Below are 144,179 nucleotides of genomic sequence, written 5' to 3'. Positions count from 1 at the left end.
GTCGCCAAGCACGGTATCCAGGGCTGTAATGAATACCCCAGAGCTGACATTCAGTCCGAAGGGTAGAACACAAAACTGATAGGTTCGCCCCCGAACATAAATGCAGTATATTTCCGTGAATCAGGAGTGATACCCACCTGCCAAAACGAATTAGCGAGATCTATTGTGGAAAAATATTTTGCATCTAGAAATTTCTGTAATTGCTCTTCTAAATTTTCGGGTTTTGTGTGAACCGGTAAAATTATTTCATTAATTGCTTGTGCGTCTAACACTAACCTAATGCTTCCATTCGATTTTTGACAACAAGTAGAGGACTACAATAAGGTGAGGTGGATGGTTCAATGACCTTCCAGTCTAACATTTGTTTTAATTCTTGACACACAGCAGGTCGTTGAGATAACGGTACGTTATATGTCTTATGATAGAAGATCTTGTGAGGCTTAACTTCAATCTTGTACACATACGTGTTGATAACACCCAATCGTTTGGTAAAAACTTGTAAATATTTGGATAACACTTCCTGTAGTTTTATACGTTCATGTACACTGAGAGCTGTAGCTTCACTTATCTTATGATCAAGCAATGTTTTCAAGTCCATTAGCTCTGTGTCAGATGAGTGTGTTTGCATGTCTTGAATGTCTTTGTCAAGTACTAACTGAACCTTGTACCCTGTACAGTGTTTGTCATGCTTTAGAGTTCTCCTGTCCAAATCAATAATAATTACCCTGCTTTTATCATTTAAAATACATTTACCTTTGGAGAAGTCTATAATGCAGTCCTTCTCGCTCATAATATCTATTCCTAATATGCAATTTGTCACAAGGTTTTGTACAACCAGGAATGGCCATTGTACGGTTCCATTACCTATTTTAACGTTTACAAAAACTTGCTTCGTAACCCTACATGACTTATTACCTAGTGCAGTAGTTATTTTACAGTTTTGTGCAGGAAACTCAGGCACAGGTTCCAATTCACACATCTTTTTATAGAAATTAAAAGACAAAACGCTCACAGCTGCACCTGTATCGAGGATAATAGTAGTTGGAATCCCACCTACTACACCAGTAGTAGATGCTAAAACAATTTCATTTGTGTTTGAACGACATTGTGTACTGTCTTGCAAAAGTTCATCTGATATATTCTCATTGTGGTTGTATCTTATAAATAAAACAGGTAATTTTTGTTTAGAATTATTCGGCATATCATTATTCTGTTGTTCAAGTGTGGTGTCAAATAACTGATTAACATTGAAGTCGCCCCCCAAGAATTCTTCAGCCACGACCTGGGGCATAGTAGTGACTGTTTCTAGTTTGTTGGATTAGCATTTGTACTAGGTACTGACACAGATTGAGGTTGTGCATCAGGTGTCATTTCTATTATATTCACATTCGGATATTGCCTATTATGATCTCCAAACTTTTGCGGTTGTTGTTGCTGTTGCGCATTATAACTTACCTGTCGGTCGTAAGGTATGCTCCAATTTTGTCCTGGTGTCTGCTGTGGTAAAGCAGAGTTTGAATGAAAGTACTGATCGTTACGAGTCCAACCTTGATGCTGTCTTGGCTCGTAGTTGTTATTATTTCTATTTCTGTTTGTGTTTTTGTTGTTGCCTTTGTATCCGTTGTTACCGTTGTAGTTATTACCGCGGTGCCTTTTGTATGGATTGCCGCATGAAGTGTTATTACTGTTGTAACTATTGTTTGTATTGGAATACGCGTGTTGATTTTGATTTCCGTACTGAGACGGCATGTGAGTTTGCTGTTTTTGTTGTACCGCGTATCCAACTGTGGACGCGCCAGAATTGTGTTGGCAAGCCTGCATGTTTTGCATACCACTAGTGTAAACATTGTGGCTGCTGTTTTGCCGCGCGAAGCGCTGGTCTTCAAGTAACATGTCAACCGAATCTAAAGCTGTTAAAAAATAATCTGAATCGTCATCCGGGATATGTAGGAGTTTTTCTTTAATGTTGAAAGGCAATTTGGCCTTCAACGCACGGAGTATATCACGCGTTGCGACTGGTTCGTCTAAAAAGTGTCCCATGTTCAAGTATTTCTCAAAATATCTGCGTAAGTTACCATTTTTACTGTTAAAAGTTTCAGGTTCTAAAATTTGTCTTCTGAGTCGCTCCTGGACGGATTGCGACCAGAATTTGTTCAGAAAAGCACGCTCAAACTCATTGTACGTGGTACATATGTCAGCTTGACAGTATGCCCAGACAGCTGCATCGCCTTGGATGTAACCGACAATATATGAAATCTTTTTCCGGTCACTCCAAGTGCGTGGAAATGCGTTACTAAAGGATTTAAGAAAAATCACCGGATGAATGGTTCGTTTTTCTGGGATAAAAATCTGAAATTGCCTGTGTTTCATTAAGCTTTCTTCTTCCTTCGTATTGTGATATGGATTTATTCCACTGTAATTACTGGTATGTTCAGCTGGCGAGTAATTACGATAATGTTGCTGTGGTTTACCATGATAATAGCTTGTGTTTGTGTTTGCACATCGTGGTATGTGTTGTAATCGTGGTGCGTTTTGTTTTTGTGTGTTTGTCGTGTGCGGTATGTGTGTGTCATACTCGAATGTATATTGGTTCCTGAACTGTGCATTTTGACTGATATTTTCGTTACATTCAGACTGTGGTCGATCGGTGAATTTTCTCATGGGTGCAGTGACGGATTGTACAGCGTCACTGATCAGCTGTTTGTTATTAGTAATGTATTGCGCTACGGAGTCGTGCACAATTGTTGGTAAATTTTCACGTAAGCATGTATCAAAATGTTTGTCTTTGTTCACTACCCAATCATTAAATTCCTTATTAATATTTTGAAAATGAGCTGTGGCATCAGATTGTAAGATGTCAGTCAGGTGTTGTTCAACATTGTCAAATTTATTCTGTACGTGAGTAATTCGTTTTTCAAGGTTGTCATGTACTGAAGGATATGTTTGAATTTGTTCAGTAAGAACTTCACACGTGACATTAAGGTTTTTTACTTGTGTCTGTAAAAGTGCTACGTCAGTTGTAGTCTTTTCTTGTCTCGTATTAAGCTGGGAAAATTTAGTACAGAGTTCAGTCATCTGTTTGGTCAGTGTGGCGTCTATAAGTTCCACACGTTTACATAAAGTGTCATTACCTGTCTTGAGTGCTATGAGGTCAGATTTAATTACGTCATTTTGTGTCTTTAACTGTTCATTTTGTGTCTTTAAGGTTGCCATGTTTTCCGCGTTCTGTTTCCTTATGGTTGCCATATTTTCTGCGTTTTGTTTCATTAGCATTTGTAACATGTCGGCAATGTTTACCGTTTGCAAGGTCTCTGCCCCCGCCGCGTCATTAGACGTGACGTCATGCATTAACATGGGCTCTGATTGAGACTTTGAAATTTTTGTGGTGGACGGCCTATTGTCAAAATTTTCGTCAACACTAGCGTCAATGTTTGATGAATCGTCACTACCGGTTGCTGTCGTAAAGTCATTTTCTAACACTTGTCTCACGTCCGAGTCGGATTGCGTCTGAATAGTACGTCCTTGCTGTTCCATTTTTGCGTATTGTTTTCTAGTTATTACCATGCCACACGTGATATATGTTTCAAGAAAATTTTTGACACTGATTTTAAAATAAAATGTAGTTGAGCATGAATCGCTCGTAGCAACAATGGCTGTCTGTTAATTTAAAAATATAAACTGAATTTGAGATTATTGGTAATGGCTGCTGGCCATGTTACATGATATCGTACAGAAGTCGGCCATATTGTACACTCGTGTATTGGTATTGTTGCATACGTTATTGTTTATGGAAAAGTACTGAGAACGAAATTTATCACTGAAACTGTTATGCGGAAAAGAAACACTACAGAATTTACTGAAAGGCTAATACACTGAATTATACGTCTGGTCAAGCCTGCTAATGCAAAGATGCTGCGTCTTACCTTATTTTGCTGGAAGCTTCTTTGCGTCTTCCGGCAAAATTTCAGAATTTGAAAATATCTTCCAATTTTGTTATCTCTCATACATTGACGTCCAGGTCCAGAAAGTTGATTTTTTACATGAAACAAAGAGAACAATGTAACAAATGACAAAATAACAAGTCCGACACGCAGTCGCCAATATAAAATAAATTAAAAATAATAATATATTAATTATTCTATCTGTATGATGGTGTTTGTAATTGTAATTGATATTTGCTTATCTGGAACGTGGACGTTTAATTATTCGGTATCAGACGCTTGACAATGGCTTTTTCGTAAAGGCAATGTTACTCGTAGTTGACCGTGAAATAAAACTGAAATAATCGGACTTCGTAAATAAATCGTTTCCAAAGACTGCTGCGGTAGGTGCGGACTCAAATCTAAATCTCAATATTAGAATAATTTGCCAGCCATGTCAATACGTCGTACAGAGGTGTCTGTCTACTAAACATAAAAAAAGTTACACAGTTCGTTAAATCAGATATATTCATTGAATAAGCCTACAGTTCATAATCCTACTTACTTTTATAAATATAAATTCTTTATAGAATCGAGTGCCTAGTCTGGTTGCAACTCGCAGTATTCTTCTCTAACATGAAATATGGCGGTGTGCCAGACAATTAAATAAAATACGTGCTTCTCGCACCACTTCAACCAGAGCTTTCCCTTTCTTCTTAATTAAACATACGAGTAACGTGATTGTGCTTTTGTTTTATCAGCGACACAGCGCTGCAGTTGTGTGCCATAGGCTTTATTTATTTGTCACTGATTATTTATTTAATTAATATTTCGCGTTTCCGCGGAAACTCACGCTCGGCATGCAAATGTGCCTTTATAAGTCTTTCTCTGTGAAACAGCTTTGGAAAAAGACCTTTAGTATTTCGGCCTATAGTCTGTCATCCACTGTTTCAGTACCATTTTGGTCACAGAGTGTCTGGACATTTTGTTTTGATCCACCTACGGCTTTGACATAAGACCAAAATTTCTTAGGATTTTCTGCCAAGTCGGTACATAGAACTTTACTTCGAATTCATTAAACGCCTCTCGCATAGCCCTCCTTACACCACATTTCGCTTCACGTAATTTTTGTTTGTCAGCAAGGCATTGGCTATGTTTATGTTTGCTGTGAAGTTCCCTTTTCTTCCGAAGCAGTTTTCTAACTCGGTTGTTGTACCACGGTGGCTCTTTTCCATCTCTTACGATCTTGCTTGGCACATACTCATCTAACGCATATTGTACGATGGTGGGGAAATCTACTCGAAATATTTTCCAAATTACCCTTTAGGTGCTCAGCCATAGCAGCTGCTGAGTCAGGGGGCCTATAGAGATATCCAATTACCATGTCTGAGCCTGCTTTAACCGTGACCTTCATGCAAATTATCACAGTACATCATCCCATATCGACAGTGTCTTTTCTATCTCATCCATCCACTGATATGCTGTTGATTACCACATAATGACTGATCATCACCACTTGTTGAGATAGAGAGAGCCTGGGCCGAACACTGGACATCTTCTACTTGATACTGTAGTACATGGGATTAAATGTAGAGGTTATCACCTAACGACAGTAGGATGCATTCCTCATTGCTGCAGACTCATCCTATTCCAATGTGCTGTGATGCCCCCAACATTTTTTGCACCAATATGACAACAGTACCTCTTTTTATTTCTACTAACCCACACATGTTATGAACAGCACCTTCCAGCAATGGTCGACAGCGAAACAGTGATCATGTACATGCTCAAATGCTCTTTGAAATGGAACACCATGATATCTGTGTCCGGTCACTGTGGAAGATGAGATTAACCGCATAGGTCATCACCTTTATATAGCTGTTTCGAAACAGCACATCTTTGTCAATAAGAAAGAGCGACTATGTTTTTTATTTCTACCATGATGCGTGTTGTAACAGCAACATAGTTTACACCATGCCTAGTCCAGCTTTCTCTGAGACCCAATGGATTGAAGTGTGTCAATGTTGGTTTAGCTCCTTACACTGACCTCGAAGTCATGGTAGAAAAACACAATGTATATATGTGAACGAAGCTGTAGTCATACACTGCTTCGATGTGCTACAGCTGTATTAAACTGCTTATGAAAGAAGAACACAGGAAACCTCTCGTGTGACGATAGTCTGTGAGATACTGTATAGTCAACAAAACTTCCTACAGGTCCGTGGAAGTAGCTTCACTCACTGGCCACCCGCTCCAATGGAGCAATACATGTATTTGTAATATGCGCAGAAGTGTTAGCAGCTAACTGTTTGAAAAAGCAATCAGAAGAGTTCTCCACAATTTCGTTGTTGTTCCAGTCTTTCTGAGAAATACGTTTAATGGCGTGCAGGAGGTCGGAGTTCCACAGATTGGAGACAGTATATCACTGCCATCAGGTGGATCTCTCTGTGGACCATCAGCAACAAGAGAGAACATCCCAGTATCACTACCAATGGTGGGTAGAGGGAGGGAGAGGGAGGGATTAGATGGCTTTAAGCTAGTCAGTTCATGACTACACATCGATGAGAACACACGTTCAATTTCCACCCCTCTCGCATGATTCAATCTTTTGGGACGACGATTTTCTCCAGTCACCAGGACATTGTGGCATTATGATTCAATCTTTCCAACTGCTGGTTTTTTCACGATGATCTCGATGTGTCATTGTAAAAGTAAATCGTTTTCCACCAGTTCTGGTAGTGTGTGTTAGCGTTTCTGGATTTCGATTGCCTAGGCTGTGGGGTAATTGTCTAGCAATGCAGCAGGAAGCATCTGTAGTTTACCCTGTTGTCAGTCAGCAACAGACACAATCCTCAGCTGTATGCTTGCAGATAAAACACATATTTAGCTACTTTCTATCCAGCACCAGCATCTCGTCAGTCTAACATATTTCCTATCAAAAATGAAGATAGTAGCTTCCACTCCAGCCTTTTCCCCACCAGCTTGTAGGTGAAGCGATCATCCTTTTTAGAGCTTATTCTATCTGCCACTAGTATTCAGTGATATTGTGAATTTATCGTCCCAGCAGGATACCACCAGTTTTATGGCATCGTCAATTTTTGAGTTGTATTACGAATTTGTTGCTCTTTGTGTAGCACGAAACATATAGTTGTGTAATTAGGACCAATCTTTATGATTAATTACCAACTAGGACCGATATTTATTTCAGTTTCACAGCCAAAATAAATAATATACACTAATGTAACCATCCTCTCCTGGATCTGGACAATTCCATGTGCTATGGGCAAGCGCTTGGGGTTACCAACCAGAAGGACTGGGATTCAAATCCCTGAAAGGGTACCGTTATTTTGAATGTCCAGCCAATCCACGAGTGGGGGATGGAGTGGGATGACAGTACAGGCTTGAGCAAAGAAATTCCTGCCATTCTGAAATTCTCACCATTCTTCTGAATTTGCACCAAAATTTGAAATTTCCACCAGTAGGGTTGTTCAGGGAGGATAAGGGGAATGGGTGGGGAGTGGCGGAGGAGAGGATGGGAGCCACGTACTTGCTGCAGAAAACTGATCAGCTCATCCATGGGGGGGGGGGGGCGAGGAGATAGATGGTGGACAGGAATTTATTGACCAATTTAATTAACTCGCATATAAATTTGATACCAAAACAGCTCTGAATGGTGAAGGAAGGTGAAGGGAGGTAATAATACCGAACTTCAGAGTGCAGAAGGCATTGAAGTCTCCGCAATTATGATGTAGTGAATTTATCTTGTCTTTCATTAAGCACATTTTACACTCACTCTCAACTTGGAAAACCTCAGGCTGATGTGCTGTAGATGTGGACAGACTTAGGTGGTAGTGGGGTAATGGTGCACTTTCAATAGAAATTAATAATGCAAATAAATTAATTGATCAATTAATTACCCCACCCTCGATGACATAATGGAGTTTTCCCACATGGCACATCTGTCCCCCCTCCCCCAGGGAACTTCCAGTACCCTCACCTCCCAAGATGGCCATCCCGAAAAAATGGTGGGACATTCATATTTATTGGTGAGAATATCATATTTTGTGTGTTCACTTTGAGATACAGAGACCAACTGACCAAGTATTCAACACTACCACCAGATGGCACTGTTGACCCTCCCCCACTCCCCTCTCCCCTCTGCCCTCATCTCTCCTCCCATCCCATTCCCATCTAGATACTGGGGGTAAAGAATTCAGACTGTGGTGGTCTGCCAGATGGGTCAGACGTAAGTCTTTATTATTTTTACCCACTGAACTATATTGTTTATTGAAGCAATCAGAATTGTCATTGGTCAATCACTAGACAGTATCTCAGCACAATTCCATCAATAACTTCTGGATGTGAAGCCAATATTTTCTCTATTAGTCTACAACAGAAGAGTTGCTCCAACCAGTCTTGCTAATAGACCTACATGGGAACTATGGATGGTAATAATAAATGGGTAGCAAGTTATTGCTGAAGTACAGGAAAGTAGCCTCCTGCCGATCTACAAGTGAATAGCTGCTGCTGGGTCGAACATTAGGATGTGCAATACCAGTATTTGAACAGCGCCCCACTGTTCCACTCCACCCCTAACATCCTGCATCTACATCCTTTGAGAACAAAACATACTTATACCTACTAATCAGTTGCATCTTTCTTTTTCTTTCTTTGCTTTATTTATATTTTTTTTTGAGTCACCATTTTTCTGACTGGTTTGATGGAGCCCACCATGAGCTCCTCTTCTGTGCCAATTTCTTCATCAAAGAGCAGTACTTGCAACCTACATCCTCAATGATTTGCTGGATATTTTCCAATCTCTGTCTTCCTCTACAGCTTTTGCCCTCCAGCAGCATACAACACATTTCCTGATGTCTTAACAACTGTCCTATCATTGTGCCCCGTCTCCCTTTCAGCTTTTTCCACATATTCCTTTTCTGTCCCATTCTGTACACAACCTTCTCATTCCTTACCTTATCTGTCCACCTGAATTTCAACATTCGTCTGTAGCACCACATCTCAAACCCTTCAATTCTCTTCTGTTCCGGTTTTCCCACAGTCCATGTTTCACTACCATTTTTCCCACAGTGCATGTTTCACTACCATACAATGCTTTTCTCCAAACGTAGATTCTTAGAAATTTCTTCCTAAAATTAAGATCTTTGTTTCAATCTAGGACACTTCTCTCGACCAGGAAAGACCATTTTACCAATGATAGCTGCTTTCGATGTTTTCCTTGGTCTGTCCGTCAATGGTTATTTTGCTGTCTATGTATTAGAATTCCTTAATATTTTGCTGCCTATGTAGTAGAATTCCTTAACTTCAACTACATTGTGGTCACCAGTCTTGGTGTTAAGTTCCATGCTATTATTATTTCTGGTACTTCTCATCCCTTTCGTGTTTCTTTGATTTACATTCAATCGCTATTCTGTACTGCTTAGACAGTTCATTCCATTCAGCAGATCGTGTTATTCCTCTTCATTTTCACTCAGGATAGTAATGTCATCAGTGAATCATATCACTGATATCCACTCATCTTGAATTTTAGTTCGCCGGCCGAGGTGGCCGAGCGGTTCTAGTAGCTACAGTCTGGAACCGCGCGACCGCTACGGTCGTAGGTTCGAAACCTGCCTCGGGCATGGATGTGTGTGATGTCCTTAGGTTAGGTTACGGTAGTTCTAAGTTCTAGGGGACTGATGACCTCAGAAGTTAAGTCCCATAGTGCTCAGAGCCATTTGAAATTTTGTTTCACTCTGGAACCTTTCCTTTATTTCTTGCATTGCCCCTAGAGGCTTAGATTAAACAGTAGGGGTCAAAGACTGATTCCCTGTCTGACACCTTTTTTAATCTGCGCACAGCATTCTTGGGTTTCCACTCTTATTGGTCCCTCTTGATTCTCGTATATGTTGTATATTTCCCGTCTTTCCCTATAGCTTATCCCCATTTATCTCAGAATCTCGAGCACATTGCTCCATATCACTTTGTCGAAGGCTTTTTCGAGGTAGACAAATCGTATCAAAGTGTCTTGATATTTCAGTGTCAACCGCAACGTCAGAATTGCCTATCTGGTCCCCTTACCTTTCCTAAAGCCAAATTCATCGTCATGTAACAGGTAATCTGTTTTATTTTTCATTCTTCTGTATATTATTCTTGTCAACAACTTTGGCTGATTGTGCGATAATTATCGCACTTGTCCGATTATGCAGTCTTGGGAATTGCGAAGGCGATGTTTTTCGGAAAATCAGATGGTATATCGCCAGACTCGTACATACCACACACCAACGTGAATAGTCGTCTTGTTGTCACTTCTCCCAATGATTTTAGAAATTCTTATCGAATGTAATCTATCCCTTCCGTCTTAACTGGTCTTAAGTCTTCCAAAGCTCATTTAAATTCTGATTCTAAAACTGGACACGTAGCTCTTCTATATTGGCTCCTGTTTCTTCTTCTGTCACGTCATCGGGCATACAGGCCGTCAATGTACTCGTTCCACCTATCACCTCTCTTCTCTGTATTTCAATGGAATTCCCGTTGCACTCTTCATGTTACCAACATTGCTTCTGATTTCACCGAAGGTCGTTTTAACTTTTGTATGTGCTGTGCCTGTCCTTCCGACAATCATTCCTTACTTGATTTCTTCATATTTTTCGTGCAGCCATTTTGCCGAAGCTTCTCTGCACTTCCTCTTTATTTCATTCTTAAGTAACTTGTATTTCTATATTCTTGAAACTCCCTAAACATTTTTGTACTACGTTCTTGCATTAATCAACTGAAGTATTTCTTCTGTTATCTATGACTTCCACGCAGTTGGTTTCTTCTTTATATTTAAGTCCTTCTTCCCGAAGTCTGCGATTGCCCTTACCTTCTACTCCTTCCCTTACAACAGCATACCAGTCCCCGTTTCAGATTTTCGTCTCCGTTTCAACATCCTCAAATACTTGCTCCATCATCGCCTTGTGCCATCGGCATGCATACCTGAACTACTGTTGTCGGTGCTGGTTTGGCGTCAATTCTGATGAGAACAACCCTATTACTAGCTGTTCGCAGTAACTCACCTTCTGCCCTACCTTGCTATTCATAACAAATCGTATACCAGTTATTCCACTGTCTGATGCTGTTGATATTACCCCATTTCATTTCACTGACACCCACTATATCTAGCTTGAGACTTGGCATTTTCCTTTTCGTATTCTCTTGCTTCCCTACCGCGTTCAAATATCTGAAATTTCACGCCCCAATTCGTAGAGCGTTGTCCTTTCTTTGATTATTCAGTGTTTTCTCATGGTCACCTCCTCTTTGGCAGTCCCCTCTAAGTGATCGAAACGGGGTACTGTTCCGGAATCTTTTCCCACTGGCGAGAATATGACGACCCTTTTTCAACTACACGCCACATATCCTGTGGATACATCTTATGTATCTTTATTGCACTGCTTCCCATTACCTTCTACATCCTCAGGACTTTGATCATTGTTGAATCTTCAACCTTTAGGGGTAACTTGCATCCAAATGGCAAGAGAGTTCCCTGAACCTCTGTCCGCTCCTCCGCCTTCTTTGACGAGGCCATTGGTAGATTGAGTGTGACTTCTTACACCGGACGTCTTCGGCCGCCAATGCTGGTTGTTAATCAAAATGTAAGTGGTGGCGGATTTCTAACCCAGGACCAAGGATGTCTTCGATTATTAATGAAATACGCTGCCCGTAGACCACATTATTTTTAATTATCAGAGTGACTTGGTACTATCATGAAACTCCAGTATACCATGGTCAGATCATTATGTAACATAAGCTACGAATGGGAGAAAAAATTAATTATTATAACGGAACAATAAATAAAAAGAGAAAAAAAAAGGAAAAGATACCCAGAAAACCGCTACCAAGCTTTCGTGATATGTATCAACAACTTTTTTCTGTTTCTTTTATTTTATTAACTTTTTTGTAATTTTTATTTATTTTGTATTTTTTATATTTATTTGTTTTAGTTTTTACATTGAAGGACACTGAAAGCAGATTGTGTTCTAAATTGCAGACTAAGCCTTCAGTCTAGACAAAACTTCGAATCTGACTACAAGTATTGTATACGCTCATGTGTACATATCGTCATCTATACTCATTTTACAATAGAACAGGAGCGATGGTGAGACTAAACACAAAACAAAATGAGTAGGTAAAATAAACTAGGAGAGAGCAAGCCGAACGAAAACAGATTGGAACACACATAACAAAGAAAACACCTATCATCAGGAAAATTAAATAATATATTTCCGACGGAAAACAAGATTTAACATGTTGACGAAGAGGTCTTGATATCGGGGCAGTCGCAAGCATGTCCAGTAAGCAGTGATCATGGACTGCCTGAAGTCTTGCGATCTTCCCCCAAGCCTTCTACAGCTTTATGAAGGAAGCGTCCCAGCAACCACATTACGCTATGGGTTTTTGACCGTGGAAAGAGGGAAGAATCTGGGCGCCGTAGTGCATACGGTCTCAGACGATCGAGTAAGGAAGGTCAATTGTGCCCTGGTTCAATACCAGTTTTCCAGGTAAAGTGACGTCGTATCGTATCTGTAGACGTACGACTACTTAAATCCGTGTCACTAAGCCCAATATGTCGCTTGTTCGTTGGAGTCAAGTTACTTACTACCTTATACCAGCGCATCGGCAAAATCGGAATACTGATACTGAAACAAACTGTCATCCTGATTGTTTGTGACGATTCTCTTTCAACGAGATCCAGGCAAGGGACTGCTTCCCAACCAGTCTTTAGGAATTTCATGATGAAGACGAGTTTTCATAAAATGTCAGCCCCTAATTAGCTTACCGCACGACAGAAGTCACGAATGTGTTTTAACTTATGCAACCAACATCGATAGGTGGTTCAAGACTAGCAGGACGGACACAGACAAATAAACGAGACGTGATTGAGTAAGTTTCTTGAGTGATGGTCGTAAGAGTAAGTCACATATATAATACCTGCGTCTTCCTACATACTGTATATCAGAGAGGCCCAACTCCCCAAAGGAAGGAGACTTCGTCACCAACTCATACCGTAAACAAAAGATACGTCTTTTCCATATGAAACGTCCAGACAACTGTTGTAATTCTTTCGCCATCGGATAAACTTGGGCCACATAATAAGTTTTGCATAAGAAATATGTATCCAGTATTAGAACTTTCCGGACCAGAGTAAGAGAACGCAATTCATGTTCTAGTATCACTATTTGAGTATTGTCCCTAACATAGTTTCCATTTGAGCGTCGTCATTTTGAGTGGACAACGATCAATGACGAAATCCAGAGGCTTATGCCGATCCACCGCAGTAGCCCATGTAACAACTGCGTCATCAAAACCTCGCAAAGTAAGAAGCATCCATCTGAACTCCCACAGTAATCATCGGTTACAGCTCTGAAGGATTACGGAGAAGAACCATCAAACCATCACGTCATCCGCGTATGCACGCACAGCTATAGCCCTCTGGAAAGCGTCCAACCATTCACCTGCGATGTTAGCATCTGACGTATGGGCCACAGAAACAACACAAACAGTTACTGACAGCGGGCTTCCTTGAGGCATTCCCCGACGAATATTTGTCGGGGGGCATCTGTTGGATATTAACTGGCACGGAAGGTGAAATACCCGTAAACAGATTTGGGAGCACTCGCCGTGTGTCGTCAGTAAAGCCAACTGCCTCCAGAATCCGATGCAAAAAGTCGTGATTAACGCCATAACACGCCTTATCGTAGTATAGAAAAGCAAGGGCACAAGCGACGAATGTTACAGCAGCGAGCGAAACAACGTCACGACACACGGCTATAGGGGTAAGAATGGTACGACCAGGAGCGCAGGTTTGATGTTTTGCAACTATCACCTCCATCAGAGTCGACATAATACCCAGTCGTGGCATATAAAAGAACTAAGGCAAGATTAAAATGTTGACAACCTATGTCCCTGACAGAATCCAACATTTACACCTCAGCGATAGGAATGCCTTCGCGAAAGAATAAGGCCGTCCCCGCAGAATATTCGGGTGCTGCAGTAAAGATCATACGCAAACCAGGTAAGGAGACATGCCTAAATAACAACTCCTGTAAGAAAACTATGAACGCAGATGAATCGTAAATGAACTGATACAGCGAAGCCAATCTCAGTTCTGACTCCACAGTTTAGGAAAGGAAAGTGTAGACTTGGGTCATTGACCACAGCTGTACAGGGATGTGCGGAACGTACCGAGAAGAAATAGGTAGACAGCTGAGCGTCAAGGTTCACTGCGGGGTCCACAGATGAATCACACATCGGAGACCAGAGCCTCCGTCATCAGAAGCTTTCTTCTTTTTTTTAGTTTTCTTACGTGTCATCGCACGGTGAGGTTGTATATGCTGTTTGTACCAGCTTTGTGGCATGGCGGCCTCTGCATATGGAGGTGTGGCAGGAGTCATATGCACAGCTTCGTGTCCCTCAGAACAAAGGTCATGTAATGAACGTCCAGTCACTAAGGCGGAAACATTATTTGGAACGACCAATGCAACAGGTGATACTTTGTTCCTAATTTCATTCTTCTCTCAAGTTGCTGTAGACAGCAAATTCAGGAAATGGTCAGCGAGTGAACACGAAGGAACAGGATATTGCCAAGTCTCAGACGGTAACAGTGACACAAAGACGAAGAGCGGACTCTGCTCCCTCTCCACTCACAGACAGCGCAGAAGGAGGCACTTCGTTAGCAGGCGGGATTATTGTTGGGCGGTGATGGTTTCTTGGGAAGCCCTTTAGAACTTTCCTTGTATGACTCAAGGGGAGTGTGTTTTCATCGGCGGAGAGGAAATACAGGTCAGGTTTAGTGTCAGTGTGCCACCTACCGGAGCGAAATGTTTTCGTAGCTGAGATAGTTTTTTCTCCTTCTACCCATTCCACTAATTTTTCTCCATTTATGTCACTGTTTGTATAACCCCAGGTTGTGTGGTGGTTGTTGAAATCACCTAGATATATGAACGGCTGGAGTACAGTTGGCAAGACTGGGGTGGGCCACTGGACGTTCGGTGGTTTGTAGACTGAGCCAACACTTAAGCCACTCAGCTCCAGAGTTATCACTTCTGTGTCACTGATCACCTGGCAGCACACTCCTTTAATATCAGAAACGCTGTTTTTGGCGTAGATGACAGAGCCATATGTAGATTATGGCAAGTATCCTATCACTTATTTTCTTGTCCTGTTGTCTTGAGTAGACTTGAGAGACTGATCTAGTACGGCTGCCCGTAGTTAAGATTTTTCGCCGTCCTGCCGTGGCAGTCCGTTGTCCGAAGTTGTCTACACAAATTCTATTACCAAGCCAAGATGTAATTTCAAGAAAGCTAACCGGGATCAGTATACACGAGAAGTAGACAGCAACCTACGCTGGTTAGCCCCAAAAGCAGAAAACTACAAAAGATTCGTGGGAGACATAATTGGTGCAGCCAAACGTAATATACCTCGAGGGCTCAGGAAACAACACATCCCTTCTAGGATAACACAACAGAAAACTTGCATACAGAATACCTACAAACTGAAAACCCTGATACTGGAAAAATAATACTACAACAGCTAAATGAAACAAGAAAGCATAAATGGCTGGACCTGACGTCTTGTTTAAATTTCACTCATTCAAGCAGAAAGGCATGGGGACTATTAAGAAAACTTGGCACTGAAAACAACGTCTGCAATGAGCAACCGAAGGTAACGCCATCAGAACTGGCACTACACATAAAATCAAAAGCTGAGAAGCTCCCTGTAGACACAACCATGAAAGAAAAACTAAAGGACGGACTGAATGAAGGCAATAGGCACCTACATGATAACACCACACTATCAGACCGCTTTTCCGAAACAGATATAAATGAAGCCATCAAAACACTGAAAATGAGAAAAGCCGCAGGACTGGATGACATATTTCCTGAATTTATAAAACACATACGGGAAAATGGAAGAACTTGGCTGAAGTCTCAAGACTGGAAGGGTGCCTCAACAGTTGAAGATCGCACACACATTAGCAATCCTCAAATCTTGAAAGCCAGTACATCACAACCACAAGTTACCGGCCAATTGCAGTGCTGAGCGTGTGCTTCAAACTACTGGTACGACTCATCCGTAACAGAATACAAGGAATAATAAACAACACAATCCCAGCATATCAGGCTGGGTTCAGAAGGAAGCGGAGGTGCTGTGAGCAGGTCTTAGCCTTGACATCCTACATTGAAGCTGAATTCCAAAAGAAATTAAAGACGTGGCCTTTGTTGGTCTGTCAGCAACATATGACACTGTGTGGCTGAAGTTAAAACAGCATGTCCCAAGTAAGAAACTGACGCCACTTGTTAAAATATGTTAACCAACCGCTACTTAGAGGTCAGCGTTAGACAAAAACAGAGCAAGTCAATTGCCTTTAAAAATGAGCTCCCCCAAGGGTCCATCCTATTACCCCTACTTTTCAATCTGTACACCAGTGACATGCCAAACACTGCTAGCGCAAAGTTTTTCTGTGCGGACAACCTTGCCATAGCAGTACAAACTAGCACACTTGCGGAAGGAGAAGCTATGTTATCTAGAGACCGAAACTCTCAACACATACTACAAGTAATGGAGACTCTATCCAAATTTAGCAAAGACAGACGTCTGCGCATTTCATTTAAACAACAGAATTGAAAACCAGCAAATGAATGTGAGCTTCCGCCAACAAAAGGTTAGACATAATTTCCAGCCTAAATACCTAGGTGTCACACTAGATTGGTCTCTGACGTATATAGAACACTTGGAAAAAACAAGTCAGAAACTAAAAACCCGAAACAACATCGTAAAGAAACTAGCTGGTACAACATGGGGTGCCGACGCATGGACTCTACGTACTATAGTACTACGCTGGTGTACCCAGTTGCCAAATACTGTGCTCCAGTGTGGCAACGTAGTGCTCACACGAGGAAGCTGGACTTACGCCTGAACGACTCAATGAGGATTATTACGGGCACATTAAAATCCACCCCGATCCCCTGGCTGCACACCATCAGCAACATCCCACCACCTGAATTAAGACGTCAAGAAGCAATCTATCGAGAACGGTGGAAACTACACCACCCTGACTACCTTCAAGACCTCCCAATTCACACAGTTTTAGACAACCCTCCCGTAGACCGCTTAAAATCTCGCAATATACTGTGGCTTAATGGAAAGAACGATTAGAAGTTTGACATTAAAGAAGAGTGGCGCAAGAGGTGGAATGCTGCAACAATAGCACATCGAGGTATCCAAGACCCAACTGCCTGCTTACCAGGATTTTATCTACAGAGAAATGAGTGGACAAGGCTGGACAGAATTATAACTGGCTACGCCAGTTGCTAAGTTGCAAATCTGTGATGCACAAGAAGAGACTCCGAGATCCTCCAGCCTGTTGTTGTGGGACGCAAGAACAAACTGTTCAACATATTGTTAGAGACCGTCCTCATAGGAAGTACCCTGGACCATAGAGCGACTTTATTAATGCTACTCCCTCCGTTGTTAGATGGCTTCAATCATTAGATATTGAACTATGATTAAATGTATCTGCCTTTTCTTAACTTGCAATTATATCAGTCAGAGTAGTCAGTAATATTAAGTTAGTTTTTTTCACTATTTAAAATGCGTATAAAATTCGTGCAATGAGTAAAACTAAACTGTATGCAAATACTTAAATAGATATACACGTAAAATTAAACTTTATGTACTTGTCAATGTTTGATGTTGTTGCCATACGATAAATAAATAAATAAATAGCAGGCGGGATGCTGGAAATAGCTTCTTCGCCACTCAGCGTACCACTAACAGCAGGTATTGTATTGTCGAGAGGAGAACTAGACAAAATCGCCGCGGAGGAGGTTGGGGCAGAAGGCACAGCCAAATCCTCACCCTCACCGTCGTAGGCGCCCCGTCACCTGTTTGTCATTGTTGTGGGTTCTATCCTGTTGACAATAGGATTCTGATCCTGTCGCGGAGGTAAAGGAGGAAATTCATTTAACACGATTATCAGAACTGCCTTTTCGTTCATTATGATCGCAGCAAAAGTAGGTCCGGATTCGGGAGTGGAAGGAACAAGAATTCGTTAATCTGGAACACTGCACTAATGACAGCTTTAATACAAACACCCTCCGCTGGCAATTAGAACGAACGTGTCCACTTTCATTATATAGGAAGCAGGTTCACTCTTGATCAGTATACATGACACACTTGTAATTGTGATGGAATATTGCGTTTGACATGCATTACCACAAAAGTAATTTCACTATAACGCTGTATTCTTTATGGAGTAGACCAACGTACACAACTTTTTTCACTTTCACTGTACTATAAGAAGTTGTAACGGAACATATTAAAGGCTTTACTGTACCGTAGTATGCGATACCCTTCAAATTCAACCAGTTTAATGAGTATTTATGATTATAGAAAAGTTATTGTGTATCTTAACAATGATTGCATAACATGTCTGCATAAACAGTCAACCCATTAAATTATACTGAGTAACTGACCCACACAAAAGTTTATATCACTTGATCACTGATACAGCAAATGTCATCATGTAAAAGCACTGAGTTCATCTTAAATAATTAATATGAAGTACGAAAAATAGTGGACAACTTAGGTATTTTGGATCTCCTTAAATAAAAATCACCCAGTGAAACCTATTTGTTCACTAGGAGCGTTTTCACTCAGTATTCACGTAAGCAATCCTATTTTAGACGAAAACTAATGTAATTCTTAATAATTCATGTTATTTACTTATTTATGCAAATTAGAGAAGTCAATTGACAAACTTCTAAAAAACGGCCTTTTTGTAACAAAGAATTATTCTGTCAAGTCAACAAATCTGTCTGTCATTTTAATAACATGTTAAATTATGTCACTCGATGCAAATTAATAACTTTTCTGCACAAATTATGATAACAGATGCAGATGTGACTTGTAAACTATATCTCTTTTTAGTAGTTCTTTGACAATGTTATAAATACAAGCAGCAAGAACGGTCGGAAGGCAGTCGGAATGTCACTTTGGTAAAGTGTGTTTGTGCGTTATTGTTTGAGGTGGATAAACAATGCAAAGAACATGTAACGGAAGTACTACTTGGTGTTGAGTCATGGTCTTTGGTGGACAGTGGAATTAAGATGGCCACCAGAATAATAAATATTTGAAGTTTACATATTTGTTGGTTTCGCTCGTTCTTTATCATCAAAAGCACATAAAAAACACGGGACCTCATGTTTTAACCCTAGACAACCAGATGTAGAGCCAGCATCAGCATCGAGAGACAGCAGCGATCCAGCAAGTAGCAGCGATTACTACAACACAATGCATTTTAATGGCGCCAACCTAACATCAAGTGCTAACAAGCTCCGTAAATGGGAGTGAAATAGTGCGATTATAGCAATTAGCAATATCTACGACCAGGTGACCATTACAAAGTCAATATATCCATTAGAGAGTTGTGATCTAATTCTGGTAGGAGGCTAATCACTCGAACGTTGGTATAGTCAATTTCAGCATCTGCGAGCGATACGATACTAACTGAATTATCCCGATGCTTGAACGGGACATGAGAACCATGTCGTGACAGTAATCTTTCAATGTGAGGTAAAAAAATTTGTGGTAAGGTCCTATGGGACCAAACTGCTAAGGTCATTGGTCCCTAGGCACACTCACTTAAACTAACTCACGCTAAGGACAACACACACACACCCATGCCCAAGGGAGGACTCGAACGTCGACGGGGAGAGCCACGCGAACCGCGACAAGAATCCTTAGACCGCACTGCTACCACGTGCGGCAACATGAAGGGGATCCATAAATTTCACACAAAAGACGTCTTGTCAAAATTAGAGGTGTGTACCTGAACAGAGTGTACATGAACTGTATCGACGAGCCAATCGTGGATTTCTGGCGACCCAGGCTGCACGTGTCGCGTTGTTTTGCCGAAAGTAAACTTCACAGTACCTTTTCGTGGAATACACGTGGAAACCATGGTAGCCATAGCGGAGCGCCCGACGCCGCTGCAAGTAGACAGACAATAAGCCGGAGTGGAGGCTCTACGACTTGCACGGCAGACAGAACAACACTATTGAGGAAAATCTCACGCAGACGACGCTGCGGCATGTGTAATAATCAGGAATCTTACCGCTCGGTGCTCCAACCGGAACTGAACACAGGTTCGTCCTAGTCAACAGAAACAAGGAAAATATATCGTAAGGTATTAGGTACGAACGCAGTGCTCATTATCTTACGTGAACATTGTATCTCAAGACGAAAAAGAAAACTCACTAGCCACCTCCAGTCTAGTCCGGCACCACCGACTGGGTGTACTGTGTACCTGAAGAACCGAACAGTCGGAGAGCTGCCGCTGCTCACCAGAATCCTAGGCAATCCTCTACTTCGGACCGCCTGGACCACTTCCGCCACCATCTGCGGTGCACTGCAAGTGAAGCACCAGCAGCTGGGATGTATACAGTAAGTCCATCCCTCAGTTCAAAAATCCAAAACGGATATGCTGTTTTGTCAGCACACCCCGCACTTCTCATGCGAAATGTAGATTCCTCCAAATTAACGAGTTATTTTCGAAGATAAACGAAATCGCACCGTACACGCATTTTCACACCGCTAAAGTATCGTTGCTTGTTGTTGAAATTCTGTACAACACTATGTCGTAGACTATAATTCCTTTAAGTATTCTCTCACCAGGTAGAAAAATATCTTCTCATCCCTGCTATATCCTGCATTACAGGACTGGAACATGAAACTCATTTTTGGTTCATGACGGAGGGCACGAAGCACGCTCTACCACTGTTACGGGATGCCTCGACTTTCGAACTCTCTCGTAAAGTAAACAAATACTTCACTACGTACGAAGTCTCTTAACGTAACAACGCCGAGAAGTTGTAAATATCAGGTTTAAACTATGAGTCACTTTATAAACTCGATATTTTAGATGACTTTATTACAATGATGATATTTCCCTGTTTAGGTTCTGTTGAAACACGTCACCGCACCGAGAAAACGCTCACTAACACTCCAACTCTCGAATCATATCCATGATACCTCACCCTCACATTCACCCGCCCGGTGGCAAGTCGTTGATATCAGATCGACAGGGCGACTAATTAATTTGATCATGACAGCCCCCTTGCATGTTGAGATTTTTTTCCTGAAGTCGGATTACGCTGACCACGTAACCGTTACAGATGCTTCCATGACGTGTCAGGAGGCTTCTCACAGTCTAGGCAAACACATACTCTACTACTCAACTGGATGGTAACCATTGTCAAATAGCTGAAGACATCCAAAGCTATTTAATGACTGCAGACTCGCAAAATTTGTTACATCCTTCCCAAAAGGGTTGGACGCTTAAATTTCCCTGGCGTAAGTAACAGGACGTTGAACAACATATTTTCCCTCATCCCTCCAGCAAATCAAAACTTTCTGAGATTCGTTTCAGAAATATCCCGGAAAGACTGACACGGTGATTAGTAACAAAATACCAGGATAATGACCGTCATGTTCCAAATGTGTACAAGTCTGCAGACCAATGTTTCCCTCAGAATACAGCCCTACAAAAGCGTTCCTACTGCATTCCATAAAATTAGTGGTGGATGATTCGAGAACTCGAATGGGACTCCCTAGGGGGAGGAAAATTTTCTTTTCAAGGAACATCTACATCTACATCTACATCTACTGCATTCCATAAAATTAGTGGTGGATGATTCGAGAACTCGAATGGGACTCCCTAGGGGGAGGAAAATTTTCTTTTCAAGGAACAATACTAAGAACTGGCGTTTTAAGCTCACTGCGGAAGGATTCTACTGTGGCCAATGTACATTTTGCATAAGGACCACGAAGATAAGATACGAGAAATCAGCTCTCGTAGGAAAGCATAGGTAGTCTCTTACCCTCCCTGTACTTCCTAGTGGAATAGGAAAGAGAATTACTAGTAGTCATACAGGATACCGTCCGCAACACAGCACAGAAGTAAGCATATAGATGTAAATTTAGTCCGAGTATTAAGATGTCAGTCCATCCATTTATAGGCACTCACGTAAGAATGTTGTCTCCTATTTATTAAGAAAACAAAAGACGAAACTTCTGATGCTGATTTTTTCTGTGTAGAAACCTTAGTATTAGCACCAAAATTTCTCATTGCAATTATTTTGCGAGACGTATGTGAGAGATTAATATATGTTTGTCCACAACACTTAGAATAAACGGTAAAGAGCTCAGCTCTCAACTCCCCTTTCATCACATTACCGCTTACCCTCTTTATTCCCACGAAACTTCCGGTCTTTGATATATGTCATTTGAGTCCCAACGATTTCTGCGTGTAAGATCCCACTCCTCCCACCCAAGTTACAGATCCCTGGTAATTCTTTCGAAATCCCTTCACATTCCGGCAGCACTGTTCCATTAATTAGAAGGCGACAGGTAGAGATCTATCACAACGAGAAAAGTAACACACTAATGTACAGAATGCAGAGTATACATGGACTGAGCAAAGAATGCATTGATATCGACTGACTGACTATAAATATCCCTATTATACATGTCCTAATCTCCTTTGCCGTATACCTATGATCACCACGCTAGAAATATGGTAGTGAAATGGTCTCAGAGTCTTTGTTGATAAGACAGTCTCTCTCTCACACAGACACGCACTCTCCTCTAAAGTTTTGTAAATCAAAACTGAGTAAAACTATGAGCTACAGAAACTTCGCTAACATCACCTTGTAGAGAACTCAATAAGCCTTCACGGCGCCTCTCTTCTGGTGTTTTGGGAAACAAATACCATCCTAGTGTTGGCATCAACTACATGTGGTGGTCCCATTAAATACACATGTACTGGTCAACTGGGGTACGCGACCAGTGATAGTCTTTTCCACAGACATGTGTAAAGCTTTATTGTCTGTGTTTGAGAAAGACCATATGGACTGTCAAATGTACAAAATCCCACGACCAGTACACTGGCTTTTCAGATCTATAGTGTTACGCTTTCTGCAGAAATGCTGCCTGTCATCCAGATTAAGTCTTTCCATTCTGCCACATACTTGTGTTGGATGCTATGGAGATGCTATGGAGATATATTTTAATGATTACAGCCACTGGTGAATCATATTTGTGGCAGTCTCATATATCGAAAAGAGTCATCTTTTTCGAGCCTATCTCCTAAGGGCCCCATACAGCAAAACTCCAGTGTGACTATAGACAGTCTATTTGCTTCTTGCAACAGTTCCTCAGTTTCTTCCCCGTCCCCCCTGCAGCTCTGTCAATATGATCGTTCCATTTTCGGTTGAAACTGAGAGGAAGTTAGAGAGCCCTATATCTAAGACCTCCTGCACCCCATGGAGAAACAGGGTGAGCTGAGCTAATGCGACGGGATCATGTTTTGACCACTCAGCGGAAATGAGAACATGTTGCAATAACTCCACAAATCATGTACAATGTATAAGGCCAGCATAAAGCGAAGCTTTCTCCTAAAACAAGGGTAGTAGAAAGACAGTACGAGCTGTTACGATGGTGTTTCTTATCAGGAAAACTAGGAAGACTTCACACCATATGGGAACTGGAGGAAGGACGAACATTTTGCTACTGCATTGTTGTGCATCTCCAAACTACATACAGCTACTACAGTCAGACAGAGATCTGCGTCCCTCAGGGAACATCATGTCTGTCACCCAAATATTCTATCCTCATTATTTTGTACCATTCACAGAAAAAACTATGAAATATAAAACTCCACTGTCACCCAGTGGAGAGCTTCATAAGATTTTATAGTGTCCCTCTTTTCCAGTATATTGAAACCAAATACCGTCTGCTTGCTGATACCAAGCATATGTGGTAATCCTGTTAAATAGACATTTCTCCACTGGAGCAGGCGGCCAGCAGGCAATGTCGCTTCCACAGAGGAGTGTAAAATTTCTTTGCTCGTACTGTAGGAGGACCATATCCCACAGACTACCAACGACAAGAGAGGATTCCATTGTTGTTCTGGCAACTCAATTTGTTTAAATAACTAATGTAGTGCACTGTGTACATAATAATAAAGCCTTGCATCCATCCTCTGGCAACACAGCACAGACTGAGCTTTTTTTGTCATCAGTTTCCAGGTGGGGATAGGATGGGAGGGGAGGGGAGAGTGGGGTGAGGGAGTGCCAACAGCGCCATCTGGTGGTAGTGTTGTGAACTAGGTCAGTTGGTCTCTGGACCTCAAGATGAACACACACTATTCGATACTCCCACCAAGAAATTTTAAATTCCCGTCATTTTTTTCCAGGCAGCCATCTTGTATGCCACAGGAGGGGATGGAGCTGAAATTTCTCTGGGGGGGAACCACGTGCTGGCTGGGGAAAAGCCATAACTTCAGCATGGGGTGGGGGTAATTAATTGATCCCTTACTTTACTTTCATAATTAATACGGTCTCAAAACTGCAGTAGAACGCCCAGTACCCCAATACTACCACAGTCTGTCTGAATCTACAGCACATCAGCCTGAGATTTTCCAAGTCAAGAGGGAGCATAAAGGTGCTTAATGGAAGACGAGACTCAAGACAAACTCATGCGAGAGTCACTAACCATAATCCTTGAGACTTCTCTGACTTCTCCACTCCTGAGGTTGGTAATATTATTTCGTGGACTTTCCTTCACCAATCAGAGAGTTTACTCATGTCCAACAGAAAGTGGAATAATGGACTCACGCCTCCCATCTAGAGTAATTTTCTGAATGAACTAATAGACGGTGTTCCCACGCACATCGACGAAACATGCAGCCAAAATTTCTCCCAGGCACATGACTACACCGCCGCCTTCTGTCCCCATAAAGCACCAAACAAGGAATAGCGCAGCGTGGCTTCTCATCCACAAAGATGTTACATCGAAGAATCGTTTCAGCCAGCCCTTTAGAAAAGCGCCATGTTAATGAATAACTGTCTTCGTCTTCTCTGCACCCAGATTGTGCCCTTGGAAATCCACATGCCGCTGCGAGTCCCGCCGCCAGGTCAGAGTGTTGGACACAGACGCCAGGAAGCCACAGTGCAGCCTCGAGGTTTCTGGATACAGTCCCAAAGGGTAGTCCCTTTTCGCCCTGCTATACCTGCGCCCTCGCCAGACAACATGGCTCTGTACCAGCCATGACCCGCTAGTGTCAGCTGACAGCAGCAGGCCTGACCCTCAGTGACATCCACTTTGCCCAGGCCAGCCAGCTGTTGGGTCTGGCAGCCTTTTTCCGTCAAAGCAGGTCTGACCCTGGCTTCACTCCACCTGTCTCAAAACAGGGACTCGGGTCTTGTATTGCCAGTGTTGCCTGCTGCCACCTCTCTCATGAGACAGGTGTGTGTATGATATTTAAATTCGATTTAGACAGCAGCTAACTCTTGTACATAATATTTCGTAATTAATATAGTATATAGTATGATGAACAGGATTAGCAGGTAACATCGCTCTCTGCTCAGAAAATCTCATGTTGATGAGCTGCAGATGCAGATGGGCGTCAGTGGTGAGGGACACGTGGCCTCCCACTGCTTCCATTTGCTGCTCATATGGCTGTGGCCGCACACATCGTACAGCTGCAATATTCAGCACACAAATTCATCGACGGTCTCGAGGCGCAATCGGAACATGGGTTGTATTCAGTCTGTAATCATCATTGAGATTAATATTAAGTCAATCATATGACTTTGTATTAGTCGCATTTTCCATAGCTCTACTGCACTAGATTTGTACAATTATCGATTCACAAGTGTCTATTTCAATGGCTCTTCGACATACATTTACTGATATTGGTTCAGATCTTATTTACATTGTTCCACGATTTGGCCTTCCCTCATGTATACACAATGCTGTCATCAGTCGATTTGGCCTTACTGTCAGTGATGCCCAGTGATCATTAGTGGCTAATAATCCATATCGAAACCCACATGAGCACGATTGTCATCTAAGTATCTGAAGATCACATGCCATCATCAAAGGAAAGGAAGTACAAGTGACAACACTCAAATTATAACTGAAATTGCTACTAACATGCACTGGATAGAGAGATTCTGCTCTGCCTCAGCCTGTCTGACAGAGATATCTCCCCTGAATCCTGCTACCTATGAAATGTGCACACAGTGTAAACGTTACATATTTTCGATAAGTTTAATTATTTAAATGATATCTAGCTAGCCCAAAGTAACTAGGTTATGGCGTCGGTTCTTGCATTTACGATATGTAACATAATTTAGGATATAATTTCTAAGTTCTGAGATGGTATTTCAAGGTCCGGTAGACTCATAGCCTTTATTCTTTAAATTCACACAGTGACAACACGGCACATTTATTTGACATTATAAAAGAACAAGGTGTTTCTGCCACAAATGAAAATTGATACTGTACTGGCATAAGATGTCGTCAACACACCAATCGGCAAAGATGTAGCGAGAAAATCGATAGTAGGCGCTGGATCAAGTGCGCCTCTCAGAAGAGTGGCCAAAGACAGCCTCGCAAGCAACACACTGCCAATTCCCTCTTGGCTGCAAGTATTTAGATCGCTGCCGCTGACTGGAGAGTCAGTATCAGGCACTAGCACAGTCTCTCAGTTGCTAGCTCAGCCACTGAGTCACTAGCGCAGTCACTAACTCAATCACTCAGTCTCTGAGGGATACCTCACCGCCACTCGCATTCTAGTCTGGTGTAGCACAACAGGCTAAACTTACGATAGTACATAGTGGGACCAGATTAGTTGTAATAGCAAGATACCGATATTGTCAGCAATAGGACCATTACAGAAAAGCTTGTACCACAAAACATGGACTCTACTGAAGATAAGTAGCCTCCTGTTCATGTAAATAAAGAACACTTTTAATCTATGCAAGCAGTTGTGTTATGGAAAGAGGATACTGGCCACCAGACAACATCCTCTCCCTTAAGTCCTATGGTACAAGGCACAACAGTGGTGACAAGGATACTACAGATACGGTTGTTTGGCATAAAACAAGGGTATCAAGAACGTACTGGTACAGAGCGAACACATAGACGCTTGCCTAAATTTTCTCCCAGGCTTTTAGCCAGATCATCTCCTTCTGTCCCATAAAACAGAAAACGAGGCATGGCTCAAAGTGGTTGTTCTTCAGGAATGCGCCGTTTTCGCCTCCTGTGTTTTCTGCAGAATGCGCATGCATTCCCAAAACCATGATATGGCCGGCCAAAACGAAGCTATTCTTCTGCTCTACATTTCTGGGGAGAGCCAGTTCCTGTGTACAGCGAGGACACCCCCCCCCCCCCCCGATATTATCAGCTTTATGCCTGCTAACGTGCTGCCCAGCGACTTCCAGCTGCGCCAGCCGTCTCTCTTTAGAAGTGGCTGCCAGATAAACACTACAGCTGTTTCCGCTACTCATGCAAAACCCACAAAACTAGTAAACGCTGATGTTACCAAAAGAATGCACTACATACACAAGATCTAAACTCAGTTGGAAACAAGAGTTGAAATGAAACTGTCTGATAGATCATGTAACCATTCATTGGCCCCCTTCCCCAGTTTAATTTAGTAAGCATGAGTTTATTAGTTCCCCAATTAACTTAACGGCATTAAACATTAATGGAAAATGAGAGTAGGCGGCCCAGCCAAAAGGTGACTTTCTCAAGTTCCATAGAAAATGAGGGCATTAGAGATGGAGCATATGCTATCGAAAGACGTCGCATATAATCGACAATTTTTCAAAGGAACCATCCAGTCATTTGTCCTCAGTGATTTAGAAACTAGACAGCTGCATGTGGATTTCAACCAACGTCATCCCAAATGCGAATCCACTGTCCAACCACTGGGGCAACCTGTATGGTCATGAATTTGACCTACTCTTATATTACATATACCTCCATTTACATAATCCACATGCCATTATTTTTTTCCATTCTTCTCTGATCTATATCCGAATGTGAAGTATGATTGCCACTAAGCTTCGCTATTAGCTCAAATTTCTCAGTTTTTCTAATTTGAGGTTAATGTATTGAAAGTTAAGTTTTATATTACTATGACTGTCCTGGAAAGAAGTCGCTGAATGAAACGTTTCTGTTAACTTGGAAAGATCTCTTCGATTTTACTTTAGTCTTTGTTAGCGACCTACCTTGTTGCTTTATTGATTAGGATGTAGTAACTAAATCATGCCCCGAGAAAAATGGTAACCTAATTTCATACAGGCGAATAACGACTTATTAGCAAGCTGTGTCCCACCCATGGTCTAGGGGCAGCGTCTTCCTTTAATAATCAGAAACGTCCTCGGTCTGCGTTCGAACCACGCTACTCTTTACATTTTGGATAAAAATCATCATTAAATACATCAGAGGACATCCGACATAAGAAGTCACCCTCATTCAGTCAACAGTCTTGTCAAAGAGGTGCACGAGCTGGCAGAGGTTTGGGGCACCCTCTTGCTCTTGGCGTGTAATCTGCCCCTAAAGGCAGAAGATTCAGTAGTGATCACATTCATGAGGATGCAGAAGGCAATCGAAAGCATTAAAGACATATAACGTGTATCCACAGGACATGTGGCATATAGTTGAAACAGTGTCATTAAAATCTCACCATCGGCATTTAATAATTTTTTTGTGGGGTCTAAAATTTAAAAAACCTCTCTCACACCGGCCTGATTTAGTTTCACTGATCAGGATAGTAAAAACATGCGTATGTTAAGGGAATTTTCATTCACAAAGCAGGCTTATCACATTCGCACAGTTCAATACTGTTGTATCCTGATTAAATTGAGCTCAACTTAAATTCCATAAGGCAGTGAAGCAATTTCGAAGTCTCGGTGCGACGAAAATTGTCAGTCGATCTCCTGAAAACATTTGTAATAATTATTAACTTTCGGTGATCACATGGGGAAGACCGGAGGTCTGCTGGTAAGACCGTGTTAGCCTATTTATTTGAAGTAACTTGATATCTTGAGCATACAAAACGGCAGGTTCGTCCCGTGTAAATCAGACGTTCCCCACTGATCCCGTGCAACACAGCGTAGTAAGCAGACACTGTCAGTAATAATCAGTTAAATAATACGCGAACACACTTACTTTAGTTTAGTTCATGTATTAAATTCCTTCTCATACAGAATCTCATCAAGATGGCGACTAGCTCAACAATACATACATATACATCCTCCTTCTTTCACGGCTAATCGGCAAGCTCTCCTTCATTCTTTTCATAAGAGAAAACATAGATAGCAGAGAAGCTACTCCATGGAGTAAATGGACGCTCCAAGGAATAATAGGGCTTGAAACTACTTTGAATTGATAATCATCGTACATTAAAGTTTAGGAATCGGTAAGATAAGAAGAGATATTTCGAGATATGTACTGAAAATATCGCGGAGAGACCGCCGGAAAAGACATTACATCGCCCCTCGCAGCGTGCAAAGTTGATATGTATCCACTTTGCGTGCTAACTATTGGCTTAGCTAACTCGTTAGAATTTGTGGAACATACGTTCCTATGAATTTTAAGAAGTTAGTAAGATATTTTGATTACAAGACATGAAAGAGATTTGGTATAGGTAACACCGATCTTCGTTACCTAGATACCTAGTTGTTGCTTTCACGTGTACTGGGGTATACCCGCATCCCACGTACACAACCAGGGAAGATGGACTTATAGAGTTGTAAATCAGGTCTACCTATTCAGGAACTAGCCTTCACAGGGAAACCCCGGAAAACCTGGAGGCTTAGACCCCAACTAGGAATCACATATGATAGGAAAGACAGAATAATTTTGAAATTTGATAGATATTCTAGAATTGATAAGAAAGATAAAATCTGCCTCATCGCCAAAAATAAAAAATCTTTACACATGCAAATTTTCACAATCTTCTGAAAAATTTTCTTCATCGATGTCTTGCTGAACTGCGGTGAAACTCATCGAACAGGAACATGGGACACGGCACAGAGGACAGGTTTCGCATTGGCGTACCGGACAGGAGACGTAACGGATTTGAGAGACCAGAAGGAACCTCAGGAACAGGTACTAAGGATTGTGGCATGAAACAATCAAAATTCGTCTGAAGAATGGTCAACTATTAAAGATTCCTGGAAGAGAAGGGTTAGTTGAATTTCTCCAGATTCATTTTGAACTCAAATATGGACCTGATCCATCCAATTTTCCATCTGAGCAATGGGAAAATCCATTCGTCTTATACTTTCCACACCTAGGTGTCTTAATCGATACTGTAGTTGCACAATATCACAACTCCAGATCGGAAAACAATTTTTGAAAACATGGATAATTTCATCCATCTTCTTGAGTAAGCTGAAAGGTTCTAATCCTGTTTTTCTTTTTTTTTTTTTTTTTTTGTGTGTGTGTGTTTCGTTGGCTTTTCCAGGTGGAAGTGGATCTGAATCTTTCCTAATTTGGTTTCATGTACGAATGTGGATAGCATGTCAGAATATTAAAAACTTTATTATTTGAGACAAAATTAAAAAAAAATTATATCTTATTCATACATGATTACAATGAAATTTTGCTGAAAGAGAACGTTTAATTAAGTCTTGCAGCATGACCTCTCCAGCTGAAATTAATCTTTGTTAGTAGTGACTGACGATCAAATTTTTCTCTTTTATACTCCGATTGCCGCATTTTCTCATGAACATATATGAATGCAATATAACAATAAAGAAATCCAATTGGAAAATGACACATTATTATAAATTCAATGAAGAACTTTCTTATTAACTCTAACTTTATAAACACACACTAAGCTAGTTAATTAAATTCTCTTAAATAGAATTTAGCTCGCGCCAAAAAATACCAGCGAGTCTTTATGTCTGTGGACTGTTGCAATCGATTCTAATTTTCTAACGCGGTTCATTTGTTCTCATGTGAACTGTCAGTTTAGAAACACTAACTTCACACGCAAGCGCCGTATTCGATCATATAGTTTCTGTAAAATTATTATCACTAGAGATTAACACTCCCTGAATGTATATTATTTCACACGCACAAGCTTCTTTGGTGATCATCGCGTAGACAGATAATCCGTAAGTCTTCACAGCAGCAATAGTTACAGTTCCACTTACTTTTCTAAATATTCCTATACTATCACAGAAGCAATCGCTTACTGTTCATTTAACTATCACAGACGCTTGGCATGCTGTCATTTAATCTATCATAGTAGCTGAGGCATACTATCCTTCGCACTTCAATTTTTTTCTTCTTTAACGCCCAAATACTTCATATAGACTTTTCATTTAATTTGACACACTTGTCTTAAAAGTACCTCTTTAGGTCTGCATGAGGAAATAATCCTTTTATTCTTCCAGAATCCGGATATGCTAATAAATACGCACCAGGATTCGGTATATCAACCTGTATACATGAGATTCCATTTTCTGATGGTCTTCTTCAACCGTGATGACTTGATGTGCCTTCTTAAAAGAATTCTCTGTCTGATATTGAAAGTCTGAATCCGTTTGATGTTTCTATCATGGATTTCCTTTCGTTGTCTTGCTTTCTCCGTAATATTAATGAGAGCATTGCGAATTTTTTCTTCCCATGATATTTTGGTGTCCTCGAGTTTAGGCAAGTTATCTACCCAAAAGTTTCTTTCGTTATTTCTGAACATCAGTTCATTCGGGGTAAAGTTTGTAGAACTATGTGGTAAATTATTATAAATCTGCTCAAACTCGGTCAAATAGTTTGTCCAGGTAGTTTGTTTATCATGACAGTACATTCTCATGAATCTGTTTAGTTCTCGGAAAACCCGTTCAATTAAATTCTTGTGGATGGTAGCAAGATGTAAATATCTGTTTTATTCCTAGTTGTGATACTAATTTTCTCCATAAATATCCAGTAAATATCTTCGCATTGTCAGAGATTATAGATTTTGGAATCCCTGCATGACGAATGTAGTCATTTACAAACTTTACTGCGGCAGCTCTTGCAGTTGTTGATTTTATATGATATAGTTTAACATATTTTGTAAACACATCACAGAATCCAATAATATACTTAACACCACCTCTGGCTCTAGGAAGTGGTCCACAAATATCACATGATATAAGTGATCTTGGTGCCTCAGGTATTATTGAGTGAAGCGCAACTTTATTTCCCTTGTCGTCTGGCTTAGCCTTTTGACAGAGAACACATTTCTGTATGACTTTGTGCACTTTTCGCCTTATATTTGGAAAGTAACAGTAATATCTAATCTTATTAGCACACTCTACAACACCAATATGACCCCAGGTCAAATGTGTAAACCAAATTAATCGTTCTTCATATTCTTCGGGTATGCAGACACACCACTTTGGATTCTCAGCCTTCCCAGATTTAAAAAATAAAATATTATTCACAAGCCGGTAGTATTCGTAGGATTTTGTTGACTGAATTGTATTATAGCATTCCATCGCCGATCCTTCTTCTGAAGCTGAGCCATTGTCTTACATAAATGAATATAATGTAACTTGTAATTATTTTCTTGAAGAAGAAGCACTGAAAATTCTGCCTTATTATTTACATTCATTTCAGGTGTTATTCCTTCTGGAGATCTTGACAACGCGTCAGCTATAATATTTTCTTTTCCGGCTACATGAATAATTTGAAACTGATATTCTTGCAGCGCCAGCGTCCACCTTGACAAGCGAGGATGCAGCAACTTCCAAGTTTGTGAAAAGGCTTGGTGGTCACAATAAACGGTTATCCTTGAGCCATATACATAATAATTAAACCTTTTCAAAGACCAAATAACTGCTAAAGCTTCCAATTCCGTAGTGGTATATGCTCTTTCACAGGTGGATAAAACTCTGCTAGCAAATGCAATTGGATAAAAGGTTTTTACACCATCGATGTACCTAATTTGAAACAAACAAGATCCTAATCCCACATCTGATGAATCAGTGGCTAAACAGAATCCGACATTCATATCAGGCTGGTATAATAACGGAGCATTTATCAGTTGATCCTTAATTTCACAAAAAAGCCTTTTCACAATCATTAGACCATTGCCATGGTACATCTTTCCTCAGGAGCTGGTTTAGTGCTTCAGAGTTCATTGCATGAATTTCAATAAATCAACGAAAAAATGAAGCCAAGCCTATAAAGCCTTTCAGTTGTCTTCTGTTTCTTGAAAGAATTTAATTCTCTGTAGAGCAAATTGGGATTTTTTTTAGATTTGCAGTTATACCAATTTGTTTGAACACAGCAAAAATCCTCATAATAAGCTGTACATGTTCCTCCCAAATTTTAGAGGCACTTCATAGATCGTCCACAAAAATTGTTATTCGACTACGTAGTTCTGGTCCAAGGGCATAGTCCAACGCAGAAATAAAAACTCCAGAGCTGATATTGAGACCAAACAGAACGACCTTGGACTAATAGCTTCTCCCTCCATATATAAAAGCAGTACATTTTCTTGAGTATTTGTCTAACTGGACTTGCCAGAACGAACTTCTCAAATCAATACTGGTTAAATAGGATACATCGGGAAATTTCTGTATTAACTCATCGATGTTCTCCAGATGTGTGCGCACAGGTACTATAATTTTGTTAATTTCCCTTGCATCTAATACCAATCGAACTTTTCCTCCTGGCTTTGGTACAACAAGCAACGGAGAACAATATGGGCTGTTAGACGGTTCAATAAGATTCCCGTTTAACATTTTTTGTATCTCTTCCTGAACTGGTTGTTTTAATCGCCAGGGAATGGGATAGTGTGTGCGGCAAAGTGTCTTACGGGGCTTAATATGTAATGTACAAACATATCCTCTAATAATTCCGGGCTTTTCATCGAAAACTGACTCAAATTCTGTTAATATATTGAATAATTGTTCCCTCTGACTATCCGTTAGGCAATCTGACTCAGCAATCTTCTGTTCGACTGTTTGTCTGAAATCCTCTACTTGAATTGACTTGATCGGTAGTCGGCACATATTATTATTTTCAGCACAAATCAACTGCACAGCAGCACCACGGAAATATCGCTCATACACTGCCTCCTTTCTCTGTAAGATCAGTGTAACAAATTGATCTTTGATTTTAAAATGCACCTATCCTTCTACCAAGTCCAACTTGCAATTGCAGGCTTGCAAAGTTCCAATGCCAAGAATACAATCTACTAACATCTTTTCCACTACAAGGAATGTGCATTGTTTAGCTACATTTCCCAATTTTATCTCTATAAGCGTTTGTATCTTGACGTTCCGAGATTTTGCTCCCACTGCACCTATAACTCGGCAATTTTTTACTGGTAGAACAGGGATTTTCTTAATTTCACTAATTCTGCGAAACAAAGTTACGGATACTACGTCTGTAGATGAAGCTGTGTCCAATACAACATTGGTTAAAATTCCTCCCACTTCTGTGATGATCTCAGACACAGGAACCCTTTTATCTTCGACTATACATGCCTCTAAGTCTCTCGTCAATTCATCTGTCATTAATTCGCCCTCATTATATCTCAACATTGCCACGGAATTAATTTCGTTTAAAACAGGTTTGCCTCTTTTGTATTCCCCGGCCGACTTTACGGAGCATAAAGCGGCCCCCTTCAGTTTAAATGTCGATTATTATTTCCTCTTGAATCATCTACTACTTCTGTTATGATTGGTTGTTGTTGATGACTGGTTGTGTTATTTGCTTCAAATCGAGGGTCACAATTTCTGTACGCATTATTATTGTTTGAAAACTGCTGGTTCTGATAATCTCTTGCCAAACAGTGGGTTGTATCTGCGACCTGTTCGATTGTCTCTGAATCTGCCCCTCGCAGCACTGTTATTGAAATTTCCATTTCTGTTGAAATTGTTTCCATTGAATCTCTGACTATTCCTAGTATAGTAATTATTAAATCCGTTTCCGTTCCGGTTTGCATTTGGCACCTCAATCGCTCTCCTCTGCATAACCGGTTGTCTTGGCCGATGTTCATCTTCCTCGATCATATCTATAGTGTCAAGCGTAGTCATGAAAGAGTCAAGGTCATGCTCATTAATATACAGCATTCTATTTCTGATGCTGGCCGGAAGTCGAGATTTTAATATGCCAATCACGCCTTGTTGAGGCATAGGCTTATCCCAATACCGCGATTTGTTTATATATTTCTCAAAGTATTTCTTTAAAGACCCACGTGAAAAGGAAAAAGGTTCCGCGTATAATACCTCCTGCCTTAAACGTTCTTGTACTCCTTCGGACCAGTATTTGGATAAAAATGCTCGTTCAAAATCTTCGTATGTGTCCCAAGTTGATATCATATCAGATGCCCATATAGCTCCTGACCCCTGAATATAACCGGTCACGAAACTAACCTTTTGCCACTCACTCCAATTTTTTGGCAATACTCCCCTAAAACTTCTTATAAATACTAAGGAATGAACATTTTTCTTGTCTGGGTTGTAGATCTGGAATTGACGTTATTTCAGCATTTTCTCCTCAGTATTGCTTTTACAATTACAGTCTAATAATGCCCTCATAGTGTTGTGATTGATGTTGATTGAAAAAGCGAACGTGTGCATTAATGTCCCTTTCTGTACTTGATCGGTTAAATAATGTAGCTTCATTGATACATCTTGTTTTGGGTTCATTTCCTTGCGTGGAATGCAAATCGTCTCGAGATAGGTTCAAGGATCTCTCACTAGTTTCTTTCCATTGAAAGTTCTTCGCCTAGTTGTTCTCTGGCTTCTCTCACTATTTTCTTTCCATTGAAAGTTTTCGCCTAGTTGTTCTCTGACTTCTCGCGAACATTTATTAAATAATTTTTCTTCAGAACTCTTGGTCATAGATTGTATAGCTAAATTTTCTTCAGAACTCGTATAGCTGCCTTATCGTTTGTTCAATATTGTCTGAAGAAATGCTTTGCCTTTCCAAACTTAACTGCGAGAATTTTCCCGCGAGAACGTTTACCTTATGATCAACCTCGTCTTGTCTCTCCTTTATGTTATTTATGGATTTATCCAAATTTTGGATGTCCTTCGGAATGTTGTCTTGTGATTGTCTCAAATCCTGCATATCTGCTGACATCTCATTTACTTGTTGCTTTAATTCATCTTGAACTTCAACTAATACCGGAATTACGGCCATAGAACATTGCATCTGTTCTTGTGCTTGAACTATCTGTGGGATTGACTCGACCTGCTCTTTAATAGTATCAAGCTTAGTAGCAACATACTCGGTTAGCTCTAGGCGTAACTTCTTCGCATTTTCATTACACTGCTGAGTGACTTGCTCTATTTGAGGAGCTAATTTTAATTCTGTCTTTTCATTTGAATTTTCAATTCTTCCGCAGTTTTATTTAATTTATCATCAAGTTTCTGAAAACTCTCTACTAATTTATTATTTAATTCCGCTTGATTAGCTTCTAATTCCTCATTCAACTTTGTTTGATTAGTTGGTAATTGCTCCTGGACTTTCACTTGATTGGCTGCTAATTGTTCCACTTTCACTTGATTGGCTGCTAATTGTTCATTCATTTCCCTTTTAGTCTCTATTTGCGCTTTAGTTAAGTCTGTTACATTTTTGGCTAACAGTGTTAACTGCTGCATGATAACAGTCAATGGGTTTATTTCGTCCTGCTCAGATGACATCGAAACTCTGAAGCTTTGTTGTGGGGCCTGCTTATTGCTGCCGCTAGGCACTACTTCAGTTAAGCTAGCGTCTAATGTTTCACTAACCTCAGAAACAGCTGAGGGCTGTTGTGATTCGCTCTGCTGTTGCACTGTCATTTTATAAGCCGCCCTAGTAAGAACCATTAATACACAGAACAACACATATATAAAGTCACTCGCATCTGAGTTAATAATGTCACTGACCTAAACTTTGCATAATACTCACTTATAATAAACACTTACTATCTAAAGTTCAACCCAACAATCACTCAATCAATCTGATTCAAACCGATAGTTATTTAAATAATTATTCTAAATTTCTATCTGCAAAAATTTAATTGTATATTGTCTGGCCTGAACGACGTTCTCGTAGGTTGTGGCGAAATTGTGACTGGAACAGGCCTCGTCTTCTTTTCTCTCGTGCACATGCAACATAAAAATTCACACAATGTTTATGTAATGCTCAAAAATGTGTCCTGTCACGGTGAAGCCAAATTTAATATTTTTTTTGTGGGATCTATAATTTAAAAAACCTCTCTCACACCGGCCTGATTTAGTTTCACTGATCAGGATAGTAAAAACATGCGTATGTTAAGGGAATTTTCATTCACAAAGCAGGCTTATCACATTCGCACAGTTCAATACTGTTGTATCCTGATTAAATTGAGCTCAACTTAAATTCCATAAGGCAGTGAAGCAATTTCGAAGTCTCGGTGCGACGAAAATTGTCAGTCGATCTCCTGAAAACATTTGTAATAATTATTAACTTTCGGTGATCACATGGGGAAGACCGGAGGTCTGCTGGTAAGACCGTGTTAGCCTATTTATTTGAAGTAACTTGATATCTTGAGCATACAAAACGGCAGGTTCGTCCCGTGTAAATCAGACGTTCCCCACTGATCCCGTGCAACACAGCGTAGTAAGCAGACACTGTCAGTAATAATCAGTTAAATAATACGCGAACACACTTACTTTAGTTTAGTTCATGTATTAAATTCCTTCTCATACAGAATCTCATCAAGATGGCGACTAGCTCAACAATACATACATATACATCCTCCTTCTTTCACGGCTAATCGGCAAGCTCTCCTTCATTCTTTTCATAAGAGAAAACATAGATAGCAGAGAAGCTACTCCATGGAGTAAATGGACGCTCCAAGGAATAATAGGGCTTGAAACTACTTTGAATTGATAATCATCGTACATTAAAGTTTAGGAATCGGTAAGATAAGAAGAGATATTTCGAGATATGTACTGAGTTATATAATTTATAAAATTTCTGAAAATATCGCGGAGAGACCGCTGCAAGAGACATTAGAGGCAGATGATTCCGGAACAGTCCCCCATTCTGATCTCTGGGAGGTACTGCCAAGGAGAAGGTGCCCATGACAGAAGAACTGAATAATCAACGAAAGGATAATGTTCTACCAATTGGGGAGTGAAATTTCAGAAATTTAAACGTGGTAGGGAAGTGAGAAAATCTGAAAACAGAAATGCAAAGCCTCAATCTAGATATAGTGGGCGTCAGTGAAGTGGAATGGAAAGAAGACAAAGACTTATGGTCAGATGAGTATAGGGTAATATCAACAGCAGCAGACAGTGGGTTATAACTATAATACGATTTGTTATGAATAAGAAAATAGGATAGAAAGTGTGTTACTGTGAACAGTTCAATCATAGGGTTGTTCTCTTTAGAATAGACAGCAAACCAACACCGAAAACAATAGTGCAGGTAAGCGTGCCGGCATCACAAGCTGAAGATGAAGAGACAAAGTATATGAGGATATTGAAACGGAGCCATTGAGACTGGAACGCGGTTGTATGTGAAGGAATAGAAGGTAAGGTCACTCCACAGTATGGCCTTGGTACCAGGAATGAGAGTGGAGAAAGACTAATTGAGTTCTTCAGTCACTTTCAGATAGTAATAGCTCATACTGTATTCAAGTATCACAAGAGGAGAAGGCATGCTTGACAAAGGCTGGACGATACGGGAGGATTTCAATTAGAACAACTCATCATCAAGGAGAGATTCCGAAATCACATACTGGACTGGAAGTCGGACACAGAAGCAGATACAGACTCACATCAAAATTAGTTATGACGAAGAGCAGGCTTAAACTTAAGAGATTACTCAGTAAGAATCGTTCCAGTGGGATACGGAAGTACTAACGAATGAAGAGATACGTTTCAAGTTCTCTAAAGCTATAGATATTGCGACAGGTAATAGCTCTGTAGGTAACTCAGTTGAAGAGGACCGGTCTTATCTAAAAAGTTCAATGATAGATGCTGGAAAGATGAAATTAGATACAAAGAAGAAACCAACTGCGAAAAAACCATGGGTAACAGAAGAATACTTTAGTTGATCAATGAAAGAAGGAAGTACAAAAACGTTCATGGAACTTCAGCAATACAGAATTACAATGAACTACACTCCTGGAAATTGAAATAAGAACACCGTGATTTCATTGTCCCAGGAAGGGGAAACTTTATTGACACATTCCTGGGGTCAGATACATCACATGATCACACTGACAGAACCACAGGTACATAGACACAGGCAACAGAGCATGCACAATGTCGGCACTAGTACAGTGTATATCCACCTTTCGCAGCAATGCAGGCTGCTATTCTCCCATGGAGACGATCGTAGAGACGCTGGATGTAGTCCTGTGGAACGGCTTGCCATGCCATTTCCACCTGGCGCCTCAGTTGGACCACCGTTTGTGCTGGACGTGCAGACCGCGTGAGACGACGCTTCATCCAGTCCCAAACATGCTCAATGGGGGACAGATCCGGAGATCTTGCTGGCCAGGGTAGTTGACTTACACCTTCCAGAGCACGTTGGGTGGCACGGGATACATGCGGACGTGCATTGTCCTGTTGGAACAGCAAGTTCCCTTGCCGGTCTAGGAATGGTAGAACGATGGGTTCGATGACGGTTTGGATGTACCGTGCACTATTCAGTGTCCCCTCGACGATCACCAGTGGTGTACGGCCAGTGTAGGAGATCGCTCCCCACACCATGATGCCGGGTGTTGGCCCTGTGTGCCTCGGTCGTATGCAGTCCTGATTGTGGCGCTCACCTGCACGGCGCCAAACACGCATACGACCATCATTGGCACCAAGGCAGAAGCGACTCTCATCGCTGAAGACGACACGTCTCCATTCGTCCCTCCATTCACGCCTGTCGCGACAGCACTGGAGGCGGGCTGCACGATGTTGGGGCGTGAGCGGAAGACGGCCTAACGGTGTGCGGGACCGTAGCCCAGCTTCATGGAGACGGTTGCGAATGGTCCTCGCCGAAACCCCAGGAGCAACAGTGTCCCTAATTTGCTGGGAAGTGGCGGTGCGGTCCCCTACGGCACTGCGTAGGATCCTACGGTCGTGGCGTGCATCCGTGCGTCGCTGCGGTCCGGTCCCAGGTCGACGGGCACGTGCACCTTCCGCCGACCACTGGCGACAACATCGATGTACTGTGGAGACCTGACGCCCCACGTGTTGAGCAATTCGGCGGTACGTCGACCCGGCCTCCCGCATGCCCACTATACGCCCTCGCTCAAAGTCCGTCAACTGCAAATTCGGTTCACTTCCACGCTGTCGCGGCATGCTACCAGTGTTAAAGACTGCGATGGAGCTCCGTATGCCACGGCAAACTGGCTGACACTGACGGCGGCGGTGCACAAATGCTGCGCAGCTAGCGCCATTCGACGGCCAACACCGCGGTTCCTGGTGTGTCCGCTGTGCCGTGCGTGCGATCATTGCTTGTACAGCCCTCTCGCAGTGTCCGGAGCAAGTATGGTGGGTCTGACACACCGGTGTCAATGTGTTCCTTTTTCAATTTCCAGGAGTGTATATAGGAAGTGCAGGGAAGCTTAGGCAAAATGGCTGCATGAAAAATATGAAAAAATCGAAAAGAGAACGATTGTTGGAAGGACAGCACAGCACAAAGAAAAGTCAAAAAGACCTTCGGTGAAATCGGAAGCATGGTAGGTAACATTAAGAGCGTAATGGGAATTCCACTCTTAAATGCAGAGAGCTGATAGATGCAAAGAATATATTGAGGGCCTCTACGAGAGGGAGTACTTGTCCGATTACATGGCAGAAGAAGAAACAGGAGCCAATATATAAGAGCTAGTAGCCCAGTATTAGAATCAGAATTGGCATGAGCTTTGGAAGATTTATGAACAATTATGACAGAAGGGACAGATAACATTCGATAATAATTTCTAAAATAATTGTGGAAAGTGACAACGAAACGACTATTCACGTTGGTTTGTGGAATATGTGGGTCTGGCGATATATCATCTGATTTTCTGAAAGACAACGTCGGCACAATTCCCAAGACTGCAAGAGCTGACAAGTGTGAGAATTATCTCGCAATCTGCTTAACAGCTCATGCATCCATGTTGCGCACAAGAACAATATACAGAAGATTGGAAAAGAAAATTGAGGATCTGTTACATGTCGATCAGTTTGGCTTTATAAATGGTAAAGGCAGCAGAGTGACAATTCTGACGATGCGGTTGATAATGGAAGTAAGAGCAAACAGCGATCAAAGAGACGTTCATAGAATTTGTCGACCTGGAAAAACCGTTCGACAAGGTGCAAGATATTCGAGAGTCTGAGAAAACTGGGGATAAGTATCAGAAATGAGAATAGCGTGAAACTTAACATCAAGATTGGTGATCTTCTAAGCAGATGAAGTTAAGGGATTCTGATACCTAGACAGCAAAACAACTAGTGACGGACGGGCAAGAAGGTCACCAAAAGCAGACTAGCACTAGCAAGAAGGAAATTTCTGGCCAAAAGAAATTCACTAATATCAAACATAGGCCCTGATTCGAGGAAGAAATTTCTGAGAATGTACATTTGGAGCACAGTATTGTACGGTAGTGAAATATGGACTGTGGAAAACCCGGAGCAGACGAGAATCGAAGTATTTGGGATGTACTGCTACAGAAGAATATTGAAAATGGGTGGACTTGTAACGTAAAGATCTCCACAGAATCGACGAGGAGAGGAAAGTATGGTAAACACTGACAAGAAAAAGGACAGGATCGTAGGATATTTCTTAAGTCATCACGGAATAAGTTATGTGGTACTAGGGGGCCCTGCAGTGGGTAAAAACTGTACAGGAAAATAAGGATTGGAATAAAGCAAATAATTGAGGATGTAAGTTACAAGTGCTACTCTGACACGTAGGAATTGGCACAGGAGAGGAATTTGTGGTGAGCCGTATCAAACCATTAAGGAGACTGATGTCGAAATAAAAAAAATGGACGTTGGAAAGTGGCTTGGTAGTTCACATACAGCGTTCTGAAATTTTGGACGTAATTCAGCTATAATGACACTAAATAGCGGGAGGACTTCCTCATTATACAAGTAGTGATAGGAGAAAAGTCTAGAAATGCTCTCTCTGTACAGACAGTCAAATGCTTCCATAGTTTACAACGACATTCGTTCATTTCTATGGCAAGATCAAATGGTTCACCAGCCATTAATAATTTCGGTCATCAATTACACCAACAATGAGTGTACCCAGTTCCACTAACATGCAATATTTTAAGATCCGGTCAAAATTAAAAAAAAACAATTGTTTGTAATTAAGGAAAAATATTACTCTATAACATTCATTGCAGGTACATACAGAAAACGTGGCTTCATAGAAAGTAGTGTCCACTACGGTAAAACGATGGTGGCAGAGTGTGGAAGTAGCACTGCCTTACGTGGGACGTAAATCCTACGAAACACTTATTAAATGCAAAACCACCGTAAAAAGGAATAACAACAAAATACGCTTCCCTTACATAACTCAGCTAATATAAACGTGATCAGAAACGATAAATTTCAAAACTATCAGATTCTGATAGCTCTCTCCAAAAACTAGAAATAAATACTCTGATAATACCCTTTGATCACATAACCAGTTCCGCCATAAGTTTGTAGAAAACAATCCAGCTAATGGAACGACTTCTCTGCTCTGAAGATTGGGGGCAGAAATTTATAGAGTTTGAAGCTACAAACCAAAATCTCTCACTCCCGTCTACTTTTTTCGTCCTTGTCTGATCCGGCTCCATTCTCTGTGATGTCTAGCATACGCTATCCACGCTATCTAGAGAACAGGTCGTTTGCTCAGAAACCTATTGAATCTGAAATGTCCAACTACTCTATCACTCTAGACTTGGCTTTTTTTATCCTTAATCACGACCCACTGTCTTCTATGTCGCATCTACATCGACAGGTCAAATTATATGAAACAATTCGATGGGCATGATGTAATGCATAACACCTCTGAAAAAAAAATGCCCTGAGTGTCTTAGAGACAAGAAGGCCTTGCGAAACTCCTTTGCATAGCTAGCGAGAAGGGGACGCTATGTCCTCAATATCTTATGTCAATAGATATAAAAGATAAAATAACAGCAAAAATCTTATAATGAATAGCACTTTGCGCGACGTCCATTCAGTAGGAAAAACTACAGTCTCTGTCAAGTAAATGTAGAAAATTATACGGTAAATGAATTGACAGATACCAAGGAAACGGGAATATTTCAAGAGTATCCATATATTAACGCGTGTAACATCTTGCATTATTACCGAATCGAACATAGGACAAATCGAGAACCCAGTTTGGTTCATTGCTAATTATAGAAGATTATGACATTTTATTTCTTCCTAACAGTTATTTATCAGTTTCTGTCGATCCAACCTGAGACCAGGTAAACTTCAGCTACGTTTTTCTTCAAAATTCATGCTTCTGCAGGAAAGATATAACATAGACCACAAAAGAATGAATTACACCTAGTTGATAAATACATGTTTTTGGAACAGCCAAAAGTCAGCATATTATTTATTAATATAATGTTTATTACAGTCTTTTTTGTAACACATTGTCTGGTGGTTATAGCACTTCCGACTGACTAGTCTTTATCAGTAGCACATAAAAATAATTCCATGACGATCGTACTGAAGGATTCAGTGTTGACTCCTGCCATTCTTTGTCACAGCCGTCGGCCAAGAAATTTTTATGCGCTGTTGATAAAGACTAGTAAGGTGAAAGTGCTTTACGTACCAAACCTTCCGACTGAGCACTGACTCAAACAAAATCAATATTTCATTCAAAACTACATTCTATTGTCATGTCAAGTGCTCAACTATCACTTCATAGAGTATTGTTTCAATATCTCTGATGCGCTAAAAGTAAATAACTAAGAATGTTCACGCAGGTGGCGAACATCGTACAAATGAATAAAGTAAACTTGTTGCTCGAAGCACGCATAGACCCAGACACGGACAAAAAACATTCGGGCAGGGAGAGAGAGACGAGGAAAGAGAGAGAGAGCTTTAGTTACAGCAGACTTACATTTAAAATGTATGTTAAGAAGTAATGAGCAGCTATGCTATGCACATATGTTGTCTGTTCAGTTGTGTCTGTGATCTCTGAGAAAATAATCACGCTAGTGGTGAAGCAGTTAAGAAATCGTACAAGGCGTTTCTAAAATTTAAAGGAACCTATCGCTTTTAGAATTTGGTTTCCTGTCAGTGACGTCATTCTGCTTTTTCAGCGTCTGTCTTCCAGTTTCGAATTTTCTTACAAAATTTAGTTTGGTCTTAACTTTTAATTGCGAAGCGTAGTTCAACTGGCTAAGTGACATGAATTTTACATCTGGCACCTCAGAATTTTGTGACCAAAAGCCCAAGTACCTCTAGAGCCAGGAATGCAACTATCACGTAAGTCCGATACGTATTCTCCATATGAAGATGATGCATCAGAAAGTGAAAGTATTTTCTCAGTGGTTGTAAGTTGTAAACTTGTTTAAAGGTTTCAGTTACTTTATTTACAGCAGTCTGGCTATTCATTTCTTCGTTGCATTACTGACAGAAATGAGAATAACATCATTTTGTTTTTCTCATGCCGAGCAGCTTTCCATTTCGAGTACAGGTAAACATGTACCACTGTGACGACCATGTGAAGCAGAATTCTCATAAACTCTATTGTGTCTCAATTTGTAGCTGAGATGGTTATTTGTTTCAGACCGCATTGGAGCGTCGGTTTAGAGTTTCCGGTTTGCACTCTGCTGCTGCAGAATACGCTACTTCGAAAACAGAAGCGACTTCCCTCTCTGCAGGGCCCCTGTGACATCAGGAGTTCCCGCCATCGCTAGACCGTACTAGCTAGCAGCCTCACTTGAAGTTGCACGCACTCAGAATAGCGCTTCTGTGCTCTCGGGAGGAGACACGTTACGACGTTAAGGGAGGTCTGAGCTGAGGGTGGCGTTACTAACAGCTCTCCCTGCAACAGTACATCCGTTTATCAAGCTGCAGGAAGTTCAAGTCGGCACACAGCACCGCATGCAGAGCTATCTATTTGCCAGAAGAGGGTACTGCTGCATTCGCCGTTCCAAGTTTTATTCTTCCCTGTAAACACTACTGTTTCACAAACGTTTATAGTTTCCTGCAACGGCAGTTGTATGTCATAAAATGTGAAACAATTTCGCTTAGGCAGCACCCGCAGTTCCTTCTGTACGACGTCGATTGAAGCGTCGTCTGCAACGAAAATACTTGCTGCGCGTAATACAATAAACACATTGCGGAGGTACAACTAGTGTTCATCTATCCAAACACTATAAGGATCTCATAACAATCTGACGGTCACCTGTATATTAAGTATCAAATTTTCTGTAAAAGAAAAAAGAAGAAACGCGTGACGACCTAATAACTAATTGGTGAATTTTGGCGCCAGCCCTTGTAGTGCACACTGAAATGGGGCAGTGTTGCGTGAGGTAACGGCTAGATCTGAAATTGTCAACCGAAACATCGGAATAATTGTAACAAGTGACTCTACCACTATAACAAACGGTATATACTGTGTTTTTCTTCATTAATTGGCATTCCATTAATAGAGCTTTGCGCGATATCAATTCAAAAAGAAAAATTTAAAAAAGCTTCACTGGCGCTAACAATTATACTTGCAGTTAGTAAACTGTCGCACACACGCAAATAGTACACTCTCTACAGCCACGCCCATACATACTTAAGCCAGTGTTCTGTTTTTCAGTCTGCTGATTAACTGGCAGTAACCAAAATTGTCAGCTATTATTTGAATGAAACGCTTCAAGCGACTCATGTGACATGAGGATAAGACGCTAATAACTCATTTCAAAAGCCCGATTTCCTTACCAATTACTACTTTCAATTTCACCTTTAAAATCGACACTCTGGAATTTAAACTTCTTACACAGATTGCATGAGCTCACGATTAAAATGAAACCTAACTTGGATAGATCTGCAGTTTGCAGTTCTCACACACAAACTATACGTTTAGCAATAGTATTCTAAAAAGAAAGTTTAAAAATCTGTAAGACATAAAATTACACTGACATATCTTACTGACATACAGCTTCCACTTAACTCTAACAATTAGATAAAAACTTTCCTAATTATCGATCCACGACTCTATTAAAGACTGTAACAAAATTTACTTAAGCAGAAAATTTTAAACCAGTTGTAATTTTACGATATATTTCATTTAAAAATTGATACAAAGAAATGAACCGACACACGTTACTTTGAAGGTCAGGAAGTGGGAGAAAGCGGTGGAAGAGAGGTGGAGGAGAAAGAAGGAGAGAGAGAGAGAGAGAGAGATACTGTATAACTACCTACACAGGTAAATGATGTTTTACTGATACACAATATGCTGTTTAAGTAAGATACTTTCCTGTACAAAACAAATAATGATACAGTGTTCGTAGACTATGAATGGTGAGTGTTGTTGGAGAGATATTATCAGTGTGGACTGTGAGTAGCACAATACTCGGTAGAAAATGGCATCGCTTTCCTGTTGTTAGTGTTTCTATGTACAATGTGATCACTAGCATCCTGACACCTATTAGTTGACATTATTATGGGGTCTCGACTTTCGAGTTTATGACGACTTCAACTTCATCATGGACATTTGTAGTGAGATGTCTGAATGTCCGAGAATCAAGTACAGCCCATTTTTATTCAAGAGCCGATGCAAAGGTGCGTCAGTCAAGAGCAAAGCCGTTGCCGTGAGTCATCCGAAAAGTGTTCTAATGTTTTTCAGTCATAGCCCCAGTCTATTACAGGACTGTTAATGTCCACCATTGGTGTTACTTTACGGGAGGGTGCAATGTCATTGTGATACGAATCATCGCTCCCGAAATGATGCTCTACTGTATGTAGTACACAGAACATAATGCTGTAAAATAAGCTCATATCCATCCACATTTTGTGTTCACTTAAGCGCTATGAAGCGACCACACCATAACCATGAAAAACACACCTATACTGTAACAACCTTCCTCCATACGTTACTGTTAAGACTGTTACAAAGTAGAAAAGTATACTTGGTTCTAGTGACTGGACAAAGTGTTGAAACAAAGCTTAAATGAGAGGCAAGGACAACTATTTAGTTTACTGATGCAGCAGGAAAGAGCATCTGACAGGCAAAGGTTTGAAATCCGGATAAGTCCAAGACAGCTTACCAAACGAGAAACCAGACGGAACGATGTTATTGTCGCCAAACTACAGCAGAGCACACGATCGTGTCCTGCATAAATACTTCTTCTGTTGTGGTAGAGTTCTCTTTAGTTTTCACCCGCCCTGTTGAGAGGGGAGGCTTGTGTCAGTCAACCTACCAACTTCTAGACTGAAGCGATTCGATCGCTGAGGACTGCAGCGCAAACTACTGAGTCCAGACTGAACGGTAGCTGTGGCTGTTACCATCCGGATGGATTTCTGTACGCCTAACCATCAAGGCCTCTGAAAAGGTCATCATCTGTCATCGTGTGGGCGTGCCACTACTGTCTGCCACCTCTCCTCCTTTCAGAGCCTTCAACAGCGCCAGGTTCTGTCGCCTGATGGGAGGCCACAGCACTGCTCTGGATGATTCCACTTACTCCGATTAGAGTTAGCAGTTGCCTCTTGCGTGTACAATCTGTGATGAGGTCTATGGGTGGCCTGGTCATTGTCTCCCAGAAGCTATGCACAGCTGCACACGTCGCGGACGCGGCTCAGTGCCAACGCAGGCAGGGTGACCGACCTCGAGAAGTCGTGGCAGCTCAGCTGACACGCCGCCAACTGAGTACCGAGTACTGACCAGCGCTTTGGACAACGATACTGCCGCCACTCCTGCTGATGTGGGCTGCCTGAAGCCTGTAGCATCCACTGTGTGGTCTGTGGACAATACGAGGTGCGGCTAGAAAAAAACCGGACTGATGCTGGAAAAAACATTTATTTACAATTATTTACAATTTCATGTTATCTCCTTCAATGTACTCTCCTCCTCGGTCTCTACACCGCTCCATACGAATTTTACGGTGTTCATAGTAATGCTGCAGATCATTTTCGGTAAGTCCATACATTACTTCCGTCGCTTTTTCTTTTACTGCTTCAACAGTCTCAAATCTAGTTCCTTTCAAAGCTGACTTGACTTTAGGGAAAAGAAAAAAGTCACAGGGGGCCAAATCAGGTGAGTAGGGTGGATGATCTAAGATGGGAATGTTGTGTTTTGCCAAAAACGTCTTCACTGACAACGCACTGTGAGCTGGGGCATTGTCTTGGTGAAGCATCCATGACTTTTTCCTCCACAAATCGTTCCGTTTTCTCCGTACTCGCTCACGTAGGGTAGCCAGGACGCTAATGTAGTAATGTTGATTCACTGTTTGTCCCTCTGGTACCCAATCAATGTGCACAATCCCTTTGATGTCAAAAAAAAACAATCATCATTGCCTTGAATTTCGATTTTGACATTCGTGCTTTTTTTTGTCGTGGAGAACCAGGAGTTTTCCAATGCATCGATTGGCGTTTAGTTTCGGGATCGTATGTAAAAAACCACGAGTCATCGCAAGTAATAACATTTTGTAAGAAGGTGGGATCACTTTCAATGTTTTCCAGGATGTCAGAACAAATCATTCTTCGGCGTTCCTTCTGTTCAAGCAAGTGTGAGACACTTTGGAACCATTTTTGAACACACTTTGTTCATGTTGAAACTTTCATGAAGAATCTGCCTAACACTTTCCTTGTCATCTCCTGTTAACTCAGACTCTGCTCTGATTGTCGAACAAGTTTACCGATTTTTTCAATGTTTGCATCAGTTTTTGCTGACAATGGTCTGCCAGTGCGAGTGTCATCACTGGTGTCTTCGCGGCCATCTTTAAATCGTTTAAACCACTCAAACACTTGTGTTCGCGATAAACAATCATCGCCGTACACTTGTTGTAACATTACAAACGTTTCACTTGCAGATTTTCCTAGTTTGAAACAAAATTTGATGTTAACACGCTGTTCTTTCTGTACACTCAACATTTTCCGACGCACAGCCAAAACGTCAACTACTTAAAACAGACGCCACAGGCAGACTGAGTGCAGGAGGCAGATGAAACTCGAGCAGTAGGCGGAGCGAGAGTCACGTGACAGGCCACGCGACTTTCAGCCTTATTGCATTAGTTTTATTGTTTCACCAGTACTAGTCCGGTTTTTTTCTAGCCACACCTCGTATAAGCTTAATGCTGCATTACTGTTTCACTAGCGCATTCGCGCATCAGACAGGCATCCTACCTGTGAGTTACTGAATGCACGTACCTAGGATGGTGCTCCATCCTGAACTCGACCTGACCTCAGCACACCACTCAAAGCAGTGCCCTACCCCCAGGGCTCTTCAGCACTACACATAATGACGAGTACTGTTCTCCATGCATTCGCCAAATACAGTCCCTTCCATTGGATAGCCACGGTGTACAGTGTGACTCATCACTCGTTTCCATTTGTCCACTATTCAATGGCATCGCTTAATTCACTTTAAGCGTCGCTTAGACTGACTACAGAAATATATGGCCCATGACAAGACACTCGACCAGTGCACTACATTCCTTTTCGCTCCCTACACACAGCAGTTCTGATAGCAGGGCTCCTGGTAGCGTTTTGGAACTCACGACTGATTCTTTCGGCTCATTTCTTGCTATTTCTTTCAACCATCTTCTTCAATGCTCCACCGTCAATCAGTACATGAGGTCTGCATGGTATTGGTCTATCTGTCATTGTTCTTTCGCGTTTCCACTTCACATTCACATCACTAGCAGTTTATTTGGCCAACTTTAGAAGGGTAGATATTTTGAATTCTGCCTTGACGTCAAATACGAGGGGCGTTTGAAAAGTTTGTGCAAAGTCCGAGACATGGCACCACCAGCGCGTATCGATGTCATGTTTGGTTAGTACCATCTTTCGAAAGAACGGACACCGTTTCAGCCATATGGTCTATTTCTATGTGTTTGGAATTCGTGTGAATTAAGGAAGTCGAGTGATTGTGAAAAAATGTACGAAAGAGAATTCGTGTGGTGATTAAACATTACTTTATGAAAAGCAATATGCCTCAGGAGGTTAAAAAGAAGCTTGATAAACATTACGATGACTCTGTACCTGTGATTAGAACATTTTATAAGTGGTTTCAAAATTTTCAGAGTGGCCATATGGGCACAAGTGATGCTGAACGTTCTGGACGCCCTGTGGAGGTTACGACTCCAGAAATCATTGATAAAGTCCATGATATGATGATGGATGACAGAAGGGTTAAGGTGCGTGAGATTGCTAGTGCTGCGGGCATCTCGAATGAACATGTACATAAAATTTTGCATAAATATTTAGACATGAGAAAGCTATCCGCAAGATGGGTTCCGCAATTGCTCATGCTTGAAGGAAAACGGAATCGTGTGCAGTGTTGCAAGGATGGTTTGCAGCGTTTCAGGAAGTATACCCAGGACTTTAAGCGTGTTTCGTCACTGTGAATGAAACATGGATACATTACTATACTCCTGAGACCAAACAACAATCTAAACAATGGGTTACCAAGGGAGAATCTCCACCAAAATGGCGAAGACCATTCCCTCGGCCGGAAATGTTATGGCGAATGTTTTTTGGGATTCCCAAGGGACAATCCTCATCGACTATCTGGAAAAGGGTAAACCTATTACAGGTGGATATTATTCATCGTTATTAGACAGTCTGAAAACTGAGGTGCAAGAAAAACGGACTGCAAAAAAGTCCTTTTCCATTACGACAATGCACCAGCACACACCTCAGCAGTTGTGGTCGCAAAATTAATGGAAATAGGATTCCAACTCGTTTCACATCCCTCCTATTCTGCAGACGTGGCTCCCTCGGACTAGTATTTGTTCCCCAATTTGAAGAAATGGCTGATGGGACAAAGATATTATTCAAATGAGAAGGTGATTGCAGCAACTAACAGCTATTTTGCAGTCTTGGACAATTCCTATTATTCAGAAGGGATCAACAAATTAGAACAGCATGGGACGAAGTGTATAAGTCTAAAGGGAGACTATGTTGAAAAGTAAAAAAGGTTTACCCCAAACACGTGAGTAGTTTCTATTTTTGCACGGATTTATCAAACGCCACTCGTATGTGGGGTCTAGGAAGCCTGTCTTCTCGTATAGCTAGACAGCATTCAAACAAATCATATTAATGAGCTTTATTATGAAATGAACAACAACAATACTTAAGTATTAACTATGACCATAACACAAGGGTCGTAAGCAAAGGACGACATGAAAATAAGAAATCTCTTCATTATATACAATTCCTAATGCAAGTGAAGTAATAGAGTTGACTCTTCTATTCCGCTAGTCGCGAAACTTCTGTAGAACTGGGCCGCTGACATTCGGGCGCCGCGCTTATGTTCTCTATGCATAGAGGCCACTGCTGTCTCGTTGTCGTCCTTGAGAGGGGTCGGCCAGCGTGAATTGGCTGGCGTCTTCTTCACAGCCCTCTCTTCTCTCTCGTTCCACACAAGCGTGCCGCCGCTTTACTTTACGGCGTAACAAGATATATCTCTGATTGATGCCCACTAGTCCACGTCCGATTCATTGAGCTGTCCTGTCTGAACCAAACTGCTGTTCCTGCTTCTCTGCTGACAACACAGTACTCTCTGCCTTCTTTTAAGCTGGCAGGTCCGCCTCTCGTGATATCTAGTGGTAATTTCGCATTACATTTGGGTGTTCGGTTATTTTTCATCAGATACAGTAGGCTAGTTCCTAGAAACTGGGCGTGGTAATGTAGCTGATTTCTGTACTATTTACGTATCTTACACTATCCTCTGACATACCATATTAAGTACTTAATGGAAACTAATTATTTTCGCATCACCCGAGTAACTCGGTGCAACCTTGTCGAGTTTAACAGGAAGTCTTTTACACCATCTGAGCTGTGTCTCAAGAGAGACTGAGAAGAAGTCCGTTTGCGGTTAAACAAGCTCCGTGAGAGGCATTACCAGCCCCTCTCCTCCGCTTGCGCGCGCTTCTGGAAAAGAGGGGGAGAAGAGCCAACGTATTTCTCGGCGGAAATTGGCCAGCTGCCGTTGCCGCATCTGCAGACACCAAACCGCCGTGGCGCCCTATCTTCGTGCTGGGCCGTCGCTTCTCCTGCGGTCGATAGCTGACGAGGTTCTTTCTGCACGGCTTTACTGTAACAGCAGTCTTCACTTCCAGTTCCAGCTCGCTGTAAATGTTGCGATGTACGTGTCCTGGGAAGTATTCTAACACATTGCTGTATAATGTTCAGTGCTACAGAATTAGAAGCGAGCTAGTAGATTCTTCTCAACGCTGTTGTTTTGGATGAGCCTATTTCATGGACTTACTGGAAACCATAAGTACCTGTAAATTTATGACCACAATAAGAAAATCCAGTCTCAGTTTTTTGTGATATACATATTTCCGCCCACTGTTAGCTTCTGTATTTTGTGAATGAAAATGCTTAATGTTACACTGACTTCAGAATTCTTGGGTCTCTTTTCCACAGCGTGTCTTTGAAGCAATGGATACCATTTTTTAAACTAACAGGAGGTCCCAGTTGACCACTGTAAGTCCATAATGTTTTCTCATTATGACAAGATACAGAGAAAGAGGTGTTCTGAGTCTTAACAGAGTAACATCTATTTTGTTTTTAGCATCGATCTCTTTTCCTTTATAGCGTCGTTTCTTCCCGTCATGCGTGTTAATGCGATTTCCGTGTTTTTAATACAGCGAGACTTCAATAGATAAATTGGGTGAAATTTTATTTATTACCGTATCAGATGCCTTCGTTAATTTCAAAGAGTTTTCGTTCCCTACGCCCCTTGGCAGAGAAGATCCTTTTCAAAGTTAGTCTGCGTTGTCGTTCTTCAAAATAAGCAACGGCTGTGCTTCTTGAGCTTCTTTAAGGCTGATGCGTCATGTTTTCAAGTCTATGGCGCTTTTTTATTCTGTCGATCTACGAGTTGCCAAATATGTCGCAATACTGCAACCCTTTTTTCTGACACAGAGATAGAATTAAATAATAGACGGTGCTCCAAATTTTAATGTCCGTGAACAACAAGATAAACTCACCTCCAGAAGGTACCTACGACATTTTACCTGTGTCGATGATTGGTGCACAAGACAGTATATACTGAGTTTCAAGAGAGATCTTCGACAAACAATGAAAAGTACCTATCAGATGAGGTGGTTTGTCCAGTCAAGCGTGACAAGGGAATATATAGAGTATAGAATTTCGAAGCAGTAAACTAGACTGATGTCGTGGTAGGTGAAAATTCAAAAATAGTGAAGAGAATCAATATTTGATAGTAAAATTACCTGTGTCACTCTGAGATTAATAAAAATTACAGTACATCGCTCTATAATAATATTACGTCTGAAAACATCGCTGAAGACTGATATTTGATTTTTGTCGTTCGAGAATTTTGTCAAAATTTGGCTGCTAGTATTAATCTTAGTAGGAATCTAATACCGTCTGAAAATGTTCCGGGTATCAAACAAATAAACATGTTCCAGTTACTAAACTATACATTACTTCCGTATGTCACTAAGTTTCTCTCTTTCGGCAATAGTTTCTGTAAGTCATAACCAATGAGAACATATTTAATTTACTGACTGTACAAAACCTTGCTTCCCTGGAACGGTGTACAAGTATACACATGTTTATGTACTATAAGTATTCACAAAAAGCAATGCGACAATTTATTTGATACCTCCATCATTAATCCTGACAAAATCTAACGATACATTTTTTTAATGTGTGGTGTTCACGAATCGACTTCTGAATAACTTAAAATAGTTTTCTTCGAGCGTAGTTTCGCAGCTGTAGTAGTATTCTACGGAGAGTGAATAACTAGTGCTACAATGGCCTAAATGATGCTCTGCACAAGATGGGAGGTTGGGGGGGTGGGGTGGGGAGAGGGGGGGTTCATGCGCTCGAAGTGTTTTACTGAACATAAAATATCTTTATCACTCACGTGTATTTAGAAACACTTGTAATATATTACACAGTGTTGTATGCAGTTCTGTAGATATTTAGTACAGATTTACAGGGTTATATTTTAGACCTAAACTGGGCCTCAACTCAAGAGAAAGCAACAGAAATACTTAGACATTGGTAACTCAGAATATAAACAAATTTGGCAGGTATTCCTTAAAACAACAGATTAAAGAGTAACCTCATTCCCAGTAAATTCTGTATTATACATTGCCACAGAGTTTAAAAGATAGTATCTCCAGCAACTAAAACATCAAAAATCATAGTCCGATTAAAACTTGACGAACCATAAAGAACAACAGGAATAATATAAAACAGAAGAAGAGAGTGTAATACGTTCACCCGCATCGTATATAAAGCAAAGTGAGGTATTCACTCATTCATTGGTCATGGAATACCGAAGGACGAGTTCTACTTTCTATTCGAATATCTATGCGATTACAAAATGAAATGTAAGACCCCCTGTTTGACGATAGCATGAACGGTCATCAAAAATGTTCGTCCTGGGAAAAACGCCGCCCCAGAGATGAACAAGACGTAACGTTTCTGAAAATTTTAGACGTTTCCCACTAACTGCTTTTTAAAAACAGTTTTTAATTTTTTATATTTTATAGTGGTCCTAACTATATTTAATAGCTGTCCTAGCGACGTACGGTACGTTATTATTTGCTTGTCAATCTGATCAAGAGATGGAAGGAAGTACAACAAAGTTATACTGTACGGTCGATATTTTATTTACCATATTGAGTGAACGCCAAAGACACAGAACAACCGTGAAACACATAACTTAAATTACCAAATAAGCTATCGTTCCCTGAATAATGTGTCAGTATAGTTACCAATTCATCTCGATTAAGTCTAATTGGGATCGAGAATGTACTACACTACGAGCAGATTTAATCTGAACAACTGAACATGTTTTGCAAGTAAATCGATGACGGGAAACGTACAAGATTTAACAGAGATTCTATGTTTGTAGTCCTCTAAACGTTATTTATCACACTTTGAAAGCCTAGGCCACAGTAACAGAACGCTACTTGTCACATACATACTGCCGCTGTGCACCATAAATTATTTTGAACTTAAGATCCCCTTTCGTAAGTCATGAAACAGGACAAGAAAAGTTATGTCATGACACTGTTCTCACAGTACCTAATCACTCCATCAGCTATAGTCTGTGGAAAAGTTATGCACTAAGCAACAGAACAGGCTACACAAAACAGTTCTTACTGCAGATGACACTGATTGCCAACGAGATAGAGCGATACTACATATTGTCCCAATATCTCATAAACTATACCACTTTGCAGTAAAGTAAGCCCTAACATGGACAACCCATGTCCATCAAAGGGATCACAGCAGACAGAGTAATTAGCACATCATTCAGCAGTAGACAGTGACACGTAATTACTAACATACTTGCTCAATTCATTAATTCAAACAGCTAGATATTACGGTTAAGTGGCGAGGAAACAACAGCGAAAAACTGAAATTAGCTGAATCAGCAGATTACTTCCATCGTAGACCCAGCTACATTCATACCTTCTTGGACTGACCATTACGGTAAACAAGCAGAGAAGGAACTGTTACAGTTTCACCTTTTATAATTGTTTATACAATTTTAGGCTATAGAGATGAGGTGGTGAGTGATGTGTTTGAAATCAGCGGAAATGGCTTCTTCACCATTCTTGTATGTTTCTGTTTATCCGTGGTATTTCAAATCTGTATCTGATCAACAAAAAATTGTTTAGCGTGTGGCAGTGCGTACTTCATGACCAGATAAATGTTGGAAACGAATCGGAAGAATTTGAAAACCTTTTAATATACTGAAAGTATATGGCAATGCTCACAGTGCCCAGCTAAAACGGCCAAGGATAGAAACTTGAAACTTGGAGAGGGTATTTATTTTATACTTTGAAATTCCACCTCTATGTGGGTGAAATAGGGGATGAGAGGTTTTCTAAAAATATGTCGCTGACAAGACAATTTCGAAGCCAGGAATACGAAATGTGATATTAGGTTCCTCGTTTAGAAATAAAGAAATAGGTCTTTCAGCATTTTTCGAAAAACCTTATGGGAAATCAATAGTGGGTGAATTTTGTTTTTACATAAAACATTATTAAAGAGATACTTAACCATTTTTAAAGCCACACCTACGAAAATTGGAAATAAAAAAATAAGTATTTCTGTGATGTCGGAGCTTTAAACCTTTAAAGGAGTGAAATTGTTTATGAAAGCATTTTCAAAGCAAAATCTATGAAATTTGTATTTGGTTACTCTGTTAAAAGAAAAAATACGTGATACACTTTTAGGAAACCCGACCGCTACGGGGATGAAACAATGGATGAAAATTTTTAAGGAAATATTTTGTTAAATTAAAAGAATTTGAAAGCTACCTCTGCAGAAATAAGTATTTCCCTTCTCGATCAGATGTAAAGATATACGTTTTAGGTGATGAAAGTTTCCATGGAAGCATCTTCAAAAGATCACAAAAGGCACAGTTAACCAAAATCTTGGACTCCAGCTACCAGAATCGGTTTTTGGTCAGAAGTATATTCGGAAAAGACCATGATTCTATGGCCTTAATTGGCGTGAAAAGTTTAGAATGTGTTCCAATTTGCGAACAACGTAAAAATTTGATTACAGAAAAATAAGAGGAATATATGTTCCTTTCCAACGCCATTTCATTTCACTCCTTGTTCGTCGCTCGTCTTCTTCCACTAGACTGCATTCACTGTTCATTCATTATTTTCTCCCTCCTCCTCCCCCCCTCCCCCTTCATCATTTAGATGTTCAGCTCCACCACTACTCCAATTTTCAACCCCATAAATATATACATAGTAATATAATTAAACATCACACACTTGTGATGAACTGCGGAGGCAGAGAACGTTTTTAAATCAAAGGAAAGGCATTTGTGTCGGTAACGGTACACGAAACACACGAGACATCTTTAGCCAGAAAGATGCAAACAAACAGTAGTGGCGCTAGGCTGTGCTGTGGTTCACATAAGAAAATGCATATTTCTCCAGGGGAATGAGGGATTAGAGCAGAATCAATATAGCTCCAACTGAGGGAATACCTCAAAACCTTGAATCCAGATGGCAGTTCCTCATATGAGTCAAAATCGGATTAAAATACTGTGAGTAAACTCAGTATCTTTTGTAACGAAATGATTTTCGACCTGTAAAGCTAAACAAATTGTGAATATCTTTTATTACAGGCCAAATGATTATTTATTTCAACTAAACGATACGCGTTTGATGACAAGATATGCATTTTCTTATAGTTGCAAGTATAGATTAAATAAATTGTTTAATTAGACTGATTAGCCAGAACATTATGGCCACCTACCCGTTTTCGATGTATACTCGTCCAAGCGACGGCAGCGACACATGGAGGGGAATGACTGCTAATCAGACACAGGTACGATTCATGTAGTGTCGGTGAGAGTGCTGTCTGTGTGTAGAATAGGGAAAGCGTGCGATCTTGTCAGGTATTCGAGAAGTGTTGTGGCGAGTGTCTTCAATAAATGGCGAAACCAAAGCGAAACCACTTCCCGGCGGCGTGGGATCGGGCTGTCACCCCTCATTGCAAATGTCGGATGTCGTAGAAAGGACAGACTGGTAAAACAGGACAGGAGCTCGTGAAAGGCACCGTGATGGCCAAGGAGTATCGTACTCTGATTGCAGACCACGTACACCCTTTCATGACGATCATGTTTCCGACGGCAGTGGCATTTTTCAGCAAGATAATGGGCCATGTTCCAACGCCAGGAGTATGATGGAGTGGATCGGGGAACACAGAGGCGTGTTCCATTTTATGTGCTGGCCCCAATTCGCGAGATCTGAACCCCGTCCAAGCCGTCTGGAATATGACCGAACGTGGCTTCAGAGCTCATCGATCCCCTGCGCGGATTTTACAGGACTAAGGTGACGTGTATGCAGGTGTGGTGCCAACTCACTCGAGCGACCTATCAAGTCTCATTGCTGTCATCCGTTGCAAAGGTGAACATACAGGCTATTAAGCAGGTGGTCATAATGTTATGGGAGATCAGTGCATATTAATGCAGCTACAGACAATAAGACCACACAAAAGAGGAAACGTTTTGCTTTCTTTTCGTCATTTACAGAATACTTCAACCTCGATGATTTGTTTTATGAGGAACATGAGATGTTTTGTTATGTATTACCTAACATTTTAGGGGGGACACCATCAAATCCTACAGACATATTTTGAATGATTTCATTACATTAGTTATTTCTCATTCATCTACACATGATACTAAAATATAATCTAAAGCCTTTGAGAAAATTTTCACATTATGACCATTTAGAATGATTTGTTGTTTAACAAAACAAATCCATTACTCCTATTTACTGCTGATTTAACGTAACATATACTCCATGAGGATCGTTCAGTTCTATTCTTTCCTTTGTAAGTTCTGTTAGAAAGGACAGGTACTATCGAATGGTTTCCGCTTTTACTTATGTGTGACTATACTATTTAAGAGACGTTTGTTATTTGTAATGGCTAGCTTTTGCCTCGCTTTATATCCTACCACAATTTCTTCCCATGTATGTGTTCGCTGCAATCAGTTTTTGTGATTCATCTTTCCATAATCTTTATACATTCCCCTGATTCCCTTCCTGGCGTAAGTAATTTTTACAGTAATACATTTTTACGCTTTTTGGTGTATATAGCTTTGGTCAACTTAATTAATATAAAGTTTCTGACTTACACACAACATTTCTGTTTTTGTTCAGCCACGATATTTGCAGGACCCTACCAAATGCTTCATATCTTTCGACATAATGGTCAGCAGATCTATGCAAACCACAGCAAAGTGCATGGTAGACCATACCTTTCATTGCATCACGAGTTAAGGATTCTCATTGATCCATTACCATACTTAGAGCTGGAAGAATGCGTGCTATAATCAAGCTTTTTTTTTGTTTTCAGGTTCCGCACGGGATCAATACGTAGGAGATTTTAGTGTGTTCCCACATTCCTCACTTATTATTGCTTCTTGAAATGTTGTGGAAAGGCTTTCGTGCGATATTTGGCGGCTATCTACCATCGTCTGCACGTTTCAGATTTTTAGCATCTCTGTCGGTCAAGCCAAAATATCCATGTGTCCGATCTGTGACGAGTATGGACGTCCAACGCTTTATAACTCACTAATAGTTTCACCGTCCTTCTCGAAACACTTAGCGATTTACGAGACGCTCGTTCTAGGCAAATGGACATAAGCGTATGCAATTCATCAAAGACATTTGTGTTTGTCGGATTCTTCATTTGTGGCACGTAATATCACAGGAATGTTTCTTCATTCGTCTCTGGCCGGCTTTTACAGTGTGGTCAGAAACAGTCTGCACAATTTGTAAGGACAGCTTGTAACGTGTTACAGTGTTGGTTGCGCTGAAAAATAACTGTTAAGAAAGGAACTGAATACATTGCACCGTTTCCGAGTTAATTATCACTGAAATGAGCCAATCAGGGCGTTACGATGAAATTCAAGCCACCCATCGGATACAATTAGTATCATCTGCTCCCACAGCATAGATGACACTAGTCGAGACTGCTCAGCCTTTGGCTGCGGTACGGTCCTAACTACCTCCCTATGTCCAATTTTTGAATCGCTCTATTGTAGTTTTGGGAAACCGATCGAACACAAATGGCGACATCGCCTCTCGCGGGCCGCTTGAATTTGCTATATCACTCGGAACTTGGAAACGGAGCTACGAGTCGAATTTTCCCTTGACAGTTGTTTCTCAGCACGATCTGCCCTGCAACGTCCTTACAAGCTTTTGAGGCTATTTCTGACCACCCTGTATACTTTCATCGCCGCGTTTAGGATGCACGCCAGTCTCCCACATGGCATTCAATATCACGGTGACTACCCACCGTAATAGTGTCATAGTGTTTCGCCTCATCAATGTGAATTTTCACAACAAGTTGTTATAAGCGCGAAAATTTCTGATGAAGTTTCTCCAAAGTTAAAGGTGTACGAAGAGATATTTTTCATTTAACATAAAACATATTATCCCTATCCTGTAAATTTTCTATTCATTTCTGTAAGCGTTGCTCAAATTGCCGGTATAGGAAGAAATTGTTGATGTTATCATCGGAAGGGTGCGGAATGTCGACAAGATTTGAAATATTTTGAGAGCTCTTTGCAACGGTACTGTTTTAAGTGCTGGCGACGAGTTCCCCTTCTCTCGTTTCTCAGTATCGTTCAGGAAATGTGAGATTCACCATTCTTTCACTCTTATCAGTTAGCCTAACAGGCATTCCGCCGAAATAGATAGTAAACGTGGTGTTGCAGTAGGTTTGAAGTACCCTGCGTCTCTTATAAGACTCTATTAAGAGGCTGCTAATGAGGCCTTGTAACTTACCCATAAAAAGGAGAAGTTCTGGGCAGGTGTTTAGATACTACCTGGACGAGCGATCACATTTCATGTTATCCGTACAGAAGAATAGGGTGGGACGGGTACAAAAGTAATGCAAAAAATAAAAAGGCGTACGTATATGCGATCATAGGATGCCAATATAAACAATAAGATCGCAATACAAGAAAACTCTGACTGCTATTGTGTCATATTGTGTACATTTTTGAGTTCGTAAGCTGCTACCGGAGAACTTGCTGAGAAAGACAGCGTTCTTCACCGAAATGGTCAAAAATTAAGCTTCTGTCATGAAGGCTTTTGCAGTGTTTTGGGAGCTGGCAGTGAACGTACAGACTGGCATGAAACTGGGAGCCTGCGAGGAGTCCCTGATGCAAGACTTTTTACCACTGCTTGTCTGCTTTTTATATCCTTCTTGCCTCAACCGTCATGGGTTACTTTACTGACTAGGTAGCAGAATTCTTTATCTTCATCTGCTTCTTCATCACCAATCCCGATGTTAGATTTATCGCTGTTCTCACTTCTGCTACTTCCCGTTACTTCTGACTTTCTTAGATTTATCTCAGTCCATATTTTGTATTCGTTAGACTAATCGCTCCATTTAGCAGATCCTGTAATTCTTTTTCACTTACACTCAGGATAGCAATGTCATCAGCAAATCTTATCATTGATATCTTTTCTTTTATTTCCGTCATTGCTTCTTCGATGTGCAAATGGAACAGTGGGGGCGAAAGACTACATCTCTCTCTTACACCATTTTTAATCCGAGCACTTCGTTCTTGGTCTTCCACATTTATTGCTCTCTCTTGGTCCTTTTACGTATTATACACTCCTGGAAATTGAAATAAGAACACCGTGAATTCATTGTCCCAGGAAGGATGAAACTTTATTGACACATTCCTGGGGTCAGATACATCACATGATCACACTGACAGAACCACAGGCACATAGACACAGGCAACAGAGCATGCACAATGTCGGCACTAGTACAGTGTATATCCACCTTTCGCAGCAATGCAGGCTGCTATTCTCCCATGGAGACGATCGTAGAGATGCTGGATGTAGTCCTGTGGAACGGCTTGCCATGCCATTTCCACCTGACGCCTCAGTTGGACCAGCGTTCGTGCTGGACGTGCAGACCGCGTGAGACGACGCTTCATCCAGTCCCAAACATGCGCAATGGGGGACAGATCCGGAGATCTTGCTGGCCAGGGTAGTTGACTTACACCTTCTAGAGCACGATGGGTGGCACGGGATACATGCGGACGTGCATTGTCCAGTTGGAACAGCAAGTTCCCTTGCCGGTCTAGGAATGGTAGAACGATGGGTTCGATGACGGGTTGGATGTACCATGCACTATTCAGTGTCCCCTCGACGATCACCAGTGGTGTACGGCCAGTGTAGGAGATCGCTCCCCACACCATGATGCCGGGTGTTGGCCCTGTGTGCCTCGGTCGTATGCAGTCCTGATTGTGGCGCTCACCTGCACGGCGCCAAACACGCATACGACCGTCATTGGCACCAAGGCAGAAGCGACTCTCATCGCTGAAGACGACACGTCTCCATTCGTCCCTCCATTCACGCCTGTCGCGACACCACTGGAGGCGGGCTGCACGATGTTGGGGCGTGAGCGGAAGACGGCCAAACGGTGTGCGGGACCGTAGCCCAGCGTCATGGAGACGGTTGCGAATGGTCCTCGCTGATACCCCAGGAGCAACAGTGTCCCTAATTTGCTGGGAAGTGGCGGTGCGGTCCCCTACGGCACTGCGTAGGATCCTACGGTCTTGGCGTGCATCCGTGCGTCGCTGCGGTCCGGTCGCAGGTCGACGGGCACGTGCACCTTCCGCCGACCACTGGCGACAACATCGATGTACTGTGGAGACGTCACGCCCCACGTGTTGAGCAATTCGGCGGTACGTCCACCCGGCCTCCCGCATGCCCACTATACGCCCTCGCTCAAAGTCCGTCAACTGCACATACGGTTCACGTCCACGCTGTCGCGGCATGCTACCAGTGTTAAAGACTGCGATGGAGCTCCGTATGCCACGGCAAACTGGCTGACACTGACGGCGGCGGTGCACAAATGCTGCGCAGCTAGCGCCATTCGACGGCCAACACCGCGGTTCCTGGTGTGTCCGCTGTGCCGTGCGTGTGATCAATGCTTGTACAGCCCTCTCGCAGTGTCCGGAGCAAGTATGGTGGGTCTGACAAACCGGTGTCAATGTGTTCTTTTTTCCATTTCCAGGAGTGTATATTACTCGTCGGACCGGCACGCCTTCCCGCCCGGAAAGGTGTGTATTAGATCGCATGGCTAACTGGGCGAATTTCTACGTTACTTATCGGCTATGCGAAATTAATGACCATGATGGCATGAGCCTAAACGTAACAGTAACATTTTATCGCAATCTTTTAGAAAGTGAATAACGGATAGTGGGAAGAAGTAAAAACAACTTCCTACACTTTCTGCTTATTGGAATTTTGTTTCATGTATATGAAGCAGTGCAATTACGCATGGGAAAGTACAAAACGAAAAGAGGTGCCATGGAAACTGACACACTGACAAATAATATCAAATGAAATGTGCATATTTTATAGATATGGCTTGAATATCAATTTCCCAGCATTATTTCAGTTAAGTTTGCTTTACCATAAAAAAAAATGGTTCAAATGGCTCTGAGCGCTATGGGACTTAACATCTGAAGTCATCAGTCCCCTAGAACTTAGAACTACTTAAACCTAACTAACCTAAGAACATCACACACATCCATGCCCGAGGCAGGATTCGAACCTGCGCCCGTAGGGTCCCGCGGTTCCAGACTGAAGCGCCTAGAGCCGCTCGGCCACACCGGCTGGCTTGCTTTACTATAACTTCAATTAAGTTGCAGTAATGAAAATTTCCAAAGATTATAACGGAGTATTATAGCTAACTTACAGAGGCATTTTTAAAGATCATTTTCAACAAGAAAAGAAACTAGCAGTACAAACTGGTAGTATAATTCATTTTTGATATTCTCTTTACTTACTCAATGAGACTCTGATTTTCTATAAAAGGATAGGTAAAGATATTAGTAAAGTTGACAGCGACGTCGGTGAATGGTGTGCGTGCAGAGCTAGAGTCTTAGCACACAACGCTTATCATTCAAATAGCATTCACTGTGAGCCACTGGGTATCCCACACAATATTTCTAATTTGAACAAATATTTAGCAGACCTACAATTCATTGGTGGCGTTGAGACCATGACGTCGATTTATGCGACAATGTTCCTTTTACTCCATTTCTTTCAGGTATACACTGATTAGCCGTGACCAATAATGGGCTGGATCTTGAGGTTCCTGGAGCCTTATACATGTACCCTCACATGTCACGCCTGTAGTTTGGTTTCATATGGACCTAACTTTCCACACTGCATAGAACATCAGTTACCAGAGCACAAGGCTCACTTTTCATATAGAATTGATGCGCAGATTAGTTTACTTGATCAATTAATTACTCCCCCCCCCCACAAGATGACACCATATGATCATGTGTTTTCCCCAGCTGTCAACATGGATCCCCGCCTCCTCTCCTCCCCATCCCACCCTTCCCTCCCCTCCTCCTCCCCCCCCCCCACCGTGAGACCTACCATGTTGGTGGGAATTTCTTATTTTCGTGAGAAAATTAAAAAAGTGGTGAGAATTTCGGAAAGGATTCCCCTCCCAGGGCTGAGTTGATGCCCTCCGTTCTCCAACTCCCATATAAAATGGCGGGAAATTCAAATGTGGTTGGGAATTGCTTTTTTCCGCTCATGTGACCAGAGTTTGTGGGAGAGTTTGAGTTCTTGCTGAGCTGTCATTGTGGAAACATCGCAATGTGTTCGATCAACAAGTTAATGTTAAGAGTAGAGCAAGTTTCAATAGCTGTATTACATGTAGGCATTCGAGGGAGGTCTTCAGCCACAGCTCACTACATGGAGGATGAAGGACTACGATAATGGAAGAATTTACGAGAAATAAGCAGAAGAAATCGGTTCAGCAGATTGTGGATCTCTAGAGGGGTGGAGCCAAGATGCATGTTGTAGCTGATTCACTCTCATGCACATACGACAATGCTGACATATCCACATGAAGCATTCACTCATCCAAAATACAGGAGGCAGGCAGTTGATGGTTATTCGCTTCAGTGCTCCCATATTCATATAAGTAATATATACTATTGAAGGGCTTCCACTGCTCATCCCCATCCACTTCTACCTCCACCATTCCATCCTCTCATCTCCTTGTCACTCACTCACCATCCTCGATGCTGTGTGGAATGTGTTCTATTGAAGGGCTAATGGTGTCTGACCAGGGGTAGTTTGACATCAATGTTGCCTGTAAGCAAACAAGGACTTCACCCATAGCCACCAACACACAGAATGGAAAGGGTTTGTATTGGATGACTGCCTGAAGGAGATGGGGAGTGTGGTGTCACCGCCAGACACCACACTTGCTAGGTGGTAGCTTTTAAATCGGCCGCGGTCCGCTAGTATACGTCGGACCCGCGTGTCGCCACTGTCAGTAATTGCAGACCGAGCGCCGCCACACGGCAGGTCTAGAGACAGATCCTAGCACTCAGCCCAGTTGTACAGCCGACTTTGCAAGGAACGGTTCACTGACAACTACGCTCTCATTTGCCGAGACGATAGTTAGCATAGCCTTCAGCTACATTTGCTATGACCTAGCAAGGCGCCGTACTCAATTGATATTGAGATTCTATTAATGTATCATCAAGAGCGATGTTCTACAAATGTGGATTAAAGTTAAGTATTCCAGAAGCTACGTACTTTTCTTTATAGCATTCATTACGTATCCTGTTTCAGACCTCACGCCAGCCTGCGTGAGTTTAAGCGCGTGCCTTTCGGCTTCCTCTCATTGTGTCTAGGCTGTCTTGTCTAGACACAACAGGGAGAATGGTCCTACATATAGTGGCTAAGCAGGAGATTCGTATGAAGATGCATTCTGCAAGTCATGCTATTGTTATAACGTTCTTTCGTACAAAACGAACGGCCGGTCAAACTAATCGGCAGTGGGTTGCAAATTTGTAAGGCCTTACTAGGGATTGTGCTTTTGAGTGTCAATGTGGACTCCCTTATTCAGATACTATGGTGCATGATGCAATTGCACAGAACGTTTCTGATGTTCGTATACGGGAACAGGTTTTGAAACTAGTCAATCCCTCTCTTCAACAAGTGATGGACATATTGGATAGGCAAGACACACTTGACTTTGCTCAGGAATCATTTGAAACTTCGCCAGCTGTGTGTCACGTTAACCGGCCCGCCGAGCGAGCTGCACGGAACCGTAAACAGCCCTCGCGCTCGTCCGCGCAGCTGCCGCCTGGCCCTCCGCTACGTGTCCCGCGCCAGCATGCAAATGCAGTGCTCAAATCATGCCCGCGGTGTGCTACTAGACATTCGCGTGAGAATTGCTCGTCACGCCGAGCTATTTGTTTTTTCTGTAATAAAAAAGGACATGTTCAAAGTGTTTGCCAGAAAAAGGTTAGATCGGACACTCATAACCATTCCAGGCCCTTTGTTTCGTGCCGGAATCGGAATCGAACTGAGAATACTCAGGCTCGTGAACCTTCGCCTATGGAAATTCATGTAGTTAATTCCACTCCGCCCAGTGCCACTCCCTCTAACAGTGACTGTGTTCTTCCCACGAAAAGTGTGCGTCGACATCGACGGAAATCCCGTCACATCGCAAGTGATTCTGTATCAGTGTCAGTTCACGTTGCACGAGACAGTCGCTCTTGTCGTCAGCAGGACAATAAACTTTTTGTGGACTTGGACATTAATGGCACGTGATCCCATTCCAGCTCGATACCGGAGCTGCAGTTTCATTGCTCAATAAAGACACGTACAAACAACTGGGCACACCTCCATTGCGTGCAGCAAATGTTAAGTTACATAGTTATTCCGGACAGCATATCCCTGTGTTAGGACAGTGCAGCCTTCTTGCAACATACAAGGGACAAACAAAACTTGTGTCATTTTACGTCCTTCGTTCTTCTTCTGCAGTGAACTTGTTTGGTTTAGATTTATTTCAGTTGTTTAACTTGTCTATAGTTAATCAGGTCCTATCAGTGAACCAGACTGTGCCTTCAGCCAGTGTTTCTCGTCTATGTGAAGAATTTGCAGACATTTTTGCACCGGGCCTCGGTTGCCCTAAGAACTATAAAGCACATTTGGAACTGAAAGTCAACGCGCAACCGAAATTTTTCAGAGCGCGCCATGTTCCCCACGCATTGCGTGATGAGGTCGCAAGAACATTAAACGATTAAGAATCACAAGGTGTAATTGAGCGTGTGCAGGCTTCTCTCTGGGCATCACCCTTAGTAATTTTGAAAAAACCTTCCGGCAAATTGAGACTTTGTGTGGACTTCAAGGCAACAGTGAATCCGCAACTAGTGACTGCTACTTTTCCTTTACCCCGCCCGGAAGATCTTTTTGATAAACTGTGCCCGGGTAAATATTTTTCCAAGTTGGACCTAGCAGATGCGTACTTGCAAATACCGGTGGACGAAGAATCCCAACGCGTATTGGTGATTAACACGCATCTTGGTTTGTACCTATTCAAACGACTGCCACTCGGGTGTGCATCCGCCCCTGCATTGTTTCAGCAATATTTACAAACTGTTTGTGCGTCGGTCCCTACTGCTGCAAACTATCTGGACGATATTGTGATCTCCGGAAAGACGGATGAAGAACATTTAGCCAACCTCCGAACATTATTTCAGGTCTTGCGACAAAATTGTCTTTGCTTGCGGAAGGACAAATGTGTGTTTTTTGCTCGTGATTTGCCATATCTGGGACATGTACTCAATGCCCAAGGCATACATCCCAGTCCAGAGCATCTTCGTGCCATACGAGACTTGCCTTCGCCGCAGAATTTGAAGCAGCTACACAGTGTGCTGGGAAAAATGAATTACTATAAAAATATGTTCTCCATGCCTCTTCCATTTCAGCTCCGCTTCATCGCTTACGCCGTAAAGGTGTCCCGTTCGTCTGGTCGACGGAATACGAACGCGCTTTTCGCCAGTTGAAATCGGCGTTGCTTTCCAATACTTGCCTTACGCCATTCGATCCCCAGAAACCCCTTTTCTTGATGGTTGATGCATCGGATTTCGGGATCGGTGCTGTGCTTGCGCACAAAGGTGGTTCGAATGATCGCCCTATTGCCTTTGCGTCCAAATTTCTCTCGTCAGCGCAAAGGAATTATTCACAGATCGAGAAAGAAGCTTTGGCTCTCGTCTTTGGTGTTACAAAGTTTCATGATTTCTTGTATGGTCGTCACTTTACCATCATCACCGACCACAAACCTTTGACAACACTTTTTTCATCCGACCACGCCTGTACCTCCACGTACAGCGCAGAAGTTCATTCGCTGATCTATTTTCCTCTCGCAGTACCGCTACGATATCTTGTATCGGTCCACTGCTAAGCACGGAAACTCCGATGCGTTGTCCCGTTTCCCTGTTGCTGAGGATAGAGCATTCGATTCCTCCGAACTTGCTTGCATGTTCATTGATTCGGAAACCGATGACGTGGTCGAATCGTTTCCGATTGATTTACGTCTTGTAGCTACAGCCACAGCTGCTTTCCCTGTCCTTGCTACCGTTTTGCGTTTTGTTGCTATGCAATGGCCCTTGTCAAAGTCACGGATCGAGGATCCGTTGGTTCGCCGAATTTTTGCTCAAAAGGAGAGACTTTTTGTACGACGTGGTGTTTTGCTGTTGCGTTCAGATAATGATCAGTCCAGGGTCGTGGTTCCATGTTCGTTACAGTCCTCTGTCTTACAGCTTCTCCACCAAGGACATTGGGGTATGGTGCGCACGAAACAACTTGCTCGTCAGCACTGTACTTGGTTCGGAATCGATCCTGCAATTACGAATATGTGCTCTTCTTCCATGGCGTGTGCCGAACAACAATCCGCACCACCGCGGAAATTCTTTGCATGGCCAACAGCCACTTCCCCTTGGCAACGCTTACTCATAGATTTTGCTGGTCCCTTCTGGAATGCTCGATGGTTGGTTGTTGTCGATTCCTTCAGTAATTTTCCTTTTGTTGTCCGGATGTCTTCCACGACGTCTTCTGCCACCGTCCAAGCGTTGTCCGCTATCTTTTGCATTGAAGGTCTTCTGCAGACTATTGTTTCCGACAATGGCCCACAATTCATGTCCGCAGAATTTCAGTCATTCCGCAAGGTCAATGGTATTCAACATCTGACATCCGCGCCGTTTTCGCCTCACTCCAACGGTGCCGCTGAACGATTGGTCCGGACTTTCAAGTCACAGATGTTGAAGTTGAAAGAGTCGCATTCTCGGGAGGACGCGTTATTGCTCTTTTTGTCCTCGTATCGCTCTCAGCCCCGCGATGGTAGCTCGCCGGCTGAGTTGCTCCATGGTCGTCCTCATCGAATCTTGATGTCTTTGCTACATCCGCCGCATCAGGTTCCTGTGCAGCGGCAGCCACCTGCTTTTGCTCCTGGCGACGTTGTATACTATCGCAACTATCGGGGTTCACGGCGTTGGCTCGCAGGGCGCATTCTTCGCTGCCTCGGCCGCGTTATGTATCTGGTTTTGGGGGCCTCTGGTGAGGTGCGTCGGCATCTCAATCAGCTGCGCCTCTGTCTTCGCACGGGTTCTGCCGTCCGGTCAGTGCCCTGGGGACCCATCTACTGGCTCGCCTCATCCCCAGGTGTTCCCGACGATGCCTTCCATTTTGCCCCATGGCGTCGCGCCGCCGCTGCAGCCGCCGCCGGCGCCGCCCGCAGTGGACGCGTCGCGGCAACCGCCGGGCGCCTCCCTGGGTCACGCGCCGCCGATCGCTTCCCGTGACCAGCTGTCCTCCGACATGGAACTCTTGCCCGCTCCGGACCATCTGTCGTCTTCGCCAGTCGGGCGCTCCGACTCGATGGAGGTCGACCATTCGGCCCCTCCTGACTATCTACGGGCGCTTACACCGCATGTTGGCGTGCACCCTGGACTAGGTTTTCAGGCGTTTCCTAGCTCCCCTCGGACCGAATGGCTGGGTGCGGGTGGCACAGCCTCGCCTGTTGTTAGGCTCCCCACCTCGTCGCATACGTCAACATGGGGTCCTCCCCACGGCGGGCGGAAGCCTTATAACACAACCGTCCGCCGATTTGCGGGGGAGGAATGTGGTGTCACCGCCAGACACCACACTTGCTAGGTGGTAGCTTTTAAATCGGCCGCGGTCCGCTAGTATACGTCGGACCTGCGTGTCGCCACTGTCAGTAATTGCAGACCGAGCGCCGCTACACGGCAGGTCTAGAGACAGATTCTAGCACTCAGCCCAGTTGTACAGCCGACTTTGCAAGGAACGGTTCACTGACAACTACGCTCTCATTTGCCGAGACGATAGTTAGCATAGCGTTCAGCTACATTTGCTACGACCTAGGAAGGCGCCGTATTCAATTGATATTGAGATTCTATTAATGTATCATCAAGGGCGATGTTCTACAAATGTGGATTAAAGTTAAGTATTCCAGAAGCTACGTACTTTTCTTTATAGCATTCATTACGTATCCTGTTTCAGACCTCACGCCAGCCTGCGTGAGTTTAAGCGCGTGCCTTTCGGCTTCCTCTCATTGTGTCTAGGCTGTCTTGTCTAGACACAACAGGGAGAATGGTCCTACTTATAATGGCTAAGCAGGAGACTCGTATGAAGATGCATTCTGTAAGTCATGCTATTGTTATAACTGCTCGCCATTTTTGAAATGTATAGTCCATTTTCCACCTTACGAGAGATAACTCCCTCTAGCCCAGAGGACCAAGCAAGTGCTGTAGTACACAAGTATGCAACCAGAAGTGCTTGAAATTGGCAGTAGCCAATATGAGCGTAGCATGCGATCACGTCGGGAATATAAGGGGCCCCAGCAGTTCTGCAGCCTCAGTTGCAGTCAGTCAGCACGAAGTGGCTGCCGAGATCAGCCAGTGCTGCCCAGCCACAGCAGCTGCAGAATACGAAGAAGCGGCAGAAAGACCATCGGTGACCTTGCAGCTCCTTAGAATAAATTACAATGAAATGAACACCCTTAGCTGCTTAGAGGCGTTGACACACGTCAACGGGGACAGATGAAAATGTGTGCCCCGACCGGGGCTCGAACTCGGGATCTCCTGCTTACATGGGAGACGCTCTATGCATCATTTTTTTTTCTTCATTTTGTTCCATATTGTTCGTTGTGTTTGGTCTACGCGGACGGCACAAGGCATCCGCTCAAGTTGATCGTTGGTTCCTTGACTCAGTTGTTTTATTACAGAGAGCACGCAGCTCTCTGACCGAACACGCTGAGCTACCGTGCCGGCATTTTTTCACCAATTTACATTTAGTGCTTCTGCTGCATCTGAGCCACCGGACACAATGCGGATAACGCGACTGCAGGGATTTATCTCTGGTACGCCTCCCGCGAAACCCACATTCTCAACGTATTGTCCCGCGGGAGTGTGTCAGAGATAAATCCCTTCAGTCGCGCTATCCTCTGTGTCCTCGGTGGCTCAGATGGATAGAGCGTCTGCCATGTAAGCAGCAGATCCCGAGATCCCGGGTTCGAGTTCGGTCGGGGCACATATTTTCTTCTGTCCCCGTTGACGTATGTCAACGCCTGGAAGCAGCTAAGAGCGTTCATTTCATTGTAATCTAAGCACAATGTCATAGAGGCACGGAAGGCGCTTCAGGGGATTACATCTGCTGAGATAGGGCATTTGAAGCGGGAGCAAACACTAAGAGAAACATTTAAGCCTATTACAAAATATTTCAGTCAACTCTCAGCAGAATTACGCGATGACGACGATGTCATTGACAGTTTCATTAAGCATCACAGCGATGCTAAGATAAAGTATTATGTGTCAACAGAGTAAAACCATAGATGCTGGACACGGAGCCTATATGTTTAACTGAGAACACAATATAGTTCGGTAACAGACGTTGCAGAGAACACTTGGTCTACGTAACCTTCCGCCACTCCCCTTGCAGTGACTTGCGGAGTATCTATGTAGATGCAGATAAAGATGTAGATTTTCCTAAGACCCACAAAATCAGTAAATTATTCGCCTAAACATCTGGAACTATATCTTGAAATATTGTATTTGACTGATCTACATGGGAATGTGAAAAGCCAAAGCAATGTGAAATACAAATTCATTATAGAACCTATATTGAATGGCGAGAAAACTAGCAGTGGTGATGGTATTGACATTCAGCATAAAACAGTGAGCAATCGACTTACGCAAGATATACAGGGTGGTCCATTGATCGTGAACGGCCCAAATACCTGACGAAATAAGTGTCAAACGAAAAAACTACAAAGAACGAAACTTGTCTAGCTTGAAGGGGGAAACCAGATGGCGCTATGGTTGGCCCACTAGATGACGCTGCCATAGGTCAAACGGATATCAACTGCGTTTTTTTTTAAATAGGAATCCACATTTTTGTTACATATTCGTGTAGTACGTATAGAAATATGGATGTTTCAGTTGGATCACTTTTTTCGCTTTATGATAGATGGCGCTATAATAGGCACAGACATATGGCTCACAATTTTAGACGAACAGTTGGTAACAGATAGGTTTTTCAAATTAAAATACAGATCGTAGGAACGTTTGAACATTTTATTTCGGCTGTTCCAATGTGATACATGTACCTTTGTGAACTTATTATTTCTGAGAACGCATGCTGTTATAGCGTGATTGCCAGTAAATACCACATTAATGCAATAAATGCTCAAAATGATGTCCGTCAACCTTAATGAATTTGGCAGTACGTGTAACGACATACCTCTTAACAGCGAGTAGTTCGCGTTCCGTAAAGTTCGCATAAGCATTGACAATGCGCTGACACATGTTGTCAGCCGTTGTAGGTGGATCACGTTAGCAAATATCCTTCAACTTTCCCCACAGAAAAAAATCCGGGGACGTCCGATCCGGTGAACGTGCGGGCCATGGGATGGTGCTTCGACGACCAATCCACCTATCATGAAATATGCTGTTCAATACCGCTTCAACCGCACGCGAGCTATGTGCTGGACATCCATTATGTTGCAAGTACATCGTCATTCTGTCATGCAGTGAAACATCTTGTAGTAACATCGGTAGAATATTTCGTAGGAAATCAGCATACTTTGCACCATTCAGACTGCCATCGATAAAATGGGGGACAATTATCCTTCTTTCCATAATGCTGCACCATACATTAACCCGCAAATGTCGCTGATGTTCCACTTGTAGCAGCCATCGTGGATTATCCGTTGCCCAATAGTGCATATCATGCCGGTTTACGTTACCGATGTTGGTGAATGACGCTTCGTCGCTAAATAGAACACGTGCAAAAAATCTGTCATCGTCCCATAATTTCTCTTGTGCCCAGTGGCAGAACTGTACACGACGTTCAAAGTCGTCTCCATGCAATTCCTGGTGCATAGAAATATGGTACGGGTGCAATCGATGTTCATGTAGCATTCTCAGCACCGACGTTTTTGAGATTCCTTATTCTCGCGCAATTTGTCTGCTACTGATGTGAGGATTAGGCGCGACAGCAGCTAAAACACCTACTTGGGCATCATCATTTGTTGCATGTCGTGGTTGACGTTTCACATGTGGCTGAACACGTCCTGTTTCCTTAAATAACATAACTATCCGGCGAACGGTCCAGACACTTGGATAATGTCGTACAGGATACCGAGCAGCACACATAGCACACGCCCGTTGGGCACCTTGATCACAATAGCCATACATCAACACGATATCGACCTTTTCCGCAATTGGCAAACGGTCCATTTTAACACGAGTAATGTATCACGAAGCAAATACCGTCCGCACTGGGGGAATGTTACGTGATACCACATACTTATACGTTTGTGACTATTACACCGCCATCTATCACAAAGCGAAAAATGTGGTCTACCTAAAACATTCACATTTCTTTACGTACTACACGAATATGTAACAAAAATGTGGGTTCCTATTTCAAAAAACGCAGTTGATATCCGTTTGACCTATGGCAGCGTTACCTAGTGGGCCAACCATAGCGCCATTTCGTTTCCCCCTTCAAGCTAGGTGAGTTTCGTTCTTTGTAATTTTTTCGTTTGATGCTTACTTTATGAGATATTTGGCCCGGTCACAATCAATGGACCACCCTGTATATTATGACGATCCTCAGGAGCTAATAGATCGGTTACGAATGCTCATGTCATCAACTATTGCTGGTAATACAGCTCACTCGAATGGCGTTATTTCAGTAAGTTCTTAGCTATGTGAGAGAGGTCTCATCGAATAACAATGGAGACTGTAGTTCGAGGACTGCAGAAAACAGCTCTTAAACATGTCTTCGCAGATATGTTACGATTAAATATTTGGACAACCTGTGGAAGGTTGATCTTGTCGACTTGAGGGAATAGTCACGTGTTAACAACGGCTTCAAATACATTTTAATGGTCATTTAAACTTATTCTAAATTTGCCAGAGCTACCACTGAAAGTAAAAATAGAGGAGGTTGTCGTGCGTGTGTCTGAGGATTGCTACAGATGCGTAAAAATCGAAGGCCAGACTGCCTTTAAACAGATACGGCAGCGACTTTTACAACAGATATTTCACTACAATGATTTAGCGGTATGGAATACATTACTGTTCGACATTCACCCTCCTGAAGGTGAGCATAGTGGAACGGCTGAGCAGAACACTGAAAGCCCAAATGTGGATGCATTTCAATCCTCGTGGCTCACAAAAATGACCGACATCCTCCAGCAATTTTATATCACAAGTTTTGCCATCTAATGTACAGTTCGATTTAGAAATCGTTTAACAACTGAAAATGCTATATTCTCTTTTCTAGGTGAGGTACTGGATGGGTTAAACAAGAGGTTTCGAATGCTAGGCATATTTTTTTGATTTAACTAGGGCATTTTATTGTGTTGATAACAAAATATTGCTCCAGTAGTTGGACCATTACGGAATACGGGGAGTAGCACGCATTTGGTTCACCTCTTACCTTAGCAACAGACAGCAAGAGGTCATTATGCACAATATTGAGAATGGCTGTGATGTGGGGTCTCATAGGGGTGCGGTCAAGTGGATCAGTGTTGGGGCTACTTCCTATTTACGTAAATGATATGCCCTCTAGTATTACTGGTTACTCTAAAATATTTCTCTTTGCAGATGACCTAGCTTGGTAGTAAAGCATGTTGTGTGCAAAAGAGGCTCGGTTTCCAATGGTGCAGTTCATGACCTAAGTTCATGGCTTATAGAAAATAAACTAATGCTAACTCACAGTAAGAATCAGTTTTTACAGTTTCTAATACACAATTCAACAAAACCTGAACATCGGAAAAAGAATCTACAGGGTGTTTCAAAAATGACCGGTATATTTGAAACGGCAATAAAAACTAAACGAGCAGCGATAGAAATACACCGTTTGTTGCAATATGCTTGGGACAACAGTACGTTTTCAGGCAGACAAACTTTCGAAATTACAGTAGTTACAATTGTCAACAACAGATGGCGCTGCGGTCTGGGAAACTCTATAGTACGATATTTTCCACATATCAACCATGCGTAGCAATAATATGGCGTAGTCTCTGAATGAAATTACCCAAAACCTTTGACAATGTGTCTGGCGGAATGTCTTCACATGCAGATGAGATGTACTGCTTCAGCTGTTCAATTGTTTCTGGATTCTGGCGGTACACCTGGTCTTTCAAGTGTCCCCACAGAAAGAAGTCACAGGGGTTCATTTCTGGCGAATAGTGAGGCCAATCCACGCCGCCTCCTGTATGTTTCGGATAGCCCAAAGCAATCACACGATCATCGAAATATTCATTCAGGAAATTAAAGACGTCGGCCGTGCGATGTGGCTGGGCACCATCTTGCATAAACCACGAGGTGTTCGCAGTGTCGTCTAAGGCAGTATGTACCGCCGCAAATTCACGAAGAATGTCCAGATAGCGTGATGCAGTAATCGTTTCGGATCTGAAAAATGGGCCAATGATTCCTTTGGAAGAAATGGCGGCCCAGACCAGTACTTTTTGAGGATTCAGGGACGATGGGACTGCAACATGGGGCTTTTCGGTTCCCCATATGCGCCAGTTCTGTTTATTGACGAAGCCGTCCAGGTAAAAATAAGCTTCGTCAGTAAACCAAATGCTGCCCACATGCATATCGCCGTCATCAATCCTGTGCACTATATCGTTAGCGAATGTCTCTCGTGCAGCAATGGTAGCGGCGCTGAGGGGTTGCCGCGTTTGAATTTTGTATGGATAGAGGTGTAAACTCTGGCGCATGAGACGGTACGTGGACGTTGGTGTCATTTGGACCGCAGCTGCAACACGGCGAACGGAAACCCGAGGCCGCTGTTGGATCACCTGCTGCACTAGCTGCGCATTGCCCTCTGTGGTTGCCGTACGCAGTCGCCCTACCTTTCCAGCACGTTCATCCGTCACGTTCCCAGTTCGTTGAAATTTTTCAAACAGATCCTTTATTGTATCGCTTTTCGGTCCTTTGGTTACATTAAACCTCCGTTGAAAACTTCGTCTTGTTGCAACAACACTGTGTTCTAGGCGGTGGAATTCCAACACCAGAAAAATCCTCTGTTCTAAGGAATAAACCATGTTGTCCACAGCACACTTGCACGTTGTGAACAGCACACGCTTACAGCAGAAAGACGACGAACAGAATGGCGCACCCACAGACTGCGTTGTCTTCTATATCTTTCACATCACTTGCAGCGCCATCTGTTGTTGAAAATTGTAACTACTGTAATTTCGAAAGTTTGTCCGCCTGAAAATGTACTGTTGTCCCAAGCATATTGCAACAAACGGTGTATTTCTATCGCTGCTCGTATAGTTTTTATTGCCGTTTCAAATATACCGGTCATTTTTGAAACACCCTGTACTTGAAACCATAAAAGAAAGGGCTAGGTCTCTTCGTAATTAAAAAAAAGCCCACTGGTAGTCCTACCACACTGGGAGCTTAGAAATACAGATCTGCTTAAGTCCATTAAGAAGAAATTCAACATTCAGAGATTCCGACGTGCATCTACGCAGAATGCATTAATGAGGACTAATGGGAACCAGGAGAATGCGGAATTGTGAAGCTAGATGTAGCAGGAGGACTGGAACTCACTGGGTGACAAATGTCAAAAGAAGAAATACAAATAACACCTAATCTTTCGACTCATTCCACGACCTGCCACCCCAGAATAATTACAACGAAACTTGACAGACAGAAGACACGTGTTGTGCAATTTTTGACGCTACTGAGACTTTAATACATTCCTGTGTGGTCATCTATGCATCATGTTCCTCTTGACGTTTACAAATGACATATAAGGGCGAGCGTTAAGCATCCATTCACCAATTGATGTTTAGATGCAGTATCGTACTCTCTCAATTAAAAAAAAACGACCGTCTATATTACGTACGAATTACTTCCCACCAGTTGATTTAAGCATCGGAGATTGGAGCATCTCGCTGACTGGACTGGAGACAAAACACCACCCAAAATGCCACAGAGACTAACAATAAACTGCACCTGGTAAAAACAAAATTGTGGAAACTGAAAGTAATGCATACGATTTGGACTGTTTAAACGTAGTTTTAAAACAGTATGGAAAAGGGTTTGAGCTCTGTGCAAACATCAGTACACTTAACTGTTAAATAAGGACTTAAAGCAAAAAATTTTAATAGGCACACTACTAGGTTTAACAAAGCGACAGTTGAAGATGGATCCTAGTAAACTTTACAAATTTGATCAGACAGTGCAGTCTCCCTGGCAGTATAACCCGTGTTGAGTGTAACATTGCAACGAACTCATATCTGAACGATAGTTGGTTCATTCAATTTACGGATTCTTCCCGTCAGTTGCAACAAGGCATTAGACTGCTCAGACATCTACTAATGCTATATACCTTCGAGTGAGAGTTCAGACACTAGACTACCTTGATCTGCGTATTGTGAACCAGAATAACCAACTTGTTGATTTTCGTGGTGAGGAAATCGTTGCACGACTACATCAAAGACAGGACGGCAGTAAGGTATAAAACCAGCGCACATAGGGGGTTGCTCAGCACTTCGCAGCAGAACCACAAGGTAATAACGCATGCGAACTAGGCTTGAAACATCGCAATGACGTCGTCGTTCAATATATCTCACCTAGTGGAATGTGATGGCCGAATCATGGGCTAGGAGTACTTCTCGCATGAACCGTATGCTTCAACAACGTTTATCAAGAACGACGAAATTAGGACGATCATCCAGCACCAAAACGCTTTAACTCTTCCATCCAAGAGTTTCATATATTTGGATGGATCATTCAAGAAAAAGGATAGTAGTCTTACAGTGGATCAAAGATTATGCGTAATGCTTTGGCATTCCTATTCCAGGAAATACGATATGAACTTAATGGCGTAGAGACTGATCGTACACATAATTTTGGCATAGCATCAACCCTTAAAACATATGTTTCATCATCGCCGTAGGATCTGAAAGGCTTAGAAAATGCAGGATGGTTCATAGGCGAGCCTGTGGGCAGAAGAGTACCGCCGGTTTATATGCATATCTCTATAAATGGTGATGGGGTATTTTGAGGGCATGCATTATGAAGGCTAAACAGAAAAGTATTCTGGTACGGAGTTCAACGGACAGCAACTCATACATTCTAGGAGCTCAAGAGGAGAATCAGACCGTCATCAATAAAATCACACGGAAAATGCCGCACATCATTGTGGCACACGAGGAGGGTTTGAAGCTTTAAAAGTTCTGAATACCGATATATATCTGCCATTAACCTCCCGTTCATGAGAGGTTTGTGAGTATACAGTGCTATCGACAGCGAGCAGACGAACGTGGGATATTAAAACCTACGTGTAGTTGAAGACACCGAGAATCATCATACGTGAATCTCAGACCAACGGAAGGGGAATTTAGCAAATGATTACACCTTATTTGACAACTGTAATTTAACTAATGCCAGACGCTACTTGAATTCAGAATTCTCTCTGTGTGACAATTTACTGCTACAGTGGGACCATATTGTATAAAGTCTAGCATTTGGCATGTATAGAAGATTCCGTGCTTCTCACTATGAAGATGTTGAAGAGCAAGGATGCCTTCTCAGTTCACGGAAATGCAAGGAACCGGTACCAACCATTGCAATAGACTGTTCTAAGCAGAATGAGGTAACTAAATCATGACCAATAGCTGCACGAATCAAATCTGCCGTGTGATTAACTCTTGCCCACTTACTGGTGTTGTGCTGTATAAATGACGACCTGCTGTGTCGTACCCAGAGCATTTCACAATGGCAATGTCCCTGACGTTCATGCTTGCTATAATGATGAGTGCAGAAAATTTATATTTAAGCATGGTTCAAATGGCTCTGAGCACTATGGGACTTAACATCTATGGTCATCAGTCCCCTAGAACTTAGAACTACTTAAACCTAACTAACCTACGACTGACTTAGCCGCTGCAGCGCGTGTATATATTACTTAGACTCTGTGCGGGCTATAATCAAGATTGCGCAACTTCCGGTAATGTTATTCTTATGGAGATTTGAGCTCTTATCAGCTGCGCGTATCTAAGCGACACTTCGCTCATGCCACACAGAGGCTCTAGTATTACTGGAGCCTCTGTGGCATTAAAATCATGTTTAGGTTAAAGTAGGCATTTAGGGTAGATTATTATTTAACCTCAATAAATTAAAAACCTCAAAGTCCTGCTCAGACGCACAGCCGAAGGCCATCCTATAATATGGCCTCACGGTAAGTGAGGTCTCCTCTCAGGGTGATTAAAGTAGGCAAATAGATATTTTAAATAACACAGCCATCACGAGGCAGAGAAAATCCCTGACCCCGCCGGGAATCGAACCCGGGAACCTGGGCGTGGGAAGCGAGAACGCTACCGCACGACCACGAGATATTTAAGCATGTTGCATTAATAGTATACGCAGAAGATGTTAGTCTAACAGAGACATTCTCAGCAAGTTTGTGATCTTCGAGCCGTTGAAAAAATGTGAATTGTGCTGAAACACGGAGGACTGCAAAGTAGTTAACACGTTTCTTCCTTGGACTCTACTGGGACGATCCTGCTATACCTTATAAAGACATGATGACGACCCTTCGAATATTCAATCAGTCTAATAGTATCACCTACGTCAAAGGGGAGGAGAAGATCACTTGGGTGCAACGGAAGTTCAAGTTCGCATCCATTCAAGACCTGGAATTCTCAGTGTGCCCTGCTAACTATCAGCTCAAGAAGAAGATGGTGTGTGAAAGTAGTGTTGTGTCTCCTTATGGAAATGTAAAATTACTTTGCAGTTGGATTATCGAAAATAAATGAATATTTTACGTCACATTCCGTGTTTCTTTCTTCGTAGCTCCCGCTTAGATAGTATACAGCTGTGCCCTGATCCTACGTCTGCGGCTTTGTTCAAGCACAGGTAATGTAATTTCAGACATGTTTGCTATACCTTTGGAAGTGGACACAGCTGCCTGTTCCTAAAAACCTGCATGCGCAGCACGATATGCGAAATCCCACGCAATCATTACATTCATTTTGTTTCCTTCCATTTTAAACGTCACCTCCCTCATCCTTCAAACTAGTACTTTGTGCGTCTTGCACAACTTTTGTATAGATTTGCAAGGGTAAGGATTTGTGAAATAACAACAAAGACGTATGGTGACGAATAACAATCAGATATAAATATTCACAATGAGAATACTACTTTACATTCACAAATATTGTTGTTTTTACAATACACGAAGTAATACTGCTTATATATGTGGTGTCACCGCCAGACACCACACTTGCTAGGTGGTAGCCTTTAAATCGGCCGCGGTCCGCTAGTATACGTCGGACCCGCGTGTCGCCACTGTCAGTGATTGCAGACCGAGCGCCGCCACACGGCAGGTCTAGTGAGAAGTCCTAGGACTCGTCCCAGTTGTACAGCCGACTTTGCTAGCGAAGCTACACTGACAAATACGCTCTCATTTGCCGAGACGATAGTTAGCATAGCCTTCAGCTACGTCATTTGCTACGAACTAGCAAGGCGCCATTCACATTTGTTATTTATCTATGGATTCCTGTACCGTCAGAGATGTTCACCAATTGTGGATTAAAGTTAAGTATTCCAGAAGCTATGTACTATTTTTGGCTACTATAATTCCTTGTCATTTTCCAGACCTCACGCCAGCCTGCGTGAGCTTAAACGCGTGCATTTCGGCCTCCTCTAGCAACACGGTGTTGGCTCTTTTGCCAACACATCAATAAATTCACAATTTTTCTGACTGGTTGAAATTTTTTTACACACATTCACAGGTCTTGGTTTTACAAATATTAGTAACGGTTGATAAAATTCTTTGCTTTACCTTTGTGAGATATTTGCCCCGGTCATTATCAATGGACCAACCTGTATATTACGACGACCCCAATGAGCTAATAGACCGATTACGAATGCTCATGGCATCAACTATCGCTGGTAATACAGCCCACTCGGATGACGTTATTTCAGTAAGTTTTTAGCTATGTGAGAGAGGCCTCATCGAATAACAATGAAGACTGTAGTTCGAGGACTGCAGAAAATAGCTCGCACACATGTCCTCGCAGATATGTTACGATTAAATATTTGGACGACCTGTGGCAGGTTGACCTTGTCGACTTGAGGGAATAGTCACGTGTTAACAACGGCTTCAAATACATTTTAATAGTCATTTATACTTATTCTAAATTTGCCAGAGCTATCACTGAATGAAAAAATAGAGAAGGTTGTCGTGCATGTGTCTTAGGATTCCTGCAGATGCGGAAAAATCGAAGGCCAGACTACCTTTAAACAGATACGGCAGCGACTTTTACTACAGATATTTCACTACTATGATTTAGCGGTATGGAATACATTACTGTTCGACATCCACCCTCCTGAAGGTGAGCATAGTGGAACGGCTGAATTGAACATTGATTGCCCAAATGCCGGCGCTAGTGGCCGAGCGGTTCTAGGCACTTCAGTCTGGAACCGCGCGACTGCTACGGTCGCAGGTTCGAATCCTGCCGCGGGCATGAAAGTGTGTGATGTTCTTAGGTTGGTTAGGTTTACGTAGTTCTAAGTTCTAGGGGACTGATGACCTCAGGAGTTAAGTCCCATATTGCTCAAAGACATTTTTGAAGAGCTGCAGGTTAACCTCAGTCCCCAGCGTATCTCGAAAACTGGGGTGGTCCAACTACAGTATGCTTGTCCTGCTGCTTTTGCTGATTATCATCATCATAATCTTCATCTGGTTTGCCTTTCTGCCGCTTCAGACTATAAATGTGAACTGATTCTGGGATTTTGTGCCTCACATTTATGTATTATTTGAATCTTTACGGGAAACTCGATACCATCAAAGTTATAACATCCATGAATGTTAAGGCCTATTCTGTTTAGATCCGTGGCTGATCTTCTAAGTAATTTCTATCGCAAGCCAGGGCTGACCATGCAAGACAAGCCTGATTATTTTCGTTTCAGACATTAAAATACAAGCGTGCTTGTTTTTAATATCCTCAGTGAGTTTGATATAACTGAACCCTCCTTTTAACGGATCGTAGACATAAATATGGATGTTGAGGTGAGGTATTTTGTTGAGTGTTTTAGCTGGCCCTCTTACTTCCATCTTGGACGACAGGGCCAGTGAAGCACCCAAGATGGTTTCATGATACCACTCGGTGATTTATGTGCTCGTAGTATAATGCAATTCTCATCTCAGATGTACTGCAGGATCTTCTCCTTAGCGACATCCTGCTGTTTGCGAGGGTGACTCAACTCTCAGCAGAGTACTGTGTTTCATTAGTTGCATTACATCTCGGATGATTCAGGGCTTTTAGGAGCTCTGCCTCCAGCACCAGGAGGCAAGCTTCTAGATACCTGCCTGGGTCGCGATAACCCCTAACGAGATTCTCAGATGCCCAACCAGGGCATCGTAGACATCCACTGGAGCACTCCTCGAGAATGGTGGTTCACATTACAATCGTCTGCCGATTCCCTTTGACTGCTGGCCAGCTATAAGCCCCATGCAGCACTAAATGGTAGCGGAATGCAATGAGGCTGGAGACTGCCTAGTGTGGGTGGGGTGGTTGCACTGCACGGAAGTGTAGAGTGGATGGAGGAGGAAGCCCAGTGTTTGTGGCCAACCTCAATGTTGCACGCCTATGGGTGGGTCCCATGGTTCTGTTGTAGGCCACTAGATATTGTGCCAAGCGGCGGACCTCAGAGCAGGATAGCGACACCCCTAGCCAGACGGCCACGACTGCTTGGTACAGCACACTGTGTGTTAAATACGCGATGACGAATGCCTTTTGTAACACCTGTCTGCGCACCATGGCTCATCATAATGGCGATGTGAACAGAGGTTAAATAATAGTATCCCTGTACTACAAAACACAAATTATGTTCTGTGCGGTGCATAGTTCCCCGATTTCCCATTCTCTGAATTCTTTCGGTTTTTATGAACAATTTGCATCAACAGGTTGTTGATAGCATCCTCTGAACTGACAATTAAATTTTTCTGCAGGATTTCAGAATTCTCGCCAAAATTCGAGATTCCTGCCAAAAGGGTAGGTAGGGTTTGGGGTAGGGAGTGGATGTGGGCGGGGTCAGAAGTGCCGGCTGGGAAAAACACATGAGGTCATCTGGCGATGGGGAATGTGGGGTTATTAATCTATCAATTTAATTAATTTGCATATTTGTTTCATATCGAAAGTGTGAACAGATCCTCATATCTATACTACTCACAGCACACACAGGAGGGCTTGCAAGCCCAGATGTGTCAACATGTACTGTTGTGAACTGGTTACTAGTAGTGGGACTACGGGCATGCACGTCACTAGCCTGTCTTCCATTCACGCCTCAGCCTGGACATGCAGATCGCAGCTGCTGCCGTCAGAGGAACACTGCAAAGACGAAATGCTGCGCTGTGGTCTTGACCGATTCTGCTTGCACTGAAGTGATACTCGTTTGTACATACGATGGAGACCTGTTGAGTGCTGTCTCGTAGAGTGTATTCGTCCAAGACACACTGGCGCCCCCACAGGTTTACGGTCTGAGTTGTGAGAAGTCAGAGCTCTCATTCTGCTTTGATATTTCCGGAGGGGCCGCTAATCAGTGCTCGGTAAGTGCAGAATGTTGTCAGGCCCGTACTTTTTCCGTTATTGCAACAGGAAGGTGATGTATTATTAGGATAATGCTCGCTCGTACACTAACTTCGTATGAAACTCGACGTGCTCTGCAAGGCGTGCAGCAACTCCCTTGGCCAGCACGATCTCCACACTTGTCTTCAACCGAGAACGTGTGCAACATAATGCGACTCGTGCGATTCGTCAACCAACAATTTCTACAGAGCTACGTGAACGGATCGAGAAGGCGCGGCATTACTTATCCCAGGGAAGTATTCCCCATTTGTACAATCGACCGGACGCCTGACCCAGCGCCTGCACTGCCGCCCATGGAGGCTACACCACGTTCTAAAACGGGTGTTTCAGCATGGGTCGATACCTGACACCTCAGAACCGCTTGTGCTAATGATTTGCGAATTTACTCCGTATGCATTTTCGCTACAACAAATCTTGAGTGAACTGGGAACCTCAAAGGAAGTATACTATTTTTCCCTGCAATGTCTTCAGAAGATACAATGGCAATATGTAGGTAGCGCTTTCATATTAGAGTGTTACACACAGACAACACAACGTTTTGTAGAACACTGGGTTACAGGGAATGATTTACAATAAATAAATGAAAGTTAAATTTCACCGAACTAAGCAGATGCTGGGATTGTTCCATTTAACGGAGGACAGCAGAGTTCCTTCACATCCTTGGGCCTTATGAACCAGTGCTGCTTCTCTGTACATGCCATGGTGATGGCGTGCAGTATCAGAACCTCTGTTCTGTAACGTAACAGCTATATCACACAAATATGCAACTTGTATTGTCTATTTACGCTTTATCAATACTCCATTTCTTTTTGTTTCACTGTAATCTGTACCTAACTATTGGTACTGTTTCTATTGGGGCTAATTATGATTGCGAAAGCGACAGTCCTCTGACCACGTGCTGTAAGTTCCTTGTATGATGCAGGCTGCGTGATTGACATAGCGTACTGTAAGCAGCAGAATGCTCCGATATTCATGTTGGCAACAAGCCGAGATTGTGTCTGTGTACGACCAAGCGGAAGGAAACGGTCTAGAGGCAGCGTGGCTATACCAAAACAACTATCCTCACAGACACAAACCGCATCACACAATATTTCAAGCCCGTTTTGGACATTTGTGTGATCATGGGTCCTTTCGAAGAGACAAACGTGCAGGAAGGAGGCTGACATGTGCACACCAGATTTGGAGGACCGATTCAGGATATTGTGACGATCCCCGGCACAAGTTCCAGGCAACTGACCCTCCAACATGATATAAGCCAAAGTTCGATTATGTGTATCCTGCATGATAACCGCTGATATCCCTATCACCTGCGACGAATGCAAAGGTGATCAGCAGCGGATTTCACTATAAGCTGATCAGCAGCGGATTTCACTATAAGGGGAGGATTTTGTTTATGCTTTTCGCACCAGACCATCAAAATTATGGGGTTTGTATGAATAGTTCAGTTTACCGATGAAGTAACCGTCACCAGAAGTGGCATCCTCAGTCTGCATAATCATCAGCTCTTGACCACAGATAATGCTCGGAGAACGGTTGAGGCACCTCATTAGCGTCGGTTCAGCATCAATGTGTGGCCAGGGATTCTTGGCGACCACATACAACTCCTCGACGAATGAACGTACCTAGATATCCTGCGGAATACTCGGCCTGGGCTGCTTGAAAATTTATCTTTGCCAGCACGACAGGTTGTGTCCTTTCCGCATGACGGAACACCATCCCACTTCCGCATTACCGTTCGCCGACACCTCAACAATCCAGACTTTGGATAGGATGCGGAGGCCCTCTAGGATGCCGTGCAAGATCACCGGACTTCAATAACTGGATTTTTACCTCTGTGGGCATCTGAAAAGCGTTATGTCTGCCGAACCAGTTCCTGATGTCCAAAATCTTCAACAGCGCGTTCATTACGCCTGTGACGTTATTCGGAGAGAGGCAGGAATCTGCGATAGAGTGCGACAACCCTTGATACGACTTGTGAACGCGGTGCATTGCTTCACATGGAGGCCATTTTGAACATATGTTGTGTCGTGGGTGCGTTGCTGATCTTTACTTTGCTCCAGGACGATTTGTTGTCGTTGCACGCACACCACCATTTGGGGACATATGTTTATAGGATCATTTCTCCTTCACTTCCAGTCAGGAATCCATCCCGTCAGCTTATTAATGTTCATTCTGTGCAAGTACTATGATCTCTGTGAGAGTTAATTCATCCCTGAGGAAAAGTTACCACCGTATTTCGTATATGGTCCTCCACCAGGAGACGGGGTGGGGGGGGGGGGGGGGGGGGGGAAGCACAAATAACGTGGCGCGCATCGAAGTCTGCAGCAAAAGCAGGCAGTTGCAGAGGATTCTCCCAGTGGATTTATAAACGTGTTTTACAAGATATTTCACGAAATTTTGTAAAACAACGTTCTAACATACGCTCTTCGTTTAAAACACAGAGTTTTTATAATTACCTCGTTAAACTAAGTTTTCTTAGCAGAAACATCGCATTAAAGTTATTTGTTGCAAACTAAAAATAATTGTTAAAAATTCTCAGTAGTAATAGTTTTTTAAAATTACATTTATACTGAAAAATATTTGTTCAGTCTTGTCGCAAAGGAATCAAGCGGAGAAGTGTTTTCACTCTAATAGCTGATAAAACATCCTCAGTTACATTAGTAACATACTTGTCAAAAATTTGGAAATGTATCAGAAATTTTATATCTGTCACTCTTTAAGATTGAAAGCCCATTTACCTCTACTGGAACAGTGAAGAAATTTACGTCATAAAACTAAATAGAGCTTGTATACTTTGCTTTGCACAATTTATTTGAATATGTTTGATTCCTAAACGTCTGTTGTAGTCCATTTAAAGAGAGCAGGTTTGTTAATAATGAGCTACACAGTCTATGACACATTTTCTAGTGATGGTCTTGCCGCCCTATGATAATAGCTCCCTCTACTGGAACAGACGTAGCAGCAACAGTCACGTGCTACAGGTTGCGTTGGGCTCACGTGCCTGAGATTTTCCAGTGTGGCTGAACGATTAGCTCTGTGATTGACTGAGGCAGGTGTTGGTGCAGGATATTTGTAGTGCTCAGCGATAATGCGCTCCAATTTTGTTCGTTATGTTCAGTAAGAGAGCTTTGTTTCAATATACCTAAACGATGTGTTCCCAGGAAGCTACAGAAAGTTTCTGTGGAGTTTACACTTAGTGGCAGTTCACAATATTTCTTTTGTACAATGTTTCCACACATCACGTGTAGGAGATGTATCTCATTACACAGCTTTAGTAACTGATACCGTACTCAGTAAAAGAAAGTCATGAAAATACACAACACAGCACTTCAGTAACTTGCCAACAGCACTTCACATGAACGTGATTGAAGAAATGAACACAAGAAGACACATGATTATTCGCAAGTAAGAAAGAGTACCACCCAACTAACGGGTTGAAATAGGAGGGAGATTCTCTGTATATGTGATTTCGAACATACAGGTAACTAAACAAGCTATCAAACGGTCGTATGAAGTAGGAGATATGAATATCTATAATGCATGAGAAAACCTTAGAACTAACAGGTCACGACTATTTCATTAAAAGATAACTAAAAATTTACCAAATAGGTTAACTGAGGTGTGAAGAATCACTGTTATAATACGAATGTTTAACGAATTTCTGTTTTGCTAAGTTTCTTTAGAAAGATATCAGAAACAATAGGTATTATCTATATTTAATACCCAGTAATCGTATATGGAAAACAGAACAAGGATATTTTACACAAAATATTTTCTTTGACGCAATCAGAAATGTTTTATACAGTGAACTTTTATGAGACCAAATTTCAACAGCATCAGGGTGTTATCCAAATACTGCTTTGTCAGACATGGGCATCATACTGATACTGCTTCACTTGTTGTTATGGTGGCCATTGAAAGACGACACAGTTAACGATACAGAATTGCGTGAAAGAAAACATTAGCTTTAAAATAAGAAGGGCAGTCTCTGTCTCCCGACGAAATGTTATTTCTCCAAGAACTATGGAAACCAGATATATTGGGAAAATATGTTGATATTGTGGACATACCGACAGTATAACCTCGAAGTACGAATATCGATGATATTTTCATAAAGTATAAATGTTTTCGATTCGTCTATCAACCGTTCGCGTATGAAATTCCCTCGCTGCTGGTTCTGGTACAAGGAGAATCTTCTTAAAAAGGCTACTCCAGCCACAATGAATATACAACGACGTCTCATAAGTGCAGCTGAGCGACCTCTTCAGATGCCACGACTACGCTACTGGACTGTGCTGTGCTAATCAGTTTGTTATCCGTCCCTGCAGGTGTCGTTCAGTTGCACCGACGAAGTATTCAGGGAATTTCACAACGACATCTGACGTCTACCCCCAGATTCATTTCTACAACACGTTCATCGTGTCAACCTCAAGCAACACACAATCAATTATTCCGAACTTGACACCCGGCGTGTAAAGAGGAAGTTAATATAACTACACTCCTGGAAATGGAAAAAAGAACACATTGACACCGGTGTGTCAGACCCACCATACTTGCTCCGGACACTGCGAGAGGGCTGTACAAGCAATGATCACACGCACGGCACAGCGGACACACCAGGAACCGCGGTGTTGGCCGTCGAATGGCGCTAGCTGCGCAGCATTTGTGCACCGCCACCGTCAGTGTCAGCCAGTTTGCCGTGGCATACGGAGCTCCATCGCAGTCTTTAACACTGGTAGCATGCCGCGACAGCGTGGACGTGAACCGTATGTGCAGTTGACGGACTTTGAGCGAGGGCGTATAGTGGGCATGCGGGAGGCCGGGTGGACGTACCGCCAAATTGCTCAACACGTGGGGCGTGAGGTCTCCACAGTACATCGATGTTGTCGCCAGTGGTCGGCGGAAGGTGCACGTGCCCGTCGACCTGGGACCGGACCGCAGCGACGCACGGATGCACGCCAAGACCGTAGGATCCTACGCAGTGCCGTAGGGGACCACACCGCCACTTCCCAGCAAATTAGGGACACTGTTGCTCCTGGGGTATCGGCGAGGACCATTCGCAACCGTCTCCATGAAGCTGGGCTACGGTCCCGCACACCGTTAGGCCGTCTTCCGCTCACGCCCCAACATCGTGCAGCCCGCCTCCAGTGGTGTCGCGACAGGCGTGAATGGAGGGACGAATGGGGACGTGTCGTCTTCAGCGATGAGAGTCGCTGCAGCCTTGGTGCCAATGATGGTCGTATGCGTGTTTGGCGCCGTGCAGGTGAGCGCCACAATCAGGACTGCATACGACCGAGGCACACAGGACCAACACCCGGCATCATGGTTGGGGAGCGATCTCCTACACTGGCCGTACACCACTGGTGATCGTCGAGGGGACACTGAATAGTGCACGGTACATCCAAACCGTCATCGAACCCATCGTTCTACCATTCCTAGACCGGCAAGGGAACTTGCTGTTCCAACAGGACAATGCACGTCCGCATGTATCCCGTGCCACCCAACGTGCTCTAGAAGGTGTAAGTCAACTACCCTGGCCAGCAAGATCTCCGGATCTGCCCCCTATTGAGCATGTTTGGGACTGGATGAAGCGTCGTCTCACGCGGTCTGCACGTCCAGCACGAACGCTGGTCCATCTGAGGCGCCAGGTGGAAATGGCAAGGCAAGCCGTTCCACAGGACTACATCCAGCATCTCTACGATCGTCTCCATGGGAGAATAGCAGCCTGCATTGCTGCGAAAGGTGGATATACACTGTACTAGTGGCGACATTGTGCATGCTCTGTTGCCTTTGTCTATGTGCCTGTGGTTCTGTCAGTGTGATCATGTGATGTATCTGACCCCAGGAATGTGTCAATAAAGTTTCCCCTTCCTGGGACAATGAATTCACGGTGTTCTTATTTCAATTTCCAGGGGTGTATGTAGTATTTTCATCAAACTGCCGCAGCAACATCTGGAATTAATGTCTCACTTACAGAAGACCCACAGATTACAACGTTTTCTTGTTCTCGAATTTAAGCGACTAAAAGTTGCTCCACTTCGATTAACGGAAACCTTCAGAGTAATAGTAGGTTTATGTATGCGACGCACGATTGAAGTGACGTGGTTTAGTGCGAAGTACAACGCGTATAAATTTCATTTCACGCACGGTGTACTGTTTTGGAAATAGTATTACAGGGATGAAAGAGGTGACCAAACGAAACAGGAAAGTGCGAAACGAAAAGGAGAGCTGAAAACTACAGAAACGAAACATCGCTCATCGTATACCTTGAATGGCCTTGTGTGTTTCGTAGTTGGATGAGACTCTACGTTACATTCGCATAAACAGGGGCACCTCCTGTTGAGCATATATAGCCAGTTAGCTTTGTAAATGGTGACGACTCTTTAGTAAACAGTATTTCGACGGTTTTCAGATTAAAATCTGCGGTTTTAAAGACAAATGTAAGTAGTACGACGAAAAGAGCCCAATATTTATTTCAATTTTCCAACGTCAGCCTTGTCACTGGAAGGTTCCTTAAATCAACACTGTATTTCTCGGCACGAAACTCTCTCTTTTATAACTACAAAGAAAAGCTTTTTATCCTATCAGAAGCCGATGAGAGGAAGTAATCAGTACTTCTGAGAGAAGACGACTCCTAACGACAGCCAGTCCAGGTTCGTGTTACAAGTGGAAATTTCTCAGAAGCGACATTGGTTCTCTTTTTACGTAATGACGCACAGACGCAGAACTTTTATACTGGGAGACACAGGTTCTTTGTGGAAATATTTACAACTATAGCGGCAGCTTCAGTAGCTCTGGGCGTGCTTAAAACTCCTCAGAGCGGAACAAGCCAGGCTTTTTCATCTCCAGGATTAGAAATTTCTGCTCTTAATATCATTAGTCCGCAGCTCGTGGTCTTGCGGTAGTGTTCTCGCTTCCCACGCACGGGGTCCCAGTTCCCGGCGAGGTCAAGGATTTTCCCTGCCTCGAGATGACTGGGTGTTGTTGTGTCATCATCATCATTCATCCCGATTACGGTCGGAGGAAGGCAATGGCAAACCACCTCCTCTAGGACCTTGCCTAGGCGACGATGCGGGTCTCCCCCATCATTCCCTACGCTCCTCTGAGTATGGGACCTCATCATCATCATTATCATTAATACTTCATTTGGGGCGACATGTAGTGGCGTAAATCGAAAAGGTTCACGTAGCGACACGCTCAGCAATGCAAAATGAGTACATAGTCGTGTCTTCAGCCATTCTCTTTACGAGTGCCTCTGAAGCGATCACCACACGAGCCAAAGTACTAGAGCAGGTGGATAATAGGCAGCGTGGGATCTACAGAACCAGAAAATGTAATAACGTACACGCTTTGAATACAAACTTAAGGTATTAAGAAGATAACAGAAGTAACACGACGCGTCGTTGTCTAAAGAATCATTGCTCCATACATCTGAGGCGATTCTAGCAAACTAACTAAAATGAAAATCTAGTTTCCCATAGAGCGATCTGAAAGTCATTAGGTTGCTCCAATTTTGAAACAAGACAACATCCTCTGTGCTATCATCACAGTCATATTTTGCTAACATAAAACTATCGTCTCTAGTTGGTATTTACTTACACTGCAGATGGATCCACCATTTTGTGAGGAAGGAATAAAACGGTGTACTGTAAACATTCTCCAATGGATGGACTGCAGCGAACATGGCAGAAACCATGTTTTAGACACACTATAAGTCAATATATAATTCGAGCATATAAAACTAACGACACTTTTTTGTTACTCCTTATCTAGTGAGCGTTTCAATATTCTACAGTCTTAAGAAAGCAGCCGTGACAACCAAAACGAAATAGAAAGTTTACATTCTATTGATTTACATTATTAAAATTTCAAGCCGATTCTGCATGTTTACAATGCATAATTTATCTAATTGCAGTAAATACTACATTCCAAATAGCATCGATCAACACATCCTTAACACTGACAATTCATTCTCTGTACAGCCTTTTTCGTATTATCTTCTTTACAACTTTTGTAGAATCTATAGAAGTTATACCAGTCCGTATGTGGCATAACAGCAAACCAGTGCTTAACAGTATTGGTTAAAAACAGTCTTGGTTGCAATTTTATTTTTTTTATTTTTCAACGACGCGTTTCGCCTTATTTAGGCATCTTCAAGTTATCTTTCATAATCTTGTTTTTGATGTTACGTAGAGATGAAGCCACACGTTTTTCTGTCCGACTAGACAGTATACTATAGAAATTCTTCTAGTCCTGAAGATGCCTAAATAAGGCGAAACGCGTCGTTGAAAAATAAAAAAACTAAAATTGCAACCAAGACTGTTTTTAACCAATATTTTGTACAATTTGTCTTTTGTTTACTCTTTTCCTCGAATGCTTGCTGGTTGTTGTAAGTAGTAAAATGTACTATTCGCCTGTTTCAGGTTTATCTCATCGTTAGCCGTAACTGTTGTTTAGCGTTCCACGCCATATAGAGATGACAATTTATTATCCAACATTGAGAATCAGAAATCTGTCCATATATAAGCATTTATTTTCGTCATATTCCGATCTGGACTGTAAACTCTGGCTGCCTTCCACCGTGTTACCAACTGCCATCGTGCCGGACTAGGAAAAACAACCTCGTAATAATGGGCGGACCCTACAGTTGGAGGAATCAGCCTCTGATTTCGGACCTCCGGCCTCGGACTAGTGCCGACTGGAATCTTCACGGAGCTGATGACACCTAAGCCAAGACCACGCGACGATACAAATCGGCAGAATGTGGTTGGTCAGAAACACGGACAAGTAGAAGGGCATGGACGACAGGACATTTGATAAGACATCAGGGAAAAACTCTCATGGTACTAGAGGGAGGCTGTAGAGGGTAAAAACTGTAGAGGAAGACGGAGAGTGGAATACGTCCAGCAAGTAACTGAGGACGTAGGTTGCAAGTGCAACTATCAGATGAAGATGTTGGCACAGAAAAGGAATTCGTGGCGGGCCGCTTCAAATCAGCTAGAAGACTGATGACAATCGAGTGTTGAAACCTTTTTAACCAGGGCTATTAATCATAGTCCCATGTGTCCACAGATGAGTGCGAAACATTGACACAAATTATTTACAAAGGGATAGAAAAACTGACAGAAATCGACCTCTGGGAAAATTAGACTGGGTTTCACAAAAATGTAAGGTTATTAATCCTACGACTTAGAAGATACCTTAAAGAAGGGCTAACTTACGTTTATAGTATCTGCACATTCAGAGAAAGCTTTCGGCAATGTTGAATGGAAAACACCCTATAAAATTCCGCAGGGGGTAGGGATTAAATGCGTGGTATATACAAGTTGTACATGAATCATACTGCAACTACAAAATCGCTGGACATGAAAGTGAAGCACTAATTAAGAGCATAGTCAGATAGGATTGCAGAGGATCCCTGACATTATTGAGGAAACAGTTAATGAATTCATAGATAAATTGGGAACGTGAGTTATAGTTCAGGGAGCAGAGACAAAAAAACTGTGACGTTTGTCCATCTAGTGTTCAGCCCAGTTAGCGAAGAACACAGGTATATTTATTAAGACCAATGAAAAGAATACAGTAACACTATTGCTTAAGAAGTAGGCTGCAGTACCTCCTGTAAGGGAAGCATGTGGTAACAGAAGCTTGGGTCCAGAGAGTGCTCGCTGTAAGACTCCGTATTTAACTGTTGGCACTACACACACTTTCAGATGACGTTCACCGGGCATTCGCCATACCCACATCCTGCCATCGGATCGCCTCATTTTGTACCATGATTCGTCGCTCCACAAAACTTTTTTCACTGTTCAAACGTCAAATATTTACTCGCCTTACACCAAGTGAGGCGTCGTATGTCATTTACCGCCGTGGTGTGTAGCTTATGAGCAGCCACTCGACCATGAAAGCCAAGTTTTCTCACATCCTGCCTAACTGTCATAGTACTTGCAATGGATCCTGATGCAGTTTGGAATTCCTGTGTGATGGCTTGTATAGTTGTCTGCCTATTACACATTACAACCCTCTTCAACTGTCGGCGGTTTCTGTCAGTCAACATACGAGGTCAGCCTGTACGCTTTTGTACCGTACGTGTCCCTTCAGGTTTCCACTTCACTATCACATGGGAAATAGTGGACCTAGGGATGTTTAGGAGTGTGGAAATCTCTTGTACTGACGTATGACGCAAGTGATACCCAATCACCTGACCAAGTTCGAAATCAGGGAGAGGTCCGCGAAGCTCCCCATTCTGCTCTTTCAGGTCGCTGATATGGAGTACCTGGCAGAAGGTGGCAGCACAATGCACCTAATATCAAAAACGTATGTTTTTTGTGGTGTCCGCATACTTTTGATCACATAGTGTAATAACTGAATTGGGAAAACATGTATATGGTACAATCTGACAATAAGAAGATTTCCATGGACAACTGGATGGAAGTGTGACGTTTAGAAACTGAAGAGGGAGCCCAAGACTCAAATACTAGAGACAGGAGGAAATGGCGTAGCTATTCGGAGCTGAAAAGTCTTGCACAGACTAGACCAGCTGGGGTTAAACTAAGTTTCAGACTGAAGACCACAACATAAACATATTTACTGCTGGTGATAGTGTGATTGCTCTCTAGAAGTTTGAAGTCACCGTGGACGACGACTGCGCGTGCTTCTGTCGGACATCGCATACTGCCAGAGAAAGCCCTTTACCCTGGACCGTAACCTGGGATAGGGTAGTTTCACAGCAATCGCTGTACGCATGAGACGGACAAAGTGTCTCCGAAGGCAGCTCACATTATCAAGCAAGTGCCCGACCGTTGCACTTATACACCAACATCTAACGCTTTGTGTAATAACAGGGATCTTCGCACAAAAATTATTTTGTATAAAGTCTCGTCTTTGATTTCAAAGTCTTCATGGATATAAAATCCTTACGCCGCTACGCTCGTTGATGGCTTGCTACAAAATTTACGTTCCTATTGTTTTCTAGAACATCAAATTACGACATTCATCTTCTGAGCTATTTCTTAGCATGAAAATAATTCAAATAAATTGCTATAAGTTTTCATCTCTATTTTAAATAAATATCCAGTGACTACTGATGTATTTTACCCAACAATATACTTGGGCGAGCAGAAATGTTTAGATTATAAACAATCTGTGCATCACAACATGATGGAATTTTACGAAGTGGGTGTGTATAAAAGATGTATCCAAACAGCAATACAAAAAACTCTGACACTTTGTAGACGTCTCTTATACATAGCGGAACTTGAAAACATCACTTACTGGGTTCGTAAAAATTTGATACTGTGAATTCTGCGGAATATCTCCTACGGGAGGAGCCGTTGCGAGTGGATACAGAAAGAAACTCCAATATATTAAAGACATTATAATTGCGTACCACCCAATACAGAAAAGAGCATTACACGCATCTAAGTGGAAACAGAAACCACCAAGCCACTGGACAATGAAGGAATCCAGACCGATGTGAGGACAAATGCATCTTAGCCTCGACTTATCGGCAACTTTCCTCAGAGCAACTCCTTAGAAATCCCGAAGATTTCTTTCAGGAATCTCAGTTTTATTTCTGCGAAACAACTGTTTACCTTTCTGGAAGTCATCTAGTTAGCGGAAGTTCTTAATTAATTTGACCTGTTTGTGATTGCTGTACAAAGAAACGTTTGTTCTTGGGAGGATATCTCAAGACAATGAGAAACTTTAATTTAATTACTTCGTTACTCTCTCTTCGTACTTGACAAGGAAGTTCATTGCTTCTTTTCGATTAGATCTCAACAGATAGAAGAGATGTTGTCTGTGGCCTCCCTTTACATTGAAACACAAGGCGCCTCACCACGACAGAAGCTGCATCTGCACGAAGAGAATAAAAGAGACGCGCCGCCTAGCCTCGGCTACAGTAGAAGAGCAGCAATAGAAGAGCGACAGTGACACTAACGATACCAGAGAGTTAAGAACTTGTGTGATTAGCTTGCATGGAAATTGTATCTATAAAAGGACATTGATTATTTGCATGTCGCCAACTGCTTGCGACCCACCATGTAGAAACGAAAGGTAAGTGTGGTCAGTTCTATTACTGTATTGAACTACATTAATATGATTTGCTTGTATGTTGTCTACCTATCCGAGAAAACAGCCTCCTAGGCACCCAGTAAGAGATGAGAGGGCAGGATCCTACATTTATAACTGTGGCTTTATTCACATGTCACATGTACTACACGTTAATGTAACACATTTCGCATATATTTGTACACGTATTTTACCCGTATTTCTAGCGAATTTAGCCCTGCAGTTTCGTTCACACGAAGTTCAGTGTTAATGGCGTAATGTCTCCTGAACTGTGTGTCGTTCAATGATATTATTTTGGCAGGTACATCCAGCTGTATATGTAGATACTGTCTGCGAAACGTCTTGATAATAGAGTTGGCAGTAAAGAAGCAATAAATAGAAACATAATGTATGATGTGGTAGCTTTTCACGGATCTCAGTCTGCGTAGTCAAATCACTTCAACTATGTGTCGAACAATGATATATTTTTGCAGGTACACTCCGTGGCACATGTGAATATTCCTGGTAAAATGTGTTGCAAATATAGTTATAAAAAGTAATAAAAGAAAAGGTCACGCCAGGTGCTGAACTTTTACAGTATGGACACATAAAATGTATTAAACACTAAACTTCCTTCCTTTCGTCATTTCGTGGGAAGTGTTTGCAAGTAAAGGATTCTTAAAGATTTGAAATTACATATGAAGTATGTTGTGAGTCTAGCAAATGCTCACATTCTCAAATATTATAGGAATATAGTATGCCTATTAGCGCCTTGTGAGGTACGGTTCTCTTTTACCCCCACCCCTTTGGGAGGTGGGTGTGCTCAGTGGGTTTTTCTAGACAGTGAGTAATATATGTACTAAGTCTGGTTGATATCGACCCGGTAGTTTAGGAGCAAATGTAGAATACATATTCATATATTCACTTTTACAATAGGCACGGATCCTTTTTCCGTCTATTCATTTAAAGTGTGCTACAGAAACGAATACATTTCTCGAAGAGATAGGGACCTGACTGAAATATATGTAAGAGGTATTTGGAATCGAGAGTTCGCTCCACATGAAAAATAAGGAGGAGGTAACTAGACACAAGTGAGCGGTGAGTTACGTTTTAAGAACTTGTGGAATCCATTTCAGTTTTTATTCTCACGTGTTTCTTTACGTAAATGATCTGTTAGATCATCATCAGATTCGCCTGTCTCCTTAAAATAGTAAGCCAAAGAAGTAAAACTTGTTAGCAAAGCTGGCACCGTCAGAAAATGTAACAACACGATAAAACTGTAATGAACGCACATGACCAGCTGTATAGAGTTATCGTCAGCATATTTCATTATCTAACAAATCGTAAACTGTCAGCAGATAAAGGAAAATTTGCGATCATGGACTGTTTTGGATTTCACGGTTACCTGAACATCAGATCACGTTACACGTACAACGTTTCCCCGAGTGAAATCGATGTTAGTGGTACCTTTATCAGGATTTTGCCCTATCCGTTTTAACAAACAAATATAGGTGCTTATTTATCGTTTAAGTCATGTTATGCTTGGTCGATCAGTCGTTAGAAAATCAATTTCACATGACATATTACTATGTAAATACAGGGCGAACACCAATAAAACCAAGAAACTGCGGAAAGGATTCCAGACTGGAAATGGAGGAAAAAAGGTCCTAGGAACACCTGTCTGGAAATGCGTCGTTTCCACGTTAGATGGCGCTGACGAATGAAACTTCCTCTGACGAGGTACCGTGTGTTTCTTGTGTACAGTAGGCTGCGTGAACGACGCAGCGTACTGTAAGCGGCATAATGGTTCGGTATTGATGTCGGTAACAAGTGTGTGTACAGTCAAGCAGACGGGAACGGTCGAGCGGAAGCGCAGCTATATCAAAAAAAGTCTGTGGGAACAGACATCAACCACATCAAACAACATTTTAAGCCCTTTTTGGGCGTTTGTGTGATCATGGACATGGGTATTTTCAGAGAGACGAACGTGCAGGGAGGTGACGCTGTGCATACACCAGATCTGGAGTACTGTGTAATTAAACCAGGGACCTAGGAACGACGGACAGGCCTCTTTCCTCCGCAGCCCTCAGTGGTTCACAAATCCACAACAGGCCACAGCAGTTCACCCACCCCAGCGCCGACTCACACCCTACCCAGGGTTATTGTGCGGTTCGGCCCCCAATGGATACTCCCCCCTCCCCCCTCGTCCCCGGAAACTTCTCATATCAGACGAGTGTATCCCCAACATGTGTGCGTGGTAATTATGGTTTACGCGTACGTGGAGACAGTGTTTGCGCAACAATTGCCAACATAGTGTAACTGAGGCGAAATAAGGGGAATCAGACCGCATTCGCCGAGGTAAATCAAAACGGGAATCTGACCGCATTCACCGAGGTAAATCAAAACTGCACTGAAAACCATCACAGGCTGGCCGCCACACAGGTCCTCGATACTATTCCCCCAGGCGGAGCAGCGCGTTAGACCGCCGCGGCTAGCCGGGTGGGTTCTACAAGATATTGAGACACCTGGTACAAGTTCCAGGCAAGTGGCCCGCCAACATGGTGTAAGCAAAGTATGATTATTTGTATTCTGTATAACAACCGCATCCCATGGAGGCCATCTTGAACGTCTATTGTGACTCGGATGTGATGCAGCTCTGTACAGTGTTCCGGAACGATTAGCCGTGCGATCTAGGGCGCCTTGCCACGGTTCGTGCTGTTTCCCCCGTCGGAGGTTCGAGTCCTCCCTAGGGCTTGAGTGTGTGTTGTCCTTAGCGTAAGCTACTTTCAGTTAGATGTAAATGTTGTGTAAGCTTAGGAACCGATGACCTCAGCAGTTTGGTCCCACAGGAACTTACCACAAAATATCCGGGACGATTTGTTGTTGTTGCACGCACACCGTCCATTTTATGGTCAGATGTTCTTCGGACCTTTCTTCCTCCATTTTCATTCAGGAATCGGTCCTTGCAGTTTGTTGGGTTTATCAACGTTCGCCCTGTATCTGTGTCTCCGGAGAAATAATTACTTGAACCTGTTGCAGTCCGTTGCTAATAATGAGAATGTGCAAAATAATTTTTCTACGAAATGCTTTGGTTAGTTGTATTTCATTTCACATTAACGTTACTCGGAAGTGTTATGTGTATACAGGCCTTCTCTAATGCAGAGGACAGACTAGAATGCCACTTCCTGTAATTTGCTTGATGGTGGGAACCTTTATGATGACAGTGGCTCGCTATTTTTCTTTCGGTGTTCATTGTGCAAGTTAATGGTTTATTTTGAACGATTCTTGAATACTAATGGTGTCCATTTTGTGAAGTGTAATACATACATCCTATAGAAGGCTGGTCTCTGCACCTCCTGGAACCCCATTTTCTGTCTGGCTCCTAATGCGCTTGGTGAGTCGTTAGAAGCTAATATTTTTCCTGCCGTAATTGTTAACACAGTACTTTCGAATGAGCCTCACGGAAGATTCAACTTGTGTTCTCGCACTCAAGGAGCTCCTTGTCAGAGAGGTAGGATGCAGATGAAGTCCAAACTGAGACGGCCTTACGCCATGACATTCTATGTGTTCAGAAAATCACACAGATATCCTTACTAGTGCCGCCAAGAACGTGGAGTGTTTCTGACACTCATAGTTATAGCATAGGAGTGCCTGTGGTTTTACTATAGCTACAAGCCACCTGTAGCGCTATAAATTACTAAGAAGTGCATTACATGCAATTAGGGTGCTTTCTTACCAAACAAACAATCAATCTTCTACTCTGCCACTGGACACCCAGCTGGACTGAGACAGAAGGACGAAAAGCCACCAGGAGCCGCCTGAAGCCGGAGATCAAGTACGCCGTGACTTGTGGGCCTCAAAGACCCATTGTCGGCCGGACGGAATGGTTGCACACTTAACCCACGTTTGGGCCTGGCTCTAGCGGTAACATTTACCAATGCTTGTAATATTAAAAGCGCGATTCTATAACGCACCAAGCGCTGTTTATCATAAAAACCGTGATATAAGACAAGTTACATCAATCTTTCAGCTGTCAGACGTTGTTATGCTTATGGTATTGAGTCACAATCAACATGTAAGAGGCTAAAATCGTAAGTTCTTCACTATGGAAATCCGCCGACCAAGTATACGGCAGTATCTCCAAGGCTTATAATGCCCATACAGAAAAGTCTCCACCTCTGACAAGAGCCTGGGCTACCACCATCGCTACTTTCACCCTCTACGGCCGACCAGCAACTGCTCACTCTAGCTGATAGCATATCAAACTGACTCGACGCAGAGTAAAACTTGCCTCATTTATACAAATACTCCGCATAAAGTTGAGTTCTTACACAATACCTTGACCAGAAACGCAACAAGTATCTCTGTTCCTGCGACAAGTTAAAACTGTAACTGAGTTAATTTAGTAGAAAGTAACTGTTAATTCCGAATTTTTAACCCTCAAAGGGAGTTTTGGGGTCCTTCTCGACAGCACTGAAACTTTCATTTCCTCTGTTGGTTATTCTGTTGTTGCTGGTTGCACATAATTTTTCGGCAGCTGGTAACTAGCCTACAGACAAGCTAGAAGTACTGGCGACTTGTCCGCTTTCTCAGAGGACAGTTGTAAAGCTTCGCTGATGCAAATACTTACCCCACGGCACTGTATGTGCTTGTTTCCCATATGCTCAGAATATACTTATTAATTAAATATCATTTAATTTTTAAGCTTTTAATTAATGTTTTCATTCTCTTTGAATATTCATATGCCTTCGAGCTCTCATTCACATAATATGACTGTGCTTGATCCAAATTTTCCGTACTTTGGGAGGTAAATGTTAGAAGAAGATGAAGGCAGTGGTTTAAATGAACTTGAAGCTGAAAATAAATCTACATATAATAAGAAACATGAGACTGCTGTCCATGCCAGTGAGAGAAAGGCCAGCCAGAATTGTATCGTTGCAGATGTCCACTTCGTCAAACCTGTCGTTCAGTGACGTATAAAGAGTGTGAGAGATCTTGGGTGGATATTAAACATTTGCCAAAAATTGTGTATCTGTTCATATGTGAAATTAGCAGTATATTTTTCACACACTATATGCTCTTCTTGCAACCATCTATCACTGTTTTACGTTAATTCTAATACAATAAACTGTTACCAATTTCTTATTTCATTTCACTTCACTGTTATTCACGGTTACATAAACTTACTTTCCTTTTGTGATTCATTTTTAATTTCTTGTGTGAAACATATATTTTGTATTCTAATACAATGTATGAAACATATAAATAAATATTTGTAATAAAAGCAAAATAAAGTAATTGTCATTTGTAACACAAAGCAGCGTCCTTTTGAAACCCACAGCCCCATTTATGAAACAAAGAAATCACATGTCCTTTTGAGGGTTAAATTATGCTGGTGACAGTTCTACACATCCAGGAAGTTCACTTACCTGCGACGTCTTTATAGCGCTGAGTTCAGCGAGATGGCGCTGGGTAACTCGGTACCTCTTCTGATAGCGTTCCCCGGTAAATTTTGTGGAAAAAAGTTTGTAACGGGACACGGTCAGTAATTTACAATCATTAGGCCAAGAATGACTTACAGGCTCAAATATACAAATGGTGAATTCGTAGCAAAAATGGTACCTTATGTAACTGAAAATCTGAATCATCATGAGGTCAATTAATAAAGGTGTCTTCAGAAAATCTTTGAAGGGGCAGGCGTCGTTTAAAGGGATGATGGCTGTCCCTTCTGTTGTGTGATATAGTCCTTGCAGCCTATGAGTTACCAACTCAATTATCCCGTAATTGGAGGTGCATTCCCCAAGGCAGCGGTGCGTCCGTTGTCTGAGAGGACAGCGTCAAAGGGTTGCCCGGTCAGCTGCGCAAACATCAGAGACCAGCTGCTGCCTGTTACTGCCATCCCAGCTGTGGCAAAGCTCTAACAGAGTCTTCTGATGGACCCACCAAGAAACGATCTCAGTGGTCGTCCTGGTTTCTTTCGTTAATATCTGAAGTATTTCCATTGGTGAATACAATAAAAAAATAGTAGTAGTTGTTTTTCTGTTTCTGAAATAGCTTTATGTTATTCAAATTTCACGTGAGAAAACAATCTAAATTTTACTGATCAATACTTTTTTTTCACATGAGTTTACATTCCCCGATGCAGCAGGGAAAAGAAGGAAACCACGGGAGAGATTCTACTATTGGAACACAAAAAATGTGAATATGTTCCTGTTTATTTAGATGACTCTGACTGAAAAGTGGGATACCAACTATCTCATTCTACTTTCTTCACCAACTTTAAAAATTTTCTCAAAGTCTTGGCTTGCGAATATATTCGCGCTTTTTTATGCTGAGTGAGTAGGAGACAGTGTCAGTGACAAAGAGACGGAAAAGTAATAAGAACTGGAAGATCGTAGAGAGGGGATGTCTCATAGAAAGAGCGAAGGAGACAATGGCAGTGTGTGAGAAAGAGAGGCACACAGTGGCAGTGGAACATAGTTGACAGTGACAGAACAGCGCTAGGAAATCACAAGGAGTCAGTGCCGGGAGGAATGGGGGCGGTTGGAGGGGGGGGGGGAGACTAGAGAGAAAGAGAAAGTGGAAGTGAGTGAGAGACAGTGATAAAGAGGGACAGTATATGACAATGACTACGAGGGGGAGAGTGAGTATGACAGTGAGGAGAGACAGCAGTAGAAAGGAAGGAGGATATGTTAGCAGTAAGATGGTTGCAGTGATAGTGTAGTAAGACAGAACGAAGGGGACTGTGGCTGAATGGATGAGTGAAAAAGGGCAACAGATAGTGGACAGATATGAGCGTCTTACAGCGAAGGAGTAGTGGGTGTGAGTAAGTTAAAGTTATGGAAGCTTCCGGGAGTTTAAGATAAGTTACATGTTAAACAGAACAGTGCTAGGAAATCACAAGGAGTCAGTGCCGGGAGGGATGGGGGCGGTTGGAGGGGGGGAGACTAGAGAGAAAGAGAAAGTGGAAGTGAGTGAGAGACAGTGATAAAGAGGGACAGTATATGACAATGACTACGAGGGGGAGAGTGATTATGACAGTGAGGAGAGACAGCAGTAGAAAGGAAGGAGGATATGTTAGCAGTAAGATGGTTGCAGTGATAGTGTAGTGAGACAGAACGAAGGGGACTGTGGCTGAATGGATGAGTGAGAAAGGGCAACAGATAGTGGACAGGTATGAGCGTCTTACAGCGAAGGAGTAATGGGTGTGAGTAAGTTAAAGTTATGGGAGCTTCCGGGAGTTTAAGATAAGTTACATGTTAAAAAGCAAGCCCGAATATATTTACATGCCAAAATTTGCGGCAAATTCTATAAAGCTGCCGAGAAACCTAGAATGAGGCAGCTGATACCCCACTTTTCTGTCAGAGTCTTTTAAATAAACAGGAATGTATTAGCATTTTTTGTACTCCGATAGGAGTATTTTTCCTCTAGTTGCAAAATATATGAAAACTTTTGAATAGAAAGTACGTAAAAGTATAACAGGACGGTCACACGGGGTTGCAGAATCGTTGAACACATTCTGAGTTTGAATATAATAAATTTTCAAGGAGCACAAGAACTTTTATCACAGATCAGCACGTAATTAGAAAGCATTGTTCGTGCGAAATTCAGTTTGCCATTTTCTTACATGGCATCTTGCGAGCCACAGATGAACGGAAACAGGCGGATTCCTTGTTCCTACATTTCTGGACAGAGTGAGAAAGATCGTCTAGGGGTTTTTCTACTTCCGGTGCGTTTCCTGCAGTTCACACCTGTCTGTTAATGTGGTGAGCAGGAAGTTAGCCTTAGTCGTTTACGTTTGGCACATGACATCAAAGGTTGTGAATGATTTACCCTAGGACCATCACTGAGGAAAATTATAAAACTACTCGATCTCAGATCTGTTGCTGTCATCGTTTCGGATCTTACCCGAAAACAGACGCTAAAAATTTACCGTTTCTGATTGCCCTAGTTAATATTTTATTCTCGTGTTCATTAATACTTGTTTACAATGGATTTTCTGTTTTGCGGAATGTCAGTGGTAAAGTTTAATTTTTCAGAGGTAGTATTTTTGTTGTTTTTACGTAGAAGATATGAGTTCTATTGTGTTGTTTTTATTGTGATAACGTAATGTTTTCCTTTTATAAAATAATCGTAATCACTGACTTTCCGGGAAACTGTAATTCCATTGTAAACTTGTAGCATCGCTGAAGCCGAAGCTGTCAAAGAAGCTGTCAATAATAACGTTACAAAGCCACGCGAATAAAAAGTAAACATATAAATAACGCGATCAAATTATAATAAAAATACAACAAACACTTCGAGATCCCAAACGGACGGCGACATACCAGTTAAGACGTAAGCATAAGGTGCTATATCTAGATATAGATCAGAATAGGTCTAGACGCAAGCGGCACTGCTATATCTATTACACTGTCTTCACAGGTACACTTGATAGTGAGGAGACACCAGAATAAATAAATAGTGCAGCGAAACTTGAAACATTTCTTTCTAAGACCTCATGCAACCTGCGGACCCTCTGGAAAGAAACTTTATGAGTCTTCTATACAGTTTCTAGCTTATCGTTCATAGGTAATATGCCCACCAACATGGGGGCGCGCTGTATTTTAGGCCTTGCGCGTCTCAAATGCCAGCACTTGACCTACGAACATAAAATCCGCAGACATTATACGGAAGGAAATGCTAATGAGATGAACGAGAGCTCAGTGGGCGCACTCAACCACCCGATAGTGTTAAGTTTTGCTACCCTCGGCGAGGTACGTGGCGCCCTCCTTACTGGTCGTGAGTGTCTCGCAAGCGACACGAGTAACTTGGACGTATTGCTAAATACACACACAAAAGAAAAAGCTTTTAATCACCTCGATTCCGCGAGTTCCGGACCCTGCACAGAAAATTGGAATAGAGACCAACATAAACATCATTTCCGCCCTTTTTATTGCTCATGGAAAGTACACATTACACGTTGTACCGCCATACAGCGAGACCTTCAGAGGTGGTGGTCCAGATTGCTGTACACATGCGTTGATGCATGCCTGTAATCGTCGTGCCATACTATCCACATGTTCATCAAGGCAGTGTTGGTTCAGATTCTTCCACTCTTCAACAGCGATTCGGCGTAGATCCCTCAGAGTGGTTGGTGGGACACGTCGTCCATAAACAGCTCTTTTCAATGTACTCCAGACATGTTCGATAGGGTTCATGTTCGGAGAACATGCTGGCCACTCTAGTCGAGCGATGTCGTTATCCTGAAAGAAGTCATTCACAACATGTGCACAATGGGGGCGCGAACTGTCGTCCATGAAGATGAATGCCTCATGAATATGCTGCCGATATGGTTGCACTATCGGTTGGAGGATGGCATTCACGTATCGTACAGCCGTTACGGCGCCTTCCATGATCACCAGTGGCGTACGTCGGCCCCACATAATGGCACCTCAAAACAGTGGGGAAACTCCACCCTATTTCACTCTCTGGACAGTGTGTATAAGGCGTTCAGCCTGACCGGGTTGCCTCCAAACACGCCTCCGACGATTATGTGGTTGAAGGCATACGCGACACTCATCGGTGAAGAGAACGTGATGCCAATACTTAGCGGTACATTCGGCATATTGTTGGGCCCATCTGTACCGCGCTGCAGGGTGTCGTGGTTGCAAAGATGGACCTCGCCCTGGACGTCGGGCCGAAGTTGAGCAACATGCAGCCTATTGCGCACAGTTTGAGTCGTAACACGACGTCCTGTGGCTAAACGAAAAGCATTATTCAACATGGTGGCGTTGCTGTCAGGGTTCCTCCGAGCCATAATCCGTAGGATTACGCTTCAAGAATACCTTCACCATCAGCAGTCTTGACTGTGGTGCTCCAAGGACACGCTGCACATCCGAGCTGGAAAAGGGCGTACTGCTTCATATTGAAGAGAGCCCGTCATTGAACACACGAGCAATTTCTTTGGCTTTAATGAGTGGAAATTTATAACAAGTGATGTACTGGGTTACGCCTCATCAATTACTTGTAAAAGCGGTCACGTTATCAACGTGTTTTCAAATGACTGTAGCACGTAAATGGTACGTCTCCACTCTTAGGTTCCAGTCCAAACTATTATCTTCTCACTCCCCTCTACATGTCCTAGAAGCTTGTTACGGGCATTTCCGAATACCATGTATATAACATAAATTGACAGATCAGCTTACTAATGTGAATTATTTTCGTGTGTAAAGGTAACAGGACCCTTTCTTTGATTATGTTGAGAGTAATAAGGAGGCAGCTCGCCTCTTTTGTTGAAGGTAGTGAAAACATAATTCATACTAAGCGGCCAGAGGACTGCTCTTGATGAGTTTCAGGAGCAAACCTGAGAGTTTTGTCGAACTCAATGAACTTATTCGAGAAGTTGAGAGTATTACTTTATCCGACCAACAAATAGAACCATCAGGCCGTGAAATAAACCATCTAGAAGAGGCGATACCTAAACATCAGGGAAATCGAAACGTAAATTGGTAAAGAGGGAAATGCTTTAGGTTTACTCACCACGGGTATGTTGCACGGGTCTGTAAAGCAAGGCGGCAGAAACCTTCGAACAGCTGACGGTTTCAGAAGCGGGGAAGCCAAAGGTAGTGGCCACCCGAGGGACATAACCGATTAAATGGCTAAGTGCCTTAAGAAATCTTCCTTGCCTGGGATTTGCTTGCTAGTAACCTTGAAATTTGCGATGTTCTACACTCAGGTGAGGGCATCTCATTCACGTCATGTAAGCGGTACCTCAAGCAAATATATATTTTTAGGTTTAGTGAATTGAAGTCCGTTTCCGAAAAACCTTATACGTTTAGTGGACAAAAACTGCCTGTGTTAGGGAAAATATGGATTAGCGTAACTATTGGTGAATTGTCATTGCACGCGTCGAGATCTTTATCGGTCAACACCTATCTGTTACAATTCTTTCGGGAAGTGAATTTCCTGGTGAACTCTATGCCTTATTTAGTACTCTGCAAACTGACAGTCTTTCAAATTTAGCCCTGAGGAAAGATATCCCTGGTGTCAGCATTTCTTCACTCCTCAATTAATATATCTTGACTGACTGTCTGAGCTTACTATTAAAATGGAATATGAAATTCCGCTTACCAACCGAAACCCTGTCAGGTATTTCCCCTACCGTCGTCACCACCTAAGACGCAAGACTTGAGAAAAATAATGGGTAAGATTCTTGAGGAAGTGATTACTGGGCGTTTTATGTCTTCCTATACACTTCTCATGTTTCTGGCGCTGAAAGGAAATACGAAAGGTTATGGGCCGTAGTTGATTATTGTGCCATAACAAAAAAATTGTTTTGCAGTCTGTGGCCTTGCCCTACCTCTTCACTTGTTACACGCTGTCTTCTGGGGTACGTTTTTCTATAGGCGTACCAAGAACTTCTGCTTGCTGAACAATCCATGCCTTTCAGTGACTTTTGGTCTGATCGCAATTTATTTTAATGTAACGGAGTGATATTGAGATTGTCTACCGTTACTGCTGTATTGCCCTGTTTGTTGGACAGTATTCTTGGTGATCTTAAATTCAAGTGCTTGTACACCCATGTAGATTATGTAATAATTAATAGTTAACCTTTCTCTGGACATATGGAATGTGGTGGTGAGGTTTTAACACAGTGACGCGGAACTGACTGTAAACCCTATCACGATCAATCTAGCTCGTTCAAGAATATCTTCTCTGGCCACCTTGAACCTGCTCAAAAAATAAAGATTGTTAACGAATGCACTAGAGTTATTTATGATTTCTTCCCTTCAGCAGATATAAAAAAGAATAGCAGATTTTATTGGGGAGTTTAATTTTTTTTCAGAAAATTTATTTCATAATTTGCTCAATTAACCGCGTCCCTAAATCAACACTGCAGCAAACTTAAGAATTTTGTTTGGGACGATGGTCAAATAGCGGCCTTTAATGTCTTAAAAAACCACCAGTAAAGCTCCTGTCCTTCCTATACCAGATTTTCAACGCGGTATCATTTTGCAGACAGACACGTCCAATTCAGGTATTGCCGCCGTTCTGTTGTAAGGTTGCTAGCAAACTGTCGGCCTAAAGCATAGGCCTCGACAGCTCTTTCTACTGGTAAGCTTAAATACTCATTGTATGATCTGGAGGACTTAGGACTTTTCATCGGCTTAGAGAAGTTTCATTTGTATCTACAGCACAGAAAATTTCATCTACAGACCAACAGCCAAGCCCTCAGTTGGTTTTTGGCTCTTCTCGCAAAAGGGGACGGGTAGCTCGTTGGGCAGTGCAGACATCAGCATTCCGTTTTACTCTTAGACATATAAGAGAAGTAACAACCAAATTGCAAATGCATCGAGTCAGATCTTTCATCCAGGTTATCAGGCAGACGAACCGTTGCAGTAGGAAGGTGATTTCGGGTTCACTAGTGTCATTCTGACAGAAATTCCTTCCCCAGTTTCGAAATATTATCAAGAAGCAATTGTACGGTCAAAGGTTTACTGATTTTGAAGATAAGCTCTTGCAGAGACAGTCTGGTTTAACGGTATTGTTTTAGTAATGGTATATTACCTTATAGCGTTAAATATTATGGCTAGCTTAACGTCTTTACATGCTTGTTCCAAGCCGGGACATGATGACTGGTTTCACTATTTCCCGTCTGAGTAGAAGTTTTTCCTATTTTGGTTTATCTAAGACCCTGGTTGTTGATAATGCTCCTTCCGTTAAATCCAGACAATTCAAGAAATTTTGTTTTGTGAATGACGTAATCCACACTACGACCAGCCTGTACTACCCTCACCTCGCTTTTGCTGAACGAGTTAATAGAAATTTGAAATCTCTACTCACTATCTGTCAGAGTCAGGCTCGAGTTAACTGCAATAACCTCATTAATTGGTTATTCTTTGCTTTCAGTTCAGCTACATCAGCCTAATAACGCTACATCCACAAAGGTAATATTTGCTTATCCTGTAAATTCGCCAATTTCTAATCTCTGTTCTGCCAACGATCTGCTTCACAAGAATGTAGATTCCGATACTCTTAAGCAGCACTGGAAGACAGCGGCTAATAGCAGCATTCGCTCAGCACGTCAGCGAAGCGCTCACAGATGTAACCGACGTAGGTGGCCACCCTCTTTGGGTATAGATGACCACGTTTCTGTTAAGAACCTCTGGCTGTGGCCACACAGAAAAAGGGTCAAATGATCTCAGGTAAACTACTGCTCCATGTTGTGGCTCTGTGTGAAGTCACTGAGATTTCCAGCTCCATACGTATTATATTAATAATTTTAAGAATTTGGTACAAAACATGGAGTCAGTTTAAGAGAGGTGAAATCTGGGCGTTTCTGTAGGGATTAGGTAGTCGATCCACTGTCCAAGGATTCCTCCGCACATTTTGGATTCATGGGAGGAAAACTGACCCGTACGATTGCACGGAATCGTACGTCGATGTATCTTTTTCCTAACTGGCAAGAAGGTTTTTACGTTCTTCCCCACAGGGGCAGTCGGTATAGCACTGAATTAAGCCTATCGGTCGTCCTCGCTGGAGTTCGTTTTGACATTGCCACCGGTGATCGCTAGGCGTGGTACATTACCGTTGGCTGCGAATCCGTTACTCAAGGACGATAGCACAGGGAAATTATTCTGTTACAAGTTTATGATAAATTTCTTGTTGTCATTGCTTCGGTTCTCATGCGTAAAAGTCACTGTAAATTTAGCTCCTCTGACTGCCGTAGATAATATTTAACTTGGGTGATTATCGCTGTTATATAAATGTACAAGACAGGCGAAATACCCTAAAGCTTCAAGAAGAATATAATTATTCCCGTCACAAAGAAAGCTGATCCTGACAGGTGTAAAGATTACCGAATTATCAGTTTAATAAATCACGGTTGCAGAATACTAACAGGAATTCTGTACAGACGACTGGAAAAACTGGTAGAAGCTGACTTCGTGGAAGATCTCTTTGGATTCCGTAAAAATGTCGGAACACGTGAGGCAATACTGAGCCTACGACTTATCTTAGAAGACAGATTAAGGAAAGGCAAACCTACGTTTCTAGCACTTGTAGACTTAGAGAAAGCTTTCGACAACATTAAGTCGAATACCCTCTTTCAAATTATGAAGATGGCAGGCTTGAAATACAGGGTGCGAAATGCTATTTACTATTTGTACAGAAACCAGATATCAGTTATAACAGTCGAGGGGCACGGAAGGGAAGCAGTGGTTGAGAAGGGAGTGAGACAGGGTTGTAGCCTCTCTCCGATGTTATTCAATCTGTACACTAGGCAAGTAGTAAAGGAAACAAAAGAAAAATTTGGAGAAGGAATTAAAATCCATCTAGAAGAAATAAAACATTTGAGGTTTTCCTATCTAATTGCAATTAACTCAGAGACAGATAAGGACCTGAAAGAGTAGTTCAACGGAATGGACAGTGTCTTAAAGGAGGATATAAGGTACATCAACAAAATCAAAAAGAGGATAATTGAATGTACTCTAGTTAAATCAGGTAATGCTGAGGGACTTAGACTGGGAAATGAGACATTTAAAGTAGTAGACGGGCTTTGCTATTTGTGAAACGAAATCACTGATCATGATCGAAGAAGAGAGGATATCAAATGTAGAGTGGCTATGGCAAGAAAAACATATCTGCAGAAGAGAAATTTGTTACCATCGAGTATAGATTTGTCAGGAAGTCTTTTCAGGAAGTATTTGTTTGGAGTGTAGCCACGTATGGAAGTGAAACATGGACGATAAGTAGTTGAGACAAGAAGAGCATAGAAGTTTCCGAAATGTTGTGCTACATATATTGGAGGGCAACGTGGAGGGTAAAAATCGTAGAGAGAGACCAAGCAGATTCAGTAGAATGTAGGTTGCAGTAATTACTTGGAGATTAAGAATCTCGAACAGTATAGTGTAGCACGGTGAGCTGCATCAAGCCAGTCTCTGGACTGAAGACCACAACCACAACATAACTGTTAATGTAAGTGATGACAGTAAACGATTTTTGCAATATACGCTTTTGGTTGTTAACTGCTGGGTATCGTGTTTAATGGTTTCAATTTATTACTTCTCCTGGGAGTCCTTTATAACTATTGTTTTTTCCTTAAGTTGCTGTGACAGTTCAGGGTGTGCCAAAACAGAACATGGTTACAGCAGTACTTAACTGCATCTACCTTTTATTAACATTGATGTGCCCTTTCAAAACGTTTTCAGAGCATATCGGGCATAGTAAGACTTGGGAATTTAATTAAATATAATTAGCATCTAAGTCGAAACAAGAACTACTAACAGCCTTGAGAGAGCCAGATCTAACAAACCTCTACCATCTGGTAAGCAAGATGTATGAGACAGGCGAAATACCCTCAGACTTCAAGAAGAATATAATAATTCCAATCCCAAAGAAAGCAGGGGGTGACAGACGTGAAAATTACCGAACTATTAGTTTAATAAGCAACTGCTGCAAAATACTAACACGATTTCTTTACAGACGAATGGAAAAACTGGTGGAAACCGACCTTAGGGAAGATCAGTTTGGATTCAGTACAAATGTTTTAACACGTGAGGCTATACTGACCCTACGACTAATCTTAGAAAATAGATTAAGGAAAGGCAATCCTATGTTTCTAGAATACTCTCTTTCAAATTCTGAAGGTGGCAGGGGTAAAATACAGGGAGCGAAAGGCTATTTACAATTTGTACAGAAATCAGAAGGCAGTTATAAGAGTGGAGGGCATGATAGGGAAGCAGTGGTTGGGAAGGGAGTGAGACAGGGTTGTAGCCTCTCCCCGATGTTATTCAATCTGTACATTGAGCAAGCAGTAAAGGAAACAAAAGAAAAATTGGGAGTAGGTATTAAAATCCATGGAGAAGAAATTAAAACTTTGAGGTTCGCCGATGACATTGTAATTCTGTCAGAGACAGCAAATGACGAGGAACAGCAGCTGAATGGAATGGACATGGTCTTGAAAGGAGGATATAAGCTGAACATCAACAAAAGCAAAACGAGAATAATGGAATGTAGTCGAATTAAATCGGGTGATGCTGCGGGAATTAGATTAGCAAGTGAGACGCTTAAAGTAGTAAATGAGTTTTGCTATTTGGGGAGCAAAAGAACTGATGACGGTCGACGTAGATAGGATATAAAATGTAGACTGGCAGTGGCAAGGAAAGCCTTTCGGAAGAAGAGAAATTTGTTAACATCGAGTATAGACTTAAGTGTCAGGAAGTCGTTTCTAAAAGTTTCTAACTGCATCTACCATGCCATGTATGGAGTGTAGCCATGTATGGAAGTGAAACATGGACGATAAATAGTTTAGACAAGAAGAGAATAGAAGCTTTCGAAATGTGGTGCTACAGAAGAATGCTGAAGATTAGAGGGGTAGATCACATAACTAATGAGGAGGTATTGAATAGAATTGGGGAGAGAGGAGTTTGTGGCACAACTTGACTAGAGGAAGGGATCGATTGGTAGGGCATATTCAGATGCATCAAGGGATCATTAATTTAGTATTGGAGGGCAGCGTGGAGTGTAAAAATCGCAAAGGGAGACCAAGAGCTGAATACACTAAACAGATTCAGAAGGATATAGGTTACAGTAGGTACTGGGAGAAGAAGAACTTTGCACAGGATAGAGTAGCATGTAGAGCTGCATCAAACCAGTCTCTTGACTGAAGACCACAACAACAACAACATCAACATGTTTTTGTACAGTCAAATCTTACTACGAGGTTTGCCCAGAAAGTATTACACCGCATTTTTTCCTCAGCCGAAAACAGTGCTACCAATGCGAAACGTTACATACGTATTATCTGAGTGTTCGGGCTAAGTTCCCGTCACTTCCGCCGAAAGCGTAGCCACAGGACAGTTTCAAAGTGACGTCTGTAGGTGATGTATGTTACAAGCAGCGTGCCGTCATGGAATTTCCCATTGTACATAAAGAAACTGTAGGGAATATTCAAACGCTTATGCAAAACCTGCTGAGCTTCTGCTGCCGACGGAAGTTCAGTTATTCCCTGGGAACGGAGAATGAGATCATCAGAAGGTACTTCGACGGAGCTCAACGATTTGCAGTCGGCGGGGGACCATCCATGGCTGTCACACCTGACATGCTGCAGTAAGCTGATGTGCTCATTCACGAGGACAGACGCATTACGATTCGTCAGTTGGCGCAGCATCTGTCAATCAGCAAAGGGAGTGTGGATGCTATTTTCAACACTCTTGGGTATGCAAGATGGGTCCGTGGTGTCTAACGGTGAATCACAAATCACACAGAAGACACATGTGTCTTTAGTTTTTGCATCGTTTTGAAGCTGAGGGGAGGCCTTGTTATCTCCGATTGTGACAGATGATGAAACCCTGGTTGACTATTTTGAGCCCGAAACATAAGTGCCATTTCCACTCCCCACAGAGGAAAAAATGCAAATCATTTGCTTCCGCCGGTAAGGTCATGATCACCGTGTTCTGCGACTGCGAAAGTACGATGCCAAGAATCAATACAATTAATTCAGAAGCATATGTCAACACATTAACAAAACTTAAGAAGCGCTTCCGGCGACTTCGGTGCCACAGCAAGCGATGAGATGTTTTGCTGCAACACGATAACGTTCGGCACCACACAAGTCTAAGGACTGCTGAGCACACCGCAAAACTGGGTTGTACAGTGTCACCTCATCTACCCTACAGCCCTGACCTAGCCCCGTCGGACATTCACTTGTTTGGGCCATTAAAGGATGCCATTGGAGGAAGACATTTTGAGGACGAGGAGGTGATTCAGACAGTGAAGCAGTGGTTCTGCCACCAGGACAAGGATTGATGTCGACAGGGTATACAAGAACTGGTTTAGCACTGGAGGAACGCCATAGAACAGAGTGGAGATTACGTGGAAAAAGAGAGTGGGTAGATAATACACAATACTTTCGTGTGTGTAATTCTCATTATGTTGAATAAATAATTGTCGAAGAAAAGAAATGTGGTGCATTGTTTTCTGGGCAACCCTTGTAGTTATCTAGATTGGTGTTTTAAAGATGCAAATGCTCCCTATAGTTCACCATCACTTGTGACCCTAATCGTTATTACTATTAGAAGGTTTATTGTTGTTGTTATGTCAATGCCTGTGAATCTACTCATTCCAGAGGCACATTTCCTTAGCAGTGCTGAAGTAAAATTATTTAATTAGATCTATAAGACATTCGAAGGCCTTCATTGCTTATGACTTTGACAACTATTTTATAAGAAATGAGTAAATGCTGTTCTGTTATTAAATGTTGAGATCTGTTTTCAAGAAATTTTGTGTTTAGAAATTTTGTTATTATTGCAGAAGGCCAACCTAATAAATAACGTGGTGAAAAATTGTAGTTATTCATGGCTTGGCACTTAACCATTCAAACATTCTAGCCTGTTCCCTATCGGTGACGCTGATAAGCGATACGAAATGGGTCGAGCATGTAGAGAATGCGAATGGTCCACTTCGGTTTATTGGAAGAATTTTATAAAAATGCAGCACGTCTATAATAGAGACCGCATTTAAACACTAGTGTGAATGACTCTTGCATACTGATCGAGCGTTTGGGGTCCCCACCAGGTTGAATTAAAGGAAGACATAGATGAAATTCAGAGTCAAGCTGCTACATTTGTATCCGATAGGTAAGATCAACATGCGAGTATTACGCAGATTCTTAGTGAACGTAAATGTGAAAAGGGAAGACGACGTTGTCATTGAGAAAATTTTGAGAATCGGTTTTGAAGTTGACTACAGAATGATTCTGCTGGCGCCAATGTTCGTTTCGCGTAAGTACTAAGAAGATAATTTAAGAGAACTAAGGAGCACTGAAAGACAACATTCCATTAGAATTACTGACATTCTTGGGAGAGCCAGTCTTGACAGAACTCTACCATCTGGTGAGAAAGATGTATGAGACAGGCGAAATACCCTCAGACTTCAAGAAGAATATAATAATTCCTATTCCCAAAGAAAGCAGGTGTTGACAGATGTGAAAATTACCGAACTATCAGTTTATTAAGTCGCAGCTGCAAAATACTAAAGCGAATTCTTTACAGACGAATGGAAAAACTGATAGAAGCTGACCTCGGGGAAGATCAGTTTGAATTCCGTAGAAATATTGGAACACGTGAGGCAATACTGACCTTACGACGTATCTTAGAAGACAGATTAAGGAAAGGCAAACCTACGTTTCTAGCATTTGTAGACTTAGAGAAAGCTTTCGACAACGTCGATTGGAATACTCTCTTTCAAATTCTGAAGGTGGCAGGGGTAAAATACAGGGAGCGAAAGGCTATTTACAGTTTGTACAGAAAGCAGATGGCACTTGTAAGACTGGGGGGACATGAAAGGGAAGCAGAGGTTGGGAAGGGAGTGAGACAGGATTGTAGCCTCTCCCCGATGTTATTCAATTTGTATATTGAGCAAGCAATAAAGGAAACAAAAGAAAAGTTCGGAGTAGGTATTAAAATCCATGGAGAAGAAATGAAAACTTTGAGGTTCGCCGATGACATTGTAACTCTGTCAGAGACAGCAAAAGACTTGGAAGATCAGTTGAACGGAATGGACAGTGTCTTGAAAGGAGGGTATAAGATGAACATCAACAATAGCAAAACGAGGATAATGGAATGTAGTCGAATTAAGTCGGGTGATGCTGAGGGAATTAGATTAGGAAATGACACACTTAAAGTAGTGAAGGAGTTTTGCTATTTGTGGAGCAAAATAACTGATGATGGTCGAAGTAGAGAGGGATGCGTTTCTGAAGAAGAAAAATTTGTTAACTTCGAGTGTAGATTTAAGTGCCAGGAAGTAGTTTCTGAAAATATTTGTATGGAGTGTAGCCATGTATGGAAGTGAAACGTGGACGATAAATAGTTTAGACAAGAAGAGAATAGAAGCTTTCGAAATGTGGTGCTACAGAAGAATGCTGAAGATTAGATGGGTAGATCACATAACTAATGAGGTGGTATTCAATAGAATTGGGGAGAAGAGGAGCTTGTGGCACAACTTGACTAGAAGAAGGGATCGGTTGGTAGGACATGTTCTGAGACATCGAGGGATCACCCATTTAGTATTGGAGGGTTACGTGGAGGGTAAAAATCGTAGAGGGAGACCAAGAGATGAATACACTAAACAGATTCAGAAGGATGTGGGCTGCAGTAGGTACTGGGAGATGAAGTAGCTGGCACAGGATAGAGTAGCATGGATAGCTGCATCAAACCTGTCTCATGACTGACCACAACAACAAACAACAACAAGGAGTTCTATGGAAGGGTATAGGCAGTTATTTTTCCCTAATTCTATTTGGGAGTGGAACAGGGAAGGAAATGACTGGTGGTGGTGCAATATACTCTTCAGCATGCTCCATATAATGGCTTACGGAGAGTTTATGTAGACATGTAAGTAAAATAATATGCAGAGTAAATGTGCTTCTTAAAGAGAGCTGAAACTGGCCTTGTCCTCTAAACAAAGAGCTTGCAGGTTCCAGAAACATTGAAATTGTAGCAATTTAATGCCTCCTGCGGAAAATCAATCTCGGCACATGTGTGTACCTTTTAAAATGGGAAATGGGGTAGTTCACTATAGCTGCAAAAGTTGCTGGTAAATACTTCATTTGGCAAGAAGGAGATCCTGAGCTAGCAATTTAGATGTGTAGACACGCCCACTGAATTCCACTTCTGTGAATGTTCGAGAGGTATCACACTAAGTGTGGAAAGCGGGACTTCGAGACCTCATTGGGAGCCTTCAGTAGAGAGGCCGTGCTGTAACTCTGAGATCGCTCTGCGTTTAATATTGATTGCAACGTCCATCAGATTGATAGCCACTGGGTGCCTGCAGAGAAAGAGATCTGTGCTGCTGGCCATGAGCTACCACCGTCCGTTGCCTCCCCCTCTGCACTCACACCGTGTGATCCCCTCCACGCCATTGCACGGACGCTGGTTAATGGCTGTGCTGCATATAGACCTGCCACCGCCTAGTAACGACTTTCAAGCAGTCGTTCTCCCATGACGGACTGGAATGTGGTGATATCCGAAACTGTGGGACACTGTTAATTAAGTACCTTCTGCCATGCCCTTCACAATGGTTTACTAAGCATGCCTACAAATCTACATGCACATACTAATAGTTTTGGAATCGGACTTGCCAATGGAAACTGAAATTCATCACGCATGGTCGAAACAAAAATGTTGTGGAAACAAATATTTGTAATGGGAATTTTACTATTAAATGCAAAGGAGAGAGTTGATAGATGGAAAGAGTACATTCAAGGCCTCTATGAGGGGCAAGATTTGTCTTATGTGATAGAAAAGAAACACAAGTCGATTTGGAGGAAATAGGGGAACCACTATGAGAAACAGAATTTAAGAGAGCTTTTGAGGACTTAATGATAATAAGGCAGAAGAGGAAGATAACTTTCCATCAGAATTTCTAAAATTATAGAGAATGTGATATTGTGCACGAGGTTTGAAATTCTGGGAAAAATAGGTGGTAAGCTACAGGAAAAGACGGGTAATATACAATATGTATAAGAGCCAAGAGAGAATAATATGAGTGAGCTACAAGGAACGAAGGGCTCTGACTAAAAAGGATGTAAGACAAGGATGTAGCCTTTCGTCCTTACTGTGCATCGAAGAAGCAATTATAGAAATAAAAGAAAGGTTCAGGAGTTGAATTAAAATTCTAGGTGGAAGGATATCAATGATTCGATTCGCTGATGACATTGGTGTCCCGAATGAAAGTGAAGAAGAATTAAACAATATGCTGAAGGTAATAAAAAATCTAAGGAGTAAACAATATGGACTGAAAATAAATCGAAGAAATACTAAAGTAATGAGAAGTAGCAGAAAAGAGAACAGAGAGAACATTGAGACTGATGGTCACGAAGTAGATGAAGTTAACAAATTCTAGTACCTAGGCATCAAAACAACCAATGACAGACGGAGCAAGGAGGACATCAAAAGCAGACTAGCAGCGGCAGAAAGGGCATTCCTGGGCAAGACAAGTCTGTTAGTATAAAACATAGGCCTTGATTTAAGGGAGAAATTTCGGAGAATATACTTTGGAGCGCAACATTGTATGGTAGTGAAACGTAGATTGTGGGAAAACCGGAACAGAAGAGTATAGAAGCATTTGAAATGTGGTGCTACAGACGAATGATGAAAATCATGTGGACTGAAAAGTAAAGGAATGAGGGGGTTCTGCGCAGAATGGGAGAGGAAAAAGAATTTAACATTGACTAGGAGAAGAAGAGCATAATAGGGAATGTGTTAAGACGTCACGGAATGACTTCCGTGGTAATAGATGGAGTTCAAGAGGGCGAAAACTGTAGAGGAAAGCAGAGACTGGAATACATCTAGCAAATAATTGAGGACGTAGGTTGCAAGTGCTTCTCTGAGATGAAGAGGGCGACAGGACAGGGATTCATAGCGGGTCGCGGTAATGAAAATTGCTCAAAATGTGTACACATTCATTTTTTTGATTGACTTGCAGCATACCTTCACACTACTTGTCTCATAAATATATGGCAATACAGTTCCATGTATTAGTTTTCCGATATTAACTATCACTCTGTGTACCAATAGTTTCAACACCTAAAGTACCTCATTCTAGTATGGTAACTTGAGTCTGACGTTTATGATACTTGTCTATGAGAAGTAACCTTTCCTTCATTGATGTATTTCGTTTTGCATCTCTAGCAGCAACAGGTAGACGACATTGTTGTTACTAGTAAATGATTGGGTAAGAACAGCGGAAGTAAGGGAATTATTTGTTGTAGGACAGACGGCGTACTCCGACGCCGAAGAAATGTAGGTCAAAGTGTTCGGATTGTCGTCGCGAAGGCACGTGGCTATTGGGGCAGCCACTCTACAAGGCGCCCCACATGTTATATAAACATGTAACAAGGCACTGATGACGACTCGTCGATGCGGCATTGTGCTATCATCGCCAGACAGCCAATCAAACGGTCACCAGGGCATTATTTATATTTTTTACACACGCCAGTCGAGCCAGCAGTAAGTTTGACTAGAATACCACAACCAGATAGCCGCTGTGGTACTGGAAGTTCCACCACCTGCTGGAGAGCCATCATCATCGTCAACCCACCAATAATATACAAGGTCCAGAGTTCGGGTCGCTGTATCACATGACCTGCAGTGTTGACCTACACGCTCCTCGCTGAAAGAAGCATAGTGGTTGCAACCAACAGGAGTGCTATGCTAGCCTCAGATGGCCGCTGGTGGCGCTCAGCGCGTGTAACCACGGAACGTTCACCGCTGCTGCACCACTATGAAGGCCGGTTCCCATTAGAGCGCGGCAGCGCGGCGTGCGGCAACGGCAGCAGCAAGTGTTTTCCGCTTTGACGCGGCGGCTCGCGGAATTGGCGTTCCCATCTGGAAGCGGCAGACGCTAGCGGTAGCCAATGACGGACAGCCAATGAGGTACGGGGTAGGACCTACCGAAACGACCGGTGCGTTTGAATAACTATATCTTACACCTACATGAAGGAAATATGAAGTTGGGTGAAGACATACCAATTTTTCAAAAATCAGAATGGTTCAAATGGTTCTGAGCACTATGCGACTTAACTCCTGAGGTCATCAGTCGCCTAGAACTTAAAACTAATTAAACCTAACTAACCTAAGGACATCACACACATCCATGCCCGAGGCAAGATTCGAACCTGCGACCATAGCGGTCACGCGGTTCCAGACTGAAGCGCCTTTAACCGCACGGCCACACCGGCCGGCTCCAATTTTTCATTTTCTGTACATTGTACTCTTTCACATATTTCATTATTCGTGTTTTCTCATGTCAACATAAACAGATTTCATGACTACCGTTCATGATTGTCCACTATCTCCTAACACATTGAAACAATGTACGATAAAAGAGATTATTCAGATAGTTAAGCGAGACAAAAATTTAAAATGTGATACTGTAGCAGGTACACGAAAACAGGAAAAACACAAAGACTTGGTGGAAGGGATGAAAGTGGAAGCCACCTGATAGAATTTCCCACAGAGCATAATGTAATAATCGCCAGCACCTTGCTTAAGAATCACGAAAGAATATATATTTGGAACAGAGTTTTCGAAACCAGATTTTAAATTGTAAGGCATTTCCTTGTGCAGACGCAAACCTGACTGAAGACTGTCAATATTAAGAAAAGCGTTCTGAAAAAGAAATTTTGTTCACATCGAATATAAATTCTAATGGTTGGATACTATTTTACTAAGGTATCTGTGTGGAGTGCAGCCTTGTATGTAAGTGAAACGTGGACGATGAACAGTTCTGTCAAGATGACAATGGACGCTTTCAAAACGTGGTGATCAATAAGAATGCTGACGATTAGATACGAGGATCGTGTGACTAAAGAAGAGGTACGGAATTAAATAGAGGAGGAAGAGGAAATTACGGCACAACTTTGACAACAATAGGGGTTAGTTGACAGCACGTATTACGGGGCGTCAAAGAGTGAGGACAAAGGGGTTGGGTGATAGTATTCTGATAATAATCGTCTGTTGAAATACTATTCTACTATTTTATCTATTAATGTAAGCAGTGAATTTACTCTTCCATGCACTCCTCCACAAAACATTTAAACCAAAACTGAAATCGGCTGAAAACCAAATCTTTCAACCACTGTCTGACAACTATTGGTTTCACTTTGAACTTTCTATAACTATCACTGGCTAGCCACACACACACATACAGATATAAGGAGAACAAAAATAAACAAACATTAGTTTTCAGCATGTAATTCTGCAGGTTGGAAACATGTACATAAACAAACCAGACAGGAAGGGACATGAGGTGAACACACTGTAGTTACGACTTGAAATCAGAGTTTTCGGTAAAACGTCTTCTGCTAATGACAAAAGAAAAAAGAGCGAACATGAAAATGTGCTAATGTTCCATAATCTAAGTTTTAGTTCAACCTCAAGCAGGTGCCCAGGTGAGGGGAAACGTATATGTCCGCCAAAAACTCGATTCACTGTAAGTAATCAGTCATTCACGTAAAAATAGATGTGAACTGTTTTATAATCTGCAAGTATCACATATCAAAACAAAACTGAATCATTCTAGATTCCACCGAAGATGCCTTAAAGTAAAAAATACGAAACGCGTCTTGAATCAGTAAACTACACTGTATAAAGAAAAAAAAGTTTGTTACTTACCAAAGGAAATAATATATAGTTGTAGATATTTAGTAAATTACATCTTACGACATACCAGCAAATTTGTTTCGGTTTAACTTCTCATTCCACATGCTACTAAATGCTGTTGAAAGGGTCCTGTAGCCACCTTTCATTAGTCCGGTAGCCCATTTTCACTAGTATTTCTCTTTCCTTCCTTGTTTCTCTTTTCCCATAATTACCATAGTGGTGTGATTGAATGAATGTGGTTGTGTGTCACGTTGCTAGACGGTGGCGTAGTCTGCTGCAGAAAGTCTGCGATAGTCGTGCAGATTCAGCAGCAGTGGTCCAGAATAGCCAACTCTCGTAGTGGTCAAGTCGGCAAAGAGGTTTTCGTTACTTGTGAGAAATCCACCTGCGTTAGGTTGGTGGCGGAAATGGCATCTTTGTGTTTTCCGGGCCACGCGGAGCGTGGAAGAGGCTGGAGAAGCGGGAGGCAGTCTGCCGCCGGTACGGGAAGCGTCCACAGCTGTGCTCCAGTCGAAGAAGGGTGAGTTTGACTGACCACGTGGCGCGCTGTTACTTGGCGAGGGGAGAGTGTTAGCTTTTGGTCTCGCTTTTAAAATCTGGAAGATTGCTTTGCCTTGTCGCAGCAAGGAATGCAAAACTTTGGCAGATTTTTCTTTTAGCAAATTTCTGTAGCAGACTTGGATCCGCCGGAAGAGCGCCACACAAAGGTACCGATAAGAAGTGAGCACTCGCTTCTGTATGAATGTCTGTTTGCCTTCAGCTGTGCCTGCATAAGCTTTCACTTTCCTAAATATTTAGAGCTTTGCCTTCTCGTAAATTTTCCTTGCTTTATGTGTCTTTCGTCCGTGGGGAGCCATCCACGTGGTAGAACATTATAGTTGTTGGGCTACCGGCATCACTAATTGTCCGATCGCATGTTTGTTTTAGATAATGTTAACATGATTGTGTGATGTGATATTGTTGGAATTTGGCACTATACCTAGAAATTGTGTCTCCACAAACCACGTGTTATCAGGAATCGTGTACATGCCTCACATCCTTATCTTAGGAATAAATGATTTTATCTACAATTTTCTCTTGTGTTCCGAGATTACGTTTTTGCACCTAAGCCATTCACCTCGTAGCTTTCCCAATAGCACATCCAATGCGTTTCCTTATGCACAGGTCCAGTGATTAGTCTCCCCTTGTATTTTATAACAAATGCTTTAGATTAAGTCTTATTTTCAGGTGTGTTGCTGGGAGCTGATCTTCTGCACAGTGTTCTTGCATGTGCTATTTTATTTTAAATATTTGATTGTCGTGAACAGTGCATGGGGAACACTATTAATTACATCGTTTCCCCTGTGAACGACATCAAAACATATGCATTTTGTGAGATTTTGATCTGTGATCAAATTAATTTATTTTCCGACTCGACCAAATCCTAGATATGTTGTATGGTTAGAGTCGGTGGCGACCCCACTCTTCTCCCGTTAATTTCATAAGCAATAAGTATTTCCATCCAATAATAACGTAATAACCCGTAGAAACAGGTTGGTTACACATGGCTTAACCTGCTCACGGATGTCGGTAAACAAGAGATCTGATGCGCAGTGAGGATTAGTTATTTTCGGTTGGATGTGCTAATTGGTGTATTGTCTTTCTGTGATACAGAATTTACATGAATTTATGATATAGGTGTGCATTTTCTTACATGTTTTATCTTGTATATGTATTACTGTATAGACATTGTCATTTAGTATTCAATTGTGTTACAAGTGTGTGTTGATTCTTGTCCTGTGGCGTGTGTCGGTGTCATATAGTAAATCTTCGGTGCTTTGTGGAGACTGTGAGTCCATTAGGAGACTTTGGCATTATTCTTGTTATATTTTGGAGCACGGAGTAACTATCCTTATGATGGAGACGCGTAGCTGTTCAGGGAGACGCGATCGGAAAAACCTGCCAGACAATAACACTGAACAAGGACGAGGTCAAAACGTCGAGTCCGACCAGGAACGAAACGCGGATAACGCAAATACAAGGGTTGTCCATCCTGAGCCCGCTGTAGTGATTTCGAATCATTCGATAGATGCAAATTCATTACAGACTATGCTACGACAATTACTAGACAGTAATAGGAGACATATCGAGGAAGCGAATAAAAAACAAGCAGAAGAAAATAGGAGGCATATCGTTGAAGCAAATAAAAGATTGACTAGTGAAATAGTACAGGGTGTTGGGGAGAAACTGGCGATCATTCACCAATGCATCTCCGCCTTAGAAGAGAGGCAGCAAGTCATTAGTAAGCTGGTGATGGAGCAAGAAGAAAGGTTCGCTGGGAATATACATATGCAAGCAGAACAATGCCAGAATGAACAAGCGGCTCTTGAGTCCCGAGTAGGACAAAATTCCGCTGGGGATCTCCGCGCGTTAGCAGAACAATGCCAGAGTGACCACGCGGTTCTGGCGCTGCAGTCCGGAACTGCGGGACTGTTCCGGTCGCAGGTTCGAATCCTGCCTCGGGCATGGGTGTGTGTGATGTCCTTAGGTTAGTTAGGTTTAAGTAGTTCTAAGTTCTAGGGGACTTATGACCTAAGATGTTGAGTCCCATAGTGCTCAGAGCCATTGTGTCCCGAATACAGGACACTGCGGCTAAAGTGCCCGGTCCACCTTAGCGCGCAGGTAGAAACCCTCAGCCAGGCGTTAATAGCTCTCGAGCGAGATCAAGGGCTTTGACAATAATAGGGAAGCGATTACCTCGTCATTAGCGGATGCGGACGAAATACGGTCGATAACGAAATGTCCGCGCGGACAGTGTGAAATAAATATACAACAAAGAGGGGTTACCGAGGGACTATGTGAGTGCATAGCCCGTTTAGAACTTCACCTGAAAGGGTTAACGGCCCATGAAGTTGAAAGAAATGAACGAAAGGGCCATTATTCCGACAATGATTTCGGGAACGATGGCGAATTTGATCATCGTCACGATCACAGATCTCGTACCTGGTGGGAACGGCGCGGATACCCCGAGAAACGTTCGCCAAAGGAAACTCACGAATTTGACTTTTAAACATTTTCTAACGGTGAGGAATTTGAAGTTTTCCGTAACTCGGCTGCGGGGATTCACCCGCGGGCCTGGTTACAGCAGTTTGAGTTCTCCCTTCCTCCTACGTGGCCCAGTGGCCACAAAATAGAGTATATGTGCGGCTACCTCGAAGGTGAGCCAGCGGCGCGGATGAGGTCAATTGCACGCAATTGCTACACTGTTGGGGAGTTTCGACAACACTTCCTGTCGATCTACTGGTCAGTGGCAGCGCGAAGTCGTATAAAACACAGACTCATTATGCTACCAGAGTTGAACCGGTCAAAATTCTCCAGCCCTGTGCAGATGTTCGAGCACATGCTGCAGGCGAATGAACATCTTGACGATCCTTATGGACCTGCGGAAATTATTCGTTCTTGCCTGGGAAAGTTTCCAATGCAGTTGCGGCACGTTATCCTTGCAGGACGATGTAAGGATGACGTAGAGGGGTTTCAGAATCTCCTTTTAGAGCTTGAGTGCGATGCGAATGGCACCACGCAGAATTACGGTCAGAGCGCCTACGAGCAGCGGCCGCGCGAGCGAAGCCGCAGCCGTAGACACAGGTGGCACTCCAGACGTAACGGGTCGCCTGTGAGTTACAGAGAGCGCGAGTGTTGGCAGCGTCGCGACTCCTCACGGAACGCGAGCAGAACGAACTATGCCAATTGTCATCATTCACCTAGACGAAATCAAAGACACCCCCGGGAGTTTAGAAGATATGGTAGTGAGCAGAGATTTAGGCGCAATTACAGCGGACCTAGGAACGGTAGTCGTGACCGACCACAGAATAATTATCGAACAAGCAACAACAGGGGTGCCGTAAACAGTACGGGTCGTCCGCCAGTGGGTGTTGAAATTCGTCCCGCAAACCCGCGGCGCGATCCGACAAATGCCTCTAATCAAAGAGATCAATGACTGTTGGCTGACTCGGTAGGCGTCAACTTAATGAGGACCGGTGCTATTGATGATATTGATGCGCATTTGATAAAGGAAGACGTTATTATGGAAGATTTGTTGAGGGAGGGCCACAGCATTGGTGTGTCTGCGGTAAACCCAGCCGTGTCTGTTTAGTAGAATTACAGTGTATATTTTCCAATGTTTTGATTCACTCTGGTGTGATTAAATTTAAAGTGCATATTTTCTATGAGTTGTAAGGGGTTATCCAATATGTGTGTAGTTATTTCTTTTTCTCAGCAGAAAGTAGTGTTGTGCAGCTTCAAAACGTCTGAATGTGAATGATTATGAGGCTCATATGAAACGTTTCCTATTACAGTAAGATGGCTTTTTTATGACTAAAAAGGTATCGGGTGTGTTGGCGTGGCGAGTCAACTGTCATAAGGTAATTCTTGATGATAAATTACAGTTGTAATGTTCTTATTCCTCTTAGGTGAGCATGATTCAGTGAGATTTTTCAAATGTACTGTGATGTTGATGAAGTGACTTGGTGACTTGTATGTGAAGGATTTGTGTACGATGGGAGATTAATAGTGTTTGATTTTCAGAGTCACCATCTTATAAGATATTTGGAATGTGTAACTTGCCGCCACATACTACTAGGTACGGTTGAGGGCACCAGGATGTGAAACCACAGAAGACGTATATGGAAACAGCTTATTAACTCAAGCAGCTTGATATTTAATAGAGAATCAATGCGACTACCTCCAAGCTGAAATAACATGACGGTAGGTGAGGAACCCTGGGGACAAGTGGTGAGTAATTGTGTAATCATTATGAGTATCTTATGACAGCAGTAAGTTGGGTACTCGTGGCTCTGGACAATGGATTTCTTTTGACAATCTTTTGTATGTACTTATAGGACGAAGTGTTTATGTGTTTGCTAATAGGATAGAATGATTTTTATTTCCATTGTTATGCCCACTGACCTTTTGCATTAGTCTGATGAACAGATGTTGAAACATTTACCATTTCAGATGAGACTTTAATGAACCTTCTATGTCTCATTACTCATAACCTATATTATGCAATGTCCATAGAAAAGATGTCTCGGAAATGTTTCACATATCAGCAAACGTGTGCTGCAAACCTTGGAGCAGCAGTCAATGAACAACGATATGGGTATTGGTGTTGAAAGGAATATTTTGCTTATATGTGGGAATTGTAGTCGGGCTATATGGTGATGGTGACTAGTACAAGCTCTGTAGACTGTGTGTGAGGGCGTAGTTAGTAGGTATAGTTTTGTGTCTGTAGTTAGCAGCGGCGCCAAATCCAATCCAAACCCTGACCAAATCTTGTACAAGATCTACCCTAAATGATAGACAGCCGATGTAATGCTGGAGCTATATTTTATAAAAAGGATTTTTTGTTTGTTTGAATATTGGTTAGGTAATTTTACTTATTGTTTTTTTTTATTAGTAATGTTAAGAAGGCCCTTTTTGTCCAGTTAATTTTGGGCACTATTCCATGTATTGATCAAGAGTTTGAAACTCCGATGATTTTGCGGTAATCTGTACACATGATATTTTGTAACGATCTCTGTGAGCGCAGTTCTCAAGTGGGTGCAAGGCCGCCTAGTGAGCCTCCGCATCAGAAAGCACAGGGCTTGGTCCACCGGCAGGCGTTGCAGAACCCTGCAGTGGTGCGGCGAGCGGTCACAGCTGTTTCCCCATCAGAGGGGAGGGCATGCTGGTCTTCCTCCAAGCCCAGGCTCACACCGGGGCCCGCAGGCGTGTCACCACGGCAGTGCCAGCTGATGGCCGGCGTTCCACTCCAGGCGCTAGTCATCTGACAAGTGAAAGGGAAAGTATGACGCACGCCAGGTGAGGCCGCCGATCCCTGAGCGCCGCTAGTCCAGACGGACGCTTCGGTGAGGTAACGCCCACTGCCCGGATGGATGCGGGACCACTGACGCATCCGCTGAGATGGTGCAAAGAGGTGATAAGCGGGTCTCAAGCCCGACACCCTCACGAGTTTACGTCGACCTCGATGCGACGGAGAAGAGCACGTGTCTCTCCATTGACACGACAGGAGGCAGGGGCGTGTGTCGTAAAACACATTCCTCCGCAACACACGGACGACGACCGCCAAGCCGCCTTCTCGATGATGAGGCAGGACCCACAGGCGACGATGTCCTGCAAATCTGCAACGTCGAACCATCCCACAGTATGGACGCAGAGGGTGGTGCTGTCTAGGATGAACAACCTTTGTTACAACGGACGTTACAACCAACGCCGCGGCGAACTCCCCAGTTCAGTGTTGTGGTCTCTTAGTAGCTTATCCTCCAAGTCGCCATTAGAAGAGACGCCCACCCCAGCACCTAAAGAGAATACCCAGTGAAACTACCATTTGACGAAACTGAAAAATGACAGTGTGTCAACGAGCTGGTTTCTGGATGTGTTGTTGTACTCATGTCTTATTTTCCATAGGTGGTTATTTACCAGTTGTCATTCCATTGGGTTCATTAATGATTTTGTGTCACTGTATTTGTTATGCACGTTGAGTTCTGCACTTTCACTTAGATGTTTTTATATATGTCAGCACCAGCTGAAACTCCTTTGATTCTTGGTAATGATTTTGCATCATTCTGTTTGTTTATATATGTATATATTTCGTGTACCTGTTCATCTCTGTATCTGTGTAAATTTTTGATAATTGGTTAAAGCAATTTTGAAATAATATCTCATGTTTGTTGTCGTAGTAGGTCAGATGACGTGATGTTAGCGTACAATATGACACATAATTTAATTTGTTCTGTTTGCTTTGCGGACTGCATGCGGTCACTATTACTGACTAACGTCAGATAAAACTCATTTGGATATAAGAGATTAATCCATTCTTTTGTGCTGCTGTTTCCCTGATGCAATTTATTCTCGTTAGGATATGTTTGTTTGGAAGACTGTTGGCGAATCTCCTAGCATGGCGAGAAAATTCGCGGCACAGTCTTCTCCGGGACGCTTGGGATTATGAAAGGGTCCTGTAGCCACCTTTCATTAGTCCGGTAGCCCATTTTCACTAGTATTTCTCTTTCCTTCCTTGTTTCTCTTTTCCCATAATTATCATAGTGTTGTGATTGAATGAATGTGGTTGTGTGTCACGTTGCTAGACGGTGGCATAGTCTGCTGCAGAAAGTCTGCGATAGTCGTACAGATTCAGCAGCAGTGGTACAGAATAGCCAACTCTCGTAGTGGTCAAGTCGGCAAAGAGGTTTTCGTTACTTGTGAGAAATCCACCTGCGTTAGGTTGGTGGCGGAAATGGCATCTTTAGGTTTTCCGGGCCACGCGGAGCGTGGAAGAGGCTGGAGAAGCGCGAGGCAGTCTGCCGCTAGTACGGGAAGTGTCCACAGCTGTGCTCCAGTCGAAGAAGGGTGAGTTAGACTGACCGCGTGGCGCGCTGTTACTTGGCGAGGGGAGAGCTGTTAGCTTTTGGTCTCGCTTTTCAAATCTGGAAGATTGCTTTGCCTTGTCACAGCAAGGAATACAAAACTTTGGCAGATTTTTCTTTTAGAAAATTTCTGTAGCAGACTTGGATCCGCCGGAAGAGCGCCACACAAAGGTGTCGATAAGAAGTGGGCACTCGCTTCTGTATGAATGTCTGTTAGCCTTCAGCTGTGTCTGCATAAGCTTTCACCTTCCTAAATATTTAGAGCTTTGCCTTCTCGTAAATTTTCCTTGCTTTATGTGTCTTTCGTCCGTGGGGAGCCAACCACGTGGTAGAACATTATAGTTGTTGGACTACCGGCATCACTAACTGTCCGATTGCATGTTTGTTTTAGATAATGTTAACATGATTGTGTGATGTGATATTGTTGGAATTTGGCACTATACCTAGAAACTGTGTCTCCACAAACCACGTGTTATCAGGAATCGTGTACATGCCTCACATCCTTATCTTAGGAATAAATGATTTTATCTACAATTTTCTCTTGTGTTCTGAGATTACGTTTTTGCACCTAAGCCATTCACCTCGTAGCTTTCCCGTTAGCACATCCAATGCGTTTCCTTATGCACAGGTCCTGTGATTAGTCTCCCCTTGTATTTTATAAAAAATGCATTAGATTAAGTCGTATTTTCAGGTGTGTTGCTGGGAGCTGATCTTCTGCTCAGTGTTCTTGCATGTGCTATTTTATTTTAAATGTTTGATTGTCGTGAGCAGTGCATGGGGAACACTATTAATTACATCGTTTCCCTATGAACAACATCACAATGTACGCAGTTTTGTGAGTGTTTGGTCTGTGATCAAATTAATGTATTTTCCGACTCGACCAAATCCTTGATTAGTTGTATGGTTAGAGTCGGTGGCGACCCCAATCTTCTCACGTTAATTTCATAAGCAATAAGTATTTCCATTCCCAATAATAAGGAATAACCCGTAGTAACAGGTTAGTTACACTGTTTAAAAAAATTCATCTATCCCTTCTTAAAAACTGTAGTTACTTTCATTTCTCGGTAGATAAACAGATTTACGATATTTATCATGCGACGAAATACACGACTTTTCACAAGTTATCGTTTGCAAAAAAACACGTTCTATTTCTCGAACCGTTTACGAAATTTGCAGTTGATACAACCACATGGTTTACGACGAGCAGGACGAAGTACCGGTCGCGTCGCGAGCAACCCGCGCGCCGTCACGGCACAGCCCGTCCGCCGACAGATCATTCAATATCTCGAGAACGCTGATAGCTAGTGTTCTGCTCTCAGCTTTAAAAACAATTTCGATATGTTGACTAAATTTCATATGCAATAATGTATTACCTAAAATGAACTGTACGCAAAGTCCACGCAATGCATTTTTACCTCTGCACACTCATTAAAATTTCGTGTAAAGGTTTACGTCAATGCGATACAGGAAGTAACCACGACGAATAACGAAAAGGAATTCCATCCTTTATCGATGGAAGATATTAGGCTGTAATATGCCCAAGTATCAAATTTTTCTGCCGCATAGTTTCCTTGGAATCGGATGATAAGTATTTCATAGCTGCCGCCGCGTCCGCGCCAGCGGTTCGGCGGCAGATCGTGTGGCCCGGGGTTCCGTTCCTGACGTCACGCTCAGCGCGTTCTGTGATTGGCGGCGCGAACCTGGAGCGCGGCACGCGGCAGCACAAGCGGTTCGACAAGGTCAAACCGCAACGCAGAGCCCGCCGCGCCGTGCCGCTGACGCCGTTTCCATGGCAACCACACTGCTGACGCGCGGTTTTGACGCGCGGCAGCCCTAGTGGGAACCGGCCTCGAAGCGACATGCGTCGACGCCAGGCTGCGTCAGTGGAATGCGCATCACTATCTGCTCTAGCCTGTTGTAACAATAAAGTGTTTACCTGTCTTACTGTAGCCAAGTTAACCTTAGATGGATTAGTGTCGTGTCTGGCAGTGCATCAAAGCTACGACGCCCGCATGAGAAAGCCCAGACAAGCTAGAAGGCCAGTTTCTGCACCACCCCGTGTAGAGGTCAATGGACACCACATATCTCTGTATATTAAAGTTTCAGTGGGAACCCAAGATATAAAAGAAAACAGCTTTATATGTAAGTTACACGACAATTTGGATTTGATTATGACGACATATGCAGTGTTCTATGTGCACTTGATATATACATCTACTCTTCTGCTTCACTATGTCTAATATGTCTGATTATTGGCAATTATTGTTGGCAATTATTGGCAATAATCGTTTCGCTCTTGTGCATCTGATATCATCGCTTTGTGTGAACACTGGGTATGGTACAAGTGTCATTCAGAATTTAGCCTCTGATTAGATACTCAAAATAAACGAATGCATGTAGCTTCCTGCTGCTCATGTAGTTGGAAAAGGAATGTTTGAAGATAAGGTTGCGTCAGTCAGCAGTTTGTCTCGTTCGTCAGCGTGCAAGCGGTAAACAATTGAAATGGACGCTGTTATTGAGCCTCATGTCAGTAACATGATACGGTGCGTTCTACATTCTCTTGTTTCAAATGGAAGGCTTTTAAGTCGCTGAGAGTGGGACAGCCTTACGCCAGAGTGAACTAATTACAAATTTGGAGAAATTCTGTTTTAACATATTTGCTATAATCGATTCTCTATCTTACACATGCCAGAGTGGCGTAGTGTTTCAGGCATTGCAGTCCACAATATACCGTGTTGACACTACTGAACAATTGACGAACACTTTATTCAGCAAAGTGACCTAAGTGAGTTGCCAAAATCGCGGCCCAACATCTTGGTTTTGTGTCAGATGTGCTCAGTAACAATGATTTGGAGGTAGAAAGTGGTTCAATTGATGATTATTTGCCCTCATCAGATATTTCAAGTAGCGATGGTACGTAAATTCATAGAATTTCTTGAAATTTTGTTACTAAATTATGAAATATAGATTCTAAGCTATACTCGTAATATTCACATATTGTCATATGCCAGAATGAACCAACTACTCAAAGCATTGAGGTGCTACCATCTATATCTTAAGCATACAACTAAGTATGAATCTACGAACTATGCTCAATGGAGGGCATTATGTGATGTCCAGTGAAACCTAGCGTATTTAGACAGACGCACTAATGGAGTTGGTTCACTCTGGCATATGAGAAATCTTATAATTATCTTCTGGGACAGCGTGAATGAAACATTATGTTTAAACTGATAACACAGAGCTGCACTTTGTTAACTCGCTTATATGTGACTTGAGCTGTTCTGATCAATGATCTGCCACGAAATATGAGTGCTGGAATAACATTAACAAAAATTAGTTTAATTTTCGATTTTTTTATTTCAGGAGAAGTAAGTAAATCCAGAAAAAGAAAAATCAGGAAGAAAGGTAACCCTGTGAAACTGAAGAAGAATGAAAGAAAAATAGCAAGAAACAGTGGGAAATCGTATGTTTCAACAACAGGAAGAAATATATGTTAACATTTTAAAGAATACTCTTGCAGTTGCAAAAAGAAATGTTTTGAAAAAGTTTCTGAGGAAGATCGAAGACGATTTTTCGATCTGTATTACAAAGAGGGATCTTTCGAAACACAAAGTACAATGCTTGGACGGTCTGTGAAATCAATGCCAGTGACGGACAAAAGGCTTAGTTCTGAAAACTTCAAAAGACATTTATCTAAAAATTATTGTATTCTTACAGATTCAGATGATGTGAAAGTGTGTAAGGATACGTTTCTCAGCACACTATGTATTGATAGTGCTAAAGTACACAGATTCATTCAGAAAGTTAAATCAGGTGATGTACAAGATAAAAGGGGCAGGCATGAACCACATAACAAATTACCAGAGGAAAAGATCCAGCATGTCAAAAACCACATAAATTCATTTCCTCTATATAAAAATCACTACTTCCAAATAAACTGTATTTGCCACAGACTTTAAATTTAAACTTGATGTATAGACCCTACAAACAAAAGACGTAAGAAGGAAATTATAAAACTGAATTAGTGTCTCAACTTTTTTATGATAAAAATTTTAGAACAGAATTCAGCCTGGGATTCAAGCCTCCTCATAAAGATACTTTTGCAAGAAGTGTGATATGTTTGAAATAAGATCAAGTTCACTTATGACAGAAGAAGGAACTCCTGAAATCTTAAAAGCACTTCAGGATCTACAGACAGAGAAAGAATATCATGAGCAGCACAAGATATCATAAAAAGAGACATAGAAAGGCCAAAGAATGGAGAATATACTGTGCTTTCTTTTGACCTTCAGAAAACTTTTTCTCTTCCAAAAGTGCCAACTGGTATTGTATACTATAAACGACAGATATCTTGTGTCAACCTCAGCATACACGACTTGGAAAAATCCAAGGGCGCCATGAATATTTGACATGAAGGTATAGCAGGGCAAGCACCTTATGAAATAGGTTCCTGTATTCTGAAGTATTTAAATGAGCCTCATGTGAAGGAAAAGGTTATACTGTGGTCTGACTCATGTGGTGGTCAAAATAGGTGTACAAAACTAGTAAGCCTATTGATGCATTTCATACAAGATCCTAACAACCGTATCAACGAAATTGTCTAAAAATTTAAAATTTGCCCAACGATACTGACTTTGGCCATATTGAGAACAAAATTTGGAAACATCAACATATTTACCAATCTAGTGAGCTTCAAAATATAATAAAAACTTGCAGAATTAGAAAACAAGCTTTTGAAGTAGTAGAGATGGAAACAAAAGACTTTCATTCTTCAGAAAAAGTGACATCGGCATTAACCATCAGAAAAAAGGTTCCAGGTCATCATGTGTCATGGATGAATATGAGATGTATTCGTGTCTGTGAAGAAAATCCAGATATATATGGAATTCAAATACACTCACAATGAGGAAATGGAGTTTCACCAGGTCAGCTTTACAAAAAGGATTAGAGGCCGAGTAACTGAGCTTCATAACATAGTTCTAAAATTTAAATACCCTGCAGGAAAACCATTGACTGCTCCAAAGCTAAAAGACCTTAATTTTATACTTTGCCTAATTCCGCAAACATACCATCAATTTTATAATAGTTTACAAAGCAGCAGCCAAGAAGTATGAAACTCCAGTGAAGATGACTGTGTGGATGAAGTATAAGACCATGTTTAAGGAATACCTCAAAATAATACTCAATGAATGTAAATAAATTACTATTGGTTTGAAACGTTTAAAAATCAACATATTTAGAAGACGTTATGATTACTTCATTTTTTAAAAGGGTAGTATTAAGACAGTTCTGTAAGGAGACAAATAGCTTTAAAAATATGTACCAAATTCTGTTTATGAACAACAATAGCAAAATATTTGTAATTAATTATTTGTGCTTCATGTTTGAAAAAGCAATAAATATTGAGAATATGTATAATGAATGTAATTTACTCCAATTTGAATCCCAAAGTAAATTATCAGATTTATAGTAGTGTCGGGAACTTTAAACTCAATTGTCTCAAATGGTTAACTTTGTAGATGGTTCACTCTGGGGTAACACCGTCCAATTATCGTCGAATGTCCATACACATAAGAATTTACTTACGAGTGACAGTCTTGTGATGCAGTGGTGCAGAAAATTCGAGGTTGTTCACAAAGATGTGATCGAGGACGAATCTGTGCACGTAAAACATCGGTTCACAACATCCTAACGTTCTTAAGAGTTGCCTCAGATGTCAGGGACACCATATTTTAATAGTGTGATGTAGAGGTTAGGCTACCATATGTTTAGTGCACACTGGGTACGTAAACGTCCAACCAATGTTCACAAAACAAAGAATATTTTCGTCTCTCAGAAGTACAGGAGGAAACTCTGAATGCAATCATGACTGGGGGCGAGACGTTAGTGCAGCACGTGAAATCGGAAACTAAGAAACAGTCCCAACACTGAACCCGCACTCATTCACCCACTAAGCCCAAAAAAATCAAGCCTACGCTGTAAAATCGCAAAATAATGGTTAGATTTTTGGGATCACGAAGAAAAGTGCATGTCGTATTTCACTAGTGTATCATAACTTCTCGGGTTCATTGCGAGACTCTTACGAAACTCGGCAGATCACTGTAAAACAAACGAATTACGGAGGAAATCATCCTCCTTGACGGCAAAGCGCGACTCCACAGTCACCACTATACGATCTACGACGCTTCCAGGGACGCTGTCAACATGTGTGGAGAGAGAAGGAAGCTCGTTGCACAGTAAAAAAATTTTTGAATTTGGGTAGCAGCTTTGTCTAGAAGTAATGTCAACAATGAAGTACAGACTGTTTATAAAAGTCCTCCTCTTCCTTGGTTGTTGCTTCCTATTTTTCCAGTATTCCCTCATTTCCTCCCCATTAAGTTTCTCCTTTTCTTCTGTCCATATTCTACCCGATTTTTTATTTCTTCTGCTTTGAAAGCCTTCCGAATTTAGTATTTTATTTTTAAAACGATTTCTTTCTGCTATTTCTGATTCCGTGATGTTGTTTCTTTCTAGATATTTCCTTCCTTCTGTAATCCATGCTATTGTCGATTTCTTCTTCCAGAAATATAGGAGTATTTTTTTTGTTAGTCTGTTTCCATCCTTTCGGTAAAGTTGTCTCAAAAAGGTTAATCTTCGTTTGGCATTTATTTCAGATATTTTCTCTACACTTTTGTAGGTCTCCTCAGTACTTTCTATTTTCCAACCATCTACAGTTTTTATTGCACCCATTATTTTTCTAATAATCCTTCTTTCCAGTACCTCTAATTGGTCTACTTTAAAGTTCACCGTTAGTCATTAAGATCCATGTAAACATTGTGGTGTAGTGTTTTACTTTTGTTTTTCTAGCTATACCTTTGTTGTTGTAAATATTTTTGTCAAACCATATGCTGTTTCCATTTTGTTAATTCTTACATGTACAGCAGATTTTTCTAGTCCATTCTGTCGTGTAGTTTCTCCAAGATATTTAAATTTATTTACTCGCTCCATTTTACCTATTTGTGTTTCTATGAATTTTAGCGCATTTTTTATATTTGTCATGAATTTTGTTTTTTCGGCTGAATTTTTGAGATCAGTTTCGTTTGCTATTTTTTCCAGAAGGTTTATCTGCATAACTGTTTCTGTCAGATTTTCTGAAAGTATTGCAAAATCAACCACAAAAGCCAACCAGTTTACCTTAATACCATTTGTTTTCCTTCCCAGAGTTATTGGATCAATTTTATGATTTCTTATCTCCGAATTCAAGATACTTACAATATTTTCTAGAACAGAATTAAACAGTAAAGGTGATAAAACATCACCTTGCCTAACATAATTTTTTATTTCAAATAGCTGAGATACTTCTCCCATAAATTTGACTTTTAGATACTGTACTTGTTAGTGTTTCACGAATTACATTTGCTAATTTTGATAAAATTGTAATAAAACCTTTTTATGATTTTTCCTTTCCTTTTTTAGCAGCCAATCGGAGGTCAGTTTATGAATAGCCGTGGTGTAGGCGCAGCTAGTCAAGTCCCGCACTGCAGTGACAGGCTTCAGCGTTCGATCAGTGAGGCCGGACAGACGAGGGAAGGAAGGGCTGGCTGCCGCACCACTGCTGGCAGACACCCACGTGCAGGCCGACAGCGACAACGAGTGCTGGGCGGGGGAGGGGGAGGCTGAGGTCTTCGATCGTGATGGTGATCGTGACGCACTGCCGGCCCCCTGCGGGCGTCGTTTATGGTACCGAGAACGGTGAACCGTGCCAGCAGCAGCCCGCCCACCGCAGAAACCGATAACTACTGCCAGGAGGGAAGCAGGGGCCACCAATGACACGCCTAGTCTCTGCGTTCGCAGCGGCTAGACGCTACGTCACACCGACAGCGCTGCCTTTACCATTCGTGGAAGTGCTTACGATAGCAGCTTTCCAATAGACTCACGCACAAGGTCAGCACTGCAGAGAGCTCACTCTTGGCTGCGATGAAATGCAATACACGTCTCCCGTTATTCATTTACGAATACAGTCCTACACTCTGCCTGGTACTGCCTTACTGTGTCCATGTGCGACCGTTCGGAAGCCTCAATAGAACAGCAGTCCAATGTTAAACAAGTGAACGACAGACACACTGAGTTTATTTCTATCTCATATCTCCGCTATGTGTTATCAAATGCGCCTAGGCTCGAGAGTCGAGTCTCGAAAGTGGGTATGATTCTGTTTCTATGTACGTACTAAAGTTCAACGTCTGTTACATCAAATTAATTGCGACAGTTAAAGGGTCGAGTGAGCAGTCGACGAGATGGTGGGACGAGGATGAATCACAAAATGCAAGATTGGGCTACTTGAGGCAAGTTCGTTGTGAATGTACTGAAACGTCCCCTTAGAAAAATTTATGAATTACTGTGCTCATAACCCTCTTACGCTATTTGATTTTCAAACAGCTGAGCAGAAGTGAACGTACTCAGACATTTCTCTCTTTACTTATTCTGGTCAACACTAAACTGACACACAATATTTTTAGCGCAACGCAATCTGACTTTCAATAATCCGTACAAAAGAATGGCCCTGACTAACAATAACCTATACCTTTCATGAATCACTTACCACACAAAAATCTTCGTTAGTCGAACTACTGCAATATACAGCGAGCACCAATACTGCCAGCTAAATAAAAGATTCAAACTACTGAAGGCACTAACTACCGATAGGCATACTTAGCAAATGAAAGATTTTGATAGAGAGCAAACAATGTATTTACCTTAATAGTGTTCAAAAGTCATCATATATCATTTTGTGACATCCAATTAAACAAATTTCCTTTTTCTGACGGACACACGTCATGCCCGCTCAAAACTCTGGCATCTCTCTCCTCACATCCATCACTGCTGGCGGCTCACCTCCAACGGCGCAACACGACGCGCTATACACATCCAACAGCCCAACACTACAATAGCGAATGTTCTAACAATTCCAACCAGCCACAGATTGCACACAGCACAGCCAGTGATTTTCATATAGAGCGTTATACGTCTGAGTGATGGAATTCTACACATGAGGCGAAGAAATAAACAGCAGTTATATTAAAGCATTGATCATGTGTTTCTTTGATTAGCCCTATCACCTCGTTGATCAAGTAAGAGTGAACACCATTCAAGGATTGGGCGTTACAGCTGTTCCAGCAGACCCAACGCTGCCTGTCTGACAGTACAAATAGCGATCTATAATCGTGGGATATGTCATGAGGTTACCACCACTTCGTACAGCCTTTTTTGCCCGTGTATGAATCCTGACGATGCTGATGTCTCTATTTTCAAACATCTCCTGACGTTGCCTCACAAGGGCTGAGCGGACGCTACATCAGACCTCTCAGACCTCCCCATCTCACAACATGTCTGAGGAGGTATCGCAAAACGAGTCCAGCTACTTCCGCACCGAATGCTGAGGCGCCAACGATTAATTTTCTTTTTTTTTTTTTGTTTACTTTCTTTCGATCCTTTTCTTCGTCTTTACGTCATCGGTGGTTGTTTCAGGCTGTCGCATTGCATATTTTAAATTCCGTCCTTGAGATGGTCAGTAGTTCTTATATTACAAAGGACTACCTGAACCCTGACCAAACAAGAAAGCACTCATATCTCTACCATCTGGCTGTGAAGGCGGCAGCCATCTCACAGATTTATATTTGTATTACTCCGGGATGAAGCCAGCCAATTATACTTTAGGTTACCAGCTGGTAATGTGTTTCGTTATGAGGAACTTCGTTCCATCTAAAGCCGTTGCGTTGCAGTGGCCAAACATAATGATGCATCTACGAGGTAGTGATCTAGGCACAACACCTGGAGCAACAACTAACGACACACGTACCGTGATGTGTACCAACAAAATATAAAAGAATATTTCTACTTAAGTTCATCACCTCCACGAAGGAGCTAAATTATCAGGAAGTGCTAACATAATGCCTGGCTGCTAAGTACTACAAGAAGCAGTTTACTGGTTCGACAATTCAATCTTTTATTATTAAAACAGAGCTCTCTGAAACAAAGTAAATTTGTATCATATTCCAAAAGAATTACAAAAGCAATTTGCTAGCTTCAGCTATTATATCCTTTCTTATTAAAACAGTGGACTCATTGTGCTTAAAAAAATTCAGGCAAAACAATTTAGTAAAAGAGGTTTCTTAGACAACAATCAATAAATTATGACGAACCAGACCGATGAGAGATGGCGGTAGAACCCCACAGACGGCATAGTAAACTCCGAGGCAGAACTCGGGCACTCGGTCCGCGGCAACAAAGCTTTCACTTAACACTGGCTCAACAACAATATACCTAAAACTTCTCCTACCTACACCAACGGTAAAACAACAGTTCGTTGACCCATCTCATAAGAAACTGTACTCAATGCTAGAGCAAAGGGGCTGCAACATATGTAACCGTATCAGACACAAACATTAATCTCCAAATACTTTCACATTAAAGTTAATAAAATATGAAACGCGCCAAACTACGAAAAGTATCTTTTCTTTGCAACGCACGGGCTACCAGCGACCAGTTACCTCAACCGTAATTAAATACTCGGCTAGAAGATTTAAGTTAACCACGTCAACAAGAAAGAAGCACTTCAGTATGACCGAAGGATTCCTCAGGCACCTATTAACTAAACGTGTACAAGAATTACCAATTACTAATGCTTCTGCACTATGGTTGTTACTACTACCAAGAGGAGCTCTCTTCTTCATAAACAAAAGCTGAACAGTTTAACTGCTAAACAACGCATACAGGTCGCAAGACACTATAAAAGAGATTAAACACCAATAACACTAACAAGACTGCAGTATTTGCCTTTTTAGTCTAACAGGTATTACCTTTAGTCGATCCAGTAGATTGTCTACAAGGGAGAGGGTCGAGAACACATGACGAAAAAGTTCATAAATAGACACTACCAAAACAGAACTACAAAACTAACAGTGGGGATTTGACCACTAAGCAGTCAATAATCACTAAACCGGTAAAGCACAAACAAGAGCGACTGGCCAGAACGAGTTTCACAGAAATGTCAAAAAAATGTCGAGAAAGCATGGCAAGGAAGCCGGGAAAATGTCTGGTCAAAGCGCTCATCAAATGATCCGGCCGGATTACACTAGTAACGGCTGGCACGCCGTAATAACTCACACAGTGCGCTATTTCGTCAGCGGCAACCCACAGGCACTACTGCTGGAACATGGTGCACACCTGGAGAACTAGGGAAAGCTAGTCGTGCTAACCGAAAACAAGTCCACTCCACGTCGCGTGCCATCCTCTCCAGGACTCTCCTCGACCCTCGGTCCGATTGTCGCCTCCACTGTTCCACCTCCAGATAGCGTTAGCTCCTCAGATACCCAAAGATGGTGCTCAAGTTCGCCGAGGTTTAGAGATCAGCACACAGCTCAAACCCCCCTAAATGTGAACCCTGGGAAGAGAGATCAGAAAGGAAAGTATATATAATACTGACTATTTGCCTGGCTAACCTGTCTGACACACACCCACTGTGCACCCAAATGCCCATCCAACGAGGACAGATCATAGTATGTAAAAACATTGGGAAAAAGATTACAGTGTAAACTGATTTTCACTACCTGTGGCCCATGCTCTGTAAACACAAATTGCCCTTTTTAGTTGGTACCCGAACACTAATACTCCGGATTGAAGACATTCTTCGATCTGGGACAATTCCAAGACGGAATCTTGTTGTCTGGCAAAATCACTACGTAACTCAGGCACCTCAGCCAAGATTTCACTAAAATTTGTTTTATGATCACTTACGTGCGAAAAACCGTTCTCTTCATCCACCGACTCAAAACACAAGGCTCAGCGCGTCAGCAACGACAGTTTCGCTGCCCCTTCTGTGCTGAACTAGAACCCTGAACGCCGAAATGGAATACTGGGTCTCAGTAGCTGTAAAAGCTCGTGAAACATAAGCAGTGGGTTGACGTTCTCCATCCTGTTCCTGCAACGATACGGCTGCTGTGTTAAATCCAGCCAAGTCGTCAAATGTGGGGTGTCCAGGAAACCTGCTTACTCTGATCGCTAGACAACATTCAAACATATCGTATTTCATACGCCCACTAAACCCGCTCGGCAGAACAGGTAATTAGGATTGTGGAATGGGCCAAATAGGTTGGGGTCAGTTTCATCTTCTAATTGTAATTCAATAACACTTTTACAACCAAAGCGGAACACAGCCGGTTCAAAAATGGTTCAAATGGCTCTGAGCACTATGGGACTTAACATCTATGGTCATCAGTCCCCTAGAACTTAGAACTACTTAAACCTAACTAACCTAAGGACATCACACAACACCCAGTCATCACGAGGCAGAGAAAATCCCTGACCCCGCCGGGAATCGAACCCGGGAACCCGGGCGTGGGAAGTGAAACACAACCGGACCTTTACCAAATGCAGCTCTTTCCAAACAAGAAATCTTAACAAATCAATAAAATAGAAGTCCAATTAAGATAGCAATAAAACAAATAAAGAAACATCACCGCAAAATAGATAGAACAAACATGTGCAAGGTGCAATACAAATGTATGCTGCCGAACTAGAGACTTTGCTCAGCCCCATTATCAGCATCTGCATACAGGCTAACTCGTAGTGTTTTTGGATAAGACACCTATGGCTTGCCGACGGACGTGCGATGTTTACCACATTGGAGTTGAAGAATGCGCTGACTTTCTCACCTGACAAATCAATTGTTGTGATATTCACGAGGAATTGGCGCAATAATTTCCCATCCGAACTTCAGCTTCGCCTGTACAAATTTCCTGTTGGGCCACATGCTAAGCTCTTTGGTGCCAACTTCGACAACAACAATCGTACCTCATCGACAATGTGCATAATACTGTGAATATGCTTGATGGAGACGGAGGGGGGGGGGGGAGGGGAGGGGAGCGGAACCGCTTGTGCTCTTGACCCTGTAAAAGGTTTTGGTCCGTTCTGTCGTAGATTATGACAGCAATCTACCGCACCGCAATGCAATCAGATTCGCTCCTCACAAATCTTCATAAAAGACTAATGTGACAACAGCTACAAAAGGAAGGAGGGGTTAGATTACATGCACCAAGATACACTCGACTTGCAGCGAGAAGGTGTTAACCCTGGCTTAACTACAACATACCTAAAACCTCCCACAAACAAAGCAAGGATAAAACAACACTTCGTTGGCCCATCTCAAAAGACTCTCTGCTCAAAACTAGAGCAGAAGCGGTCAAAAGGAAATTAACAGCATCAAAACACAATCTCCAAAAAATTCCATATTAAAGTCGGTGAAATGTGCCAGACAGTGCAAGGCATCTTTTAAGCGCGCAACGAAACATGCTGGGTAGAGATCTTGCCTAGAGCTCTGATAGCACCACTCCCCCCCCCCCCCCTCCCCCGTTGTAAGTCCCGAGAAATGGAAGGATGTGGTGTGGTAGAATACCCACTCTTTGGGGTCCCATGCGCATGAGTCTGTCTGTCATCTGGACGCCACCACAGTTGTGAAAAACCACCCAAGGAGCTAACTGCAGATCACAATACTAAACAGCACCGACCATGGACTGGATATTGGGCTCTGCTGTGGCCACACACTTCCGACATTGTAGCGCCTGCTGCATCGACATCCCACTTTACGTGCAACCATCACGGGATGCCTGCATCATAAGGTGTATATTCGCCCGGAAAACCTACTTCACCTGTGTTGTCAAAACAAAGACTTACCGGTGGCCACAACACACCAGGTCTCCACCAATGGCCGCCAGGGACTGCTACACAGTCACGAAGCCGGCAGAACAGCTTGACCAGAGGTCGCAGCTAGCCTAGGAGCTAATTTGCTACGCCAGGCAAGTGATCACAAATAGATCGACTCACAGCTCAGATGGATACAGAGCTGCCACCCCGACAGCCACAGCCAGACGCCTCTTCTAGCTGTCCGATCTCTTGGTACAGTCGACGAACCTCTTGACGTTGTACAACTGTTCGTGTTTGCTCCCCGTTAAGAGTGGGGTCTTTTATATTAGTATTATAATTTGTTATTTTGTGCTTGCGTAGATCCGCAGTAGGCATCTAGTCGGTTGTTCTTTTGGATATTTCATTATTGTTTCGTTTTGGTGAGCCCAATAAATTGTTTTCGGACTTGTGTTTTAAGCATTTCTATTCTGCTAGCGCAGAGCCTTCAGGCTCCTTTGATCTCATGGCCACAAACAATAGATCAAGTGGTGGCACTTGTTGATAGGGATATTTCAGATTCTCTCCTGTATTTGTCTTTCTCATGAGGCTACTTCCTGTTTGTGTGTGTGAACCAACATCTCCAAACATGCAGACAGAATTTACATCTCACCTCAGAATACTGTGTTCCTACTGGGCAATGCTTGGACAAAGGAAGAGTTGACGCAATTTCGATAGGAAAAAGAGAGTGAAGTAGTCCATTTGCACTACCCTGTCAAATTAATTGCTTAACAATTTATAGGCATCAAATAGATTACTTAAACACTCATCTCCTCCTTGGATAAGCCTTCTTCATAATAAAACGTATTTTGAACGTTTAAGTATTACACGCACGCATTATGCAAATCAAGTTATGAAATTTCAGAAATAGATCACAGCGCTAAATATATCTGCGGTCTTGTACACACCGATGTTTGACAACTCAAGCAGCCGCCTTCACCATGAAGTTTCCACTTAAAATTTCTGGTGAAAGAAATCCTAACGATCACACAAACTTGTGATCATGAAGAGCGCAGTGTCCGCCGTCCACTGCACTGCACTGCTGCCAAATAGCCGTGCCATGCGCGTCGACTGCGTAGACGGAAAGCACCAATCTCTTGGTATTCATGTCTCTGCTGTACGAGACGTTCACGGAACAGAGAGACTATCACCATGCAGTGAAGCGATCATTTTATGAGGGGATAATCGTCCAGAAGAAACATCTGTCATACTGAATCCTCTCACACAACACACACATCCATTCCTGTCAACACTCACCCAGCACACTGGTTACTTCGCTGGCCCTTCGGCCGTGAGCTACAGCAGACAGGTTGTGATAACTAACGCCCGTCACAGGCTAAGCTAATCTGCGACTTCCAGTTGCTGAGTCCTCGTGGCCACTCTTGCCGTCATGTCACACTGCAAGCCACACAGCAGTGGCTTGGATGTATACAGTAGTTCAAATCAATTCCACAACGACATAGAGCCCCTAGCTCAAAAAATCTGCTTTACCCAGCCCGAGACAGAGAAATTGTTTACACCTCAAACGTCACACCTGAAAAGCGGATTTCACGTTTTAAAACCAGTTATTTTCGAAGACAGAAGAAATCGGGACATTCACCCTTTTTCACATTGCTAAATTATTGTTACTTTTTGTGAAAATCCTGTAGCAATATGGTAGAGGTCATATTTCCTCTAAATATTCTCTAAGGCTGTTAACGTAACAGCAAAGATAAGCGGTAAACATCAGGTTTATATTACATACCACTTTACAAATTCGGTAATACAGACGATTTTATTACGATGGTCATCTCTCGATATGTAGTTGGGGGACTGAAATTTCGTTAAGAGATATTACAGCGACGAAAATACACCTGATTACCAAATTCAAATGGCTCTGAGCACTATGGGACTTAACATCTATGGTCATCAGTCCCCTAGAACTTAGAACTACTTAAACCTAACTAACCTAAGGACATCACACAACACCCAGTCATCACGAGGCAGAGAAAATCCCTGACCCCGCCGGGAATCGAACCCGGGAACCCGGGCATGGGAAGCGAGCACGCTACCGCACGACCACACCTGATTACCACTAAAGCTCACAAATGATAACTGTGATAACCTAGCCCGTGCTTCCTCCCACCAGGTAGCACATCATTGATATCAAATTGGTGAGCTACTTAATTAATATGATCATGAGAGTTACTTTGCATGGCAAGTAATTTTATTTCAGCAGTAGGTTTACATTCGCCCTGTAGCTCAAATGGGAATACAAGTTCCTTTCAAGGAACGCTATTGAGAATCTAGATTTTAAGCTGATAGCAGGAGTATCTACCTGCCTCCAACATACATTTGCGTAAGGACTGTGAAGACAAGATAACAGAAATTAATGCATATAGGGAGGCATATAAGCAGTCCTATTCCATCGCTCTATTTGTGAGTGAAACAGGAAAGGGAATGATTAATGTT

Source organism: Schistocerca cancellata, chromosome 2 (genome assembly GCF_023864275.1).
Source record: "Schistocerca cancellata isolate TAMUIC-IGC-003103 chromosome 2, iqSchCanc2.1, whole genome shotgun sequence".
In the NCBI taxonomy this organism is placed as follows: domain Eukaryota; kingdom Metazoa; phylum Arthropoda; class Insecta; order Orthoptera; family Acrididae; genus Schistocerca; species Schistocerca cancellata.
Note: the sequence above shows the minus strand (reverse complement) of the source record.